At 45.1% G+C, this 144,179-nt stretch overlaps 2 protein-coding genes across 9 annotated transcripts in view; both read right to left on the bottom strand.

Annotated features, from left to right (window-relative positions):
* The window catches only part of TERT (telomerase reverse transcriptase), a 121,868-nt gene extending 115,074 nt beyond the window's left edge, over positions 1-6,794 (bottom strand). For all 8 annotated transcript variants that reach the window (XR_002907830.2, XM_024195091.2, XM_024195094.2 and 5 more), the window contains exons 1-2: positions 6,418-6,794; positions 2,858-4,841 (exon numbers count right to left, since the gene is read on the bottom strand). Coding sequence is in view for 7 of the 8 variants with exons in the window: in XM_024195091.2 (XP_024050859.1) it covers positions 2,858-4,841; positions 6,418-6,654 (2,221 nt within the window). In the remaining variant the exon portion in view is untranslated. The remainder of the gene's footprint in view (positions 1-2,857; positions 4,842-6,417) is intronic.
* A 33,538-nt stretch (positions 6,795-40,332) lies between these two features.
* Positions 40,333-128,679, bottom strand: CLPTM1L (CLPTM1 like). The gene is made up of 17 exons (XM_024195098.2): positions 128,359-128,679; positions 123,828-123,928; positions 121,541-121,730; positions 117,706-117,851; positions 112,767-112,845; positions 109,374-109,491; positions 104,050-104,144; positions 87,778-87,862; positions 86,018-86,121; positions 78,325-78,390; positions 73,826-73,876; positions 60,333-60,415; positions 57,473-57,507; positions 56,330-56,385; positions 56,191-56,235; positions 44,300-44,415; positions 40,333-42,992 (listed from the first exon to the last, which is right to left on the bottom strand). Exons 1-17 carry the CDS (start codon positions 128,548-128,550, stop codon positions 42,908-42,910), a joined length of 1,647 nt encoding a protein of 548 aa, XP_024050866.1. The 5' UTR covers positions 128,551-128,679; the 3' UTR covers positions 40,333-42,907.
* Between the last annotated feature and the right edge of the window lie 15,500 nt (positions 128,680-144,179).

Genomic DNA, 144,179 nt, shown 5'->3' with positions numbered 1-144,179 from the left:
CTGCCCAGGGGGGGAGAACAGCCACCACCTGGCCCTGCGGGCCGCCCCCCTACTCTCCCTACCGCCCGACTGAGTCCTGCCTGCACTCGGGGCCAGGCCGGACTCTCACTCACCCTGGCCCTGCGCTTCCCCTGCGTCTCCCGGGCCTCCCTCCAGTGCTTGTGGAGGAAGGAGGAATGGTGAGCCTGGGGAAGAGGCGGGGATTCGGGGAGGGAGCCAATGGGGGGGGGGAGGGGGCTGAGTCGGGACAGGGGGGGCGCGAGCACTTCCGAGCTCCGGAGTATTTGCTTGTTTGTCCAGTGTCCCGACCTAACATTGGTCAGGACGCGGGACAAACAAGGAAATATCGGGACAGTCCTGATAAAATCGGGACGTCTGGTCACCCTACTTGGGGTTGATAATACTGCATTTATAATGTGAGATTTTAAATAAATGTGCATCAATTAAACACATCAGTCCCATTAGTACTTCTGCATTCACATGGAAATGAATAGTTTCTTTAAGCTCAAGTATTACAGTAATAAAAAGAACAGGAGTACTTGTGGCACCTTAGAGACTAACAAATTTATTAGAGCATATTACAGTAATGTGAGACATAAGATCCTGATTCAGGAAAATACATAAGCACATGAATAACTTTGAACAAGTGTGTAATCTCATTAACTTCAATGCTCAATATACCCATTAACTTCAATACACTCAAAGTTATGAAAGTGCTTAATCAGACAGATAGGAGAGAAGACAACTGATTTTTCTGTTTTTCCTGTCTTAATCTATCCTATAAATGAAGTTCAAGGTTGTTTTTTTAAATGTGCAAGTGTGTGTTAGATAATGAATGTCAAAAAATATTAAGTGTTGAAAGAGCAATGGACTAGTTTCATCTCATATCTGTAAGACTGCCTTCTTGATTTTCACTAAACTTATCAAAATATGTCCATGAATGAGATTCTATGAAATTTCAAGCAAAAAATTAGTTTGGGGGTATTTAGAGGGGTGGGGAGGGTGGAAAAAAAAAAGTCAAACTTACAACAGATGGGTAGCTGGAGCTCTAACCTATGAAGGAACTAGCACTCCTCCCTAATAATTTTACTACTTCAATTTTACAATATATCCATGATGTGTATTGGGGCTTCATTAACATTTCTGTAGGACCCTTAACTTTTTCATTTCCTTTCTCAAACATGTAAACTTCAAAGTGGTGTTAACCCAGGTCTTCCATTTAAATTTCCTTTCTTAAATAAAAAGGAAAGGAAAAGGAATTTCCCAGACTTAATAATATTAGCCTTTAGTTCCTAGTTGGGCAATGTCTATACTAGGAAGCCTATGTCAGCGTTGCCCCCTAGTGTAGACATATTAAGTGATTTTTCAGTTCATAATAAATTTTAGAGCAAACTATTTCCTCCCCAGACTTAACAGGGGGTGATCCTTAATGAGGATCTGTATACCATCTCTGAAATTTAAAAGATCAGTCATTTGCTAGTTATCTGTCCTGAGAAAAAAAACACGACCTGGCAGCAAGAGAGGCCTGTGTCAGTTTGGGTCACACATATATGTTTCTAAATTGCGTGCTGCCATGCAAGACTGGACTATCTAGTTTGATATCCTATCTCTAATATTGGCTGGTACCTGATGCTTCAGAGAAAGGGACAAAAAAATAGGTCATGGAACAGCATCCATCCCACAAAGGAAGTTTCCACCAAACCAACGCTCACCCCCAGAACAGCTTAGTATAAGACTTATATCCTGCAGGATAAGGGTCTCTCTCTGAAGTTTTTTTGATAGTCCTAATATCAATAAGCTCAATACTTTTTAGAAGTCCTCCTGAACTCTTGGGAGTCATTTATATCTTTTGCCAGCAAATTCTAGTTTAACTCTGCATTTTGAAGAAGGGTATTTTCTTTTGCCAGTTTTAAATTTGTTACCTTTTAGCCTAATTGGATGTCCTCTCATAATTCATGAGTAAGCTTTCCCAGCTGCGCTTCTCTATATCATTTGTTATTTTCTATAACTCGATCATGTCCCCTCTCTAAACTAAACAGTGATTTTTTTTTCCCCTCTGGACACCTTCTACATATTTTGTTTTGAGTTAAAGTGACCAAAACTGAACAAAGTATTCATTGAGAGAGCCATGCCATCCAATATGCATTATTTCAGATCTAACATATTAAAACACAGTGAAGAAATTTAAGAAACACCTTCAGGCAGAGACATGGAAAATGTGAGTTTAAATAGTGAAAGTTTCAAGCACATAGGAACAGGGAGTTGTAAAGGAACCTGTCTAGCTATTAGCTACAGAAAGCACTATCTGGGGCCAGTTGGTATAATTTTTAGTCACAGGTATTTTTGGTAAAAGTCATGGACACATCACAGGCAATAAACAAAAATTCACAGCCCGTGATCTATCCATGACTTAGACTAAAAATACCTGTGATTAAATCGGGGGGGGGGGGGGGGGGGGGGGGGGGGGGGGGGGGGGGTTTTGCTGGGGGGGTGCTGGGGGCCGCTGCTGGGGGGGCGGCAGGCCTGGGGCATTGGACCACAGCTGCTCCGGCCGGCCACCCAAGGACCGCCGCCTGGGGCCAGCGGACTGCGGCTGCTCCGGGACCGCTGCTGGGGGCTGCCGGAGCAGTGGCTGGTGTGGCTGTCCTGGGGAGCCAGCTGCTTGGGCGGCCCTGGGGTCAGCCACACTGGCCTCTGCAGAAGTCACGGAAAGTCACAGAATCTAGCCCTAATAATAAGCAACCACACTAGCCTTTCAACACTGAACATTCAGTTCAAGTCCTCACTTGGGTTAAATCTGAACATTGGTCAGCTGCCTCCACTGTATAATGCCTTATTTTAATATTACAATTAGTACCTTTGATCACACGAAGCCACGTACAGTCATTCACTCTCATCTTCCACATCAATTCCTGCAAAGAAAACCTGGCAAATTTTCCCAGGGAGATGAATGTTTTCACATTTTTAAAAAAACGGCATTTGTTATGGCTAGAACCCCACAGTTCTGCTGGTACCACCAGGTCTAAACATTCCCGCACGAAAACATACACCTGCCAGTGGCTGCTATGCTGTCTGAGAAGCTCCTTCAAGCCAGGATCACAGAAGTCTTTAGCATTTTGTCTTTCATTTTCTGTTCGCCCCAACACAAATTTCTCAGGGTTGCTTAAGATACTTAAATCAGTTGAAGTTCTTTTTGAAAGCGAACACGAACCATTTGGAACAGCAGTGTAACCACCTTCTCTGCCATTGCTAGTCAAACATATAGGAGGCTCTTTCCCAAGTTGACCTTCTGCTTCCCTATCAATCTGTACTCCATCACATGAAACTGACTGACACATTGTGTCAGTTTTGCTTGAATTTGTCTCAGAAATCCAGACCGGACAATTCTTTTTTAAAAGTACTAAATAGGGACACTTTGCATGATTCTTTAACAATTTTTGAAATACATCTCTCATCTGCCAGTAGCGTCTGGGCAATCTCTTCTTTCTCCAGTTGTAACTTGGTGTGTTTTCACTGCATTTTTGCACCAACATTTTGCTGTTTAAGAATATCGTTTCTACAAGTCGTTGTCCCCCTGCTTGGCAGCCTTTTAAGCGATTCAATAAAAATGATTTAGGAAAACATTCTCGGAAGCTCCTGGAAGAATATAAGAGACCTTTCCTCCCAATGTACACTCTGGAACGTGAGATTTTATTGGATAGCTTCTTAGCTATATTAGTTGGGGGGCACTTAAGCCCTCTGTATTTTAAAAATGTATCTTCTGCTTTTTTCATTTGTACAGAACCAACCTGAAATTTACAGATATCTAGCTCAACTCCCTCTCTGCTGGAATTTGTTTTAGTCTCGGTGCTAGATTTATAAAGTTTATTACACTGAACACGCAGCCTTAACGAATTCTCATCATCTGTCACAGACTTTTCCTTGCTATCTTGAACTTCCTGCACTAAAGAAGGTGCATCAGGAGTCTCTGCTGTGCCCTCATTTTCTTGAGAAATGGACTTTATTTTAATAAAGTTATTTACAGAAAATGATTCTACAAATGAAAGAGACTGTGTATCATAAATGATGTCCAGAGTGAACTTATTTTTATCTACATTAGAACCAAGGTTCCAAGCATCCTCTTCTTCCCTTAGGTTTATCTTCATCCTTTTAGCTGTAACTTCAAATTGATCCCTATCAAGCTTCCTTTTTGAAGGTGTGGTTGTAGCAACTGGATATAGGTTAGGTCCTCTGCGATTTTCCAGGTGTCCAGTGGCCATTCTGACCTGTTTGTTTGTTTTAGAATTTTGCCCAACAGCTCCCTTAGCTGTGGCAGAATGCTCATAATCAGGCACAGAGCCTTGTGTTTTATTATTCCTTTGACTTTTAGTGTTCAAGATATTAATTTCTGATCTTGGTTTCCATTTCCACCTGTTTGTCTTTGATAACTGAAATTTTTTTCGCACGTAGTCAAACAAAATATTATGTCTACTTTTTGAATACCTTTGTTTAACAAACACTGCGGAAGGTGCTGCATTACTTGAAGTAAGCTCATACACAGGCTGCCCACATATTTGATAAGAGCAACTAGGTGGCACTAGCATAAAGATAGCACAGTGTTCCAATAAATACATCATAACATCATCCCCTATCCTGCTCAATAACGTTTCCCATAGGACACTCATCCGAAGAGTTTCTGTTGCAGTATTAGGTAGATAGCTGCATATATTTGAAGTAGACATAACCTGTGAATAGGAACTGTTTTCATCCAATAATGTATACCCAAATGCAAGGACATTCTTCTTCTTTTTTTCACAAAGTCTTTGAATGACTCTTATTACTACTTCACTTTCACTAGATAACTGAAGAGAGAGAGAGAAAAAAGTTAATTTTACATGTCAGACCCCCTTATAATAAACAACAGATACACCTTTTTATTAAAAGGTGTGTGCAAGAGCATGCAAAGCCCCACACTCTGGTTCTAGATTAAGACTTTTAAAAACAAGATTAAGGATTATGCCACATTATGTCACATTTGAAAACTCCTACTCCAGGCTATGACATATTGAAAGCTACAACTCTGAATTTAGGCAAGTCAATAACCTCTCATTTCCCTTTATGTAAAATTGGCAAAATTCTTTCTCCCCCCACTCACTGTCTATCCTATTTAGATTGTAAATTCCAGAGGCTGTCTCCTACTGCTTGTCTGCACAGCACCTAACAAAACAGGGTCCCAGTCTTGGTTGGGGCCTTCAAGTGCTACCGTAAAATTAACAACAATAAAATATCAGCTCATGGTTTTACAAATTGGTCAATAAGCTTATAGCTGGAGTCCCATTTCAATAATTGTATACAGTAGCTTTGAAAGAGAAAGGGAAAAAAGATTTTGTTGTTTACAGAATAGAACAGAATTGTTTCCCTTTATATTTTCCTAAAATGTGAAAATATTATTCAGCTCTGATTACACAAACCACTGTTTTTAATTTTTAGATGTTAGTGTACAAGGAAAATACAAAGGCAAGGAACCTTACATATATAATCTTTTATTTAACCCTGATTTGACTCTGATCTAGATGCAGCCTAGGGACCAGGAAACTTGCTCTCATCCATCACCATCAAGGAAACAGGAAAAACCACCCCACTGCAGGGCTTGTGACAGGAGAACCTAAGAGACAGCCCCTGCCCCCAGGCCACAGAGATTACCTAGCCCCAAGAATAAAAGTAATCATCTGAGTGGCTGTTGTCTTAAAGAAAAATTGCATGATCTAACTCACACATAAACCAAGAGTAGAGAAGAAAAGAAGAACAGAAGAGGAAACAGGAGCAGCACCATTACATGTGGAGGGCAAGGAGCAGGGTCGACATTAGATCCACGAGCCAATTAAAGACCATAGAAAAACAACAAAAAGCTCTATGATCCCCCCACACACACTTTTGTGGGGGCAGCTGAGCGATCTGGGGCTGGAGGGAGAAACAGAAGTCAGTATTTGCAGCAACCATTAATTGGGTGCAAACACTTTTACAGATTATTGCAGTGCAATGTCCCCAGAAACGCCCACCGCCATGCTGACTGCCGCCCAGGCAGCACTATCCACGCTGTGCATTTCAGAATCGCTGTTTCAGTGAGAAGAGAAGAAAAGCCAGGCTAGGAAAGCAGAGAGGCTCTTCCTTCCAGACGCGGTTACTCTGGTGCTTGCTAGAGTACAAGCAACCAGAAGAACAAACTAGGCCAGGAGTACAGAGTCTGCTGTTCAAAAGCGGATTAATTCCAATGATTTTCAGTGGAAAAGGCAAGAAGTCAGGAACCATTCATTTCGCTCCAGCAAGAGGCTTGCGGTGTAGGCGATAGCTGCCCACCACAGAGTGGGGCACGCCAGCCTCCTCCCTGAAGCGTCCTCCCGCTGCCCAGCGAACACCGACCCCCGGCCCAGGCAGTACCTGTTGGAAGGAGAGGGGCTGGGGGATGGCTCGGGCTCCCCGGGGGACGCACACCACGCACTGGGACACAAACGTCTGGTAGAGCTCAGAGTCTCCGCGCTGCAGCAGTTCAGCTTCGCCAGGCCCGCAGGCAGCCGCCTCCCGGAGCCTCTGCACAAACTGTTCAAGCCCCAGCACCTCGGCATAGCAGCCTTCCAGCATGGCCAGCACCGCACGAAAGGGCCCAGAGCCTGCCATGCTTCTGGAGTCGAGCGGAGCCGCCTCCCTGCTGGGACCGACCCACCTTTCCCAGAAGCACTAATATCTCCCTCCCAGACCCACAAATTCCGCGTGTGCCGCTGCACCTATTGAGTTCCCGGGGCCCGGAGCAACAACTCTACAGCAGCGACAACTCGCTCACCCCCAGCCCAGGGGCAACAGGAAACCCAACCCAGTCCTATTGGCTCCTGCACATGCTCACACTCCTGCCTGCGCAGACCTACTGAGTGAGCCTGTTCGCACCCCGGCCGCAGGGCCTGCACAAGCCCCCCGGGAGCGCCGCCCTTTCCCTGAGCCGGCTTCACTGGCGCCCCGGAGCGCAAAGGAGCAGACTAGGTATAAGGGGCAGGGGAGCTGAGGTTAGCGTGAGCTGGGCGGGAGGCGCGCGTACCATTCAGGAGTTGAGGTGGAGGCGGCCCGAGGGCTGGGCTGGAGGAAGCATGCTGTTTCTGCGAGGAGTGAACTGCTTCCACACCATATTTTTCAGTAAGGATTGTGCAGCGACCGCTCACGTTCTCTGTGGAGAGAGAATGCATTTAAACAAGGAGGTTCTAAAAGAGATTCGTTTAGCTCTTTTTATTTAATTATAGGACACAGTGCTTAATTAGAAAAGTTAGGGAGGCTGATCTGTGGGTAGGATGGGGAGGCAATCATCCAAGTTCTGTATCTGGTGTTCTCCATGCCATGTGCACACTGCAAAGTTTGCTTGACCCAAAGTTAGGTCAGTGCAGCCACCAACTTCTGTATATCGATTGGGTGTGTGCATACTTGGGTGCTTGTGATGGTCCTCTTTTAAGGTGCTACCGGGCTCCTGGTTGTATTTGTGATGGTCCTGTGTGTACTCACCATGAGTGATTGCGTCAGTGTAAACATGGTACACCACAGATAAGTATGTCGGTGTGCCTCATGTTGCTGTCCAGCTCAGTGCCTTGTGGTGTGTTTTCACAGTGCTTTGTGATATACAAGCGATTTGCCAAGGGATTTCTAAGAGCTGGAGGTCAAGTTCCCACAATGCCACTTTCTCCACCCATAATTTTCATGCCATTTTTTAAAACTCCCACAGTCCTGTGCACCACTTTTTAGTCTCCAACATTGCTCTTGCAGAAGCATGTATCCTGCACAGCTCAGCGCAATTCTCATGAGTGTTGCTAATACAGGATGCACGATTCTCCTGTATTTGCAGAACTTGAACAAGTACTATTACAACCTAGAGCTACCATATGTACAGGTTTTCCCAGATCTGGACATTGTCTCTTTTTTGATCCTCCGCCCTCTCCCTCGGTGCATTTTTTCAATTAAGAGGCAATGTGTGGGATTTTTGCAGCTCAGAAAGCAGAGGCATCAACTTTCTAATTTTTCCGGGAGTGCTCGATCTCTACTCTGCCTCAGGCCCTGCTCCCACTCCACCCCTTCCTCCAAGGCCTCACCCCACCTCTTCCCACCCTGTTCCTCCCCCAAGTGCACCCCGCTCTCCCCCCAGTGCCTCCTGCACACCACTGAACAGTTGATCACCAGCAGGCAGGAGGCGCTGCGGGGAGGGGAAAGAGCTGATCATCAGGACCCACCGGTAGGTGGGAAGTGCTGGGGGGGAGGGGAAGGAGCAGATCGGCAGGGCTACCAGGGGGTGCTGAGCACCCACTTTTTTTTTTCTGTGGTTGCTCCAGCCCCGGAGTACCCACAGAGTCCGTGCCCATGTCAGAAAGAGTCCTCTCTGTGCCCTGATTGGTCCCTCTCCTGCATCCGCAGCTGATTAGTCTGTTCCCCTGCAGCCACAGCTTCCAGATCCCACCCACCCAGACCCCCAGCTCCCAGCCCTGGGGTGGAGGGCCTGGATGGATGTGCTGACTGGCAGCTTGCACTGAGTCCTGACTCCTGGCCTTGCACCAGCCATTGTGACAGGGAGCAACACTGCTCCCCACCAAGATAGTGAGGCTGCAGGTACCTTCTCTAGCACCCCCCAGGTACTCCCTCCAGTACAGACACACCCCTCCAGTGTGCACACACCCTTCTAGCACTTCCAGATACCCCCCCAAGTACACACAACGCCTTCAGCATTCCCAAATACCTCCTTCCTGTACACAGCCCTCCAGCACCTCCCAAATACCCATCCCAGTATACACACACACACCTCCAGCACTCTCCAACTGTACCCCCGTCCAGCTCCCTCCCTCCTCCGCCATGGCAGTGTCCTCTTTTTGCAGGGCCGGCTCCAGGCACCAGACGAGAAAGCACGTGCCTGAGGCGGCACATTGTAAGGGGTGGCATTCCGGCCAATCTTGGGGCGTCACATTCCCGCCGCCCTGCCGTGGTTCTTTTTTTTTTTTTTTTTTTTTGCTTTGGCAGCCTGGTCCGCAGCTCCGGAGCCCCCGGCCAGCTCCCCGCGCTCCGCCAGTCCCAGCCCAGCCCTGCAGGGGCACGGACCCTGACCCGGGGGGGCAGGAACTAGCGATCCCCGCCACTCACGGTGCCGCCGGGCTTCCCGGGACGTGCCACTCCCCGCTGCCTGCACTGGCCTCCCCCTCCCGCTCCACTCTGAGCCCAGCCCAGCCGAGCCGCCTTTAAAGGAGCGACTGAGCCAGCACCTCCTGCAGCCCCCCGGGGCTCTGCCTGCCCGGCCGGGAGAGAAACCCCAAGGCTGGAGGGGGGAGCCCCTCTTGCCCAGCTGCGAGGTGCCGCCCTTCACCACTCTGCGACCTGCTTTGACCTCCCTCCACGCGCTCCCTGCGGCTGCCGGTTTTTGTTGTTTTTTTGCTTCGGCAGTCTGGCCGCCCCCTTTCTTTTTTTTTTTTTTTTGCTTGGGGCGGCTATAACTGGATGCTGATTCGCACTGTGAAAATAAAAACACCAGGTTGGGGCTGACATACACAGAGCAGCTCCACATTGTGAATTGCCACTTCTAGGCCCAAAAAATGAGCACTGATAGGTGGGATCCTATCATAATGCAGTTTTGGGTAAATGAGCAGTGGCTGCAGAACATTTACATGCTAAAGGCCACATTACTGGATGAGTGTGTGTGACATTCTATAGCCTGGGGGAGTATACTGTAACGCCCATACTCCTAATTTTCATATAATCATGATCTTACATATAAAGAATTGCTTGTAAGGTATCAGGGGAAAGGTTATGATCTGCTGAAAGTAATTTCTCTATCCATATATATGTATCATTAATGCATACAGAATTGTGTTGTATGGTGGTCAGTAAAAAATGCTGTAACTTGGGGAATCAGCCAGATATTATCTCCCCAGAGGCAACAGCAAGGAAAGTAACCAACGCCCAGGTGGGGTGTCAAACAACCCATCAACAGCCATTGTCCAACAAGGTAGCTACAATGCAATGACTCACCTGCATGAGGCCACACCAGGAGAATTGCTGAACCTTGCTTGGAGAGACTCAGCAATGCCCCCCAGACATGCCTGGACTTGTGCTTCCCAAGCACATGGACTGAGGGTATAAAACAGAGTGGACACATACTGGGCCCTTCTCCTGCCCCCATCTTCACTGCAAGCAACTAAGACACTGAGAAGAAGACAAGACTCCAACAGAGGAGATTGGCCCAGGTTTAAGGAACAAACCTGTATATTGAGGACTGCAATATCCAGTGGGGTGAGAAAAGCTGCTTAATCCAGATGTTGCCCAGTGTAATAGCGTTGAGAGGTTAGACTGCGTGCTTATATTTTATTTTGGTAACCACTCTGACTTTTTGCCTATCACTTAAAATCTATCTTTGTAGTTAATAAATCTTTTTGTTTATTCTACCTGAAGCAGTGTGTTTGGTTTGAAGCGTGTCAGAGACTCCCCTTGGGATAACAAGCCTGGTACATATCAATTTCTTTGTTAAATTGACAAACTCATATAAGCTTGCAGCGTCCAGTGGGCATAACTGGACACTGCAAGACAGAGGTTCCTATGGTTGTGTCTGGGACCAGAGATATTGGCTAGTGTCATTCGGTTGCACAATCCAAGGAGCAGTTTACATGCCAGAGGCTGTGCATGAACAGCCCAGGAGTGGGGGTTCTCACAGCAGAGCAGGGTAAGGCTGGCTCCCAGAGTCAAGGATTGGAGTGACCTAGCAGATCACCGGTCCAGATAACACCAGGGGAACGTCACAGTATGCTGAGCTCACTCCAGACCTTGAGCGCAGGGACACCAGAATGAGAGCTGGATTGACAGTGGAGAACTCAGTGGTGATCACACTCTGGAAGCTTGCAGTGCTGAAGTACTATCAGTCAGTAGGCAATCAGTCTGGGGTTGGACCATCCACAGTGGGATTTGTTGTCATCCATGCACTTAAGCATCCATCTCCTGCTACACAGGACTCTGACTTTTGGTAATGAACAGGAAATAGTGGCTGGATTTACAGCAATGGGGTTCCCAAACTGTGATAGGTGATAGCACACATATCCGTATTCTTTTATGCAGTGTTGTTGTAGCTGTGTCAGTCCCAGGATATTAGAGAGACAAGGTGGGTGAGGTAATATCTTTTAAAGGACCAACTTCTGTTGGTGGGAGAGACAAGCTTTAGAGCTCACACAGAGCTCTTTGGGTGGAAAACATACTCAGCATGTCACAGCCAAATACAAGGTGTAACAGGTTGTTTAGCATAATTAGTTAACATATATTTCAAGGGACCATTCAAGGTGAAATGGCCCATTAACACTCCTCCAGTTATAGGGGGGGAAAGGAAGGGAGGGGAGGAAAGGCAGCTGGGGGCGTGGGGTTGTTAATGGATGACAGGTTATTGTTATTGTCTTTCACACCAACAGAAGTTGGTCCAGTAAAAGATGATATCTCACCCACTTTGTCTTTCTAATCTCCCTATTCTGGCATAATCCAACCTTATCACTGAGTACACCAAGAGAAAAGGATAGTTTTCCATGGTTATGCAAGCATTAGTGGATCACTGGGAACACTTCACCGCTATCAGTGTGGACTGGTGAGGGAAGATGCATGATGTGCTTCTCTTTAAGAACTCAGGACTTTTGAAAACACTGCATGCAGGAACATTCTTCCCTGACCAGTGCATTATCATTGGCAATGTTGAAATGCCAATAGTGATTCTGGGAACCCAGCCTTCTGTGGAACCTTTGCTGACCATGTGACAGCACCAAAGAAAGAAGCTGCAAGATGATTGTTGAATGTGCATTTGGTAGATGAAAAGGACACTGGCACTGGATCTCAGCCAGGCAAACATCCTCTTTATGATCGCTGCATGTTGTGTACTGCAATAATATCTGTTGAGGCAAAAGGAGAAAAACTGCCACTAGGGTGGAAGGTCAAGCTGGTCCATCTATCTGCTGAATTTGAACAGCCAGACACAAGTGCTATTAGAAGAGCCAATCATGGAGCTATATAACTGAGGAAGGCCTTAAAAGACTATTTTAATAGTCAGCCACAGTAGTGTTGTCCAATGCTTTCATGAAATAGTGTCTCTCATGTATTGAAAATAAATATGAATGGATTATTGCCTCCTGCTGTGAATTCTCTGCTGTTTGTTGTAAACTAATAAAGATATTGTATTCTGAGTTTCCAAAATTAGAATTTTATTGTATGCAAAGAATCAGGCAACAAAATTAAAGTGAAAACAAACATACAGGATAAAAACCTTTTTATCAAAACTGTAGTAGGATGACCCATATTTTAAAACCCCAAGTACTAAAACCTGGTGGGATGATTCACACTATTGGAATGTTAAAGTCAATGGTTATAACCTTTTTAGGAAGGATTGAGTGTACAAAAGGGGTGGGGGAGTGGCTCTCTATATCAAAAATGGCATTTCTGTTTCTGAGTTACTGATACCTCAGAAGAAAATGATGTCTAATGTTTACAGATCAATGTCCTAACAGACAGAGGACAAGATGAGATATTAGTTGGTGTCTACTACAAACCACCATATCAAACTAGGATATAGGATGACTGCCTCCTTACACATCTATCTACAATGTGTAGGAAAAAAAGCCATGTGATCATAAGGGACTTCAATGTGAGTGACTAGGGTGACCAGACGTCCCGATTTTATCGGGACTGTCCCAATATTTACTTGTTTGTCCCATGTCCTGAGGGATGCGAATTGTCCCGATATTTTGCCCTCCAGGGCACAGGCGGAGGAGACTCGTGCCCCTCCGCCCCGACTCCGCCCTCTCCTTCCCCCATTGGATCCCTCCCCAAATTCCCACCCTTGCCCCGCCCCCCACCCCACCCCCTCACTGCCTCATTGGATCCCTCCCCAAATCCCCACCCTGGACCCGCCTCTTCCCCAAGCATGCCGCATTCCTCCTCCTCACCCCTCCCTCCCTCCCAGGCTTGCGCTAATCAGCTGTATGGCAGCGCGAGCACTGGAGGGAGGGGGGAGAAGCAGGATGCGGCCCCCAGCTCAGGGGAGGTGGAGGTGGAGCAAAGGTGAGTTGGTGCGGGGGGGCGGTGCGTGGAACTGCCGGTGGGTGCTCAACCCCGACCAATTTTTTTTTGCTTTTGTTTTTTCCTCCGCCGCCGGCTCTTGGGTGTTTTTTTTTTTTTTCCCCTTTGGGCCCCCCCCCCCCGGCATCCCGATATTTCACATCTCTCATCTTGTCACCCTATGAGTGACAGATGCTGGAAGTCTCATGCTGCCAATATCAAAACATCACTGGAATTTCTAAACATTATAGATGACAATTTCCTAACTCAAGAAGTGTTGCAGCCAACACAGGGGAATTGTCTACTAGACCTATCTTAACAAATCATGACAGGTTTCAGAGTAGCAGCCGTGTTAGTCTGTATCCGCAAAAAGAACAGGAGTACTTGTGGCACCTTAGAGACTAACAAATTTATTTGAGCATAAGCTTTCATGGGCTTCCGATGAAGTGGGCTGTAGCCCACGAAAGCTTATGCTCAAATAAATTTGTTAGTCTCTGAGGTGCCACAAGTACTCCTGTTCTTTTAACAAAGCATAGAATCATAGAATATCAGGGTTGGAAGGGACCTCAGGAGGTCATCTAGTCCAACCCCCTGCTCAAAGCTGGACCAATCCCCAACTAAATAATCCCAGCCAGGGCTTTGTCAAGCCTGACCGTAAAAACCTCTAAGGAAGGAGATTCCACCACTTCCCTAGGTAACCCATTCCAGTGCTTCACCACCCTCCTAGTGAAATTTTTTTCCCTAATATCCAACCTAAACCTCCCCTGCTGCAACTTGAGACCATTACTCCTTGTTCTGTCATCTGGTACCACTGAGAATAGTCTAGATCAGTGGTCCCCAACCTTTCCATGTGGCGGGCGCCAGACGACTAGCTGCCGAGGAGCGTGGCCTCTGGACAAGCAGCCACCGAAATGCCACCGAGAAGTAGCGTCATCAAGAGGCGCTGCTGCCAAAATGCCACCGAAAATCAGCGGCATTTCAGCGGTGACGCTTCTTGGCGTTGCCACTTCTCGGCGGCTGCTTGTCCAGCGGCCAGTAGGCAGGTGCACATAGATGCCCTGGCGGGCGCCATGGCACCCACAGCCACCGCGTTGGGGACCCCTGGTCTAGATTCCTCCTCTTTGGAACCCTCTTTCAGGTACTTGAAAGCAGCTATCAAATCCCCCCTCATTCTTCTCTTCTGCAGACTAAATCCCAGTTCCCTCAGCCTCTCCTCATAAGTCATATGCTCCAGCCCCCTAATCATTTTTGTTGCCCTTCCGCTGGACTCTTTCCAATTTTTCCAAATCCTTCTTGTAATGTGGGGCCCAAAACTGGACACAGTACTCAAGATGAGGCCTCACCAATGACGAATAGAGGGGAATGATCACATCCCTCGATCTGCTGGCAATGCCCCTACTTATACAGCCCAAAATGCCGTTAGCCTTCTTGGCAACAAGAGCACACTGTTGACTCATATCCAGCTTCTCGTCCACTATAACCCCTAGGTCCTTTTCTGTAGAACTGCTGCCTAGCCATTCGGTCCCTTGTCTGTAGCAGTGCATGGGATTTTTCCGTCCCAAGTGCAGGACTCTGCACTTGTCCTTGTTGAACCTCATCAGATTTCTTTTGGCCCAATCCTCTAATTTGTCTAGGTCCCTCTGTATCCTATCCCTACCCTCCAACATATCTACCACTCCTCCTAATTTAGTGTCATCTGCAAACTTGCTGAGGGTGCAGTCCACGCCATCCTCCAGATCATTAATGAAGATATCGAACAAAACCGGCCCAAGGACCGATCCTTGGGGCACTCCGCTTGATACTGGCTGCCAACTAGACATGGAGCCATTGATCACTACCCATTGAGCCCAACGATCTAGCCAGCTTTCTATCCACCTTATAGTCCATTCATCCAGCCCATATTTCTTTAACTTGCTGGCAAGAATACTGTGGGAGACCATATCAAAAGCTTTGCTAAAGTCAAGGAATAACAAGTCCACTGCTTTCCCCTCATCCACAGAGCCAGTTATCTCATCATAGAAGGCAATTAGGTTAGTCAGGTACGACTTGCCCTTGGTGAATCCATGCTGACTGTTCCTGATCACTTTCCTCTCCTCTAAGTGCTTCAGAATTGATTCCTTGAGGACCTGCTCCATGATTTTTCCAGGGACTGAGGTGAGGCTGACTGGCCTGTAGTTCCCCGGATCCTCCTTCTTCCCTTTTTTAAAGATGGGCACTACATTAGCCTTTTTCCAGTCATCCGGGACCTCCCCCGATCACTATGAGTTTTCAAAGATAATGGCCAATGGCTCTGTAATCACATCCGCCAACTCCTTTAGCACCCTTGGACTTGTGCTTGTCCAGCTTTTCTAAATAGTCCTGAACCGCTTCTTTCTCCACAGAGGGCTGGTCACCTCCTCCCCATGCTGTGCTGCCCAGTGCAGTAGTCTGGGAGCTGACCTTGTTCGTGAAGACAGAGGCAAAAAAAGCATTGAGTACATGAGCTTTTTCCACATCCTCTGTCACTAGGTTGCCTCCCTCATTCAGTAAGGGGCCCATAATTTCCTTGACTTTCTTCTTGTTGCCAAGGCCGGCTCCAGGGTTTTGGCCGCCCCAAGCAGCCAAACAAAAACAAACAAACAAACAAAAAGCCGCGATCGCGATCTGCTGCGGCAATTCGGCGGGAGGTCCTTCGCTCTGAGCAGGAGTGAGGGACCGTCCGCCGAATTGCCGCCGAACAGCTGGACGTGCCGCCCCTCTCCGAAGTGGCCGCCCCAAGCACCTGCTTGGTAAGCTGGTGACTGGAGCCGGCCCTGCTTGTTGCTTACATACCTGAAGAAACCCTTCTTGTTACTTTTAACATCTCTTGCTAACTGCAACTCCAAGTGTGATTTGGTCTTCCTGATTTCACTCCTGCATGCCTGAGCAATATTTTTATACTCCTCCCTGGTCATTTGTCCAATCTTCTACTTCTTGTAAGCTTCTTTTTTGTGTTTAAGATTGGCAAGGATTTCACTGTTAAGCCAAGCTGGTCGCCTGCCATATTTACTATTCTTTCTACACATCGGGATGATTTGTTCCTGCAACCTCAATAAGGATTCTTTAAAATACAGCCAGCTCTCTGGGACTTCTTTCCCCCTCATGTTATTCTCCAAGGGGATCCTGCACATCAGTTCCCTGAGGGAGTCAAAATCTGCTTTTCTGAAGTCCAGGGTCCGTATTCTGCTGCTCTCCTTTCTTCCTTGTGTCAGGATCCTGAACTCGACCATCTCATGGTCACTGCCTCCCAAGTTCCCATCGACTTTTGCTTCCCCTACTAATTCTTCCAGGTTTGTGAGCAGCAGGTCAAGAAGAGCTCTGCCCCTAGTTGGTTCCTCAAGCACTTGCACCAGGAAATTGTCCCCTACACTTTCCAAAAACTTCCTGGATTGTCTGTGCACCACTGTGTTGCTCTCCCAGCAGATATCAGGGTGATTGAAGTCTCCCATGAGAACCAGGGCCTGTGATCTAGTAATTTCTGTTAGTTGCCGGAAGAAAGCCTCGTCCACCTCATGCCCCTGTTCTGGTGGTCTATAGCAGACTCCCACCTCGACTTCACCCTTGTTGCTCACACTTCTAAACTTAATCCAGAGTCTCTCAGGTTTTTCTGCAGTTTCATACCGGAGCTCTGAGCAGTCATACTGCTCTCTTACATACAATGCAACTCCCCGACCTTTTCTGCCCTGCCTGTCATTCCTGAACAGTTTATATCCATCCATGACAGTTGTGACGGGTTGAATCACAGAAACCCCCTTGGGAATTGCCAAGTGATGTGCCAAGACTACTTCTGCCCCTGCTTTCCCTGCCAGCTTGGGACCCCAGCACCCTGTCTTGCTGAGCCAGACACGCCCATCTTCTCCAACACAGACCCAGGGTCTGAATTACTTGCCCCAAAGGTGCAGACTTAACTGAAAGCAGCTTACAGAAGTGTTCTTGTCTTTAACCCTCAGATGCCCAACTCCCGGTGGGGTCTAAAACCCAAATAAATCCATTTTATAAATTGTTCACCCTCTATAACACTGATAGAGAGGTGTGCACAGCTGTTTGCCCCCCCCCAAGGTATTAATACATAATTAATAAGTAAAAAGTGATTTTATTAAATACGGAAAGTAGGATTTAAGTGGTTCCAAGTAGTAACAGACAGAACAAAGTGAATTACCAAGTGAAATAAAATAAAACACGCAAATCTAAGCCTAATACAGTAATACAACTGAGTACAGATAAAATCTCACCCTGAGAGATGTTTCAATAAGTTTCTTTCACAGACTGGATGCCTTCCTAGTCAGGGCACAGTCCTTTCCCCTGGTACAGCCCTTGTTCCAGCTCAGATGGTAGCTAGGGGATTCCTCATGATGGCTCCCACTTTTCTCTGTTCCACCCACTTATATATCTTTTGCATAAGGTGGGAATCCTTTGTCCCTCTGGGTTCCCACCCCGCCCTTCTCAATGGAAAAGCACCAGGTTAAAGATGGATTCCAGTTCAGGTGACATGATCACATGTCACTGTAAGACTTCATTACCCACTTGCCAGCACACACGTATACAGGAAGACTTACAGGTAAAACAGAGCCAGTTGCAGTCAATTGTCCTGGTTAATGGGAGTCATCAAGATTCCAAACCACCATTAATGGCCCACACGTTGCATAATTACAATAGGGCCTCAGAGTTATATTTCATATTTCTAGTTTCAGATACAAGAGTGGTACATTTATACAAATAGGATGATCACACTCAGTAGATTATAAGCTTTGTAATGATACCTTACAAGAGACCTTTTGCATGAAGCATATTCCAGTTACGTTAGCATATTTTCAAAAAATCATATAGAGTGCAATGTCACAACAGTACTCCAGTCATGTGAGTTATCCCACCAAGTCTCTGTTATTCCAATCACATCATAGTTCCTTGACTGTGCCAGGATTTCCAGTTCGCCCTGCTTGTTTCCCAGGCTTCTTGTGTTTGTGTATAGGCACTTAAGATAACTTGCTGATCGTCCCGCTTTCTCAGTATGAGACAGGAGTCCTCCTCTCTTGCACTCTTCTGCTCGTGCTTCCTCCCGGTATCTCATTTCCCCACTTACCTCAGGGGCTTTGGTCTCCTTCCCCCGGTGAACCTAGTTTAAAGCCCTCCTCACTAGGTTAGCCAGTCTGCTTGCGAAGATGCTCTTCCCTCTCTTCGTTAGGTGGAGCCCGTCTCTGCCTAGCACTCCTCCTTCTTGGAACACCATCCCATGGTCAAAGAATCCAAAGCCTTCTCTCCAACACCACCTGCGTAGCCATTTGTTGACTTCCACGATTTGACGGTCTCTACCCAGGTCTTTTCCTTCCACAGGGAGGATGGACAAGAACACCACTTGCGCCTCAAACTCCTTTATCCTTCTTCCCAGAGCCACGTAGTGTGCAGTGATCCGCTCAAGGTCATTTTTGGCAGTATCATTGGTGCCTACATGGAGAAGCAGGAAGGGGTAGCGATCCAAGGGCTTGATGAGTCTCGGCAGTCTCTCCGTCACATCGTGAATCCTAGCTCCTGGCAAGCAGCAGACTTCTCGGTTTTCCTGGTTGGGGCGGCAGATAAATGACTCAGTCCCCCTGAAGAGGGAGTCCCCGACCACCACCACCCACCTCCTTCTCTTGGGAGCGGTGGTTGTGGAACCCCCATCCCTAGGACAGTGCATCTCATGCCTTCCAATCGGTGGAGTCACTTTCTGCTCACTTCCCTCAGATGTATCATCTAGTCCACTTTCCACATTAGTACCTGTGGAGAGAACATGAAAACGGTTGCTCACCTGTATCTGCATTGCTGGTACATGGACGCTCCTCTTTCTTCTGGAGGTCACATGCTGCCAAATTTCTTCACGGTCCTTCTGTCCCCACTGCGCAGCCTGCTCTGATTCTTCAGAATGTTGTGCCCGTAGAAGCATATCCTGACGTCTGTCCAGGAAATCTTCATTTTCTCTTATGGAACGCAGGGTCAATACTTGTTTCTCCAGACCTTGAACCTTCTCTTTCAATATGGAGACCAGCTTGCACTTTGTACAGACAAAGTTGCTTCTGTCCTGTGGAAGAAAGACAAACATGGCACATCCTGTGCAGGTAACAACAGCTGATCGCTCACCATCCATATTACCTTCCTTCTAAGAGCTTCCTCAGCTGTTGCAGTAACTACTCAGAGAAGCCTGCAAGATGAAAGCCTCAGTGCGCTTTCCCTATGCAAACTCCCTCTGTTAGCCTCCGCTGTTCACCGCTCAGCTGGTTCGCTGCTGACTGCCTTTTTATAACAGTCGGGCCCACTCAACGCCCACCTGGAACAAAGCACTCCCAATTCACACTTTTCAAACAATCAAGCACACGGTCAAACTGACAAACTGTCCCCGCAACAGACACTCAGATACTCACCAACACAGCCCTCCAATGCAGCACTTAACGTACCTTCTCTCAGACAGATCCCAGGCAAACTCCCTCTGTTAGCCTCCACTGTTCACCGCTCAGCTGGTTTGCTGCTGACTGCTTTTTTATAAAGAGTAACTGATCACAGAACTAAAAGTTAATGGTGGTTTAGGTACATGTGATCATGACTCGATCACATTTATAATGTGCAAACAGAATAAAGTCCAGACCAGCAATACATATACTTGGTGTAGGCTAATTTTACAACGCTGAAAACAATTATGAGCCAATCAGCTGGGAGCAAGAATTTAATCAGAAAAATGTGAATGGAAATTGGGAATCATTTAAAAACACCTTACTAGGTGCCCAAAAAGCCACAATCGAGGAAGAAGGCTGTACTGATTAAAAAAACAACATGGTTTAGAGGGGAAGTGAAGGCAGCTATAAAAAATATATATATACAAATATAAAACAAATGGAAGACAGGGGAAGTTGATTATAATGAATACAGGTGAGGAGCTAGACATTTTAGAAAATTGATAAGGGAAGCAACAGTACACAAGTAGCAATATGTGGCCATCTGAGTTAAGGACAATAAGAAGAATCCTAACATTGGTATTGGTCCATTAGTAGATGGAAATGGTAGAACTATCTATAACAATGCAGAAAAGACAGAAGTGTTCAATAATTATTTCTGTTCTGTATTTGGGGGAAAAAACAGATGATATAGTGTCATCTAGTGATGATAACACTTTGGACATTCCACTAGTATCTCTGGAGGATAGTAAATGCAAGATTTAGTGGTCTAGACCAGTGGTCTCCAAACTTTTTTGATCGCGCACCACTATCAGTAAAAAAATTTTGAGCACGCACCCTCTGCTGAGCCGAAGCAAAAAGAAAAAAAAGCCGCTCGGACTCCCGCCTGACGAAGCGCAAAAAAAAAGAAAAGAAAAAAAGCGCTCCTCCTGCCGCGCACCCCAAGGATCCTCTTGCACACCCCACTTTGGAGACCACTGGTCTAAACTTGCTTCATCCCAAGACTTTCAACAGAAAATCCAAGATAACAGCAAACAATTGAAACCATTTGGAGTAAAAGAAGGAACATTACAACAGACAATCACCGTACCTATGAATGAATACAAAAGACTGTTTCAGTATAATCAAAGTTGAGCACAAACACTCTGTACCCTTTTACTGAGGAAACATCTTGAGGCATGAGGTGTTTTCATTAAAAAATAGATCCTGGTTATTGTGAAGCCAGCTAGCTCTGGAACAGACTAAGCTTTGAGGGTGAAACCTACTTTATTAGCTAGGAAAGGTAAATATTAAGAAGTGTAGACCCTGGTTTGTGTTTTATATTTTGTTTTGTATTCTAAGCATTTGTTTCTATTACCCTCTCTTGTTTTTAGTTAACTCTCCATTCTTTCTTAAGTAAGTTTTATTTTATTTTAAGTGCTCACAAGTGCTGTCAAGGTTCCCTCCCCGCTCTGAACTCTGGGGTACAGATGTGGGGACCCGCATGAAAGATCCCCTAAGTCTATATTTTCCAGCTTAGGTTTAAAACTTCCCCAAGGCACAAATTCCTTTCCTTGTCCTTGGACGGTATTGCTGCCACCACCAAGTGATTTACCCAAAAATTCAGGGACGGGTCATTTGGAATCCCTATCCCCCGAAAATATCCCCTCAAGCCTCTTCACCCCCTTTCCTGGGGAGGCTTGAGAATAATTTACCAACCAATTGGTTAGCAATGTGAGCACAGACCAACCCTTTGTTTTTAGGACACTGAAAATTAATCAGGTTCTTAAAAGAAGAACTTTATTTATGAAGAAAAAGTAAAAGGATCACACCTTCAAAATCAGGATGGAAGGTAACTTTACAGGGTAAATAAAAAGATTTAAAACACAGAGGACTTCCCTCTGGACTCAGTTTCACAGTTACAAAAACAGGACTAAAACTACCTCTTTAGCATAGGGAAAATTCACAAGCTAAAACAAAAGATAACCTAATGCATTTCCTTGCCTACTTACAATTCCTGTAATTTTAGATGGATTATTCCAGGTATATTTTCAGGAGATGTTGTTCCTGCTTGGTCTCTCCCTCCGTCCAGAGAGGGAACAAACAAAGAGAGCCATAAACAAAACCTTCCCCCCCAGATTTGAAAGTATCTTCTTTCCTCATTGGTCCTTCTGGTCAGGTGCCAACTAGGTTATTTGAGCTTCTTAACTCCTTACAGGTAAAGTGATTCAGTACAGCTGCCCAGGAGGGATTTTATGCTACCCTTATCTTTATGTTTATGACACGCCCCCCAAATCACAGACGGTGCTGGACAGCCTGTTCCACGCTGGCTGTGATTTCTTCCTGGAGCTCTAGGAGAAAACAGAATTAATAAGACACATGCACCTCTAGACATACTACTGATTATATAAAAACTAACAATATTTTTCACATTTTAAGGACGATTTTAACTAGTTGATTCTGGGAAACTTTCACGGGAGAGTGCATCAGCCACTTTGTTAGAAGCTCCCGAAATGTGTTGTATTTTAAAATCAAAATCTTGGAGAGAGAAACTTCACCAAAGATGGTTTTTGTTTTTTTCCTTGATGGTATGCAGCCACTTTAGCGCAGCATGGTTGGTTTGCAGGTGGAAATGCCATCCCCGAACATATGGGCGTAGCTTCTCCAGAATGTACACAATGGTGTAACATTCCTTTTCTGTGATTCTGTGACCAGTGGCTTTCCCTCTCAGACAGTTTTTTGCTGAGAAACACGACAGGATGGAATTCTTGATCTGGTCCTTTCTGCATTAAAACTACTCCCACACCACTCTCGAATGCATCTGGGTTACTAGGAAAGGTTTGTCAAAGTCTGGGGCCCTTAGCACAAGGTCAGGCATGAGTGTCGTTTTAAGCTGGTTAAAGGCCTTTTGACACTCTTCAGTTCACTGAACTGCATTTGGCTGGTTCTTTCTGGTTAGGTCTGTAAGTGGGGCCGCGATTTGGCTGTAGTGCGGTACAAATTGCCTGTAATATCTGGCCAAGCCTAAGAAGGATTGGACCTGTTTTTTTACTTTGGGACAGGCCACTTTTGAATAGCATTTACTTTGGCCTGTAGGGGGTTGATAGTTCCTTGACCCACCTGGTGTCCAAGATAAGTCACTCTCTTTAGGCCTATTTGACACTTTTTAGCCTTAACAGTTAGTCCTGCCTCCCTTATGTGCTCGAAGACTTTTCAAAGATGCTCCAGGTGTTCTGCCCATGAATTAGAAAATATGGCCACATTGTCAAAGTAAGCGACTGCAGATTTTCCCAATCCCGCTAGGAGACTATCTACAAGTTTCTGGAAGGTGGCGGGTGCATTTTGCAGCCCCAAAAGGAGCACATTAAATTCATATAGCCCTACATGGGTGATGAAGACTGACCTTTCCTTGGTGGATTCATCTAGCAGTACTTGCCAGTAGGCATTGGTTAAGTCTAAGGTAGAGATGAACTGGGCATGTCCCAGTGTCTCCAATAGCTCATCTGTGCGTGGCATTGGATAGTTGTCTGGGCGAGTCACAGCATTTAGCTTATGGTAGTCCATGCAAAAGCGTATTTCCCATCTGGTTTGGGAACTAGAACCACTGCAGATGCCCATGCACTTTTAGAGGGGTGGATTACCCCCATCTGTAGCATGTCCTGGATCTCCGGTTCTATAGCAGTTTTGGCTTGAGGAGCCACCCGGTAAGGTTGGGCTCTAATTGGGCGAGCATTACATGTGGTATGCCTGTTCGGTCCGTCTTGGGGTGGCTGAGAACATTGGTGCGAAGCTAGTGCACAGCTCCTTGATCTGCTGTCGCTGCATACATCTGAGGGTCATTGAGAGGTTCACCTCTTCCACGCCACCGTCACTTTTTCCTTCATAGTAGACACCTTCAGGCCACTCAGCGTCATCTTCTCCCTGGGCAGTAAACTGACAAACCTTTAATTCTCTGGAATAAAAGGGCTTTAGAGAATTAACATGGTACACTTTAGGCTTTAGGTTTGAGGTGGGGGATGCTATGAGATAGTTAACAGCTCCCAGGTGCTCTTGGACCATAAATGGCCCCTCCCACGATGCTTCAATCTTATGGGCCCAGAGTGCCTTTAAGACCATGACCTGGTCCCCTACTTTGAAGGAACGCTCTCTGGCATGTTTATCATACCAGGCCTTTTGCTCTTTTTGAGCATCTTTTAGGTTTTCTTTAGCAAGGACTAAAGAATCTCGGAGGGTGTTTTGTAGGTTGTTTACAAAGTCCAGAATATTAGTTCCTGGAGAAGGCGTAAACCCCTCCCATTGCTGCTTCACCAACTGTAATGGCCCCTTAACCTCGTGGCCATACACAAGTTCAAATGGTGAAAAGCCCAAACTGGGATGTGGTACAGCCCTGTAGGCAAAGAGCAAGTGCTGCAACACTAGGTCCCAGTCATTGGATTGCTCATTTATGAATTTACGTATCATGGCCCCCAAACTAACTAACTAACTAAATAAATAAAAAAGTCCATTAAACTTCTCCACCAAGACATTTGTTTGATGGTGGTAAGGGATGGCAACCAAGTGGTTCACCCCCTGAGCTTCCCACAGGCTTTTCATGGTCACTGCCAGGAAATTAGTTACCGAATCCGTAAGGATGTCGGAGGGCCAACCTACCCTGGCAAAAAATGTCTGTTAATGCCTGGCACACACTTTTAGCACTGGTGTTGCTTAGAGCTACTGCTTCCGGCCATTGGGTGGCAAAATTCATGAAAGTCAGTATGTATTCCTTTCCTCTGGGGTCTTTTTCGGGAAAGGACCCAGAATATGCACAGCTACTCGCTGAAATGGAACTTCAATTATGGGGTGTGGCTGGAGAGAGGCTTTGATCTTGTCTTGGGGTTTTCCCACTCTTTGGCACACCTCACACCTCATAGGTAGAAACGTCCTTGCCCATTCCCTCCCAGTGGAAGGACTTCCCCAAACAGTCTTTGGTCCTGTTCACCCCAGCATGACCACTAGGATGATTGTGAGCTAAGCTCAAGAGCTTTACCTGGTATTTAGTTGGAACTACCAACTGTCTTTGAGGATGCCAGTCTTCCTGATGCCCACAAGAAAGAGTTTCCTTGTATAAAAATCCTCTTTCTACAACAAACCAGGATCGATTAGAAGAGCTGAGTGGGTTGCTCCGTGCTGCCATCCAAGCTCCCTGGAGACTGTCATCTGCTTCCTGCTTGGCCTGGAACTGTTCTCTTGATGCTGGAGACATCAGTTCCTCACTGGATTGTGGACTTGGACTTGGTCCCTCTGGAAGCGATGTAGGTGATGGGGCTGTGTCCGTTGACTGTGTGGAAGTAGAGAAAGAACTGACAGGGATTTGAAGGGGATTTCATAGTCAAACAGTCCCCTCTGTTAGCAAGAGTCAGGCTAGCTGTAACCCTAATAACGCGAGATTTGTAGAAGCCAGGATTGTGTGAGGCAAGTGGGAAAGAAATGTGTGAGAAGTTGTTGTGACCTTGTGTTAGATAAATATGGAATGTAGACTATAGTCTAAATATAGGTGAGAAAAATAAGATATCAGGATGATCTATGTATAAACAAAATGCAGCTGTTGCTCATTATTGTATGTAACAAAGGTATAAATGCTTGCTGTAATTGTTTACCTAGAGAGAGACCTGTTTAGCTCTCTCCCTCCACGCAATTGCTAGAGATAAAAAAGTATCTGATTTGCTGCACCCAACCTGAGAGTGAGAACTCTGTTTTTCTCCGACAATTGTGAACCGCTCTCCACTGGTGCACTATGCGGTATTTCAGGCTCCTGCTGAGCCTCTTGCGCAGGTTTAGCTGCTGCTGCCAGTGTAGGCTTGGTTGTGCTCTCTGGCATTGGAGTTGTAGACAGGGTTGGAAGCGCTGGATTCAGTGCTGGCAATGGTTCTGGTGCTGGTGGCTCCGCCCATTCCGGTTTTGGGGCTTGTTCTGGTTGGGTCTCTGGGACTGGATTCACTATTGCTGTTGCAGTCATTGGCAGGGGGTCTGGTTCCACTACCTCAGTTTGGGTCTCTGGTAACACAGACGGGGCCCTGGTAGAAGGCTTTGGAACAGGGATAGGTGTGAAGATTTGCTTAGCCTGGCTGCAGGTGACCATTCCCACCCTCTTGGCTAGCTTCACATAGTTGGCCAAGTCTTCCCCCAGCAGCATGGGAATGGGATAATCATCATAGATTGCAAAAGTCCACATTCCTGGCCAGCCCTTGTACTAGACAGGCAACTTGGCTGTAGGCAAGTTTAAAGAGTTTGACATGAAGGGTTGAATTGTCACTTGGGCCTCTGGGTTGATGAATTTGGGGTCCACTAAGGATTGGTGGATAGCTGACACCTGTGCTCCGGTGTCCCTCCATGCAATAACCTTCTTCCCACCCACACTCACAGTTTCCCTTCACTCTGAGGGTATCTGGGAGGCATCTGGGCCTGGGAACCTTTGGTGTGATGAACTGTAATCTGTTGGGGTTCTTGGGACAGTTGGCCTTGACATGCCCCAGCTCATTACATTTAAAACATTGCCCAACTGACTGGTCACTGGGGCGAGATGGGTTGCGGGAGAATGGTGTGGTGGGACGATAAGGTGTCTGGGGTTTTCCTTGTGGTGTAGGTGGGGCCTTGGGCTGCCCCCGGTGGTAGGGTGTTGTTTCAGGTTGCTCCTTCTGATATCCGCTCCAACTGCTACTAGCTTTTTTCTTTTTTGCCACCTCCACCCATTTGGTTCCGATCTCCCCCGCCTCGATTACAGTTTTGGGCTTCCCATCTAGGATGTACCTTTCTATTTCCTCAGGAACACCCTCTAAGAACTGCTCCATTTGCATTAGGAAAGACAGATCTTCCAGAGATTTAACACTTGCTCCTGATAGCCAGGCATCCCAATTTTTTACAAAGTGGTAGGCATATTGGGAAAATGCCACGTCTGGTTTCCACCTTAGGGCTCTGAACCACTGACGGGCATGTTTGGGTGTTATCCCCATTCTAATTCTGGCCTTTTTTTAAAAGAAGTTCATAGTTGTTCATGTGTTCTTTAGGCATTTCAGCTGCTACCTCTGCTAAGGGTCCACTGAGCTGCGGCCTCAGCTCCACCATATACTGGTCTGTAGAGATGCTGTACCCAAGGCAGGCCCAAAATTTTCTAAGAAGGTCTCTGTATCATCGCCTACCTTGTATGTGGGGAATTTTTTGGAATGCGGAGCAGGTACCTGGAGAAGGACTGTTAGGGTTATCTGGTAGACCCAGTTTAGCCCTTTCCAGATCGAAGCGCTTCAGCTCTAATTCCATCTCCAAGTGTTTCACCTCCATTCCATCTCCAAGTGTTTCGCCTCTTTCCTCTCCTCCACTTCCAACTCCAAGCGCTTTAAGGCCATTTGTCTTTCATGTTCTTTCTGTTTCTCTTCAGCTTCTAATCTGGCTAATTCTAGTTTCTTTTGGACCTCACTTTCCGTCATCCTAGCCTTCCTCCGCTTAGCCTAGCCCAACCCGAGAGCTAGAAAGAAAGAAAAAACCAAGCTTGTGAATTCTCTTGCAGGAAATTAACTACTCTGCCCTCAGGCAAAGAAAAAAAACTCCAGCTGCTCTCAGCTAAAAACAAACAAACAAACACTCTGGTTTTCAAGCAGGCAAAAAAAAAAGTGTCCTTTTAAAATCCTGAGGTCTGTGTTTCTGGTTCAAAATGATCCCACCCCGCTGCCACAATGTCAGGGTTCCCTCCTGTGGGGAAATAGAGCAGGGGGGCCTTCTTTTTGATAGCCAGAGCTTTGAATCTGTGGGCCCCGAAATAAACCCTCCAACAGAGATCTGTTATGCTGATGGCCTTTACACAGAGTAGAGCAGGCCTAAAGCCTGAACAACACAATTCTCTGCCAAACTCGGTGAAAGGTAATGAACAGAGGAGGGAGGAAAAGGGGGAAGAAAGAAATACAGAATAATATTAGAAGTTACAGTAAAAACTTGCTTTAGCAATATAATAACCGCAAGTTTATGAAATCGCTCGAAGAAATAGAATATCCGCTTATATTAAGAAATTATCTTTGCAGAGAGTTAATCATCCTTGCTGCTACAGCTATTTGCAACATTTTCCAACTCCAGCTATCTGCAAAATAGCTAATCATAGATCCTCTTTAGGCGTCCCATGGAACCCCCCCCCCCTTAATCTTTAACCAAAGGACCCCGGAAAATAACGTGTCTTGAGAAATGTACCCAAACTGGTGCCAAGTACCACCCCTGGGGAAAACCACTTCTCGGAAAATTAATAAGGAAGGTACGGGGGGGAGAAGGGGGCTGACCCCAACCCCAGTTTCTTAAGTCATGACCAACTCATGACTAACCCCAACCCCAGTTTCTTAACTCATGACGTATTGTTTGTACTTTGCTTGCGGTTTGACGAAATAAAGCAGCCTGCGAGCTGCTGCTCGGTGTGTTAGTCTCCGGACTGCACCCCAGTGCACTGGTATGTATGTCAATAAACTGGCCTCAGGCTTGAGTCTTTGAACTAAAATGACTGCGTGGGGGTCTTTGACCACAACACTCCCCACTCTGAACTCTAGGGTACAGATGTGGGGACCCGCATGAAAGACCCCCTAAGCTTATTTCTACCAGCTTAGGTTAAAACTTCCCCAAGGCACAAATTCCTTTCCTTGTCCTTGGATAGTATTGCTGCCACCACCAAGTGATTTACACAAAAAATCAGGGTCACTTGGAATCCCTATCCCCCCAAAATATCCCCCCAAGTCTCTTCACCCCCTTTCCTGGGGAGGCTTGAGAATAATATACCAACCAATTGGTTAGTAATGTGAGCACAGATCAACCCTTTGTCTTTAGGACACTGAAAATCAATCAGGTTCTTAAAAGAAGAACTTTATTTATAATGAAAAAGTAAAAGAATCACACCTTCAAAATCAGGATGGAAGGTAACTTTACAGGGTAAATAAAAAGATTTAAAACACAGAGGACTTCCCTCTGGACTCAGCTTCACAGTTACTAAAACTACCTCTTTAGCATAGGGAAAATTCACAAGCTAAAACAAAAGATAAACTAACGCATTTCCTTGCCTACTTACAATTTCTGTAATTTTAGATGGATTATTCCAGGTATAATTTCAGGAGATGTTGTTCCTGCTTGGTCTCTCCCTCCATCCAGAGAGCGAACAAAGAAAGAGAGACACAAACAAAACCTCCCTACTCCCAGATTTGAAAGTAACTTCTTTCCTCATTGGTCCTTCTGATCAGGTGCCAACTAGGTTATTTGAGCTTCTTAACCCCTTACAGGTAAAGCGATTCAGTACAGCTGCCCAGGAGGGATTTTATGCTACTCTTATCTCTATGTTTATGACAAGTGCTGTGTGATGTTACAGGAGCGATGGTTTAAGGTAAATCTGGTAAATTGGGGTACATTACCTCTCTGAGGGGAGATGATCTGGGATTTCTGTCAGTAACCAGTATCAGGGGATGGATAGAATCATAGACTTTAAGGTCAGAAGGGACCATTATGATTGTCTAATCTGACCTCCTGCACAACGCAGGCCACAGAATCTCACCCACCCACTCCTGTATCAACCCCCTAACCTATGTCTGAGCTATTGAAGTCCTCAAGTCGTGGTTTAAAGACTTCAAGGTGCAGAGAATCCTCCAGCAAGTGACCAATGCCCCATGCTGCAGAGGAAGGCGAAACTCCACCAGGCCTCTGCCAATCTGCCCTGGAGAAAAATTCCTTCCCAACCCCAAATATGGCAATCAGCTAAACCCTAAGCATATAGGCAAGACTCACCAGCCAGACACAGGAAAGAATTCTCTGTAGTAACTCAGATCCCACCCCATCTAACATCCCATCACAGGCCATTGGGCATATTTACCACTAATAGTCAAAGATCAATTAATTGCCAAAATTAGGCTATCCCATTATACCATCCCCTCCATAGACTTATCAAGCTTAGTCTTGAAGCCAGATATGTCTTTTGTCCCCACTGCTCCCCTTGGAAGGCTGTACCAGAACTTCACTCCTCTGATGGTTAGAAACCTTCGTCTAATTTCAAGTCTAAACTTCCCGATGGCTAGTTTATATCCATTTGTTCTTGTGTCCACATTGGTACTGAGCTTAAATAATTCCTTTCCCTCCCTGGTATTTATCCTCTGATATATTTATAGAGAGCAATCATATCTCCCCTCAGCCTTCTTTTGGTTAGGCTAAACAAGCCAAGCTCTTTGAGTCTCCTTTTATAAGACAGGCTTTTCATTCCTCGGATCATCCTAGTAGCCCTTCTCTGTACCTGTTCCAGTTTAAATTCATCCTTCTTAAACATGGGAGACCAGAACTGCACACAGTATTCCAGATGAGGTCTCACCAGTGCCTTGTATAACGGTACTAACACCTCCTTATCTCTACTGCAGTGGTTCCCAAACTGGGGTTCGCAAAATGTTACAGGGGGTTCGCAGGAAAAAATTCCCTAATGGCAGACAGAGTTGTCCCTAGGAACCCCGGGCAGCACGGGGCCAGCAGCCTGGAGCCCCTGGACTTCCAAGAGCTGAGCAGATCAATGCAAGCATATCTATTACACTGAGGAGATTTCAACTTCAAGACTCCTTATAAGAAAGGGAGGTGGATATTTTTTGCTGTTTTTAAAATTAAATAGGCAGCTAGTATTGTTTTAAAAATTATTATAAAGAACAAGTTTAAGCTTTGTTGTAACGTGCATTGTTTGCCAGGACTGCTCAAGACCTGAATGCTTGTGTAGGAGGAACTCTTTGAGTTGGCTTTTTAAATACCTTCATGTTGTTTCACATCTGATACTCCATGATGAAACATAGGAGCCTTGTCTTATAACAGGCTTATTCAAAGTGATACAAGCAGGGCTGGTGCAAGGAAGTTTCGCGCCCTAGGCAAAACTTCCACCTTGCGCCACCCCCGCCCCCCCAGCTAACCCCACCCCCCCGTGGCAGCTAACCACACCCATCCACTCCCCCCCCACCAGAGGAGCTTCCCCCCGTGGCAACTAACCCTGCCCGCCGCGGCAGCTAACCCCGCCCGCCACCCCTCCACCTAGGGACCCTGTGGCCCCGCCGCCCAGGGAGCCCCCCCTGCAGCAGCTACTCCCCCTCTGCAGCTAACCCTGCCCGGGGAGCCCCCCTCCACGGCAGCTAACCCCGCCCGCCGCCCCCCCTCTGCGGCAGCTAACCCCGCCCGGGGAGCCCGCCTCAGATCACCTCCACTCCACCTCCTCCTCTGAGCACGCCAGCGCCACTCTAATTCTCCTCCCCTCCCAGGCTTGTGGCACCAATTGGAGGAGAATTAGAATGGGGGCTGTGTGCTCAGCGGAGGAGGCAGAGTGGAGGTGATCTGGGGCGGGGAGCGGTTCCCCTGTGCGCCCCTCCCTGTTACTGCGGGCGGCTCTCCCCCCGCCCCAGCTCACCTTCACTCCACCTCCACGCCTGAGCGGGCTTTTAGGCGCCCTCAACCACTAGGCGCCCTAGGCGGCCGCCTAGTTGGCCTAGTGGTTGCACTGGCCCTGGATACAAGCTACAAAAGTGAGATCTTGGAAGAGTGTTGCTGTTTTCTTAATGTAATAAAAATACTGTCATGATAAATAATAATTAATAATAAATAGTGTGTAATATTTCCAAGACCACTGCTTTTATAATTTATGCTCAGGTAAAGGAGAAAATCCCTGGAAATATTCATTTTTAGGAGGGGGTCCGCGAGACTTGACATTTTAGTGAAAGGGGTTCACAAGTTGTTAAAGTTTGGGAACCATTGCTCTACTGGAAATACCTCGCCTGATGCATCCCAAAACCACATTAGCTTTTTTCATGGCCATATCACATTGGCGGCTCATAGTCATCTTGTGATCAACCAATACGCTGAGGTCCTTCTCCTCCTCTGTTACTTCCAACTGATGCATCCCCAGCTTATAACAGAAATTCTTGTTATTAATCCCTAAATGCATGACCTTGCACTTTTCACTATTAAATTTAATCCTATTATTATTACTCCAGTTTACAAGGTCATCCAGATCTTCCTGTATGATATCCCGGTCCTTCTCTGTACTGGCAATACCTCCCAGCTTTGTGTCACCAGCAAACTTTATTAGCACATTCCCACTTTTTGTGCCAAGGTCAGTAATAAAAAGATTAAATAAGATTGGTCCCAAAACCGATCCCTGAGGAACTCCACTAGTAACCTCTCTCCAGCCTGACAGTTCACCTTTCAGTAAGACCCGTTGTAGTCTCCCCTTTAACCAGTTCCTTACCCATCTTTCAATTTTCATATTGATCCCCATCTTTTCCAATTTAACTAATAATTCCCCATGTGGAACCATATCAAATGCCTTACTGAAATCGAGGTAAATTAGATCCACTGCGTTTCCTTTGTCTAAGAAATCTGTTACCTTCTCAAAGAAGGAGATCAGGTTGGTTTGGCACGATCTACCTTTTGTAAAACCATGTTGTATTTTGTCCCAATTACCATTGACCTCAATGTCCTTAACTACTTTCTCCTTCAAAATTTTTTCCAAGACCTTGCATACTACAGATGTCAAACTAACAGGCCTGTAGTTACCTGGATCACATTTTTTCCCTTTCTTAAAAATAGGAACTATGTTAGCAATTCTCCAGTCATACGATACAACTCCTGAGTTTACAGATTCATTAAAAATTCTTGCTAATGGGCTTGCAATTTTATGTGCCAGTTCCTTTAATATTCTTGGATGAAGATTATCTGGGCCCCCCGATTTAGTCCCATTAAGCTGTTCGAGTTTGGCTTCTACCTCGGATGTGGTAATACAGTATCTACCTCCATATCCTCATTCCCATTTGTCATCCTACCATTATCCCTAAGCTCCTCATTAGCCTCATTAAAGACAGAGGCAAAGTATTTTTTTAGATATTGGGCCATGCCTAGATTATCCTTAACCTCCACTCCATCCTCAGTGTTTAGCAGTCCCACATCTTCTTTCTTTGTTTTCTTTTTATTTATATGGCTATAGAACCTTTTACTATTGGTTTTAATTCCCTTTGCAAGGTCCAACTCTACATGGCTTTTGGCCTTTCTCACTTTATCCCTACATGTTCTGACCTCAATAAGGTAGCTTTCCTTGCTGATCACTCCCATCTTCCACTCCTTGTAGGCTTTCTGCTTTTTCTTAATCACCTCTCTGAGATGCTTGCTCATCCAGCTTGGTCTACAACTCCTGCCTATGAATTTTGTCCCCTTTCCTGGGATGCAGGCTTCTGATAGTTTCTGCAACTTTGACTTGAAATAATTTCAGGCCTCCTCCGCCTTTAGATCCACAAGTTCTTCAGTCCAATCCACTTCCCTAACTAATTTCCTTAATTTTTTTAAGTTAGCCCTTTTGAAATCAAAAACCCTAGTCACAGATCTGTTTTTGTTTATCCTTCCATTTAGTTTGAACTGAATTAGCTCATGATCGCTCAAACCAAGGTTGTCCCCGACAACTATTTCTTCTATGAGTTCCTCACTACTCACCAAAACCAAATCTAAAATGGCATCCCCTCTTGTTGGTTCAGCAACTACTTGGTGAAGGAATCCATCAGCTATCGCATCCAGGAAAATCTGAGCCCTATTATTATTACTAGCACTTGTCCTCCAGTCTATATCTGGGAAGTTAAAGTCTCCCATGATCACACAATTCCCATTAGTATTTACTTAATTAAAAACATTAAAGAGGTCTCTATCCATATCCAAATCAGATCCCGATGGTCTATAGCACAATCCAAGCACTATCCCAGGGGAGGCTCTAGTAGCTTTTTTTTCCCCAAAGTGATTTTTGCCCAGACAGACTCTGTCTTATCCATTCCATCACGTCTTATTTCTTTACAGTCTACCTCGTCATTGATATACAATGCTACTCCACTACCTTTGCCTTTATTTCTGTCTTTTCTAAACAGCACATACCCTTCAATACCTGTACTCCAGTCATGACTACTATTCCACCATGTTTCTGTTTTCCCTATAATATCTGGTTTCACTTCCTGCACCAGTAACTCTAGTTCCTCCATTTTGTTACCGAGGCTCCTCGCATTGGTGTACAAACATCTTAATTTTTGCTGTTTGGCTTCGTTCACATTCTTTACCTGATTAGGCCCAGACATTCTACCGCCAGTATCACCTAGAGACCGGTATCTACACTACCCTTCCTCCTTATGTCCATTCTCCTACCCACGGCTGTATCCTTTCTTACTATTACAGGGGAATGCCTCAAAGGTTCTCGGGGACTGGGGTGCACCAATTGTTAACCTACCAGGGGAAGACAGGGTTGGCATAGCCTAGAAGAGAGAGCTTGACTGGCTGAAAGACTGGTGGTATTAGGGAGATGACAGCCAGCTAGGCACAGTAAGACTCTCTCATGCTGTAGACGGGGTAACAAGGCGACTCACAATCTTTGATGCCCCAAGCTCCTTCACAGTGGGGTAGTAGCAGGATCTGTACCCCAGTTTCCAGCTAGCCAAAGAATGCACTCCCAGCACTTATAAACTAGTTGCAGAATGATTAAAGAGGGTGAAGGTTGGAAACAGAAAAGGTTACTGTTTGTTGGATTCAGTTTGTATATTTCAGGTAAGGGAAAAGAAGAGCAGAAAAGGCAGGATGAGCAGAGAAGCACATTAAGCACACCGGAAAGCAGTTGGAAGAGTTGTGTGCAGAGTGCAGTTTATTTGCTGCAGGAAACAATATGGGCTGCTGTGGACTGTGCCTGGTCTGGTCACCTGAATTTAGAGCAGGGAGCCTCTCTCTCCTTTGGTCTTTCACCTCCTGCTAAACCTAGACAGCATGATGGAGAAATCTGCTTGATCTGAATGCAGAGGGGATAAGAGCCTGATGGGGGGGGAGGAGGGGGAGGGAAAGATGGGAGTAGAACGTTAGGACAAGAAGCCCCTGGGGGGGTGGAGGGGAGCAGAAACTGGGACTGAAGAGGGAAGATGGAGTTAGGGTGGATGTGGAGACAGATTGGCTGGGCAAGTAGACTGGGACTGGAGGTGGAAAGGGGGGGGGGGGTGGACACTGGGACTGGCTGGGCAAAGATACCAGGACTGGGATCTGTGGAAAGAAATGGAGAGGTATTGGGGCCCCATAGGTGGAGGGAGACTGAGATCAGATAAAAGAACGAGGAATACTTGTGGCACCTTGGAGACTAACACATTTATTTGGGCATAAGCTTTCGTGGGCTAAAATGAGTTGGTGGGGGGACTGGGTCAAAGAGCCAAGGAGGTGGGACAGGAGCACTGAGATTGGATAAAGAGCCCAGGGAAGGAAATTGTGACTGGGGACAGGAAATGAAGCAGTGGGGATGGCAAAGTTTGACAGAAACTCAGATTTGATGAGGGTCTGGGGGGTGGGGAACTGGAAGTGGCTAGTCAAAGATACTGGAGACTGGGAACTGAGGGGGAAGGGGAAGATTTGGGAATGGCCGGGCATGGAGACCGGAATGAGAAACCTGAGGAGTTGAGACTGGGATTGGTTCTGTGAGGAGAACAGAACTGGGATGTAGCCAGGGGTAGGAAAAAAGAAAGGACTGAGTCAAGGACAAGGCATGAGACCGTTGTTTCTCTTCCTATCCCTTGCTTCATTTGCTACACACCTTCAAACTTCTGCAACAACTAAAGAATGGATCCTACAGACAAGTCTCCTCTACACAACCCCGATTCATTCTCTGAGCACTGTCCATTCTGTGCACTGATCGATGCAGGGTCTTGTGGAAAAAATTGTATGTGATCATGTCTTAATTAGACTTAATACATACACAAGGGGGCTGAATTAAGATTGCACAGGCAAAGTTCCTAACTTTTGAATACTTCAGTTTGTTACCTTAACATTCTTTTAATGTAGGAAGTTATACTTAACACTCCCTCTCACCCCCGCCAAAGTTTTTGAAAAAGCAAACAGAAATTTCATTTTGTGGCAGCATATTGACACGGATCATCAACAGAACCAGACTTTTTAGATCTGCAGCATAGACCTCTACCACTTGAGCTATCAGAGTAACTAGTAGCAGCAATAGGTTATCACAGCTTTGTGGACGAGACATACTTCGCTAGTGGATTTCAGATATATTTGCTGACAGCATCAGGTTCTGGAGGTATATTCTAGTAGTTATAGACCCTTTGTCCTTTTTTTCCCCCTCTGCTCACATCTGCTGCTCTCTTTTCTTTACCTTCATGCTGGATGAGCACAAGCAGACAGCACTGAGAACACAGGAAAGACTCTTCCTGTTCTATCTTCTAGTGCCTTGTACCACAGTGACCCTCCACCCCTCCAGGAGGAGAAAAAACAGGGAAAATCTGGTTCAGTCTCAGCGGCCCTACGATGGACCATGTTCAGTCACTCTATGGGAATGGTGTTTGCACAATCCAATCAGCACATAGGAGCTGTGAGGGGATGGAGCATGCTCAATGCATACAGGCCTTTAACTTGGCAAAATTTGCACAGATTTTGACTGATGACAAAAGGTCCATCCCTCAGACTGGGGTGATCCTGTTGCCAAATTTCCTATTCCAAAATATAGACTCAGACTTTTAAGTGCAGAAGGGACCTCATGAGCTAATCTGACCTCCTGCACATTGCAGGCTACAGAATCTGACCCGCCCACTCCTGAAAAAGACCCATAACCTCTGGCTGAGTTACTGAAGTCCTCAAAGCTTGATTTAAAGACTTCAAGTTACAGACACTCCACCATTTACACTAGTTCAAACCAGCAATTGTGTCCCCAGTCACAATTTCCTTCCCTGGGCTCTTTATCCAATCTCAGTGCTCCTGTCCCACCTCCTCGGCTCTTTGACCCATGCCCCATGCAGCAGAGAAAGGTGAAAATCCCCCAGGGTCTCTGCCAATCTGACCCGGGGGAAAATTCCTTCCTGACCCCAAATATGGCAATCAGTTAGACCTGAGCATTTGGGCAAGACCCACCAGCCAGACATCTGGGAAAGTATTCTCTATAGTAACTCAGAGCCCTCCCCATCTAGTGTCCCATTTCTAGCCACTGGAGATATTTTCCAATAGCAGTTGTGGATGAGCCATATACCACTGTAGGCAATCTCATCATACCATCCCCTCCATAAACTTATCAAGCTCACTCTTAAAACAAGTTAGGTTTTTTGCCCCTACTAGTCCCCTTGGAAAGCTGTTCCAGAACTTCACTCCTCTGATGGTTAGAAATCTTTGTCTAAAGTCAAGTATAAACTTATTGATGGCTAGTTTATATCCATCTGTTCTTCTGCCAATATTGGCCCTTAACTTAATTTTTTAACTCCTCTCTCTCCCTGGTATTTATCCCTCTGATGTATTGAGAGAGAGCAATCATATCTCCTCCCAGCCTTCATTTTGTTAGGTTAAACAAGCCATGCTCCTTAAGTCTCCCCTCATAAGGTAGGTTCTCTGTTCCTCTGATCATCCTAGTAGCCCTTCTCTGCACCTGTTCCAGTTTGAATTCATCTTTCTTAAACACAGGAGACCAGATTGGTCCTGCTTTGAGGTTGGACTAGATGACCTCCTGAGGTCTCTTCCAACCCTAATCTTCTATGATTCTATGATTTGCACACAGTATTCCAGATGAGGGCTTACTAGTGCCTTGTTTAATAGGAATAACACTTTCCTATCTCTGCTGGATATACCTTGACTGAAGCATCCTAGGATAGCATTAGCTTTTTTCATGGCCACATCACAATTGATTGTAGCTTCCAAGTGATATGTCCCCATCTTATAGCAAAAATTCATGACCTTGCACTTTGTACTATTAAATTTCATCCCATTTCTATTACTCCTGTTTTCAAGTTCATCCAGATCTTCGTGTGTCATATTCCAATCCTCCTCTGTATTAGCAATACCTCCCAACTTTGTGCCAGCAACAAATGTTACTAGCACACTCCCACATTGTGTGCCAAAGTCATTCATTAAAATGTTAAATATGACCGGTCCCAATCTTTGAGGAACTCCACTAGTAGCCTCCCTCCAGCTTCATGCATGGAGTTGGAAGAGGTTTTCAATGAAACATACGTAAAAATGGTCATACTGGGTCAGACCAAAGGTCTATCTAGCCCAGTATCCTGTCTTCCAACAGTGGCCAATGCGAGGTGCGTCAGAGGGAATGAACTGAACAGGTAGTCATCAAATGATGCATCCAGTCACCCATTCCCAGCTTCTGGCAAACCTCATCCCGGCCTATCCTGACTAATAGCCATCGATAGACCTATTATCCATAAACTTATCTAGGTTTTTTTTTTTTTTTTTTGAACCTTGTTATAGTCTTGGCCTTCACAACATCCTCTAGCAAAGAGTTCCACATGTTGACTGTGTTGTGTGAAGAAATACTTTCTTTTGTTTTAAACCTGCTGCCTATTAATGTCATTTGGTGACTCCTAATTCTTGTGTTATGAGGAGTAAATAACACTTCCGTATTTACTTTCTCCACACCAGTCATGATTTTATAGACCTCAATCATATCGCCCCCTTAGTCATCTCTTTTCCAAACTGAAAAGTCCCAGTCTTATTAATCTCTCCTCATATGGGGAAGCTGTTCCATACTCCTAATTTTTGTTACCCTTCTCTGTGTACCTTTTCCAATTCCAATATATCTTTTTTGAGATGGGGTGACCACATCTGCACACAGTAGTCAAGATGTGGGCATACCATGGATTTATATAGAGGCAATATAAAATTTTCTGTCTTATCTATCCCTTTTCTAATGATTCCCAACGTTCTGTTAGTTTTTTTGACTGTCACTGCACATTGAGTGGGTGTTTTCAGAGAATTATCCACAGTGACTCCAAGATCTCTTTCTTGAGTAGTAACAGCTAATTTAGACCTATCATTTTATATACAGAGATGGGATTATGTTTGCCAATGTGCATTACTTTGCATTTATCAACATTGAATTTCATCTGCCATTTTATTGCCCCGTCATCCAGTTTTGGGAGATCCCTTTGTAACTCTTCGCAGGTTGCTTTGGTCTTACAAACAGTTGTAAGAATTCAACATATTTTCTCCTCATCTCCGTCTAAAATAGTTTAACTGTTAACTGAAACTCTCCCCCCTCCCCCCAAAAAATCAGTTTAAGGCAGACATGGAAAATTTCAGTCCAAATGGTTACATTTTGGCCAAGTTTAAGCAACTGAAAACAGGGTCTTATAATGGAAAGGGTCAGGCAACCTCAATTTACAGGTTTTCCTACCAGTTCCTTCTATAATAGTTGTTTTTTTCTCAGAATATAAAGCCAAAGGGGGCATTCAAAGAAATTAAAAGGTGAGAAATTCAAAAGCAACTAAAATACTTTCAACAAAATGCATAGTTAGGTTTTGGAACTTATTGCAGGGGGATATTAAGACCAAATGCTAGCAAGAGTCAGGATACTGGGCATTTATATGTATAACATATCCAGAGTTCTAATAGCTATTGCTAACAAAAAATTTGGAAGGGATAGAAAAAGCTTCATACTTCATGGCATCTCTAACTATTAGGCTGAGACCTTCATAGTGGAAAAATTATCCCACATCTGCTTACTGTAGGATTTCTTGCACCTTTCTCTAAAGCATATGTTGCTGGCCTCTGTCACAAACAGGATAGATGAAAGAGTGGTCTGATCCAATATGACAGTTTTTATGACAAAGGAAGTAGGAAAAGGATACAAGGCGAGTGAACAAAGTGATGATTTGCTAATATGCTAGTTCCAAGATTGAGTTCTTATAACATTCTTTGGGTATAGTTTTGTTATGGGCAATTAGCTAAACAAAAGACAAAAGGAAGGAGATGTGGTGAATAGTGAAAGGCAGAGGAAACAGGACAGCTTGAAGAGCAAGTAGAATGATGCTGAGGTGAAGAAACTGAGGAAGGGGATGGGAACAGATGGACCAAACAGCCAATCAGCACAAGTGAATTTCCAGAGTAAAAACGGTAGGAAGCAGTTTGTCCCTGCTGAGGCTGCGTTTTAATTTGCTTCTGCAGCTTGAGTTTGTTTGGCCCCAGGACCTGGTGCATCCCTGGAATTTTTCTTTTTTTGGGGTGGGTGGGTAGAGAGTAGGTCACCCTTGCAGAGTTTTAGGTGTGGGAAGGTAGGATAACAACATTAATGCAGCAGGAAAAAGAAATCAGGAATAACTCCTTGCAGGTCCACCTTGAACATGCTGGCTATTTTCAAATGTTTTAAGCAACTTTTAAAATCCCACTGTCTATTCCTAATTCTGATAATCCTTTATTAATAGTTTGTGACATTATATAGTTCAATTTCTTGCCACCGTGCAAATGAGAGAGCATTACTAAGGGAGATTTAAGATGTGGTGAGCTTGTCTTAAGTTGCACAAGACAGCCTACTTAACTCAAATGTTTTATTTGTGCATTTTTTAAAATAATGCTTGGGATTTAATTATGGAAGTTCTAAATGTAGCCCTTAAAATCCAACAGAGACCATAGGATTTGTCATATACAATCTATACTAAAATGGTGGTTACTTAGCTCATCTTGTGTGTCAGTGTGCCAGACGAACACACGTATTATCATGAGTAAAATGTACATCTATAATCCTGCATTTTAAAATATAATATTTTGCACTTCAATAGTATTCTCCTCTGAAAGGCATTGAAGCTCTTTCCATTTATGTTCGAAAAATTCAGGAGGAAAAGACTGACACATTTTAAATCTATTTCAAACCAAGAGGACGATAGCTCAAAACATGCAGTATTCAATGGAACACCACTTCATCATTTTGTAAGACTATTTTATTGCACTGAAAAAAAGCTTTTAAAAAAGAAATGTCAGTTCCTGTTTCATCCGTCATTAAGTTATGTAACACATGCAGTAACTAAGTCTTTCTAATAATAGATCAAAACTCAAACTGTTCATCCCACACATGTTTTATTTGCAAATGGAATGCAGGAAACAAAATCACTGATTCAAAGCCTGAAAAAGCCTGGTTGCTTTATTACAACATCAAATGTTCTAACCTTACATTCAGCATTACCATTGTTGTATGGGAAATTATTCATCTTTTATATCACCAGAAGACATGGAAAGTTATGACGGGTAATAAACTAACAGTACATAAAGATGTAAGAGTGATTTTCAAACAATTACCCACAAAAAAGGAATGTTCAATATAAATGTAAATTACCTGAATGCAGTAATTAGACTTTCAGAGGCCACTTCAGAAAAATTAATGACTCAAATTCATTTTAAAATGGCACAAAAAGAACCAATGTATAAAGTTACTAAATATCAGGACAAGTTATTTTCAACATACAAAACTAGATGTTTACTACTATGAAATAGGAGTCCTAGAGCAGTCTGCATAAAAATGCAGAGCTGCAGCTGGCAACATGAGAAAAATCTTGGTTGTCTCAACTTCAATCCCAATCCTACAAGATCTTATGCACATGTGTAACTTTACATTGCTATAGCAGTGTAAAAGGATTTTAGTATAAATGAGAATCAGGCCCTTGGAACTACTGAATTGTAAAGTGGCCTTAAAGTGGGCATTAAACTAATATCCACTTTATGACAGCTTTACACTATCAGAATGGTGTAAAGGGGCCTCAGTGTAAGTGAAGTTAAGATCCAATGACTTCAGTAGGACTACTCAGTGTGTCAAATTAGGCACATGCCTTGTCTTTACAGGACGACAGCCTTTGTGCTTTCAAACCATTAGAACACTGGGATTTGACAAAGCCTACTGTATAAAACAAACCATTGTTTTCTATTTATGACAAAATTAGAGCAACATTTTCTTCACTTGAACTATTTACATTTTGATTTAGTGGCATATTGAAGTAAAAAAAACAAAAAAAAACAAACAAAAAACTGTTCTGACAGCCCACCAAAAATACGCAGTAAATTAAAAGAAAGACGTAGCTTTGGTCAGCAGTGTTGGTTTTTTCCACATAAAATCTCTAGAAGTTAATCAATTTAACTTTAAAACAAAGCATTTAATTAAACTAGGCTTTAGCTGCTAATGCTGGTTCTGGGAATCAAATGTTTTATTATTGCGAGGAAAGCAACATGTATTTTCAGTGTTACTCAATGCAGGTTATTTAACTATAGTGCTCACTAAATGCAAGCTGTTATTTCATAAAACTGCATAATGGGGGTTCTAAATGCATACTGTTCTACCATTTGAATATACTTTATTTTAGCATATTCTAACAATTTGCAAGAAGTGCTGAATTTCAGTGATAAATACAATATCCAAACTGATAACATGATAGGAAGTTAGAGTGACACTTCACCCTTTAAACATTGTTGCTACTGGAAATAAAATTAACTTATGGGCACATTTTGAAGGTTGTTTTACTTATGGTTTTTCTATAAATAATATTCTGAGCAAGTATGAGTTCAAGCAATCCCCTTCCAATTAGCTGAATGCTGTATGTTTTCTTTACCTAATTTAAAATACAAATCAAGAGGACTAGGAAACTTTTGCCTGTGAAAGCATATGAGAGTTGGCACAATAGTTCACAATGGTGTCTATCATGCAAACATGTAAGGCTGCAAGACTGTTTAAGAGAATATTTTCCTAGTACATCAAAATGCTCTGTGTCAGTCATATAAATACCCATTTTAATGGGGAATCAAGGGACCCTGGCTAGCAATGCAGGAAAGGTTTATGCAACTTTATATATGTACTAAAAATAGTCACTGACAGTTGCTGCACATGCTCACTAGCTTTTTACAATAAAAATCTCTGCCATTTAAAAATAAATTAAGATTTAAAGTCATATCATGGTCTAAAAGCGTGACAATATTTTAAGAAGTTTAACTGTTTGGGTTACTTTCCCTTTCTTTCCAGGAAGACTATTTTAAGCCAGAGGACTCTTATTTCGAAGTTCCATACAGCTTAGGTCAGCCATGAGATTTTAACCCCCCATCAATTTGAGCCCTTCCATGTCCGGTGTCAACCTAGAATGGTGTTGTGTGATGCAGTTTAAAGTGTATATTCCAGAAGTTATACCTTTAAATTCTAACAACCCCTGCTTCAGCAGTGATGCTCTATTCTGCTGTAACAATCACAGCCTACCTGTACTCTTCATGGCATAGTAGCCCTTTACCAATAAAGGTACCACAGCCCAATTAACTGGTCATATCTCAAAACACACACTAAAATGTTCATCATAACAATAAAGACAAATTAATATTTGTTTAAATTTTCATGTAAGAGAAGTTTAAATATGTTTAACTATTGTTTAAGTGACATCTGGCAGAAACATTGGCAGACTTCTTCATAAAGACATAAAAGGGATCTTGAAACACCAAAGAACCATCAAAAATAGATTTTGGCAACGCAGAAGATGTATTGTCCATGGAGTTCTGTCATAAGCTTTAAAAAATACTCTTATTAAATAATCCAATCTTTTTTTCTTCATTAAGATCAAATAATACACATAGCCAGCAGCAGTCCAGAAATAGTCTTCTACTGTTAACTATTCTCTGTGGGGTTTTCTTTTCAGCTTTTCTTCATAAGACTCTCCATATTCATTCACTCTGCTCTTATCCACAGGATATAGCCTTTACAGATAAAATAACACACATTAGTTACATGATGCAATGATTCGTGGTAAAAGACAGTGTACCCCACTGTTTAATCTGCCAAAAATTGATTCCTTGTTCATCAATCAGAAGAAGCTGGACTGTTTTAAATATCACTTCCCTTAACCTGTTTTAGTACTCCTAAATCAGTTTAAATAAAGCTAAAACTTTAAAAGAACCACCATATAATATTTACTTAAAACATTAAATAGAGTTTAATTTTCTATTTTAAATTTAACTTTGTTTACATAATACAGGACTTGAAAAACATACCAGACACCTACTAGCTGGAGGACTAAAACCCACTAGTTATTCAAAGCTAGAAAGAAAAGGTAGTCATGAAGGGAGAACTTCCACCAACTAGCACTTGGAAGTGCCTTGCTGGGAAGGCCAATAACGGTCACCAGCTGCTTTGTGCTGTCTCTAGACCCTACCTGGAGACTTCATGGTTTAGATAATACTTAGTCCTGCTGTGAGTGCAGGGAACTGGACTAGACCTCTCGAGGTCCCTTCCAGCCCTATGATTCATTTTTCAGATCAGTCTTCGCCTTGCAAATCTGAAGCTCTACTCACCTTTAGCCTTGAGTCTCCTCTCCCCTGCATACTACAAAAGGCTGTCAACAGAATTAGACTAGCAACAGAGATGTCCCAATGTCTTTCCCTCTCTGTCTCCTTTTCCGTCCTATTTCCCAGTGAATAACTCCAAAATCTGCTTCTGTTCTTAATATTCCCATCCAACAACAAGAAACTGACATGAATTCTTGACAGCTACCCTGCTGCCACAGAGTTCTGCATAGCAGCAGCAGTGAAAATTAGGAGTCTTATTAATATTACTCTGCTGCATGGCAAAACTAAGTAGCAGAAGTGTTGGAGCTGTCTGCAGACTCAGGAAGATTATGCTATTAGTTCACTTTTGGAATGTTAGTTTTAAGTTTTAAGAAAGCAAGCTTAGATTTTGTTAGAATTGGTGGTGTAGGTTCCTCCCTCACCAAATAAGGGTGAGTAATCAGACTCATGAGCTATTTATGTTTAATTCTCAAATCATGAGTAACTCACTCCTAAGAGGCCCTATATGATTGATAAGAGTATAGCTTGGGACTATCAGATTCCAAAACACATTACACTGTACATTAACATACTAAGAGAGCGAAGTCTTAAGTCAGCCCTAAACTATTTTTGTCTCTTGTATCGGACTAATTACTGTTGACACAGCTGCATGGATCTATAGTTGACAAACAACAGTGAAAATGGATAAAAAGAGGAGTAGGGATGGAGGGAAAACATACCATCTTTGGTAAAGGTAGACGAGGAATACCACATCATCCCTAAAACATGCCAGCCTATGCGATGTTGGCATAGTGATGATAAAAGCAAAGATATCATCAATGAAGGTGTTGAATGCCTATAAATATAAGAAATATTTTCAAAGGTATCAAGTATAGTTCAGTTGGTAGCACATTAACTCTATCGTCAGTTTCAAATATCACACCAGGACTTGGGCTACTACCCAGGTCTGAGAACACAGTGCACTATTTAAGAACTAATAGGCAAACCTCAAAAAACAGCCAGAACTTTGAACCGGAGAAGTTACAGCCAGGTTAAAGCCAAAAAATGGATTTGCCTGCACCAGTATCTGCATTTGGCAGTGAGGTGCTAACTTAAGGTCTGCCTGCCTGTATTGGCAATGTCACCAGTCTAGTTTGTTAGGTTTAGGAAGCATTTTATCTTTGTTTTTCTTGTAACCATTTCTGACTTTGATGCCTCATTACTTGTACTCACTTAAAACCTCTCTCTTTGTAATTAAATAAACTTATTTTATTCTTTAATCAAAACTAATTCAGTTTTGTGAACAGTGTGTGTAACTCCATTTGAGGTGGCAAACTGTTGTATCTTGATCCCTTTAGAGGGGCAACAGACCTAATATATCTGTACTGTCCAAGAGAGGGCTGGACAGTGCAGAACACACATTTATTAGGAAAAATCCAGGACTGGGAATGTGCTGGGGTTACTTTGCATGTAGTAATCAAAGCTGCTGGAAGCCAGAGTGTGACTGGTGTTTGCTGACAAGCTGCTGGAGTTAGAGGTGGTGGACCAGGGCTGTGGCTATCCACAGACACTCAGGATGTAACCTGCATGCTGTTTGTGAGGAGCCCAAGTTGGAAGTTACAGTACAAAGCATTGTGAGGCACCCCAGGTTGCAGGGCAGGTGGTGACACAGCCACTCAGTGGTCTGGACTGCATGCCAGAATGTCATACAGATCTAAAAGGAAACTATGTAGGGAAACTAAAATTGGGAACACAGAACATTTTATACTCAGTACACTCCGACTGCTTCAATGTTTCTACCAATATTCAAGCTGTAAGTTGCAGATCTAACTAATGCAACCACTAAGACAGGGGTAGGCACCTATGGCACGCGTGCCGAAGGCGGCACGCAAGCTGATTTTCAGTGGCACTCACACTGCCCAGGTCCTGCCCATCGGTCTGGGGGGGGGGGGGCTCTGCATTTTAAATTTAATTTTAAATGAAGCTTCTTAAACATTTTAAAAACCTTATTTACTTTACATACAACAAAACTTTATAGAAAGAGACCTTCTAAAAACGTTAAAATGTATTACTGGCACGCAAAACCTGAATAAATGAAGACTCGGCACACCACTTCTGAAAGGTTGCCGGGCCCTGCTCTAAGATGTAACATGGCTCTTTCTTAATTCAGAAAGCACTGTCCACTTCAGAATATACAATTATATTAGTAAGTGTTTTAGCTTGAACCATACTTAGACAGGGCCTTAGATATACAAAAGGGGGGGGGGGGGAGGAGCCGGACAGGGATAGTATGTCAGGGAAGCAAGTGCAGCATTACCAGTAAGGGAAGGTCAAATGATCTTTGACCTTCATCGTCAGGGCCGGCTCCAGTCACCAGCACAGCTAGCAAGTGCTTGGGGCAGCCAACGGAAAGGGGCTCTTCGGTGGCGGGTCCTTCCGTCCCTCCCAGAGGGAAGGACCTGCCGCCGAAGAATGAAGCGGTGGTGGAAGAGCTGCTGCCGATCGTGGCTTCCCCCCCCCCCGCCGCCACTTGGGGCAGCAAAAACGCTGGAGCCGGCCCTGTTCATCGTCTAAATATTTATTTTTTATCATAACTTAAAAAAATCCACAGGTTTACAATGATGCCACATTCCTGATTCGGTTGAAAATGTGAGGACTCATGAATACCCCATTGATCACTTTCACTTTGTGGAGAACCAGTTACCCATTGATCCTTAAATTACACATGAACAACATGTAATTTAAAAATCTTTATTAAACTCTTAAACCAAAATGTATTTTCCTTGGTCTGCCAAAAAAAAGTTTGTCCATCAAAACCATTATCTCTCTGCCACATTTAAACTGTCTACTTCCTCCCATTTAGGTATTAGCTTCTCAAAAAAAAACCCAAACAAAAAAAAGATAGGTTTTTTTAAAATGGTTAATGGCAAAAAATTTTCTTTGGTGATTGCTTTTTGCTGCTTTTGTTTAAGAGCCAAAATGTTTTTGCTGATTCATTCCAAATAAAATTCCCCCTCAAGGTGAAACCAAGCCTGAAAATGTTTAAGCCCATAAGTGAATGTTTGAGAGAGTTGTAAGCAACTGGAAAAGACATTTACTGTGGAAGCAGGAAACCTTTGCTATAGAGGACTGACAGGTATGACATGTGTAAATAGTTTTGCAGTTTTTTTATATTGGTTTTAAAAACTGTACTATGGTCACAGGCAACCTTCATAGCACATGGATATGTGCACCTTCAGAGCTCCAATCATAAGGCTCTAACATCGATAAAATGACCAGTTACAACAAGTAGCCGGAATATATAAAGTTTATTCTCAGTTTTTGGAAACAAACCCCAAATTTCTCATAACCTAGCAGCTATAATACAAAAGAACTGGTCAGGCAAAATCGTCTACTATGTACTGCTCCAGTGGGTATAAGAAACTCAAAGTACACACCCTAAAGAAACCAAAGTGGGTGAAATTCTGCTGGTTTCCTTGTTTGTCTCAAAAAACTAGCAAAAATACATCACTACTATGCAAGACAACAATCCAATCTGTGGGTCAAAATATCCAAAGATATTCTGCATTTAAACTCTAATATCTACCTCTATGTTCTATACATGTCACCAACCAACTCCCCCTTATGACTAAGACTATGACCAGATGTTTGGGAAATTACTTAAGCACTAGGAAGAATTATCTGTGAGGACATAATGTGCTCACAGACAGAATGAGACTTCATCCTCACTGAGGAAACAAGCACACATTCAGACTGCACACACCTACCACAGCATCCCAAAGCACACACATTTCACCATGAATAGAAAGAAAAAATAAAGTGTGTGGTAAAGGCATGGTCTATACCAGGGGTGGGCAAACTACGGCCTGTGGATCAGGTCCAGCCCATCAGAACTTTTAATCTGGCCCTCAAGCTTCCGCAGGGGAGAGAGGTTAGGGGCTTGCCCCGCTCTGGCGCTGCTCCCACCCCAAGCGCCGCCCCCCGCAGCTCCCATTGGCCGGGAACTGCAGCCAATGGGAGCTGCAGGGGCAGCGCCTACAGACGGGGCAGTGCGCAGAGCCACCTGGCTGGCGCCACGCCTCCATGTAGGAGCCGGAGGGAGAATTGCTGCTGTTTCTGGGAGCTATGGGGGCAGCGCCTGCGGATCGGCAGCGCGCAGAGCTGCCTGGCTGGTGCCATGCCTCCTTGTATAGGAGCCGGAGGGTGGACATGCCGCTGCTTCCGGGAGCTGCTTGAGGTAAGCACCGCCCAGAGCCTGCACCTCTGAGACCCCTTCCCCCCCGCTCCCCAACCCCCTGCCCCAGCCCTGATCCCCCTCCCCACCTCCGAACCCCTCAGTTCTAGCCCGGAGCACCCTCTTGCACCTCAAATCCTGCAGGGTGTGGCAGAAGGGGAATGCTCAGGGGTGCAGGTGGAAGCACAGGCAATGGTCTGTGAGGGGGGAAGGTCAGAGGCAGAGCAAGATCGGTGGAAGCATGTGACTGTGAGGAGCAGGCCAAGGAAAAGGAGGGCTAGTGACGGGGGAATAGAACTCAGGAACAGGTTTGAGTGTTTGGATAACGAGGAAGAGAGGCAGCAGGTGGTAACTGATGGTGGGAGGCAGAGGAAGAAGAGAAGAGCGGCTAGTCCGATAGAGAGAGGGCAGGAGTTGATGGAGACAGCACCTATACCAGGCCCCAGTAGGATAGAGGATGGCACTAGGGGGACTATAAGGGAAAATAGAGAGACACAAGAGGTACGACTACAGGGGACAGGGGATAGATTTGTACAGAGTACTGTCACCAGGCAAAGGCAGGTTTATGTGATTGGAGACTCCTTGCTGAGGAGGTTGGACAGGCCTGTGACCAGAGCAGACCCTGAAAACAGAAGGGTGTGCTGTCTGCCGGGCGCTAAGATAAGGGATGTGGACCTGCGGTTGAAAAGGATCCTAAAAGGAGCAGGTAAGAACCCTTTGATCATACTTCACGTAGGAACGAATGACACGGCTAGGTTCTCGCTAGAGAGAATTAAGGGAGATTATGCCAGGCTGGGGAAGACGCTTAAGGAAGTGGAGGCTCAGATTATCTTTAGTGGGATTCTGCCTGTTCCAAGAGAAGGACAGCAAAGGGCTGACAGAATTATGAGGATAAATAGCTGGCTAAGGGAGTGGTGCTATAAGGAGGGCTTTGGGATGTATGGCCACTGGGAGGCTTTTGGGGACAGACAGCTGTTCTCGCGGGATGGACTTCACCTGAGTAGGGAAGGGAATAGACTTCTGGGAGGGAGGCTGGCTCATCTCATCAAAAGGGCTTTAAACTAGGAACTTGGGGGAGACGGTTGGGAGATGTTCAGTTAATCTCCACGCCAGATTCCAACACTGAAAAGGACTGTGAGGAGATAAGCACAGACATAGGTGGGGGTAGGGAATTGGACATAAGAAAGAGGGGGCGGATGGACAGCATGGGGTCCGTTCCAAATTGCATAACTAATGGGAGAAAGGATAGACAGCATACGGTAAGATGTTTATACACCAATGCGAGAAGCCTAGGTAACAAAATGGAGGAATTGGAGCTCCTGGTCCAAGAAATGAAACCTGATATCGTAGGAATAACCGAAACGTGGTGGAACGGTAATCATGACTGGAGTACAGGTATGGAAGGGTATGTGCTGTTTAGGAATGACCGGAAAAAAGGTAAAGGTGGGGGAGTGGCATTATATGTCAATAATGAGATAAAATGTAAAGAAATAATAAGTGATGGGATGGATAAGACAGAGTCTGTATGGGCAATAATTACACTGCATAAAAGAACTACTAGAGCCTCCCCCGAGATAGTGCTTGGGGTGTGCTATAGACCGCCGGGATCTAGCCTGGAGGCGGACAAAGAACTACTTAACGTTTTTAGGGAAGTAAAAACTGATAAGAACTGTGTCATCATGGGGGATTTTAACTTCCCAGATATAGATTGGGTAACAAATGCTAGTAACAATAATAGGGCTCAGATGTTCTTAGACGTGCTAGCAGATGAATTCCTTCATCAAGTAGTAAGTGAACCGACGAGGGGGGATGCCATTTTAGATTTAGTGCTGGTGAGTAGTGAGGACCTCGTTGAAGAAATGGTTGTAGGGGACAACCTTGGCTCGAGTGACCATGAGCTAATTCAGTTTAAACTTAATGGAAGGATTAACAGAAATGATACTGTGACTAAGGTTTACAATTTCAAAAAGGCCAACTTTAATAAATTAAGGCAACTACTTAGGGAAGTGGATTGGGCTAACATACTTAGGGATCTAAAGGCAGATGATGCCTGGGATTATTTCAAGCAGAAGTTGCATGAGATGTCTGAGGCCTGTATCCCGAGAAAGGGAAAACGATTAGTGGGCAGGAGATTTAGACCTAGCTGGATGAGCGGGAGTCTCAAAGGGGCGATTAAGAAAAAACAGAAAGCGTACAGAGAATGGAAGAAGGGAGGGATCAGCAAGGAAACCTACCTTAGTGAGTTTAGAGCATGTAGGGATGCGGTGAGAAAGGCCAAAAGCCGTGTAGAGTTGGACCTTGCGAGGGGAATTAAATCCAATAGTAAGAGGTTTTATAGCCATATAAATAGGAAGAAAACAAAGAAAGAGGAAGTGGGACCGCTGAAGAATGTGGATGGAGTGGAAATCAAGAATAATCTAGGCATGGCACAATATCTAAATGAATATTTTGCTTCGGTCTTTAATAAGGCTAATGAAGGGATTAGGAATAGAGGGAGTAGGACAGAGGGGAATAGAGGAGGGGGGATAGACATTACAGTATCAGAGGTGGAAGCCAAACTTGACCAGCTAAATGGGACTAAATCGGGCGGACCGGATGATATTCATCCTAGAATATTGAAGGAACTGGCGCGAGAAATTGCGAGCCCCTTGGCGACAATTTTTAATGAATCTGTAAACTCGGGGGTGGTACCGTTGGACTGGAAAATAGCTAATGTGGTTCCTATTTTCAAGAAGGGGAAAAAAAGTGACCCGGGTAACTACAGGCCTGTTAGTTTAACTTCTGTAGTATGTAAGGTCTTGGAAAAAATTTTGAAGGAGAAAGTAGTTAAGGACCTTGAGGTGAATGGCAATTGGGACAGATTACAACATGGGTTTACAAAAGGCAGGTCGTGCCAAACCAACCTGATCTCCTTCTTTGAGAAAGTAACAGACCTCCTAGATAAAGGAAATGCGGTGGATCTAATATACCTCGATTTTAGTAAAGCGTTTGATACGGTTCCGCATGAGGAATTATTGGTTAAATTGGATAAGATGGGGATCGATAGGAAAATCCAGAGGTGGATAAGGAACTGGTTAAAGGGGAGACTGCAGCGGGTAGTACTGAAAGGTGAACTGTCAGATTGGAGGGAGGTCACCAGTGGGGTTCCTCAAGGTTCGGTTCTGGGTCCGATTTTATTTAATCTATTCGTTACTGACCTCGGAACCGAATGTAGGAGTGGGCTGATAAAGTTTGCGGATGACACAAAGTTGGGAGGCATTGCCAACTCGGAGAAGGATCGGGATATTCTGCAGGGAGACTTGGATGACCTTGTAAATTGGAGTATTAGTAATAGGATGAGATTTAATAGTGAGAAGTGTAAGGTGATGCATTTAGGGATGACTAATAAGAATTTCAGTTATAAGCTAGGGACGCATAGGTTAGAAGTGACTGAGGAGGAGAAGGACCTCGGAGTCCTGGTTGATCGCAGGATGACTATGAGTCGGCAATGCGACGTGGCTGTGAAAAAAGCTAATGCGATCTTGGGATGCATAAGGCGAGGTATTTCTAGTAGAGACAAGGAGGTGCTGCTTCCGTTATACAAGGCGCTGGTGAGACCTCACTTGGAGTACTGTGTGCAGTTCTGGTCTCCTATGTTCAAAAGGGATGAACTGAAACTGGAACGGGTACAGAGAAGGGCAACTAGGATGATCCGAGGAATGGAAAACCTTTCCTATGAAAGGAGACTCGAGGAGCTTGGTTTGTTTAGCCTAACCAAAAGAAGGCTGAGGGGGGATATGATTGCTCTCTTTAAATATATCAAAGGGATAAATACCAGGGAGGGGGAGGAATTATTTCAGCTCAGTGCTAATGTGGACACGAGAACGAATGGATATAAACTGGCCGTGGGGAAATTTAGGCTTGAAATTAGACGAAGGTTTCTAACCGTCAGAGGGGTGAAATTTTGGAACAGCCTTCCGAGGGAAACGGTGGGGGCGAAAGACCTCTCTGGCTTCAAGATTAGGCTAGATAAGTTTATGGAGGGAATGGTTTGATGGGATTACGTGATTCTAATCAATTAGGCAATAACGGCCATCGCTGGTAAAATGAGGGTCTGGCTAGAGAATCTTGCCTGTATGCTCGGGGTTTTGCTGATCGCCATATTTGGGGTCGGGAAGGAATTTTCCTCCAGGGTAGATTGGCAGTGGCCCTGGAGGTTTTTCGCCTTCCTCCGAAGCATAGGGCAGGGGTCGCAAGCTGGAAGATTCTCTGTGACTTGAAGTCTTTAGATCACGATCTGGAGACTTCAACAGCAGAGCTAAGGGAAAGTGGGGGGGTCAGCTTTTGTGGCCTGCATCATGCGGGGGGTCAGACTAGATGACCATATTGGTCCCTTCTGACCTTAAAGTCTGTGAGTCTATGAGTCTATTCCCAGCCCCACCTCCCAAGCTGGAGCCCTCCGCCCCCAATATCCAATTTAGTGAGCATTCATGGCCCACCATACAATTTCTATATCCAGATGTGGCCCTCAGGCCAAAAAGTTTGCCCACCCCAATCTATACATTCTCAATAGGACAAGAAGGGACTCTCTAGACAGATCTATGTTTTGCTCAAAAGGACAGTGTGATTTACTATGCTACAATAGATCTGGACTCAGAGTCCTTCCTGCACTTATATCTGATTTTGTTTATTCAGGAGATCATGTTATCTATCAGAAATGTAGAGAATTTTATTGAAAATTACAGCAGATAATACAATACTGCAAGTCTAATTTTATTCTTTATATGGCCTAGGTAATTCTTTCCCCATGATCTGACATAATGCAGCAAAAAAATCCATCTTCTCAAGAAGAGTGCTTGATGTTTATAACATTTTTGCTGTCTTGTTTGAATTTTTTGTGTGCATGTGTCTGTTAACATTATTAAGATTTGCATTTTGATGCTGCATCCTAAACTCCGTGGCAGATTCATTTAGATTAAAATGGTTGTTTTAATGATTAAGTAGGAAAATAAATAATTAGTAAAGATGCCTCTGTCTTATTCATTTTTATATTAGGTTTCCATCTAGGTAAGTGTGGGAGGCAACCTATGATGGGATAAACACACTTGTTGGATGTTTTTGCTATCGTTATCAACATTGAAAAAGTGCCAATTCTGCGCCAAAAAAAATAAAAATTCTGCACACATTTTAAAATTCTGCAAATTTTATTTGTCAAAATAACTCTACATTATCATGCCAGTCTCGATTATTTTGGTAATTTATTCCAAAATACCTGTCAGCAAGTATATATGTAACAATACAGACACACACACAAAAAAATCCCCCCAGGAGTAGAGAATTAAAGAAACTCCGATGACAACCCAGTTCCTGTTTCTCTGCCCCCTCCCCCATCCCAGAGCCCAGCTGGAGGGGGGGGGAGGTGTCAAACACCCAAAGCCCCTCCCACTCAGAGCCTCTCCGGCCCAGATACCCGCACCCTCTTTCCCCCCTGCCCAGATACCCGCACCCCTCTCAACCCAGTGCTGAGCTACAGCCCCACCCTTGCCCAGACACCCACACCCCTTCCTCCCTAGTGGCCAGCCACAGGGCCCCCCCCTCAGAGCCCAGGGAACCAGAGGGAGAAACAAGCCTGGGACCCAGCATCAGGCTGTGTGGAGTTTACTGCGTGCTGCCGTCTCACCAAGGGCAAGTCATGCCTGACCAACCTAATTGCCTTCTATGAGGAGATAACTGGGTCTGTGGATGAGGGGAAAGCAGTGGACGTGTTATTCCTTGACTTTAGCAAAACTTTTGATATGGTCTCCCACAGTATTCTTGCCAGCAAGTTAAAGAAATATGGGCTGGATGAATGGACTATAAGGTGGATAGAAAGCTGGCTAGATCGTCGGGCTCAACGGGTAGTGATCAATGGCTCCATGTCTAGTTGGCAGCCGGTTTCAAGCAGAGTGCCCCAAGGGTCAGTCCTGGGGCCGGTTTTGTTCAGTATCTTCATTAATGATCTGGAGAATGGCGTGGACTGCACCCTCAGCAAGTTTGCAGATGACACTAAACTGGGAGGAGTGGTAGATACGCTGGAGGGTAGGGATAGGATACAGAGGGACCTAGACAAATTAGAGGATTGGATCAAAAGAAATCTGATGAGGTTCAACAAGGACAAGTGCAGAGTCCTGCACTTAGGACGGAAGAATCCCATTCACTGTTACAGACTAGGAACCGAATGGCTAGGAAGCAGTTCTGCAGAAAAGGACCTAGGGGTTATAGTGGACGAGGAGCTGGATATGAGTCAACAGTGTGCCCTTGTTGCCAAGAAGGCTAACGGCATTTTGGGCTGTATAAGTAGGGGCATTGCCAGCAGATCGAAGGATGTGATCATTCCCCTCTATTTGACATTGGTGAGGCCTCATCTTGAGTACTGTGTCCAGTTTTGGGCCCCACATTACAAGAAGGATGTGGAAAAATTGGAAAGAGTCCAGCGAAGGGCAACAAAAATGATTAGGGGGCTGGAGCACATGACTTATGAGGAGAGGCTGAGGGAACTGGGCTTGTTTAGTCTGCAGAAGAATGAGGGGGGATTTGATAGCTGCTTTCAACTACCTGAAAAGGGGTTCCAAAGAGGATGGAGCTAGACTGTTCTCAGTGGTACCAGATGAGAGAACAAGGAGTAATGGTCTCAAGTTGCAGTGGGGGAGTGTAGCGGGGTGGACACCCGCTCCTGCCCTGGAGGGCTTGAAATCAGCCCTGAAAGAGGGCTGCAGGGGTAAAAGCAGTCCTGGAGAGGGCTGCTGCTAGGAAAGCGGCAAGCCTTGGCTGATTGGGGAAGCGGCCGCAGCTGGGCCATACCCCAATCAGGCCCAGCTGGTCCCTATAAAAGGCTGTGAGCTAGAGGCCCAGAAGAAGTCTTTCTCTGCATGTAGAGGGAGATGGGCATGGCTGCAGGGAGTTTAAACAGGGTACCTGAGTGAAGCAGGGCTGCGGAAAGGCAGAGGAGCTGGGGCGCTCCAGCCTAGGAAAGCCCCAGGCTATGGCCTAGCATTGGGCTAAAAGGTACTGGGGGTTGCAGAGGGCAGCCCAGGGGTAGGCCACGGCAGCAGGTCCAAACCCAACCTTGCCAGTGATGAGTAGGCTGATACTGCAGTCTGCCCCAGGGTGTGGGGCTAGACGATGGCTGGCAGTAGCCTTATTCTGAGGCGAGGTGGGAATAGTGGGTGGGGGATCCCCAGAGAGGGGAGACCCTAAGACTGAAGGGTTACTGCTAAGGGGCAGCACCCCAGGTACAAGGGCACCGGGATCCAGGGAGGGACATGGGGGCCAGAGGACAGGCAGATCACCAGCCTGCAGAGGGTGCTCCGGAACTGGAACAAGCTAATTCCTGGGAGTCACCAGCAGGAGGCGCCGCAGGGGTGAGTCCACTCCTCTACAGGCAGGTTTAGGTTGATTATTAGGAAAAACTTTTTCCACTAGGAGGGTGGTGAAGCACTGGAATGGGTTACCTAGGGAGGTGGTGGAATCTCCTTCCTTAGAGGTTTTTAAGGTCAGGCTTGACAAAGCCCTGGCTAGGATGATTTAGTTGGGAATTGGTCCTGCTTTGAGCAAGGGGTTGGACTAGATGACTTCCTGAGGTCTCTTCCAACCCTGATATTCTATGATTCCATGATTCCTTCCCACAGGGCAGGCAGGGAACTGCAGCTGCTGGGAACCCTCTAGTTCCCGCTCCCTCCCCCTCCCCCTGGCAGTGTCTTCTATGTGTAAGCTGGGCTCTGCTGGGTCCAGCAGCCCCTAGTGGCAGCCACCAGCTCTGCAGCCTATTTCTGTGGGAGAAAGGAAATTCTCTGCACATATTAATTTCTGCAAAATTCTGCACTGTGAAGTGGTGCAGAATTCCCCCAGGAGTAAGGCTACCATTTTAGGCTTTCTGCTGGTTTACAAAAACAAAATAGCTTAATTTACACTGTTTAATAATGTGAACAGAGATTTTGGAACACAGTATTGCTGCAATGTGGGGAATTCCTTGGTATTGTAGAGTACATGAGGTCTTGACTTTTTCCCAGAACTGTCTTTCAGTTTGCAACATATTTAGCAAATCAATGGAATATTCTATTACTATTTTATTGAATATATGCATTTTAAGTATTTTACTAATACGAAAGATTGCTGACAGTCAAAACCAGTCAACTCCATCAAAACTAGGAAGCTAAAATAATTCACATTATAGGAAAGCCACAATGAAAAAAGTGAAGGAGTCATAACTTTCTTAGCAAATAGAAAAAATTACAAAAAAAAATTAAATTTGTGCTGGGTTAAACTGGTAGTTTAATTCTAAAAATTCACATTTAAGCTACACATTATTGCCCCGCTTCTCAAGTAAGAAACAATTGCTGTCTTGGTAGCACAAGTTTTTGAAATTACAGCTTTACTTACTTTATATGTGAATGCCTTCCATGGTAAATGTGCAACTGATTTCATCTACAAGAAATGTAAACATAATTTGTAACAAAAATGAGAATAAGTTATAGATACTGAAAGCCAAAAATATCCCATTATAAACATTTAGACATACCTTATAATTCACAAACAGCTGGGGCAACATAAATAGGAATCCAAAAGCATATACCCCTGAAGATACAATATGAACATATTTTAAGGTAAATACCACAAAGAGCAAGTAAGTATTCCATTCAAATGTATACACTTTCTGTTTGATAGACATCTGTTTTCCCTTTTCATGTACACAAGTCTCCTTAGCATTAACACTGAAGCATTTACACTGAAGCTGGGAGTGTGCGTCCCAGCTTGGGTAGACAGACATATTAGCTCTGTTCAAGCCAACGCGCTAAAAACAGCACTAGCTCAAGCACAGCTAGTGTGCATCTGTCTACCCAAGCTGGGAAGCACGCTTCTAGCTGCAGTGTGAACGTATCCTAAAGGGAGGTGCACAAGTGCAAGATACACGTGTTATCATCCTCACTCTGTGGTTTATTTTAATGCAGCGGTCCTCAAACTCTGGGTCGCGACCCCAACTGGGTCGCAAGTTTTTTAATAGGGTCGCCAGGGCTGGTGTTAAGATTCTCTGCTGCCAAGGGTGGGGCTGAAGCCAACACACAAGCAACTTAGCTTCGCTTGGCCCCCTGTGGAATGTGGTAATTGCCCTGCTTACCACCCCTTAACACTGGCCCTGATTCTAGACTCTAGAATCTAGAGTAATACAGGACACTGGGGTCATGTAGTAATTTTTGTAGTCAGAAGTGGGTCGCAGTGCAATGAAGTTTGAGAACCCCTGCTCTAATGGACTATGTTCTATTATACCACTATTTTAAGGTCTTTTTTTCTCCCCGTTTGCTCCTCTATTTGACTGCTATTGTTTTGGGACGCACAGCCAAATCATGACAACCCCATATCACACAGTTACAAAATCTGAGATGTCCAAATTTTATTTTGAAATGTCACCTGTAAAATTAAAGAAAAAAAGGAAAAAAAAGAAAAATCTAGGCCAACATTTAAAAAAATAGGAACAAACTCAGGCTACTACATCTACACTTAGGCACCTAAATAAGTGATCTGTTTTTGTTTTTTTCAAATGTTAAGCACTCAACACCACCTATTGAAGTCAGCCCAATTTTAGGCTATTTTTGAAATTCCTGGCCTTAATATAAAAATAAATAAATATACGTATATTATGAGAGGAAAATACATAGATACTTACCATTGACAAAGCTGTTAATCAACCAAGAATACCAGCTAAAAATAAGAGACAGTGTAATTATTTTTCCTTTTCCTCCCCCCAACCAAAATGCAACACTAACCCGACAACTCTCAGAGATCATCATCTTCTAGAAAATGTTTAACATGGAAGAGAATGAAGTTAAAAACTTTTAAAAACAAAAATGACACTTCCTTCACATCTCATTAACTTCTTTAATTTGATAAGATTTCAGAGAGGGTATTTTGCTGTATTTTGAAGTGTTTTACTGTGACATGAAGTGCCTCAAGTGTCCCAGCACAAGTAGGGAGCTATATCAATGAGTGAATAACTTTTCAGGATTTTGAAAAACTCATTGATTCAAATTGGCTTTGAAAGGAATGCTATTGTACAATGATAACTCAGTAAAGGACCGGGTGAAGGTATATTTATGGGGGAAGGACCAGGAGACACATAGGGATTGTTATTAGTTTGCAGATTATACAAAATTGAAAATATTAATGAAGACAGAAGGAATATAGAATTTTACAGTAGAGATACTGGAAACATGAGAAGTGAATAAAATGAGATTCAACTGGGAAAAATGTAAGCTAACAAAAACAGATGTCCAATGGAGTGAGTACATAAAGCTAGAAATAAGTAATGCTACAGGTGATGGAAAGCAAATCAAGACTTGAGTTTGCAGTGTAATAGAGCAGTAAAAAGGCCAATGTGAATTTTGAGCTTAATGTAAGAGAACAAAAGTTGTTCTATCACACAGCGTCATTGTACAGATTACATTATGTTCCACTATGTTAGCAGAAATATATTTACAGTGAAGTTTTGGCCTTAGTGAGATTTGGTCAATTATTCTGTAGTCACAAAATGATTAACAGAATTTGCAATAGCCTACAAATTAAGTTACACCATTATTAAACTATGGTTAATTGTTCTATGGCACTTCCTTGCTGATGTAGTTTTGATGAGTTATGTCTTTTGTAATTTACTGTTCTAGGAAACGGCAAACATTGTCATTTTTCAACATTTAATAATGATTTAAATAATCTTCCGGTAATTAAGGAGATCCAAAAATTGTTCTTAGAAGCCTGTATATTTTTTCTTTATTTTCCCAACTGAGACAGGAGCTCCCCTGTGCTAGGTGTTGTACAAACACATATTAACAGAAAGTCCCAAACACTAAGAAGCTTACAATCTAAATAGATCAGAGGGGTAGCCATGTTTGTTGCTTTTTACAGATCCAGACTAAGAGTCTTGTGGCACCTTATAGACTAACAGATGTATTGGAGCATAAGCTTTCATGGGTGACGAAGTGGGTATTCACCCACGAAAGCTTATGCTCCAATACATCTGTTAGTCTATAAGGCGCCACAGAACTCTTTGTTCCAATCTAAATAGAGGAGACAAAGGACATATTATTCCCAACTTTACAGATGGGGAATAGAGGCAGAGATTAAGTGACTTGCTCAAGGTGATATAAACAGATTACGACAGAAAACTAACTGAGCTCAGGTCTTCTGAGTCCCAGTCCGGTGCCTTAAAATCACAAAACTATCTTTCCTGTAGGCGCATTCTACATTGTAGATACATCAGTGCAGATGTCTCTAATCTGCATAGTTACTACATGGGGTTTACACTGGTGCAACTTAATGTGATAAAATTACTCTATTGTATTAGAGTAAGATTCACTTGACGTTGGTGCAATATGTCTCTATGTTAGAATTTCCTCCATTAAGATTACATCTATGTTGTTACTGCAGTGCGAATTTCTCATGTAGACAGGGCTTAATATTCAAATTGGGAAATGAAGTTGCTTTTTCTAAAATAAGTCTTATTTTTACCATCCAGTCAAATATAAGTGGCTAATTCACAAGTTTTTCTAATTAACCAGTTACTAATATTTCTATAAACTGTAGTGGGTTGAGGCTGGCAGCATAGGCTGGAGCACTCAGAACAAGTTTGGGCATGAGGAAGATCTTTTGAAATATTTTTAAATGGCTCCTGAATGATTTAATTGGAAAGCAATATGAGTGCATGGACTTGCATTCTCCATTTTTGCATTCTTACATACCCACCTCAATATTTTCCTTTTTAAAAACATGGATTTAATGCTTGTGAAAAATACCATAGTGAAAGCAGTAGAGACAGAAGTTCTTTATCTACAGAAAAGGAACTGCTCAGACCGTTATGACAAGCTTCCCTAGACAACCAAGGTAAAATTTCAATCTTCAACATTTAATCCAACATAATTTAGGGAATGGCCAGCCTCTGGAGATAAAGGTAGTTCAGTCTCCATATCCATTCAATCCTTGACCTGTCCATTGAGGTGACTACGGGTGCTTGTAAGCTAGTGGGCAAACTCAGCAGAAATAAAACTGCAGTAATAAGCAGCGGGAAAAAATCAGAATGAGTTAACAAAAGCAAACATAGCAAAAAGTTTCTCTAAACTTGGGTTCATCCAGAACTCAGCACATAAGTGTGGATCCCTGACTTCCTACTGACACATTCTCCTGGCCTCTCCAGCAGCTCTTCTTATGGCTCTTCCTATCAGTAAGGAATGAAGTGGAAGTTAACTTCTTGTGTACTGAGAATGAGGTAGTACACTTGCACCCAATATCACAGACCCCATAACAGAGAAGATGGCTGTAATGTGAATATCCCTAAGAATAAAACTAAGACTTCAAATAGGTTGTCTGCCACCAATTTCCAATCACTACCTACCTGACTGATCAAATACCCCTTAGGACAAAAGACTTCTGCAACCCCATTATCTCACATCAATTAACACCAAAAAAGGGTAATTACAATTTTTAAAAGGGTGATTAATCTTTAATTACATATTTTATAACAATTTGTAGCACCCTACCTTTTATATTTCACATTCAGAAGTGAATAAGCTGCACCTCCAATACACAGTGGATACAGTAAATAGGACAAATATTTCATAGCCTGTTGATAACAAGACGACAGCTTTTTTCAGTTAGAGTTAGTATATCAGTATGTTTTAGAGAGATTTTTCATGGGAATTAGTTGAATCCACAATATCTGTAGGTTCTTTATTTGCATGCAAAGTAAGTTACATACCTGTATTTCCTGAATGCTAAAGATCTACATCTCAGTTGATTCCCTCACTTGAGTGTGTTCCCAATGCAAGACAAGGTGTGAACTCCTTTAGTTCTTAGTTTCAGACCATTAGGCACATGGGGGTGGCTGGAAGGCAGTGGGAGGAGGGAGACACAGGGTGAGGAAGACAGACGAGCGAGTCCCAGGCCAGCCATTTACAGAGTGCCTAAGGTGCCATCTCAATGTACCATGGTCAGCCCTTGTCATGCCAGCAAGTGAAAAGCCCCCAAACACATTCCAATTAACAGAACAGTTAAAAATCAGAAATTTTACTGTCCTCAAAGTCTGTGAGGATGAGAATAAAGGGTAATCCACTGAAATGTATATCTTCAGAAGGTTACTTACTTCCAAAACTGCTTTTCAAGAAGTAACAGTTTCACCAGATTCCTACTTTTAGATTGTGCTCCTACTGCAAGACAGATAGGAATTCTCCTAACTCTAAAAGGTTTTGGCCCTTTGCTATATATCAGTCGGTGTATTTCATGTATAGATCAATTGCCAATGCCTTAGTAACTCTAGAACTAAAGTCCCTTAATTAGTAGGAAGCAAAGTTTCACAACAATATATTTTTTGCCATATATGAAGACTTCAGTCAAGCTTTTAGTCTTAAGACTATAATTTGATTGGGCACTTATTTATTTCCCCACTGGAAGGTTAAAATTGGTAATTACATATTTTTACCTACCAAATTTGAAGAGAAAAGTAGCTGGTGAAAAGGAATCTAATATTTTCAAAGAAGCAGAAATACAGATAAATACTCTTACTTTCTGTAAAGAAATACCATCTTAATTGGATTCCTAATCTTAGACTAAAATGCTTGAAGTCAATTTTTTCAAATGAGAAAGGAACAAAAGTTCTCTAAAACAGTTTCAGATCCAAGAGAATTGCTGGTGACTTCGCAAAATACATCACTAAAAAAGGAGGCAAACAGACAGTTTACATGTTTCTCAAGAAGAGGACAATGCAGTTTGCATGACAAGCAAGACAAATGAAAGAATATGGTCCTTTGCATTATCATTAAGTTGAGATGTCAGACCACACATGCACAAGATGCTTCAGAATACATTCATACAGTTCCAGTAATCAAATATAAAGCACCAGCTTAAAGCAAAACCACCTGCCCATCTGTTTTGGGAGAAGACTACCTTCAGATTAAGGCAGTGACCTCCATCCAGAAATCAATGGTATGTCTACTCTGAATCTGGGAGTGAGTCTCTCAGCCTGGGTTGAGAGACTTGTGCTGACAACACTTGTGCTAGTGCGCTGAAAATAGCCACATAGATCAGGGGCCTCAAACTCAATTTACCTTAGGGCCAGTGCCAGTCCTCAAATCCTCCCAGCGGACCAATAATGCCACTGAAGATGGTGTTCAAAAAAGAAAACATTTATATTGTATTTTTGATTTCAAATTTCTTAGAAAGAATAAAACTGTTATACAACTTTATAGAATTCTTCACCTGCCAGAGAGTTTTTAGTGTTTCCCAGACACCTGGCAACGCTTTAGTTCTGTCAGTTTGCTGATGTTTGGCCTCAGTGACTGACCAATTGAAACCTTCAGGATTGCAGCAAGGTGTGCATCAGATAGTTGTGTTCGGTATTTTGACTTGTTTATATTCATTGTGGAAAAAAGTGACGGTGCCTTTATGGCTGACTCTGCCCGGCAACTAATGATGCTGCCTCCATGGCTGACTCTGCCGGGCGACTTTGAGACCCCTGGTATAGATGTTGCTTTGTTCTTGGGGCTCGGTTGCAACTCGGGATCTCAAGCCTGGGGCAGTGGGGTGGGTTGAGAGACCACGCTGATCTTAACACAGCAACGTCTAACACAGCTATTTTTAGAGCACTAGCATGAGCCCCACCAGGATAAGTCTGTAGACATGGGCTGGGTGGCTTGCTCCCAGATGCAATGTAGACACAGAGTCCCAGGCAAGGCTTGTCAAATGAACCTTGGTTCCAAGGATAAAACAACCCTGGTTACATACTGGGAAAAGAGTTTGGAGGAAAAGATATAGTCTATTTCCCGTACATATTAAGAAACAAAATTTGCACGGGAGTGCAATCATCTGTCTGTATTACTATATGAATAACCTAGCAGTGTTAAACAGATTTAGCAAGTTTTCCTGCATGTACTAGTGAGTGTTTTCTCTTTGGAAATAAGGTGGATGCTAAAAAACTTCAGAATCAAGGTCTTAACTTATCTAAAATTCTGACAGCAAGCAAGTCCTAAAGACTTGTTCAGGAAGGGTATGTGACAAACTGATTCACAGATCAGATTCATACACAACACCAGAAGGGACCATTGTGATCCTCTAGTCGGACCTCCAGGATAACACAAGCCATAGGACTTCCCTGAATTAATACCCATTTGAACTAGACCATATGTTTTAGAGAATATCCAATCTCAATTTAAAAACTGCCAGTAACAGAGAATCCGCTACCACCATTGGTAAATTGTTCCAGTGGTTAATTTCCCTCAATGTTAAAAATGTGTCTTATTTCCAGTCTGAATTAGGATTAACCAAGACTACAATAAACATCTGTTACACTCTGTAGCCATTCCCTTCTACACGCAGTTGAGAAAGGTAACACACTGAATGACTGCGATTGTCTGAGACTCTCTAGCATTACAACAGACAACTTGGTAGAACTGGTTCTAGAGACCCAGTCACAGTTAATCTATCTCATGAATCCATACATCCATTATGATGCCCCATCTAACAAGACTATTGAAATGTAGTCTAAATGTTGAGAAGGCGGAAAATGTGTTGTATTCAGTAATCAGAAAAGAATCCTGGAAAGGAGCTGGTACAATATCAGAGTAACTACTGTAGGCCTTGCTGGAGCCCTAGGCATGAATCAGAGGAGACTGAAACAAAGCAGACCTTGATAGAATAACAGAACTAGGCATCAGCTAATCGAGTAAGCACATTCCTGAGAAGATGGTACAGGAACACACAGACCCGACATAGGAAAAGGAGGGAATGACAGGATAATGGATGAGGATGTTTTGTTTGATCGATCAGGTACAAGGCATAAGAATGGTAACTAATAACATCTGGAATGCAATACATAACTTGTTTTGATCAACGTAAAAAAGAGGAGTAATAGGAGGGGTATATTTGTATTGCCCTAGGGAAAACGTTATATTAATTGAGTTGATAACTTGTCACTGGCATATACATGTTAATGTACCTGTAACCAGCGAGCCGGGGCACTGATAACCTGCTCTGTTGACAATAAACCTGGCCGAGCCTTCGCTACTGAATTGAGCCTATGGTCTTTCCTTATGATTAACATCAAGGTCTGCTGAGTCAACATCCTACAATCTACGCTGATACAGAAACATGGGAGGCTCAGGAACAGCAGCATTAGCAACAACTGCACCTGTATTTTCCACTCTGTTGTCCCACTTAAGGTTTTAGGTTCACAGTTGTCACCTCTCGAGCTGAGACCTGCATCTCCTCCTCCTGATTTGGGTTTTTAAGTCTCAGCAGCCCCATTATATACTGTGATATCCCCAGCAAGCCAGTCTACCTAATGGCCAGCCTCTGTGCATTGCTCTCTCTCCAATGGCTATGACACTGTTTTTACCAGTGATCACACAACTCCTTCTCAGCAGAGTACATTTATTTTAAGGACATAAAAAGTACACAGAGAACATATTTTTAAGAGTCCTGATACGCTCACTCCATATACCAGGACTCACTAATCAATCTCTTGGGGCCTTAATTAGACAGTCTTCCAAACTTTCGGCAAGGATTGGTGAAATCCTGTCCATTGAATCAAAAGGAAGACAGCATCCCCAAACTCAGCCTTAATATACCAAAAGCCCTTTTCCTAGTATCTGGAAAACCCAGTCTGAACCAGTATATGTAAACCACCATGTAGTTTCGTACTTCTCTGGATTTGATGACAATTCTCAGGGACTGTAGTAATCACTCCCTATTGTTTTTAGTTCTTGGCGGAGCTGTGGTAACCCTCCCCACATGGAGTTGCATACAATGATAAAATAAAACATTCATAAACTTAATACAATATGGTTCCCAAAGACACTGTGTGGTTGCAGTATCTGTAACAGGAGCCTCAAATGCCAAAGATGAGCCTTGAAAAAGGGTTAGTTCACCAAATACCCTCATCAGAATACCTGTGAAGAATAAACATGAAGAGGACATTAGGTACCACCAGTTAAAGTCATTTAGGTGACTTTTTGTAGGTTTTTTTTTTAAACCAAAAGTGTCATTGACACCAAAGAAACGCCTTCTCAGAGAAAGAACTATAACACCAACAAGTGCACCAATTCATCTCCTGCACAAATGTTAGGGAATAAATCAAAAATGCATAATGTGAGGTGAACGTGTGAACTGAAGACCACATGGCAGCTCTACAAATGTCCTGAAGGGGGACATGGGCCAAAAAGGCAGCCAATGAGGCCTGCCCCCTAGTTGAGTGTGCCTTCACAATTGGTGGCGGAGGGATTCCCACCAGGTCATAACAGGTACAGATGCATGAGGTGATCCAGTTGGAGAGCCGCTGAGTGGAGATTGGCCGACCTTTCATACGTTCGGCCAAGGCGATGAACAGTTGCAAGGACTTTCTGAACAGCTTAGTCCACTCCAGGTAAAAAACCAGAGCCCGTCTCACATCCAGCATGTGGAGGCGGCGCTCCGCGCTGGACGCATGGAGCTTGGGGCAGAGGACCAGCAGAAAAATGTACTACATGAGTCAGGACATGGTGACCACCTTCGGGAGGAACGAAGGGTGTGAGTGGAGCTGGACCTTATCTTTATGAAACACCGTGTACGGGGGCTTGGTGGTCAAGGCTCGGAGTTCCGAGACCCGCCTAGCCGATGTGATCGCAACCAGGAAGGCCACCTTCCACGAGAGGTGTGACCAGGAGCACGTGGCTAGCGGTTCAAACGGGGGCCCCGTGAGACAAGCCAACACCAGGTTTAGGTCCCATGGTGGGACTAGGGGCCTAACATATGGGAAGAGATGATCCAACCCCTTAAGGAATTGGCCAGTCATATCATGGAAGAATACCGTGTGGCCCTGCACCGGCGGATGGAAAGCCGATATGGCTGCCAGGTGCACCTTGACTGACGAGGGCGCCAGGCCCTGGGCTCTAAGATGAAGGAGGTAATCCAGAATAAGCTGGATCAGGGCGGCCACCGGGGAAACGCCCCGTTTGTCCACTCATCTGGAAAACCGAGACTACTTTGCCAGAACCGGGGACAGCGATGGTTCTGCCGAGTCACAAACAGGTCTACCTGGGGAGTTCCCCACACTTGGAAAAGTCTGTGCACCACCTCTAGGTGGAGAGACCACTCGTGCTGAGAGGAGAATTCCCTGCTCAAGCGATCTGCCCGCGTGTTCCAGGTGCCCGGCAGATGGAAAGCCTACAGGCAGATGTCGTGGGCTATACAGCAGTCTCACAGGCTGAGGGATTCGCGGCAGAGGATCGGGCCCCGCCTTGCCTGTTGATGTAGAACACTGAGGCCGTGTTGTCCATGAGGACCCTGACCACCTGGCCCTCCAAGTGCGAGTGGAAGGCCATGAATGCCAGGCATACCACTCTGAGCTCCTTGACGTTTATGTGGAGGGTCAGCTGACCACAGACCTTGGGTCTGAACATTCCCCACATGGGCCCCCCATGCCAGGTCCGACACATCGGACGCTAGCTCCAGCGATGGGGCCCTGCCCCTGAACGGGACCCCTTGGAGCATATTGCTCAGGGAGGACCACCACCGTAGGGAGGTGATCACTGGCTCGGGCACCGTGAGGACTTTGTTCATCCTGTCCCTGGCCTGGGAGAACTCAGAGGCTAACCAGAGCTGCAGGGGCCTCATCCTGAGTCTGGCGTGACGGACCACATACGTGCATGCCGACATATGACCCAAGAGGTGGAGGTACGCTCTGGCTGTTGTCAGCGGAAACCTTGTGACCGTGTCGATGAGCCCCCTCAGGGTCTCGAACCTGTCCGGTGGGAGGGAGGCTCTGGCCAACGAGGCGTCCAGGACCGCCCCGATAAACTCTATGCATTGTACCGGGACTAACGTGGACTTGGTGTTGTTTACCAACAGGCCCAAAGTGGTGCACGTGGACAGAAAGAGTGCCACGTGATCCCGCACCTGCGACCGGGAGCTGCCCTTGACCAACCAGTCGTCCAGATAGGGGAAGATCTGGACCCCCCCGGCGCCTGAGGTAGGCCGCCACCACCGACATACATTTCGTGAATACCCTGGGGGCAGTGGACAGGCCAAATGGGAGGACCGTAAATTGGTAGTGTTCCTGCCCCACTATGAAACGGAGGAAGCGTCTGTGCCCCTCGAATATATAAAAGTGGAAGTACGCGTCCTGCAGATTGAGGGGTCCCCCAGGAGGGATGGGGGTGGGGGGTGGGGAGGAAGTAAACTAGAGGGTGTATCCCCGGGAGATAGTGTTGAGGACCCATCGGTCCGAGGTCAGACACGACCACTCCGGGAGGAAAGCATCCCTGATGAGAACTGACAGGGCGCACCCGGGCATCCCGTCAAAACCGCCTCTTCCCCGCTTGCCCCTGGAGGACCCAGGCTGGGGGTAGGCTGAGACTGTCTCTGTGGGAGCCTCTTATAGTCCCATGACTTCTTATAAGTAGTCTCGTATTTTGAATGGGTGGCCTGAGCGGGAGTCTGCTGCAGCTTGAACTTAGGTTTAGCCAGAGCCGGAACATAGAGTCCCAGAGTCTACAGGGTCGTGCGGGAGTCTTTCAGGCCATGCAGCTTTGTATCCGTTAGTTCCGCAAACAGAGCTTTGCCATCAAACGGGAGGTCCTGCAGGGAGGTCTGCGCCTTGCTGGACAGCCCAGAGAGCAGGAGCCACGACGCCCTTCTCATGGACACCTGAGGCCATGGACCACGTGGCCGTGTCCGCTGCATCCAAAGCTGCCTGCAGAGTTGCCCTGGCAGCCACTGTACCCTCCTTCACCAGCGCTTTGAACTCCTTCCTGTCGCACTCCTGGAGGGAGTCCTTGAACTTGGGCAGGGAGCCCCACAGATTGAACTCATACCGGCCGAGAGCCTGGTGGTTCACCACCCATAACTGGAAGCTCGAGGACGAATAAATTTTTCTTCCAAATGAGTCCAGCCTCCTTGAATCTTTATTTTTTGGGGTAGGGGCTGGCTGGCCCTGCCGCTCCCTGTGTTTGACTGACTTGACCACCAGGGAGTTAGGAGCAGGGTGGGTGTATAAGTATTCATGCCCCTTGGCGGGTACAAAATACTTGCGTTTGCCACCCCCTCATGGAGAGGCAAGGCCACCCTGCCCGGTGCCGAGGAGGACGGAACATTAAACAGGGAGTCCGAGGGCTCCTCCATCTCCTCTGCTTGGAGGTGGAAGCTTGATGCCACCCTTTTTAAGAGTTCTTGATAGGCCCTAAAGTCCTCCTGTGGGACGGAGGGGCCTTAATCGCCTCATCCGGGGAGGGTGAGGAGGCCAGCGCGGTACTTTGTATTTCCACTGGCACGAGAGGGTCCACCACCTGGTTGGTCTCCGGGCATGGTGCCAAGGATGTACATCCCACCACTCCTTCCTCGGGGGGCTGGAGAGGGAGGCCGATGGCCCTTCTGAGGCTCTGGCCACTGAGCGAGTCCCCGCCGGGTGCTGCGTCAGGGGCCACAGTGCTCACTGGTACCATTGGGCCGGCCACGGGGCCCGGCACTACTGCACCTACTATGGCACCGGCGGAGCTGGCTGTTCGATGGACGACTACGAAGGGAGGCCGGGCTGACATACGACCTGCTGCTGTCCCTGGACCAGGAGGGATAAACTTGAGTCGGAGGCCTAGAGTCTGGTGGGGATCAAGGACTGCCGACATGAGTCTAGCCTCTGTCCCGGGTTTACTCCAGTGCCGTGGCGAAGAAGGCTTCTTCCTAGGCTTCTTGGCATGCCCCATGGACAGGGAGCGGTGCTGACTAGTCAATGGCGCTGAAGGGTTGCCATGCACCAACACCGTGGTGCCCAGTGCCGACTCGGAGTGGCGTGCCGGAGCCGCGGTCAGCACCGACTTCATCAGAATAGCCCGGACCCTAATGTCCCTTTCTCTCTTGGTCCGAGGCTTAAACGACTTGCAAATCTTGCAGCAATCACTGAGATGGGTTTCCCCCAAACAGGGTAAACAGTCCGCAAGCAGATCACTCACTAGCATAGATCGCCTACAAGTGTCGCATGACTTAAAACCCGGGGCACGGGGCATGCCCTGGCCCGGGTGCTCTAGCTAACCTAAACTAACTAAACAACTAACTAACTACAGGTACCATACACTGAACGAACAAGCAGTTCTGGGGACGAGCTAGAGCAGAGCCATTCTGAAGCATCTTCACTGGCGGCAAGAAGGAACTGAGGGTGGGGGGAGTGCGCAGCACCCCTTATACCATGCCATGGAGGCACCATTCCAGGAGTGGCTAGGGCACTCCCCTACGGGTACTGCTAGGGGAAAAACTTCCGGCACCGGTGCACGTGGTGAGCACACAGACCTATTGTGGAATACACATGAGCAATCACTCAAAGAAGAAAGACAATTCCCCAAAAGAGGGGTAGACTTCAGAATTAGGGGAATGAATACACCTCTGACCAGGCTGTCAAAACTGGTGCTTTGTGACCAGTGCGTACGTGTGTGTGTGTAAGATGGCTGGGTCAACAGAGTGCTACCTTCTCCTGTGAAAGTGTCGTTTTTTTCCTTGGAGACTTCCTAGATCTTTGGTGGAAGACATGGGATAGTGAGCTCAGACTTTTATGGTGCATCTCTGCTTTCAGTAATGCTTTCTTTTAGGGGCCAGAGTGTACACCCCCAGCAATTCCACCCTTGAGGCCTCATCTGCTGTGGCACTAAGGAGTTCAGCCCCTTCTAATAGAAGATCCTCCACAGTGGATTCAACTTCTCTGGGAAATCCAGACCCTTGCAGCCACGATGACCTATGCATAATTGTGGCTGCGGCAATAAGAACGGTGCCAGATGCTTCAGAGGAAATTAACAGAATAAAGCAATTATTGAGTCATACAACCCTTGTTGTCCATTCTCAGTTTCTGGCTGTCAGCGATTTAGGGACACACAGTGTCCCTGACCATCTTGGCTAACAGCATACCATGGATTTATATAGTGTCATTATGATATTTCATGTCTTATAATCCATCTATCCCCTTCATAATGGTTCCTAACATTAAGTTTTTTTTGACTGCCATTGCACATCGAGCACAGTTTCATAAAACTATACACGATGACACCAAGATCTCTTTCTTGAGTGGTAATAGCTAATTTAGACCCCATCATTTTGTATGTTCGGTTGGGATTATGTTTTCCAATGTGCATAACTTTGCATTTAATCAACACTGAATTTCATCTGCCATTTTATTGCCCGGTCACCCAGTTTTGTGAGATCCCTTTGAAACTCTTCCCATAGAGCGGGAAGTGATATCAGCTGTATCCAGAGCTGCCTGGAGATTGGTTTTACCACTAACTGCCCTGCTGTAATCAGAGAAGCAAGCTCTTTCTGGAAATCAGTCAGACTGTTATTTGTGAAAAACAGTGAATTTCTCAAAGATACAAAAAAATCTTACCTCAACATTAGGGCTTGATAATTAGCAAGCCAGAACTGCATGCTTGCTGATTAGATTTTCTGCCAAATTAACCTAATCTTTTTGGCTCTCCCTCCTTTGCTGTCGCCCTGTTTTAACTTGCTTTCTCATTAGCCAATGTAACTACCAGAGATGACAGAACAGGATGGGTATAAAAATATTCAGCACCCTTGGGTGGAACTTGTTATTTTCTGTCCCCCTTTTGAGAGGTGTGGGTACTGCTGCAGGGATATACCACAGCACCTGGATGAGTCCATTATATACCCTGTGAATAAAGCCACTCTCCCAGAAGACGTAGACTGCAGGATATCAACACACACATGTTGAGTCCTGGCATTTAAAGTGCCTCCCCTATCCTCTTTAAAAGGTCTTGGAACACCTTCAGAACATCAGGTTGGGGACCCAATGAGGAGACAACTTGTTTGGGGAGGAAGATAATAGAGCCATCACCAGCTGGAACCCTATTTGTGGAGGAGTGTCTTCTCCCTGTTTATACTCTGGAACTAGGGAGGGCTGCAGTGGTAAAAGAGAAGGTGCAGTTAGGGGGACTGTATCTGTGGATGGGATGTCCTGGGGACATAAAAGTCTGTCCGCCTAGTTGCAAGCTTCTCAGGATGGCCCAGGAGCCCCAGTATGACCATATGTTGAACTGGTAAGTTCTACATAGCCATGGTGTCAGAAACCAGGAGGGTTGCGATCAGTTTGAGTCCCAATGTCTGTCTCTGGAGCAGCCCCATGTACTCCTGCAGGACACACACAACAGCGGAGTGGAGGCTGGAGGAGAGGTGGTGTGTTGCTGATCCATCTCCTCTGATCCTACAAAAGTAGATCCAGAGGTGGTGTGCAGAGGGCCTTGGTGTTATCAGTGGCGGTGCAGATGTGGATAGTGCCATGGGTACAATCCTGCTAACAGGAGCGAGGTGGAGACTCTGGCTCCTATAGAAGCTCTAGACCTCTCAATGCCATGAATCCTGTCAGTGCTAGCTGCAGTTGTGGAGTGCTTGGACCACCTGGTGACAGAAATTGTCAGTCCAGAGAGTGCCAATGTAAAAGTGGTAGGTTGTGGTGCTCATGGTTTGCAGTGCTGCCGTTAAGTCCAAAGCAGTCAGTGATGTAATTGGTGCTAGATCTCTCATGACGGCTATTCTCTGAGTCAGTGTCTTAAACTGAGTGACCTTCTGTGGAAACCTCATTGAGTTGAGATGTCTTGACAGTTTGATGCAGAGGGGGATCTTCTCAAGCAACCGCTGGTGGGTGATCTGCTCTTGGAGATCCCTGTACTCTGGGATTTATCAGAATGCTTCTTCTCTCCCATGGAATGCTCATATGCATATGAAAACGAACCAGTGTTTGTGCTCTTTGGTGCTGGATCTCACAGAGAGAGGTCTAGACAGCCTGATCCAAGGCGGGTCTCAGATTCATTCAGAAGGAATACCTGAAGTCTTGCCTCTCTGACCTCACATGTCCTTGAAATAAAAGATTTGCAAGTGGAACACTTCCTTGGGATGTATGACTCTCCAAGACAACAGAGGCATTTCTAGTACTCATTGCAAGTGGAACACTTCCTTGGGATGTATGACTCTCCAAGACAACAGAGGCATTTCTAGTACTCATTGATGGGCATAGTTCCTTCGCATGAAGGGCAGTTCTTACAGTCATTGTAGGGTTTTTTGGGTCAACAGGCAGAAAATCATCTATGCTAACTAAGAGGCTAACTAGGAACAACTAGCAATTACAAGCTGGATTGTGTGGGGTGGGGCAGGGTCTGTGTTACCGACCACAAATGTTCCATCTCATCAATGTCAGGAAGCAGCTGAGAGGAATTGATGGGAGTTGACACACACTGCCCTTACATGCCCTTGCTGGAGAACCAGAGAAGCTTCAGGGTGCAGGCATGCCGTACAGATAATGCTAGCCAAAAGTCTCAAGTGCTTGCAGTGGATGCATATCAGAAGTGGAATGTGCATATGGACAATCACTGGAAGGAGATGTAGGTTCTGATGCTTCCAAGGGAATCTTACAGTATGATGTCATTCAAAACAGACAGACTAGGTCTTCATAACTGATGAAGACCCAGATATAATTTACAGTCAGTCATGGTCTAACATGCACATTTGCATAAAAAACAGTGTATTCTCTGTTCAAATTAATGACAACTTCGATTAGTTCAAAAAGAATTGGCTAGCTTTAGTGTAAGAATTAAGGACAGCTAAACATTTTACATGCATATCTTAAATAAAGTTGAAGATGAGATATTCACATATTCAGCCAAATTTATTTGCAATTCTATAATGACTTGGAACCCAGGTCTCCTGACTCCCAGTGCTCCTATTCAAAGAACAAGACAATGCTACCACTACGAAAACATACAATATGGCTTTGGTCAGAGGTGGAATCACACTTCTAGGTAACAGAGGCTAATACTGTTTCACTGTGTTTCCTCTTCTCCTTTCATTTCAGGGGAGAGAAAAGATGGAATAGTCTGCATTGGAGACAAGTGTGGGTAACTGGCACTAGCAGGTCCAAACCTCCTGGCAGTATGGTAGGTAAGGGCAGCACTAAGACTTTGGCACTGGAATGAGATTTGAAGGTCTCACAACATTAGTACACAGAGTGCCTCAGCACTGGAGACCAAAGTCTTTTTCGACTTCATAGTCAATGAGCTCTTTGGCAGAGACTGGGAACCAAAGGAAGTAATTGAAGTCCAAGGCACCTTTGTAGTTTTCAGCACCAGACCACTCCCAAAACATCACGAGTTACCAAGGATTTGTTTTCGCTACCATACTAGAGTCTTTTCAAAAAGTTAAGAGGGAGAGTGCCAAAGTCAGCTTTTGAAACCCTAAAGAGGAATCTTTGGAGACTGACAAAGACCAGTGGGGACCATGCGCAGTGCCCAAGTCAGCAGCTGAGGGCTCTTTAGATTTCATCTTTATGGACTGCCGTAACAAAAAAATCTGATGCATGAGCTACCAGCCCTGGGAAGGTAAACCACGGCAGACTTCATCTGTCCAGAGGATATGTTTCCCCAAAACAAAAAGACAACTGGCGTGCATCAGACTGGAAAAATCCCTAGCCTTAGAGCATACCACTTAAATAATTTCTTCAGGTTTGCCACAATAAAGTGCAGTGACATGCTGAAGCAACTTAAAATTCAAGATTTACCTCAAAATTATAGTGAACTCTCAAGACCACCTACATCAATGCTATTTTAAAACTGCATACCAAAACACAGGTTTTTGTAGAACGAAGGGACATTAAAAAAAAATTGATCACTGATAACCTTTAAATCAAGAAATACACTCTAGTTCAGCCACAAGTTATTGGGATAGATGCAGGAACTACTGGGTGAAAGTCTATGGTCTGCATTGTGCAAGAGGTCAGACTAGGCTGTTATCGCCCTTGCTAGCCTAAAAAAAAATACATGAATTCCATGGACACTGAACACAATAATGGTATTTGTTTCTGTCTGCTTTTGTAAGGAAGACTCAATTGATCTAATTCTCCACACTATTTTTTTGCTGTCCAGCAGAAGGCTGAAAGGTGCAATCTGCTTGCTGGAGAATAAGTCCCACTACATATTTGATTAAATAACCAACATGTCAACAATATTACAAGATTGTGTCTTACCTGGGTATCATATTCCTCAGTTCTCTTTTCAGATTCATTGTATGCACCAAACTGTATTAGATTTAATAGAGAGAAGTAATCATAGTTGGTTTAGACAAATAAAACAGAAGAAGGGGAAAAATACAGTACTTTGTTAGGAAAAACAGGTCAGGATTAGCATAAAATTCAAAGGAAACTCCAATGATATTAGGTGTAACTGCAATCTAATACAAGGAAGATGACAACTAGCAACAGGATTTTTGAAGCTGGGAAAAAAAAAAAAAAAGATGTAATATAAAGCACTATCCCAAAGGCGAGGAGTTTGCTCTGGAATTTCTTTGCTAAATACTACATGAACCATCATAAGACAACTCATTTTTCAATACCATTCTTGACAGAAGAAAGCTACAAAGGTTCAAGAGATCTGTCGAGCCCATGGGTATACTGCAGTTGGCTCAAGTTTCACTGATTAAAGCTAAGCTTGTAAAGATGAAAAACTTACTACTAATTTTCTTTATACAATATAAAACTTAATACAAATCTACAAATGCTTCAAAAGAGCATACAGCACTCAGAGCTACAACCCTCACTCTCTTCAACATGATGCAGACAGAAAATTGAGCCCTTCAGCCACTGACTGTACAATAGCCTATACAGAAACTGATTAAATCAAAGCAAAACTACACTTAAAGACCTAAATAACAGGTAAAGGTCCTTAAAGCAGCATCACGCCCCGGTCTTATTTTAATGCCCAATAATTATTTGGGACAAAAGAATTATCAATTACAAGTTAAATATCTCCACTCCCACCTACCTTCAGTTAACAGAGACCCATGAATAATGTCCCCCAGAAATGCAAAGGAAGCCCAGACCAGAGTTAATATTCTTTATACTGTTAATGTAGAACATAAGCAAGAAAAAAAGGTTTGATAAAACACACTTTTCAAGTCTTTATACTTCATAAAGAAGAGCAAGACCACATTGTAAAACATTCTCTGCTGGTCAAATTCAACACAACCAATATTGTTTGTGAAACCAAAATGTTTTTTCCCCCCCAGGCAATGGCATTATCCAGCAGGACATATCCACTGCTAGCTCCATAGCAAGCAAGACTGGCTTGCTAAGTGAAAGAATTGTGAAAAACGTGGGTTTTTAAAATACAATCCCACATCCGGTGAGTTTTCCAGGTTTCTTCCTTTCCTCCCATCCTTTTATTGATTTTGTCATACTCAAATATTTGTTAATGGAACATTTGAAAGTTTTTGGATACTAGAAATATCAGTCTCATTTTAATCTGTGAATGAAAACTAACTATTCTAAAAATTTAAGTGATGGAGACAAAATGGTTACTTACCCTGTACAGTAGATGATATTCTTTGAGATGTGGGTGCAGATGTGTATTTCACTCAGGTGTGCATGAGCCCAATGCATCAAAGCCAGAGAACTTCACTTAGCATTACCTGTTGGGGCAGCTCTTGCTTCCTCTGGCCCTTATACCTCCTCCTATGGCTAGTAAGGGCAGCGCTGTCCCAACCACCTCAGTTCTCTCAAAACTCCAATGCAGAGGGAACAGGAGGCGGGGTGTGGAATATACGTCTGCACCCACATCTCGAAGCACAGTTACAATACAGGTAAATAACCTTTTTTCTTCTTCAAGTGGTTGCAGACAGATGTTCCCCATAGATGACTCACAAGCAGTAACCAATGGAAGTGGGACTCGGAGTCTACTTAAATAATGACTGAAGAACTTCCTGGACAAAGTTTCCATCTGATCTAGATGTCGTAATAGCGTAATGCTTGTGAAAAGCATATATGGAAGACCAGGTAGCATCCCTAGAAACATGCAATATAGAAACATCACTGAGAAACATGACAAAAGCCGTTTGAGCCCTCACAGAATAAGCCACCAGGCTCTGTAGAGGTGTGGCCTGTGCTACCGCATATGCTGTAGTAATCCACCTGGAGATTGTCTGTGTGGAAACATCCTGACCCTTCATCCGATCTGCATAAGATAAAAAAAGTCAAAGCGATGCCCAAAAGAGCTTAGTCCTTTCCAGATAGAATAACTTTGATCATCTCACATCCAAGGAATGAAGATGCTGCTCATCAGCATTTGAGTATGGTTTAGGAAAAAATACAGGTAGGTATATTGTTTGGTTAAGATAAATTGTGACATCACTGTAGACAAAAACTTAAGGGTATGACTTCAAGGTCACCTTGCCTTTGAAAAACTGAGAATATGGAGGATCTGCCATTAAGACCTGCCGCTCACCAGTTCTCCTTGCTGAAATTATGGCAACAAGAAAAGCTGTCTTTTGGGAAAGGAGAGAGAGCGCGCAACCGGCTAGGGACTCAAATGGAAAACCCATGAGGGCAGCCAGTATGGTACTGAGGGCTCACAAAGGAATCAATTCTTTAACAGACAGAAAGAGGAAGACAGTACCTTTTAGAAATCTAACCACCATGGAGACATGGAAAATAATGTCTCCCCTTAGATTGGAGGGTGAAATGCTGAAATCGTTAAGTGGGCCCTCATCAGTGAGTTGAGCGATAGACCTGAGGACTTAAGAAGTCACAGGTAACCCAAAATGTCTTGAATACATGCTAACGTTGGCTGAACTCCCCTTGCCAACAACCAAACTGAAAAACCTAGTAGAAGGTTTTCTGCTAGTAAGTAGAACTTGTTGCACTGCTTGCTTTTCCGGGTCATCTAACCATGTAGCATCCACTCAGTTAGGTGCATACTGCTCACAGCTGCATGCCATATCTGATCATGGTGTTGTGTCAGCAGGCAGGAACGAGAGGAAGAAATCTGGGAGGTAGAATAGACAGACTGTGAAGGTCAGAGGAGCAAGCTGTACAATGAGTATTAAGTTAGTATGATCCAACTTCAGTCTGAGAATCACCTGAGGGATGAGTGGTATCGGGGGGGGGGGGGGGGGGGGGAGGGAGGGAGAAGGCATACATGAGGACTGATCCTCAATTCAAATGGAAAGCATCAGTTAATGAGCCTTAGACGGAGACCCACTTGAGAGCAAAACTGACTGCATTTCTTGTTGTCTTTCACTGAAAATAAGTCCACTGTCAGAATGCCTCTCCCTTGAAAATGGACCTCAGCACATCGCTCTTCAGAGATCGCTCATGATTCTGAGAGAAGTTCCTGCTGAGGTGACTGGCTAAGTGATTCTGAGCACCTGGGCAAGTAAGCAGTTGTATAAATGAGGTTTTCCATGATGCACAATTACCAAAACTTTATTGCTTGCTGACAAAGCTAGGGAGCATGCTCCTCCTGGCTTGTTCACATAACACAATGAGGTTGCATTGTCAGTGGGGCCCTGCTCTTGTGCTTAAGAAAACAGCGCTTACTCTCATGGTAGAAGCCCAGTGAAGGGTCCCTGACTTTACTGTTTCCCCCTTCTGTGTCAGATCTTGTGCTAGGAGGTGCACTCTTCTATAACTCTGGCAGATGTATGGGGGTAGGGTCCAACTGGGGCCTCATTGCTTTCTTCCCGAGTTGCTTCTTAAGCCAGAGTTCTTGTGCCTGCAGGTCTAGGTGGGAAAGGACTGACAGATACTGCACCTAGTGGAAGTATCACTGACCGAGAAGGATCAGGGACATGACAATTTTTGAAACCTGGTATCCTAGGGATAATCTAAATCCTATACTGGGAAAGCTAAATGGTTCACTGAGGTGGGGATTATACCTGTTAGTAATTTTAAAGTATACTTAGTAACACTAAGTACACTACAGTAAAAATAACTATAAAACTTTGAAATATTTACAGATTTGAAGACAAAGAAGACGGAAAGAAGGGCTCCAGATACTGGAAGTTGCAAACTAAGCCATGCAGTGGTAAAAAGGAACTGGATAGGCGGTTAGTCCATAGCACCCCATATACCCATGGTGTGTGAGGAGAGCAAGGGTGCAGACAGACCAATTGACACTGCTTGCAAGAATTCTCTGGTCTCAGGCATGTGAAGTGCATTTACACCTCACAGTGGAATACACACAGGGACCGGGCACTCAAAGAACTATCTGTTTTGCAGAAGATGTCTTAATCTTCTCAATTCAGTAGCAAATAACATTTCTATCCTCCAGCAGTAATAATGGAAGACTGATCTGTGGTTTTCTATAGCTAATTCTGCAACTTTTTTATTGAATCATATTATACAAATGGATGAACACAGCAGCATTATGGAGATATACCTATCTCATAGAACTGGAAGGGACCCCGAAAGGTCAACGAGTCCAGCCCCCTGCCTTCACTAGCAGGACCAAGTACTGATTTTGCCCCAGATCCCTAAGCAGCCCCCTCAAGGATTGAACTCACAACCCTGGGTTTAGCAGGCCAATGCTCAAACCACTGAGCTATCCCTCCCCCATTTGTATACTTCTAGACATTATACATCTTCATATTTTGTTTATTTGAATTTTATTTTAAAGTAAGCTGTTCACTAACCTCTGAGGGAGCAGAGAGCTCAATAACTCTAGTCATTATGAAAGAGCAAAGGTATTGTACCTGGATTGTTGGCCTCATGCCTCTCCATATAACTGTCATTTTCAGTGCTTTCTTCACTTTCCAGAGCTGTGGTTTAAGTTACAAAAATACAATGCTTATATATCAAGAACAACTTATTAATCATGACTAAGGATATCAAAATCTAGTTCTTAGACTTGAAGAGGAGGTTACTTACTTGTAACCGGAGGTTCTTCGAGATGTGTGGTCCCTACCCGTATTCCACTGTGGGGGCGCAGGACGCCATGAGCCAGAAGATTCCAGTAGCAGTATTCATCGACCCACACGTATGTAGCCATGTGGTCCAGGTGAGGTTACATGAGGCTGTGTGGGGTGACACCCTCTCGGTCACCATCTTACTGCTGAGCAGCGTGGCATGCAGCAGATGGGATGGAGGGCAGGTATTGGAATACAAATAGGGACAACACATTTTGAAGAACCTTCAGTTACAGGTAAGTAACCGCCTTTTCTTCAAGTGATGGTCCCTATATGTATTCCAAATGTGGGTAAGATCAAGCAGTGATCAGCGCAGAGGCGGGTGCGAGGATGCAAGAGGCACTGCAGTCTGGAGGACAGCATGGCCCACAGCTGCGTCTGCTGCCGCCTAGTTGATTGCGTAATAGGTAGTGAAGGTATGCACAGAATGCCACGTTGCCACTCAGCAGATGTCATGCCAGGAGACGTCTGCCAGGGAGACAGATGTTGCTACCTGTGCCCACGTTGAGTGCACTGTAATTGTGCTGGGCGGCAGGGTATTGGATAGCGTATACCTACGTGGATGCATGCAGAGACCCACTTTGAGATGCATTGGAAGGGCAGGACTTGGCCCATGGATCTGTCTACAGTGGCCACGAAGAGATGTGGGGAGGCATGAATGGTGTGGGTTCTGTCAAGGTAGAACGCCAGCACACAGTGGACATCTAGGAAATGCAGGGTCCTGTCTGCAGGAGTGGCGTGCAGGGCCGACACTTAGGACAGAAGACCGGAAGGTGAATCGACAGGTTGAGGTGAAACTCTGAGACTACCTTCAGGAGGAATCTGAGGTGGAGGTGCAAGGAAACCTTGTCTTTATGGAAAACTGTATTGGGGAGATAGGGGGGAGAGGAGGTAGACCATCATGGCCACCTGTTCGCTGACCCGCCGAGCAGAAGTGATAGGCACAAGGAAGATGACTTTCATGGAGTGGTGGAAGAGGGAGGATGTGGCCAGAGGCTGGAAAGGAGTCTGGTGAGGGTGGAGAGGACAAGATTGAGGTCCCAGGGGGGTATGGGCTTGCACACTGGCAGAAAGCTGTTAAGCAGGCCCTTGAAGAAGCGGGCGGTGGTGGAGTGGGTAAACACCGAGCGGCCATCCACAGGGGTGAGGAAGGCTCTCAGCGCTGTCAGGTGCACTCGGACAGAGCTGAAGTTAACGACTGAGGTCTTAAGTTCCAAGTTTCCAAGATGGTAGGGATGGAGATGGCCTCAAGGGAGAGGTGGTGGTGCTGAGCCCAAGAGGTGAAAGATTTCCATTTTGCCACATAGCAAGCTCTTATGGAGGTCCGCCTACTGCGTTTAAGGATGTGCTGCACCAGCGGCAAACAAGCATTGTATACACAGGAGCCCAAACCAAAAACCAGGCCATGAGGCAAAGGGAGCCAGGACTGGTATGACAGATTGCCTTGGTCGTGGGTGAGATGGTCCGGGACTGCGTGGAACTGGAGGGGAGAGGGGCAGGCAGAGAGCCTGAGGAGGTCCAGAAACAAAAACTGGCAGGACCAGAACGGGGTTATCAGTATTAGCTGGACATGCACAAGTCCATGAGCCCAGATCTAATGCATCCAGGGGTGCTGAGGGAGTTGGCTGATGTGATTGCAGAGCCATTATCTTTGAAAATTTGTGGCGATCGGGGAGGTCCCAGACGATTGGAAAAAGGCAAATATAGTGCCCATATTTAAAAAAGGGAAGAACCTGGGGAACTACAGACTGGTCAGCCTCACTTCAATCCCTGGCAAAATCATGGAGCAGGTCCTCAAGGAATCCATTTTGAAGCACTTGGAGGAGAGGAAGGTGATCAGGAACAGTCAACATGGATTCACCAATGGCAAGTCATGCCTGACCAACCTGATTGCCTTCTATGATGAGATAACTGGCTCTGTGGATATGGGGAAAGAGGTGGATGTGATATAACTTGACTTTAGCAAAGCTTTTGATACAGTCTCCCACAGTATTCTTGCCAGCAAGTTATAGTATGGATTGGATGAATGGACTATAAGGTGGATAGAAAGCTAGCTAGATTGTCAGGCTCAACGGGTAGCGATCAATGGCTCGATGTCTAGTTGGCAGCCGGTATCAAGTGGAGTGCCCCAGGGGTCGGTCCTGGGGCCGATTTTGTTCAACGTCTTTATTAATGATCTGGATGATGGGATGAATTGCACCCTCAGCAAGTTCGCAGAGGACACTAAGCTGGGGGGAGAGGTAGATACGCTCGAGGGTAGGCATAGGGTCCAGAGTGACCTAGACAAATTGGAGGATTGGGCCAAAAGAAATCTGATGAGGTTCAACAAGGCAAGTGCAGAGTCCTGCACTTAGGAAGGAAGAATCCCATGCACCGCTACAGGCTGGGGACCGACTGGCTAAGCAGCAGTTCTGCAGAAAGGACTTGGGGATTACAGTGGACGAGAAGCTGGATATGAGTCAGCAATGTGCCCTTATTGCCAAGAAGGCCAACAGCATCCTGCGCTGTATTAGTAGGAGCACTGCGAGCAGATTGAGGGAAGTGATTATTCCCCTCTATTCGGCACTGGTGAGGCCACACCTGGAGTATTGCATCCAGTTTTGGTCCCCCCACTACAGAAGGGATGTGGACAAATTGGAGAGAGTCCAGCAGAGGGCAACAAAAATGATCAGGGGGCTGGAGCACATGACTTACGAGGAGAGGCTGAGGGAACTGGGGTTTTTTAGTCTGCAGAAGAGAAGAGTGAAGGGAGATTTGATAGCAGCCTTCAACTACCTGAAGGGGGGTTCCAAAGAGGATGGAGGTAGGCTGTTTTCAGTGGAGGCAGATGACAGAACAAGAAGCAATGGTCTCAAGTTGCAGTGGGGGAGGTCTAGGTTGGATATTAGGAAACACTATTTCAATAGGAGGATGGTGAAGCACTGGAATGGGTTCCCTAGGGAGGTGTGGAATCACCATCCTTAGAGGTTTTCAAGGCCTGGCTTGACAAAGCCCTGGCTGGGATGATTTAGTTGGTGTTGGTCCTGCTCTGAGCAGGGGATTGGACTAGATGACCTCGAGGTCTCTTCCAACCCTAATATTCTTTGATTCTATGACCGTAGCCAGGCCCTGGCAGATCTTGCAGAGGACCCGGGGAAGGAGAGGAACAGGGGAAAGGCGTAACAAAGTTCTCCCTGCCAGGGCACAAGAGCATTGCCTTGAGTCTCGAGCCCCTGGGCTCCCTGGGAGCAGTAAAGAGGGAACTTGTGATTGTCTCGTGTAGTGAAAAGATCCCAGTGAGAGGTGTCCCAGGTATGGCAGATGGAACGAGAGTGGGGAAGTCCTGGATGGTGTTCTGGACGTCTCAGGGGAAAAAGGAGGACTGCAGCCACGAGTCTTGGCATATAATGACCCCAGTCGCTAAAGAGTGAGAGGACGTATCTGCAGCATCCATGGCCACTTGGAGGCTCACCTTAGTTATCGGCAGTCTTCTTCCAGAAGGGCATAGAAATATTGTTGTTTGTCCTGTGGCAGGTCATCCAGGAACTCTGTGAGCTTGGCGTAATTGTGGAAATCATACTTCGCCAGCAGAGCCTGGTAGTTGGCAATACGAAATTGCAATGCTGCCGAGGAGTAGACCTTCCTGCCCCAAAAGTCCAGGTGCTTGCCCACCCGCTCTGGAGGAGTGGATTTATGGGTGTGCTGGCAGACGCATTCAGTCACCGCATGACTTGGGGGGGTGGGATGGGAAAAAAGGAAATCTACCCCCTTAGCTGGAACAAAGTACCAGTGTCCTGTCCTTTTCAGTGTGGGGACAACGGAAGCCGGCGTGTGCCAGACCGCTCTCACAGGTTGCAGGATAGCATTGTGAACAGGCAGTGCCACCCAGATGGCCCTTGGGGTTGCCGGGTGTCCACCAATTGATGGTGCTGATCCTGCAACCTCCTCCAGGGGTACACCCAGGTCCATGGCCACCCGCTGTAGTAGGTACTGATACTGCTTCTGATTGTCAGGAGGTAAGAGCATGAGTGGTATAAGCCTTTGGGAGTGGTGAGGCCGTCGGTACTGGTGGGATGCATAGACTTGAAGCACCCCTCCTGGAACAGTAGCGGTGCCTCTGCTGGAGTGGGAGGTTCGTGCGCAGTGAGCAGCAAAGAACGAGGGTAGGGCAGTTAGAGATGTGCTGACTGGAGAAGGGGCTCACATTGTCCCAAGGTCTGGGAAATGTCCCTGTGAGAAGTCGAACAGCGAGGTGGTGTGTGCAGTGAACAGACCGACGGATGCTGAAATGCAGGTGGGACAGGTGGTGGCACCCTGGGGAGAGTTCCAGGCAGGTAACTGGCATGGCGGGTGGTGGGGCCATCGAGTTCTCCTTCTTCACCTTACCCTCAGAGAGAGGAAGCTTAGCTGGTGGTGTGGCGGGGTCTGCGCTCAATGTCTCAACCGACCTGGGGCAGTTCAGGGAGGGAGCGCTGTGCTTGGAGGCAGCCTGCAAAGGGGACCTGCTCCGATACCCATGCAAGTGCTTCTGGCTCTCAATCTTGGGCTTATCCTAGACCGCTGGCGCTGCCAGACCTGGGACATGGGACGTGCTAGGAGGAGCACTCACCACCAGTGAAGGGCGCTGCACCGATGGTTCCGCCCCTCTGGGGTTGGACTGTGCATGCAGCCGGAGCGCATCCTCCATAAGAAATTTGTGGAGGTGAAGTTGGCACGCTTTCTGAATCTACAGATGGAAGGAGCGACAGATCTTACAGCAAGATGAGTCTCCCCAAGACAGTAGAGACAGCATTGGTGCTCGTCACTCACTGAGAATGAGAGAGGGCACAATGCATAGTTTTTGAACCCTGGAACATGGGGCATAGTCCCTGGGGAAGGACACAGAAAACTGACTACTACACTCAGAACTATGCACAGCAAACTAAAGAGAAAAACAAAAGAAGGCTAGTACAAATGAATGAAAGGGCTTTGTTAGCCAAAACTACCATCGCAGAGGAAGAGGGATTCTGACTTCAACCATGTGATGGTACAAGGAAACAGGGCGTCACTCCGCACAGCCTCATATAACTTTGCCTGACCATGTGGCTACGGACATTGCTCATGCGGGTCAACGGACACTGCTACAGAAATTTTCTGGCTCCAACACATAGCACGCATGCACACCCACGTTTGGAATACATATAGCAGGGGTGGCCAAACTTACTGACCATCCGAGACGCATACGACAATCTTCATAAGTTCAAGAGTCAGGGCGCACCTGCCAGGACTCAGACCTTCAGTCCTGCTCCTGCTGAAGCACCAAGCCCCGGCAGGTGCACCCTGCAGGCCTGAAGCCCTGAGCCCCGGCAGGCATGCCCCAGGACACCCCTCCCCGCTGGGCAGAATGTCCAGAGGTGACACGTGGAGGGGGCACATGGGGTCACCCTCCCCCCCCCCCACCGATTTTTCCTAGGGTTTGTTGGCCCTGCTCAGTCACATGGTACCACCAGGCTCCTCCCTGCATGGCAGTTGCTGGAGCTGGCAAGCTTGGAGCTGTGGCCGTGGGGAGAGACAACAACAAAGAGCAGGGAGCTGCAAGGAGAGCCACTGCTTTTGCTGCTGCTTCTCCCCACGGAACTAAAGCAGCAGCCCCTCCCTGCAGCTCCCAGCTCTTTGTTGTTGCCTCTCCATAAGGAGCTAACACCTGGGAGTTGGAGGGAGGGGCCGCTGAGGGTAACAGGGGATGTGTGCTTGGAGGGGCATGATTCAAGCTGTTGCGGGAGCAAACCTGTAAACTGTGCCCTCCACTCTCAGCAGGCACCAGTTGTTTCTGGCAGAAGCCCCTAGCCTCACCACCCTGCCACAGGCTGGTAGGTGGAGAAGCCAACCTCCCTTCTCCCCCACAGGCTGGTAGATGGAGCAGCCACACACTCCTCCCTCCCCGCAGGCTGGTAGGTGGAGAATGCGAGCAGCACTTTAACTGTGAAACAGCCACAGTTTGGCCACCCCTGACATATAGGGACCATCACTTGAACAATATCTTACTCCTTCAGTAGTCCCACTAAAGTCAATGAGTTAACTGAATTCATTGGATCAGTGAATAAAGGTATCAGCATTTAAGTGAACAGTACAAATAAACCCAGAGGCACTCGTCACCTTTTTACTGTAGCTTTCAAGGTAATAAAAACCTCAGCTAAGGATTGTAAATACGTATTGTGAAAGTCATTCCTCAGTTTGGACTGCATGGGACAATACTTAAAAACAGGTCATAAATTATGGTCTTTGTAAGTAGTGCCCTAACAGTATGATACTTCACACAGTCGAACCTTTTATGCCTTCTGAATTTTGTTTGTAGTTTTTGTTTAGTTTTTCTTCATACATTTTTAAACAGGAAATCTGAAAGTCAGTTCTGGCAGTCCTACTTTTCATTACTGATCAATTTTTTTTAAACTGAATATTTACACAAATATTAGTAGAAAATGGGATCCTGAGTCAGAACTAGAGCTGGCCAAGATACAGTTTTTATCCTGTGAACACATTTGAGTTTTTACAGTTTTGTTCATTCTGAATAGGGTAAAAAGTCAAACTCAAATTTTTGCTGGACTGAAATTTTGAAATATGGTCCCTAGAATTCCTGGCTCCCTGCATGGCAGGCTCACTTGAACTTCATCTCTATTTGCCAGCCAGGCAGGCTGGCACACCCACCGTATACAGTGTGCCTTGTTTGTTGAATGTTTTAACAAAATCAACGCAGACAGAAAGCTGTTCAGTCAGAAAATTTTGACCAGCTCTAGTGAGAACAAATGAGAGTCAGGACCCAATGCTAAATTTCTTAAAGGACCCATTTTAAAACTAATTACTGGGTTTACTTGAACAGTCTCAGAAAGTTAGTTCAGAATTCCAAAAGTAAATGCGGTAATTTTGGAGAACATAGACACATCCATATAATGAAGTTAAACCTTTAACAATTAAATGCTTGTGCCGTGAGCTCCCTAGTTAATGTTTGGTAGAACCCTAACCTGTGTGTGTGTTTTTTGCAATCTTAAGGGACTCCAAATCAAAAGTCACATTTGAAATCTTGTACTTCTAATTAGAAATAATACTCCAAAATTACAGGAACTGCAAAATTGGTAAAAAGATTTTTTTTCCAATTTGTTTACTTTGTGTACTTTACAGCACTTTATATATGGACAGTTTTACTGTTTATCCTTTATGATTAGAGTTCCTTGAAGAGAACACATTAAACAAAAGTTATTCAGGATAAGTTATTTAAAGTGTATTCTATCTAAACTGGAACTGTTCTAAATTAGTTCACTTATAAATTTAAACTGACAATGACTATTTTTATATATAGATAGATGGATAAATACACACACATACACATAGACACTATATATATATATATATATATAAAATGAACAGTTTAACATCATCCCCATAGGACTGTAGATGTAAATAGCAGCAGCGTCAGCAATAAACCTATATTCAGACATAAGCAGACTTCAGAGCTTTATGAACTCACCTCAATCACTGCACCAACACCTGCTGGAATTAGCACCAATAAACTTGTTTGTTCATCCAAAAGGAAAAGAAATATTACCACGGTACTGAAGCATCGCCAAAGCACTGAATAAGTAAATAGAAATGTGAGTTAATATAATTTAGATATTAAAGGAATAAGTGATACCTGATGAAAGAATGTTACAGTTAAACTATTATAAGATAAAGATAGAAAGAAGAATGACAACAGGCTATATGAACTGCTTCCCCAGATAAAGCTTCTTGTGAGACTATAGATGATTTTAGGAAGTGATGTCACAATAGAATTATGATTTTAGATAGCAAGAATTTGCTGAGAACCAACAACCTGATCAGTGGGATTCAGAGTAAGCAAAGTACAAAAAATGTATAAGGAGTGAAATATTCTTGAATCAACAAAAAACTTGCAATAAGAAAAGTATTTCTATAATGGAATATTGGTAGCAATACAACAACGTATCAGCAGTACTTTAAGATATTACCAAATATATGTTAGTGATTCTTGTTAAGAAGACAACCTCAGACAATAAAACTTTCTAGCTATGAAAATTTCAAGGTTTAGCCTGTGAAAACTGCCATGAAATCCTTGAACAAAATACATTTGATGGTATTTGATAAAATAAGACACTTTGCATGTATGCAATTTCTCAGGTTCTGTTAAGCTTTGCAATTATATATAGCACCATTTCCTGCCCAATGATTTTTATATTAGAGAAGAGGGAAAAGGCATAAGGAAGAGCAAGAACTGGACACTAAAAAATGCTAAGCAAACAGATATGAGTGTTTTTCAAAAACATTTGAGTGACAAATAATAAGTGCAGTCCCATTTAAATGCTAAACACAACACAGACATTCCTTCTTTTCTCTTGGGAAAAGAGATTTTTCCAAGAGAATTCTCATGTACTCCAATTCTAATTTCCTTCAAATAGTGTAACTGTAAGTAGTATTTAAAATGTACATCTTTAAACTCCCAACCATTCTGCCCAACTAGAGAGATGCTGGAACCGAGAAGACACTTTGAAAACGGCATTACTTTAGTACCAAGAAACCAAAACTATCCAGTGTCCCTCAGAATCCTTCTACTTTGGTTTTACGCACGTATGCAGGTAGCAGCTAGCAAATATTCTCACATTAACCTAGAACTCTAATCCTTGAAACTCACTGATCATCATTGTAAATGTGTAGTATCACTGAAAATCGAGTTCAGTAAACCATGTGCACATGTGAGAGGACACTTCCAGTTGTAACCAAGAATAAAAGATTTTTGCACAAGAACAAAATGACAACTTACATTTCTCAAATACAACAATTTTAATTCCTAACAACCAACCACATTACCCATACTCAATCATTTGTAAACATTATATAAAAAATAGGGAGGCTTTCCCAATTAAGCTTTTGAAGTAATGTCTTAGTTTTCTTGTGGTCACACATTTTCCTCTTTAGAAGAAAGTCATAATCAGAGATGTTGAATGATGTACCCAATAAAAATTGATCTGAGAAGCAAGGTAAGCATTATCACTGTGCCTAATGCATCAAGATTAGAACCTGCCTGTCTAAAGTTTTCTGCTAAATAACTGAACACTGTGATTAAATCACAGCACACTTTCCCATGACAATCGTACAAAAACTGTTTTCATTTTGCCACATCTCCTAAAGCATGCCAGATATTCATATGTGTTCTAATATACAAGAGTAAAAACAAGATCAATACACACCCTCTTTACCTCATATATGCCATACCTGCTTTTGTAGACATTCCAGTCATGCTTTTCTTTTTCTTCCAGAAGCTGATGTCATTTTTGAATGCAAGGAAATCAAAAAGAAGCTGCAAATATGAAGATACGCACCATTAATTTGATTGAAACCTGCACTAATTCCGGCACGTCAATTGAGTTAATAAAAACATGCATTTACAACTACATACTTAATGTAAGTTGATGATTTCATTAAATAAGAGAGAGAGAGTCTAGATGCAGAAAGGAAAAGCTAAGAGATGTGAACCCTGTTGTTAAGACCCAAGTTCCACAAAACATTGCAAGGAAGAACTAACTAGGGAATCCATGGACTGACAGAACTACAAAGCTTCATCTTACAGGAAGACAAAGGGAGCCAGGGACTCCATGCATCTTGTGAATTCTGCAGGAGAGTAGTTCATGTGAGGAGCTAAGAAACTTGCAGAGCTCATGAATTCTTCAGTACTGCAAGAACTAAAGAGGGCTGAGAACCTTGCAGAGTTCCAAAGCCTCACATTACAAACACAGGAATTGCCATAGTGGATCAGCCCTGAAGCCAATCTACTCCAGTATCTCATCTCTGACAGTATCCAATACCAGCTGCTTGAGAGGAAAATGTAAAAACTTTGTAAAAGGGTAAATGTGGGATAACGTGCTCTCCTATACCATCTCATTCTGATCTCTACTAGTTAGAGATTGTCGTATCTCTAGGGCTGTCAAGTGATTAAAAAAATTAATCGTAATTAATCGCACTGTTAAACAATAATAGAATACCATTTAAATATTTTTGGATGTTTTCTACATTTTCAAATATATTGATTTCAATTACAAAACAGAATACAAAGTGTACAGTGCTCATTTTACATATATTTTTGATTACAAGTATTTGCACTGTAAAAAAACAAAAGAAATATTTTTCATTTCACCTAATACAAGTACTGTAGTGCAATCTCTTTATCATGAAAGTTGAACTTACAAATGTAGAGTTATGTAAAAAAAGGCATTCAAAAATAAAACTAAGTCCACTCAGTCTTACTTCTTGTTCAACCAAACGCTCTTACAAGTTTGTTTACATTTGCAGGAGATAATGCTGATAACGCTTCTTGTTTACGTCACCTAAAAGTGAGAACAGGCGTTCTCATGGAACTGTTGTAGCCGGCATCGCAAGATATTTACGTGCCAGATGTGCTAAAGAGTTATATGTCCCTTCATGCTTCAACCACCATTCCAGGAGACATGAGTCCATGCTGATGATGGGTTCTGCTCAATAACAATCCAAAGCAGTGCGGACCGACATGTTCATTTTCATTATCCGAGTCAGATGCCACGAGCAGAAGGTTGATTTTCTTTTTTGGTGGTTCAGGTTCTGTAATTTCTGCATCGGAATGTTGTTCTTTTAAAACTTTTGAAAGCATGCTCCACATCCTGTCCCTCTCAGATTTTGGAAGGCACTTCAGATTCTTAAACCTTGGGTCGAGTGCCGCAGCTAACTTTAGAAATCTCACATTGGTACCTTCTTTGAGTTTTGTAAAACCTACAGTGGAAGTGTTCTTAAAATGAACATCATCATGTGCTGGGTCATCATTCGAGACTGCTAAACATGAAATATATGACAGAATGCGGGTAAAAGAGGAGGGGACGTACAATTCTTCCCCAAGGAGTTCAGTCACAAATTTAATTAACATGTTATTTTTTTAATGAGCGTCATCAGCATGGAAGCATGTCCTCTGGAATGATGGCCAAAGCATGAAGGGGCATACGAATGTTTAGCATATCTGGCACCTAAATGCCTTGCAACGCCAGCTACAAAAGTGCCATGCAAATGCCTGTTCTCACTTTCTGGTGACATTGTAAATAAGAAGCTGGCAGCATTATCTCCTGTAAATGTAAACAAAAAACGTATTTGTCTTAGCAATTGGCTGAACAAGAAGTAGGACTGAGTGGACTTGCAGGCTCCGAAGTTTTACATTGTTTTGTTTTTGAGTGCAGTTATGTAACGGGGGGAGGGTTAGCTCAGTGGTTTGAGCATTGGCCTGCAAACCCAGGGTTGTGAGTTCAATCCTTGAGGGGGCCATTTAGGGATCAGGGCAAAAATCTGTCTGGGGATTGGTCCTGCTTTGAGCAGGGGGTTGGACTAGATGACCTCCTGAGATCCCTTCCAACCCTGATGCTCTATGATTCTATAGTATACCAACACCAAAAAAAAAAAAAAAAAAAAAATCTACATTTGTGAGTTGCACTACAGTACTTGTATGAGGTGAATTGAAAAATACTATTTCTTTTATTATTTTTACAGTGCAAATATCTGTAATAAAAATATACACGTTGATTTCATTTAAAACACAGAATACAATATATATGAAAACATAGAAAATCAAAAATATTTAATAAATTTCAATATACCTATAGGAGCAATTTGGCCCCAAGAACATATTTTAGTTAAGAGATTAAGGCAGAGAGCCAACTCTCACTGTTTGCCATAACTTTGGGAAAAAAACAACAAAAATACAAGAATCTCTTTAAACACTGAACAGTGTTCAATCACTTTAAGACAAACAATTTGAGTGTAACTAACTGTGCTAGCTGGAGACTCCTGCCATGACAATACTGTTTCCATGGATGATGAAAGTTTAGGCTGAATCTGAACAATTTTCCTTGACAAAACTGACAATTTCCTCCCAACAAATATTCTTGAAGCTAGAATTTATGAAACTGTCCACAATCCAGAATAAATACGATCAAGGCTTTGTGGATGCTATGGAAGCAAAAACCCTTTTCTTGACCTCCCCACGTAACTATGGAATGAGAATCTGAGAAGTCTTTATGCTGCAATACACCAGTTTTGTTCAAATACTTCTGCCACTAATGTTCTAGCATCTTTCCTCTTACTTCAGTTGTCATCTGTTGTCACCAAAATTAAGATGATCTGAATGATCAAAGCCAAGGTCATTGTGGATATATCTACACTGCAATATAAGCCCAGGCTCAGACTCAGGCTTGAGGACAAACTCCACTTCCATCTACACACAAATCTCTGATTTGGCTTGGACCTATGATCCTAGGACACTGCAGGGGTGGAGGGTTTAAACCCTATTGCTTTGCAGTGCAGATGCAGGCCCTCTCTCTCCCCCAGACTCAGGTCCTTGGAACCCACAATGAGTATCCCACAGTCACATGGGCCAATTTCCTTTGTCTCCTCTATCCCATAAATCACCAATTGACTCCAGGGAAACAGAAGGAATCCTTCCCTTGTTGTAGTGCAGCAGTTTTCATTGACTGATGAGCTGCAAGCACACCTTTGGAGAACCTTCTGCAATTTGGAATGGAGACTGACCAGAAAAAGTCCTCCACAAAGCATGTTGCTTCATGGCCACCGAAGCACAGCCAGATTTCAGTTAATCTCTGGCGCAAGGCCAGCAAAACAGTGGATTTTAGTAAGAGTACCAGGGGATGACCGTGCATATTAGCAAACAACAAAGAACGGTGATGCACAATGACCTGGTCAGCTGGGATGGCAAGCTGCTGGCCCCAGAATCCAGCATGGCGACTGATGGGAGACAGCAGCAGGTGCCAAATAAGACCAGCAAAGTGGTGCTGCTGACACTGGTCCCAGAGAAGGCTTTGCTGCAAGAGCAACTGCAGTATATCCTGGGATCGTACTTTCCGACACTCTCCCCCCTCAGAGAAACAGCTCACCACAGAACCAGAAATGGAAGGGACAGAAGCCATCCCAGAGCCTGGTAAGTTTCTGGCTCCATTTGAATATTTATTAATATACATTTCCCCTCTATGAACCAATGCAAATGGTATTACAAGCCCTGACTAGCAGCATATATCCACTAATGGCAACTGTATGCCAGCACCTCGACATCCTCCACCCCCTCCCTCTTCACACCATGTGGAGTTCAAAATGGCGACCAGGAAATGCAAACAGTAAAAAAAGCCTTTAAAGTGAATTTTTATTGGAAAGGGGCACATTTTTGCTAGAGATTTCTGTTTCATAAAAATTATAACTTTATATTGCCATCCCCAGAAGTACACTGTTCTGTAACCACTCACTGTAATGAGGCACCAGGAAACAGAACTGGGGAGAGAAGAAGTGGAAACATTTTCTAGTTACAAATCTAGTCCATTTCAATTAAATGTAGTCCATTGGGACAAATTATTTTGTCACCTAACTTGACTGAGGTTTGAAATTTTGTCCAGAAATGTGCCAGAAGGAGGGAGTAAGGAGAATGGCAGTTGAGTGCTGGGTGTTTGGATGCAAGCATAACAGGGTAAGCCACGTGGAAGTTAACACAGCATCCAATTGATTCCCTCATGAATCCTGAATGAATCCTGGGTGCTGATAGCTGTAAACTTTCCTTGTAGCAGGAACTCCAGCTAGGTAGTCACATTTTGGGGACACGTGTATTTTCCAGGGCCACCTTGGTATTTGATTAGCCCACTCCACTCGTAGATGTGCTGTTCAGTCACCATACATTTGAATACTTTGATTGCATACACTGTTGGTTTCCCACTAGCAGCTTAGAATAACATCTCCCTTTGCCAGCTGGGCACCAAAAAGAACTGTTATGGAATGGCTGAAATGATATAGAAACCTTTTGTTGGGATGGTCACTAACTTCTCCACCCCCCAACCCAAGTTGTTCTGCACTTTTTGGGGGATGGAGGTGGAAAAGCAGTTGGGATTTTTTTATCCTTACCATTATGTCTGCACTTCTGTCACTACAATTAACCTGGCTGTATCCAAGAAGCTTCTGTGGTCTGTCACATCCCTCTCACAATATACTGAAGTTCAGTTTGGAAAAGTATCATTTTATGTCCTTGAAATTCCACAAGGACTTTTCCTGTGCTCCTGCACTGAGCTATTTGAGACAATAACTCTCTGTGTCTTGTCCTCAACCTCTACAGGCTACAGTACCTCCACAGCTTGCCCACAATGCAGCAGAAGCCTGTGTCAATGTACTTGTACAGACTGTTCCAAGATGAAGCAGTTCCGTGACGAACTTTAGTTGAAGATGTAGAGAGGGCCAACAAGCAGCTCCAGTACCAAAGACAGAGGGACTTATAGCTAGAGGAAAGGCTCAGCCTGGCTGTACAGCTTGAGCACAGAGCTTCAGTGCAGGAGCAGGCACTTGCTTCGCAGTTCCTGGAACAGGAATGGAGGATGACAGAGCTCAACAGAAACAACTGTTTGAGCAGCTGCTATCACGAATAGCTGCAAGAGTACTGGCTCCTGCTGCACATGCACAAGGGCCTGAGTCCCCTGTGATGCCATCCTGGAACAGCTTGGACAACTCCATGGCTGGGTGGCCCATGCAATCGGGCCCTAAGAGCAGCTGGGCAGAGCTGTGCCCCAGGCAGTGCTCCATATTGACCCCCTCACCTTCTTGGACATCTCTACCCCTCTCCCCCGGTGCCAAGTGTGCAGCAAACATGGAAGGAAGGGAAAGGAGAATGGAGAGGCTGGGGACATGCAACATTAGGGAGTTTCTGTTTTGTACGTTTCACTGTTGGCATTTGTTTTGTCTTGCTTTTTAAGGTTTTGGTGTGGTAGTGGCAGCTAGCGTGCAGGGCAATGGGTTAATTTTGTACTTTTCAAAAAAATGTTTATAAATAAAGCTTTTTATTTTAGCAAGGAAGTTTATCATACCATGTGTATTTCTGATGATAAATGGAAACATATGATCAGGGACAACTGGCAATTTATATGCAAATACTATTCCTCATACACAATTAGATACATCAATCCATTCATCAATCACTTACTTACATCACACCATACTATGAATCACCCCCCTGCTTTCATTTGATAAGCGGTCAGGTCATTCATAAGTATATTGCTTGGAGGGCGGGAAAACTGATTGCCTTCCCTAACTTCTGCTGCCCGGGTGCACTTTCTGGATGACTACCAATTCAGCAGTCCATCACTGCCATGCTTCCATTCGGGGGGAGAGGGCTCACCTCTGGTGTCACAAAGATTGTGAAGAGCACAGCAAGAAACAGTAATGCAGATAGCATTGATGACACTGGCATCCAAACAGTTCTCTAGACATCTCTAACGGAATTTCAATCTGCCAAAAGCACATTCAACAACCATTCTACACCTGCTGAGAATGTAATTATACTTTCATTTGTCAGGGCCTCTGATATCCATGTGGTTTCATAAGCCAAAGCAAAAGGGGGTACACGGGGTCCCCCAAAATAACTGTGGAGACTAACTCCATTTATGACAATGTCATTTGGTGCAAATAGTGTCCCAGCTTGTTAATGAATCTTGACTCGCAATTGGTGAAAAACACTGGCATCATGAAAAAACTGTTACCTAACTTTCATAATTGTTGTTCTTTGAGATGTGGTGCTCATGTCCATTCCATTCTAGGTGCATGCGCCCACGTGCGCCATCGGAGATTTTTGCCTTAGCGGTAGGGCCAGCTGTGGCACCCTCTGGAGTGTCGCGCTCATGCGGCGTTATATCAGGTGCCGCCAGCCCTATACCCTCTCAGTTCCTTCTTGCAGACAACTCCGACAGAGGGGCAGAAGGGCAGGTAATGGAATGGACATGAGCAACATATCTCGAAGAACAACAGTTACAAAAGGTAGGTAACAGTTTTTTCTTTGAGTGCTTGCTCATGTCGATTCCATTCTAGGTGACTCACAAGCAGTATCAATGGAGGCGGGCTTGGAGTTCACGGTCTTGCAGCTTACATCCCTGCTCTACCAAAGCCAGTGTCATCCCGAGCTTGCTGGGTAAGCGCATAATGAGATGCAAACGTGTGGATGGTACTGCGCCAGGAAGGCAGCTGATGACGCCTGCGCCCTAGTCATGTGAGCCATCACGATCGCCGGTGGGGGCACCTTTGCCAACTCATAACAGTAGTGGATGCAGGCTGTGATCCACGATGATATTCTCTAGACAGACATTGGGCAACCCACTGTGACACCCTGACACCCCAATATTCATCACTGTCATGTAATTAGGATAGGCCTTTGTGACATTACACCCCATATTCTTCATAGAAATATTGTTATGATATGAATATGGCATAACTAAGATTTCTTTTATGCAATATGAGTATGAGATATCACTGAAAATGTTATGATCTACTGAATGTGTTTATCCAATTTGTATGCATGTATCATTTCTGTAGCTGAAGTTAGGAATATTGACAATGTAACACTTATAACTGTGTGTGTGGTTGGGGGAATGCCCACCACTCAGTAGGCAATCAGCATCAATGGGCCATTAGGAAAACAGTAAGACTTGGAAGATACTAATCTCCCGCCTTCCTGAGAAGCTCCTGGGGTTGCTGCTTTGACACGATAGGGTCAAGTGATCGGGTCACCTTGTACTAGACCCCCATCTTGGGGTTTCAGTGTTTTTCCATTCAGACTGGGAAACAAAAGATTCCTGCTCTATGTAAATTCTATTTAAGGCTGGGAAGTCAATCAGGACTCTTGTCCATTGCCTCCCCATCCAAGAAGGAAGATTGCTAAAAACACCTGAAGGGAATGGCAGGGGCTGAGTCCAGTCTGTAAAGAGAAATAACTGGAACTCTAAGCTACAGAAACTCTGCAACCTGCCTAAAACAACATTTAGGATGATAAATTACATTTTGTAACCTGTTTCTTGAGTGTATTAAGCTTAGTTTATGTGTTTTGTTTTATTTGCTCAGTAATCTGTTTGCTATCCCTTATAATCACTTAACATTTACATTTGGTAGTTAATAAACTTATTTTTTATTACAAATCCCAGTTTGTACAATTCATATGGGGGTGGTTGGGTGGGAGGAAGCATCTCTCCCTCCACATTGAGGGGGCAAATTTTTATGAGCTCGTGCTGTGCAGCTCTCTCTATACAGCGCAAGACAATATTATTTTGGGTTTACACTCAAAAGGAGGTGTGCACATGAGTGCTGAGTAAATTCCCGAGCTGAATCTTCCCACACAGAGTGATTTCAGTCTGTATCTGCCACTGGGTGTGGCCTTACCTGTGTGTGCGCTAGAGAAGGCTTGAGGGCCTGGTACAGCTAGGACAGGGTGAGGAAACCCAGGCTGGTGGAATGGGTGGAACCAGTGGGACTCCAGCACATCAGATGGCATCCCAGATGGGGGGGCAGGGGGTCCAAACCCGTCACAGCCTTATACAAAGTATGCCTTATGAGGTGTCATTCTAAAAGTCTTGATCTGCTAGATCAGGGGTCAGCAACCTTTCAGAAGTGGTGCTGAGTCTTCATTTATTCACTCTAAAATAAGATTTCGTATGCCGGTAATACATTTTAATGTTTTTAGAAGGTCTCTTTCTATAAGTCTATAATATATAACTAAGCTATTGATCTATGTAAAGCAAATAAGGTTTTTAAAATGTTTAAGAAGCTTCATTTAAAATTAAATTAAAAAGCAGAGTCTCCCGGACCGGTGGCCAGGACTCGGGCAGTGTGAGTGCCACTGAAAATCAGCTTGCATGCCACCTTTGGCACATGTGCCATAGGTTGCCTACCCCTGTGCTAGATAGTAATATCTCGTTGGATTGTATGTGCTATGGTCGTATGTGAAGTTATGAAGTTTGGCTATGTATGTGTTACTGAAACATGTTGTGAGGTTGAAAACACCCACAAGCAGCTTTTTAGGTACGACACTAAAAAGGCCAAACAATGCTAATGGCTTTTTGTGGAAATGCTTACAAGCACAAGGGTTACTCCAGGAACTGTGTACAATAAAAACCTCTGAGAGACAGCACTACACAATGGGAACTGTTTGACCCAGGTCACAGCAAATGAGTTTTCCAGCAAGTGGGGAGAAAATATAAGAGGGGGAAATGACATCATGGGGGCAACCCACTCTCCCTACAACAACACACCTGGAAACACCTGAGGAACAAAGACTGAACTGTGGGAAGTGATGGATCTTTAGCCTGTGTATAAAAACCTGGGAAAGCCGTGGCAACTTGTGCCATAAGCCCCTGCCAGCCTGTTTATCACTCAGGGTGAGAATTTGCTAATTTAAATCCTACCTATCTAGTGTGTTAAGCTCAGTTTACGAGTTGTTTATTTACTATGGTAATCTGCTTTGATCTGTTGGCGATCCCTTATAATCACTTACAACAGGGGTAGGCAACCTTTCAGAAGTGGTGTGCCGAGTCTTCATTTATTCACTTTAATTTAAGGTTTTGCATGCCGGTAATACATTTTAACGTTTTTTAGAAGGTCTTTCTCTATAAGTCTATATTATATAACTATATAACTATTGTTGTATGTAAAGTAAACAAGGTTTTCAAAATGTTTAAGCTTCATTTAAAATTAAATTAAAATGCTGATCTTACACCGCCAGCCTGCTCAGCCCGCTTCCAGCCTGGGACCCCAGACCTGGGGGGGTTTTCAGGGGTCAGGGCAGAGAGCTGGGTGTGTGTGGGGGGTGCAGGGCAGAAGGCTGGGGGTGCAGGGTTCAGGGCAGAGGGCAATGGGGATGGGGGGGAGTCAGGGCAGAAGGCTGGGGGGGTTCAGGAGTCATGGCAGAGGGCTGGGGTGTGTGGGGGGTGTAGGGCAGAAGGCTGGGTGTGGGGGGGTTCAGGGGTCAGGGCAGAGGGCTAGGGGTGTGTGGGGGTGCAGGGCAGAAGGCTGGGGTGCTCGGCTCATGGGTGTGCTCCCAGCCCCCTGCCCTGAGCGGCTCAAGGCAAGGGGCTGGAAGGGATATGCCCTGTTCCACCCCCTTCCCCAAGACCCCATCCCTACCTCTTCTCTGCCTCCTCTACGGAGCAGGGAGCACGCTGCCACTCGTCCCCCTCCCCCTCGCAAGGGCCATCAGCTGATCAGCACAGGGAAGGAGAGGAGGAGGGGCATGAAAGCACCACCCTGGGGGAAGAAGCGGGGGAGGGGGAAAGCTTGGCTGTCGCAGGACCAAGCTTGTGCCTCCTGACCCCGCAGGGGAGAGCGGTGGGGCTGAATGGGGCTGGGGGCCGATGCCCCTCCTCCACACCGCTCTCCCCCGCGGGGGCAGGAGACAGAAGCTTGGTCTTGCGGCAGCCAAGCTTCCCCCCTCCCCCGCTTCTTCCCCCAGCGTGGTGCTTTCCTGCCCCTCCTCACCCTCTCACCGGGCAGCAGCAGCGTGCCACTCAAAATCGGCTTGCATGCCGTGTTTGGCACGCGTGCCGTAGGTTGCCGACCCCTGACTTACAATCTACCTCTTGTACTTAATAAACTTGTTTTTGTTTTAAACCCAGTTTGTGAAATTCATAACTGGCGTGTGTGTGTAGGGGGGGGAAGCGGGAAAGCTGTGCATCTCTCTCCACATTGAGGGAGATGGCGAATTTCAATTAGCTTACGCTGTACAGTTCTCTGTGCAGTGCAAGACAATACAACTTTGGGTTTACTCTCCAGAGGGGGAGTGCACTTGAATGCTGGGCAATTCCTTAGCTGAGCTCTCCCATGCAGAGCTGATCTCAACATCTGTGTGAATATAGCTGCAGCTGGGTGTCTCTCTACCTGTGTGTGTGCTGGAAGGGGGCTTGAGAGACTATCACAACAGCACAGAGTAAGGGGAACCCCGGCTGATGGGACAGGCGGGCTCAGTGGTATCTCAGTTCCAAGTGGCACCCCGGGGGGAACCCGTCACACCTTCATCCTGTCTGCGACAGCAACGAACAACCGCATTGACTTACGGAACAGCTTCGTTCTATCTATCATAGATGCAGAAGGCCAGCACCTTAGAAGGGCTAAGTCGTGTTGAAACTAATAACTCTGGGTGCTGAGCTCACCCAAGAGGGCTCCACAGCCCAGATCCGATGCATCTGAAAGCAGGATAAGCGACGGGCACGGGGTTGCGAAGGGAACTCCTTGCAGCACTGACTTGGGATCCAGCCACCAATTCAGGGACAAAAGGATGTGGTTCAGCACCATGACCACTCGGTCCAGGGTGTGCCTGCTGGGGATATAGACTGAGGACAGCCATGCTTGCAGAGGCCATAGATGAAGTCAAGCATGGCTGACCACGTACGTGCATGCAATCATGTGGTCAATCAGTCGCAGGCAGGTGTGGGCCATGGTGAGCAGATGGCTCCTTACATGGGAGATCAGGTCCAACATGGCCTGAAAACGTGCTTCCAGGAGGAAGGCCCGGGCCTGCGTGGAGTCAAGAACCGCTCCAATAAACTCTATGCATTGAACTTGATAAACACAGAAAAGTCCATGTTAACACATCAGGACCAGGTCACAGCAGGTGGAATGCAGCAGGTGGAACGCACCAGATCAAGGCTCTTCTGCTCCTCACTACCGCCAGAGAGGGAGGCTTAGGGATGGGCACAGGCTCTTCCACTGCGACCTCCGAATGGGCCCCCTGCACTGAGCCCAGTGCCACCGATCAGTGTTCCGATGCGCTGACCGAACAACGCTGCGAAGGGGGCATTGTCATGACCGGTACGCCCCATGTGCTCTAATAAGGCCACTACGCTGGCCACTGGCCGTGCTGCCACTGCAGTGCCACCACCGATGGTGTGGGTTCCAGTGCCCAATCCCACCGGTGGGGCCTGTGCGATGGGCTGAACTGTCCCTCCGGGCCAGAGGAATCACTTTCCAGTGACCAGGAAGGGGCCGTTGACACTTGGGTTTCTTTACTGGTCGTGGCTACCGATGACCAAATGCGGGAGACCAGTGTTGGTGCTAGGGAGACTGGTGCCGAGATGGGGAACGCTCATGGGTGCCGAGATGGGGAACACACTGTGCCGGTGATCGGGACTGACGTCGAGAGGACGACAAACAAGAGGATGACCGGTGCCGGGAATAGCATAGAGAGTATCAGGTGAGTGATGCTGAGGGGATCTGGACGCTAGTCTGGGCAACCATTGACGAGTCTCAGACCTGTCCCGGGATCCTCGGCACGGTGGAGGGGAACGTCACCCCCCTCCAGTGACCATCAGTTTTCCCCTAACCCTTGAAGGGTCTTGGCAGCTGGTTTGCTCTCTTGGGGAGCCTTAGCAGAGTCCTGCGGCACCAGAGTCGTCATGGGAACATGTGGAGACTGTGCTCTCTCTGCGCTTGGGAGGACAACGGTGCTGGCAGGGACATGGAACCCATACCTTTCCCAGAAGTCGGTGACGGACTGTTGAGGGCGCTAGAGGCTCCACCCAGGGAGGCAGGAGGACATGGCTCCGGAGTAGGCTGGCGGCCAGGCACAGGTCCCTTGGCCGATGACTCTTGGGCCTTTTTATTCAGAGCCGGGGAGCTGTGTCTTTTTGCTTTCTTTTTTGGCACCAGCAATGGTGACTGGTGCCAGCGGAATGCTGCGCACGGAGGCCAAGGCGCTCGGTGTGAACTGTCTGCATGGCTTGGAAGCTGGGCGAAGGGAGGACTCCATCAGGAGGGCCCTGACACAAATATCCCGCTCCTTTTGAGTTTGGGGATGAAAGTTCTTACAGATCCGGCACCGATCCTTAACATGTGATTCCTCCAAGCACTTAAGACAGCTGTTATAGGGGTTGCTAATAGGTATAGGCCTGTTGCAATCTGAGCAGGGCTTTAACTCGGGAGATCGGGGCACGCCCCGCCTGGGGTGATGTCCCCACTGGGACCCTAACTACTACTAACAACTACACTTAAGTAGTTAACACTATGCACAAATTATTTACAAAAGGCCCTAAGTCACAAAGTTTGCGAGAGGAAAAAAATGCTAGCCTTTGCTAGACAAGAAAAGGTGTTCCAACTAACCATTAAGAAGGAACTGAGAGGGCATGGGGCTGGCAGCAGCTGATATAGCGCCGCATGAGCACGGCACTCCAGAGGGCGCCATAGCCGGCCCTACGGATACCACTAAGGTAAAAATCTCCGACGACCATGCACATGGGCACACACACACCTAGAATGGAATCAACATGAGCAAGCACTCAAAAGAATTTTCCCAATGTAATCTACATTGACATTCATAAATCGACCTCTGTGGTCCACGAGGCATTGACTAACAATGGAATACTGCAGTTTACGTACTCATGTGCCCTTTGAGGAGGGCAAACTATAGGCACTAGTCCCATCAATGGCCCTCGTGCATTTTGGAAATACATTCTCTAACAGCTGGCAACTTCAGGAATATCTTTTATACTTGTCCCCTCAGGGTAAAACCACACACACCTGAATGCCTCAGAAGCCTACATCCCCACTGTACCCACAGTCTACTTTCCAATCCCAGACTGGTTGGCAATGGACCTACAGCAGTGTGGGGTAGCCAGCTTCCAGAGGGTTATAGGAACCTGCGTCTCGACTGGCATGGCCACTCTCATGCACGTGTCTTTAGGGAGGGTCGGGAGAGGCTGTATCTTTCTTCATGTGAAAGTTCTGGACCTACTACTGGTCATCCCAGATCTGCAAAATGTTTTGGTCTCACCAATCTGAGCTTGTGGCCCTGCTCTAGAAGTGCCAGTAGGGGGTATCCGTGGCTATCCCGAGAGTCATGAGCAGCAGCATCCAGTTCAAGTCTGCCATGTCTGTGTCCTGCTCCATCAGAAGTTCTCTCAGGCACCTTTGATTGGTCAGAAAATGCTGCTGAAATGTCCACCATCTCACAGAATTTCTGCCCATTTCTTGAAACTGCAAGAGAAATTCTTCAAGTGGCAACTCCTTGATATTGCTGGCTCCGGTTGCTGAGAGCACACAGACAAAACAATGGCTTGGCAAGATGTTTGCAGGATGGTCAAACTTCCTGTAACGTGCAGGGTGGATCCCAGACTGCACCACAGTCAAAGAGCTACAGAGGCCATGTTTTGCAAAGGCGCTACGAAGTCTGGGATGTGGTTGGCTGGAATCTGGTCTGCGTGATACAGTGTGGATGCCAGAGCCCTGGGTTCAAGCCCAGGTTAGAAAATTCTTTACTTAGGGTTGATAATCAATGTAGATGGCTTAAACCCTGGGTTCTCTAACCTAGGGTTCACTGACTTGAGTCCCACTAACTCTGGGCTTACATTGCAGTGCAGACAAACCCTGATGGGCCACTTTCTTCAGCAGCTGCTGAGTAGCAAAGGGGAGGAATAGCAGCAGTGTGGTAGCCTGAAGTGCCATGCAGGAAGTTTGGCCATCTATATACCAGGTTATATAGAGTGGACAAACTAGCCACTAAAGGCTTGGGAAGGTGAGGTGGAGATTCTTCCAGAGTGCTGCTGGAGACCTGCGTGTTGTCGGAGCCATTGCCCTAAGACTGGAAGTATAACAATAGCCTGAGTTGACTCTGGTCAGTCCCACGAGGACAGGCAATATGAGGAGCACCCTCACTGCACATTTCTGCTGCTGAAGGAATATGGGCAAATGAATAATAAAGGTATTTTTCTTCAATGTTTTGCTCCATTAAGTATTAAAGTCATCTGCTTGGAAATGAGCATCTTGCTGGAAGCAACAAGGTGCAGGTGCTTCATGGGTAGGGTAATGATCTCAGATGACTGGTCACTACATCAAAATGGAATAGTAGAATAGTTGGCCCATACTGTTAAATGGGTAGGTGCAGAAAGAATTTGACTATTGAAGAATGAGTTCAGACAGTCACATGAAAGATGGAACAGTGTTTCAGAGGAAGAAAGAAAGCATGACCACCTGCTGAAGGCCTGATGACAGTTTTATGAATTTGTAAGGTTTGTTGCTGAGCCATGAAACAGTAAACAAACTAAGGGCATGTCTTCACTACCCGCCAGATAGCAATCGATCTATTGGGGATCGACTTATCGCGTCTAGTGAAGACGCGATAAAATCAATCCCCGATGGCTCTGCCGTCGACTCCGGAAATCCACCGTGGCAAGAGGCGGAAGTGGAGTCGAAGGCGGCGCGGCAGCGGTTGACTCGCCACCGTCCTCACAGCCAGGTAAGTCGACCTAAAATATGCAACTTCAGCTACGCTATTCACATAGCTGAAGTTGCGTATCTTAGGTCGACCCCCGCCCCCCGTAGTGTAGACCTAGCCTAATAGAGAATTCTGAGTGTGCGCACACATTTCTCTAACAAGGATATAAACCACTCTTGGAGAACACAAATCTCCCACTGCTTGAAGGCCAAGACAGTATTAACACAAAATAGTCTAGATTCTCTGGTTCATTCCTCTCCCTTTTCTCTGATTAGGCAAAAAATGGCCACAACTCCCCAGCTGAGGACTCTCCTGGTATAGAGGAACTAAGTCGGTATAACCAGCCCCTAAATGCCCTTGTAACAATGACATAAGATGTGTCAATGGCACGAAGAATGACACCCAGAGACGGTGTGCTCTGGCAATTTCCAACTGGCAGACAGCGCCCTTGACGGTGGTACCATCTAGCAAGTTTAGAGCAGACCCATGACTATTCAGACTCCACTAGGGACATGGTCTGTGCAGAATCAGTGAGAGAATCAGAACTGTAACCTGTTCCCTGACAGTTAAGTTCCCTCCTCTCTGCTAGAAAATCTCAGAGCAGAAAATCTGAGCCAGCATTCATATGCAATGATTTTCAGGTTTTAGTTTAACTCAGGTTAAATAAAGAAGTTGACACTACATTATTTCACTTAAGAGTTAAATATTTTTACATGTCAATTAAGAATTTTATAGAAAAGTTGATAATTTATAAACTAATAATTCTTTCCAGGAGATAACATTTTTATTTCTAACAATCAGACAAGTATCAATTGTATCTTTAACCCTTCACTGATTTCTAATTACAGTCTACATTAATTTTTAAACCAATATGTATATTCAACAGCAGATCAAGTTGCTGTTTTGTTATGAGGATGGGTGATCAATTTTCAGTGCTGGCTGCCAGCCAGCTTGCAAATAAGAATTCCACTGTCCATTGAAGCCATTAACCTTTCCATTATCCACTGGTGAAGTGTGATCCACAAACAGCCCAGGTAAGAGGATAGCCAGACACACAAGGAAATGTAGTAATTCTCTTTCTGGGAAGGACTGGACAGGGTGGGTTTAACCCCTAATTTTGAAATTGGATTTGGGAGTAGAAATCAGTTTTTCTGGCTTAAATTTAAAAACATATTGCATAGATGTTCCCTTGCAGAACATGACGTTTTGCTATTGAATTTTCTATTTGTATTTATGAAGGAAAAATTGGTATAGCATAGTGTATATATATATATATATATATACACATACACACACACACACACACACACACACATACATACACACACACACACACACACATTAACATTTCCAAAAACAATTATTGGTATTTAGAGAAATGTGAGTGTCAATGCTCAAAGTACCTTTACTTTTAGTATTTACTTTTACTTAAGTGTATACTGCTTAAAAACAGCAAGTGATCCACTTACATGGAATGCTGCTACAAAGAATGTCAAAGCCAAAAAGTATAGATTAGTATCCACAAAAATTCCTTTTACTTCATCTGCATCCTTTTCTGAAAAGCCTGGAAGAAAGAGTAGGTAAAATGTGAAAGTACCAAAAAATTAGCATTCTAGATATTAATATAGTAGATTCAAGTATAAAGGAAACCCTTTTTAAGTGACACAAGTTTTAATAATAATAATAATAATAAAAATAATAAAAAACGGATAAATAATAAAAACCAGATGCTAGCTTTGCTGACAAAAAAAATCAATTTTTGTATGTTTTACTTAAAAACATTTTGAGCTAGTAATTTATAAGATATTGATCTTGACCAGTCACTAAATTTGGTCCTACAAGAGTTTGTCTAGTCTTTAAAATCAGCTCCAAAATGAATAAGGAAAGGGGAAGCTTGGCAACTAACATTTTATACACCTATACGCCACAAAGCTTTTGCTGACTGTAATAAGGTGTCATTAATCAGGAAGGCAACCCTTCCCAGAATTGTTGCCTGAAGAATATTCAGAGAGTCCAAGGCAGAAGGGACCATTGTGCTCATCTAGTCTGACCTCTTGTATAACAAAGGCCACAGAACTTCCCCAAAATAATTCCTAGAACATAGCTTTTAGAAAAACATCCAATCTTGATTATAAATTGTCACTGATGGAGAATCCTAGTGTAGACCTGCCCAAAGTAAGTCCTGGTAAGATTTAAAATCCTCTGGGAGGGAAGACAAGGAATCTGGGATTACAGAGTTGTCCAGGAAAGGAGAGGATGGGACTGCTGGCATCACTTGGGGTAGAGGTTGCTCCTTTGGCAAAGGCTGCCCCAAAAAGAGGTGTCTCAAGAGGACAGACCTCCTCTTGCATCTGTAACAGAGGCCACTCTTGGGGCTGGTCCATCTCAGGATTAAGGGAATTGCCCTCTGGACTGGAGTAGAAATCTAGACCTCTTCAAGCAGGGAGTACCCCACAGGTCCCAATGTGATCACTGTGTGAGAGAATATGGCATAGGGGGTCAATACATTGAGGATGCCAAGGATCTGCCCTTACTGTTAGAACAGCTGTGCTCTTGGGGCAGACACTTTCCCTTTGCTGCCCATTGCAAAATCTTTGGGACTTTTCGCCAAGGCAAAGACCAACTGGATGACTCCATATTAGAGTAACAGAAGTCCTTGGGCACTCTTGGTGGGCACTCCGGCAGGACCACAGAATAGCCCAATTTATCCACAGTCCAATGAGAGAAGGGCAAAGTTGGTATCAGGGATGGGACTGTTGTCAGTACCAGAAAATCTTCCATGACAGTACCAAAGAGCACAACAGAATTGGGGGTTTCAAAGGGCACCTGTGTTAACTGAAATTAATGGTGACTAAACAGAGGACAGAGATGGCACCAAGGACAAAGGGAATATCAGTGGTGCCCCACAGGCATCTACACCGAGGAAGGTGCCTGTGGTTTCACTGGTACCGAGGGCATCAACAGTAGTGGCCTCAACCCTGAGTCTGTAGAATTTGAGGGGCCTGAAACAGCTGGCAGTGCTGATAGTACACCTGCCTCCTGAGTAAGCAGGGAGGCTGGTACAGACAGGCAGAATAAGTCTGTTACTACCATATAGGCTTGTGAGATTGTTGATACCAAAAAGCAGTGGCACCATAGGTACCAGACTCAATGGTTGTCCACCAGGTGAGCCCTGAGTCAGTGGTACAGTACTGGGAATCTCCAGCCTTGATGTGAATCGATAGCTTGGCTGTACCCTGGATCTTGTGAATGTTGAAGAACTATCTTTGATAAAGAGGACAACTCTCTCCTCAATTTCGAACATCCCTGATCTGTTTTGTAGGTCTCTTCTGGGGTACCTCAGGGAACACATATCGACCCCTTTCTCTTCGTGGGGAAGAGTCAGAGTCCAGGGGTCTATCAGTGTTGATGCAGAAGCTGGCTGGCTGAGGACTGCCAGTCCTGCTAGCGGAAGAGGGTCTTGGTGCTAGTGCAGGCCTCATAGCCTGTTCCAACAAAAGCTGCTTCAGGTGAAGGTCTCTTGCAATCTGTGTTCTCCCAACAGATGATACATTCTCCTTAATGTGACTTTCACCTACACGCAGTAAGTGTAGGAGTCAACTGTTGGGAATAGAAAGTCCACCTAACAAGCAACGTTTGAAGGCTTGGACAACGCTGCATGCACTATAGTGCTGAGCACCAGAAATTACTATAAGGACAAACTAAATTAGCTACAAACTATACTACACTACAGATACTATTAAAAATTCTTTACAAGAGAAGTCCCAGTGACAAGTGTGATGCAGAGAAAAAAAAGCCATGAGAAGACTCCCACAGGGGGAGCTCCGACTAAGGATACTGGTGGTATGAAGGGACTGAGGGGGATTAGGGTAGCATCACCCTTATATTGTTTCAGAAGGGGCCAAAGGCAACACAGGGTGGGCGCGCCGTTCCAATAGGTACCATGGTGGGGAAAGTTTCCAACTCTGATGCCCTCAGCACAAATGCACCTGAGTGAAATACCCATCTGGAACCACTCAAAGAATAAGCAATGTAGGTTATTCCTACAAGATAGTGGACTATAACCCTCAAAAGTGACTCTGAAAAGGACTTAAGAAACGATGGTGGATAACCAACTGAACATATATTCCCAGCTCTAGCTAGAAGGGCTAATAATCAGACAAACAGGAATACTGAGGAGGGACATGATATCATCCCAGCATATGGCTCTTGTGAAACTACTGCATCTATCAGCATTTTAAATGGGATGATGAAAAACTGGAAAGAGTTCAGAGGAAAGCCACAAGAATGATCGAGAATCTGAGAAACAGGGCTTACAGTGAGAGATTTTAAGAAGGTCAATTGATCTAGTTCATTCAAAAGGTTAAGAGATGACAGTATATAAATACCAACACAGGGACAAGACACTGATACTAGAAGGTTCTTTAACCGAACAGAAAAAGACATAAAGAGATCCAATGGCAAGAAGCTGAAGTCAGCGAAGTTCAAACTGAAAATAAAATGCACATTTTTAACTGTGAGTATAATGAACAGATTACCAAGGTTTGTGGTAAATTCTCCATCATTCGGCGTCTTTAAATTAAGACTGGAAGTATTTAGAAAGATTAAACTACAAGTTACTGAGCTAGATGCAGAAATTACTTGGTGAAATTATATGCTCTGTGTTATACAGATTAGACTAGATCATAATTTTCCTTTCTGACCTTAATCCATGCCTTTCCTTTATCCTATATTTTCAGGAAAGGGGTTTTCTTATTGAACAGAATTTAAAGTTTCCAGTACTAGAGAGCCCTTTCTTAATGAGCAAATTTTCTTTTTAAATAAGACAACTCAGAATTTTGTGGGACGATTGTACAGGGAAATTTCTGTGTCTTCTTATACCCATTAAAGTTAGTTATTAAATGGGAAAGAGCCATCACATCCTCTCAAGATAGATGTATGGGATTTTAAAATGTTTCATACATATTTGTCCTGTTTCAACAAATCTATTGGAGTTGAAATATAAGATCATAATAGTAGTACTGGGCATCAGTGAAAACAAACTCCTAAATTTTGTTATCTTGAGGTCTCTGAACTATAAAGAATGCATCAGATACTGATTCTGGTTTTGGTTTTGGATACTTTTTCTATTATTTTTAAGAGATAGAAAAAACCTTGAGAAGAATTCACTCCTTCACTGTTGGCCCTTTTATGCTGCTGTTGTAGTTCAGAAGACTCTTTACAGCCCAGATCTGGCTTGGGAAAGTCCCGCCGGCTGCAGGATTTGCACAGGGCAATTTATGCTGCTTATTATGCCTCTGCCACAAGTCCCAGGATAGGAGGCATGAAGAGGAACTTCCAACCATATGCAGCTGGGGACAGGCTACTTAAGATACTCTGGGGACCACAATTGCAGCCCAGAACCAGGAATGTGAGAAGGTAACTTAAATGTACTTTAGTTCTTCCTCTCCCAGAGATGCGAGTTTTGTGCAGCGCCTTTAAAAGATAGTGTAATAGAGCTGAGGGGTGAAAACATTATCTAACTCCCTGACTCTCCCTTTCACAAAAGCATAGATTTTGCATGCCTGGAATCTTGTGACTGTACAAATTTGCACAACTATTCTTTGAGAAAGTATGCAAGTTTAGATGCTTTTTTCACAAATTATTTTAATAAAAAAATTGTCTCAACTGGAATGTTCACTTAAGAGATAAGCTGGGGAAGCTGGTTAATTTACTCAGCTGCCCTTTACTTTCTATTTCTTTTTCCAGAATGGCTCTCCTTTTCTTTTTTACCTGCCTAAATTGTGTTACTTTAAAGAGATGTACAGTACTGACTTTTGTATCTGACCGTCTGAAGATACAAAACACAGAAAGTTTCTTATCAGTGTTATTCATTAAAACAAAAACCTCATGTATTATTTTTAATAAAAATATTTTATTGAATCTATGTTATAACAAAGACACAATTTTGAAAACTCTGCAAAAGAAATCCTGAGTAGAATGGCAGGCAGTGTACAGTTCCTGAAGCTGGTTGGCTGCACTGCTGTAGTGAGGCAGAAAAATTACTGGTGAGCAAAATACACCACAGACAGGGCAGAGTCAAGGGAATGGAGAAGACATGATTGGCCTGCCAATGACCAGTCTATCTGGAGGTTAAATGTTTGATTTCTAAAATTTCCACTCATTCTGGATATCCATCCCTAGCAGCTTAAATTCAGGTCTTAGGTACGCAACTCCAAATGAAGTTATTTGGAGAACGGAGGTATTTCTTAAGATTAGGATCTGTGTATCAAGTTAACTACTTGAGAATTGAGGCCATCTGAATTAAAGTAGGCTATAGAAGCATGAACTACCTCCCATAGTTTATCAGTCTGTTAGCAATAGGGCATTTCTTTTATGTATACTTTATTTTTAGCTAAGTGAATATAATGAAGTGCCATTTTTATTTAAGATTTTATTTTTCAGGAGTTCAAGATAAAACATTTTTTAGAAGTATACTCCAAATAGTGACTTTTTTTTAAAGCAGCACTTATGGACTTTCACATGCAAAAGCCCCTAACAACTAGTGGAAGGATCACTGCTCCCTTGCAATATTAGTCTCAGCTGCTGATTTTATTGCTTAATTTTAACCACAACATACTATGTGTACAAACTCAAGATGATGTATATTGCAGAAACCCACAGATTTTTCTGATAGTGTGTCAAACAAGACAAAAGAACTACACCATTTTACAGTACTGTAGAGGCAGTCAATATGTAGTTTATACATTAGAAGTTAAGAACCTGACCTTCTGCTGTGAAAAAGTAAACATACCAAACTGCTGCAGGGAGAACACTGCATCTTGCATGTGGATCCAAAATCGGAGCTTTCCAAGAGATATTTTATCATATGACACTGTAAGAGGTAGCTCTGTCGTTGAACGGTTTATTATCTGCATTTGGACAGAAAATAGTCTTAACAACAAAGTTAATATACATACAAATGGGAATGCAAATGGAAATAACAGCTAATACTTAGGGGTTGTTTAATTTTCATAAAAAAAAATCAATAAAGCAGTATTTAAAACACCATGTGTTAATATACTAAATGTGTAGTTTGTTCTATTCAGATGCTTATACAACCCTCATCTCTGAAGCATCTAAGCACCTCTGATAAGTGCATTAAGCAACATAACTAACATTTCCCATATGATTCATTCTCTCATCACCTCAAGAGGGGCCACTGGGTATGCAATGTTGTGTTTGTTTTGGAAGGGTCTCCATCTTACTTCCTTATGCATATGTGGGTCTGTCTTGTTGCCTGGGAGCAGGCAGATCTCTGACCTTAAAGGCTTGTCTACACTACCTGCCAGATTGGCGGGCAGTGATCAATCCAGAGGGGGTCCATTTATTGCGTCTAGTATAGATGTGATAAATTAATCACCGAGTACTCTCCTGTCGACTCCGGTACTCCACTAGAACGAGAAGCGCAAGCGGAGTAAACATCAGGAGAGCATCACCTGTCGACTTACCGCAGTGAAGACACCATGGTAAGTAGATCTAAGTATGTCAACTTCAGCTACGCTATTCACATAGCTGAAGTTGCATATCTTAGATCGACCCCACGCGGTAGTGTAGACAAGCCCTGAAACTATTGCCTTAATAAGGTAATAATCTAACACAGTGACTGGGTTATGTCGTCTTCTGTATAATTCAGTGTCAACTATGGGGTTAGGAATGGGCAATTTGAAGCTAACAAGGCCCCCTCCCCCACATTCTCTCCTACCATTTGAAGTTGCTGCCCATTTCCCACTTCTCTGGTCCTGGCCAGATAGAGGGACATGACTCCCACACACAACCCCATCTCTCTGGGCTATGGTTGAGAAGGAATGTCTCTCACAAAGTGGGGAGAGAGGGGAATGGGGCAGCAACAATCCTACCCCCAGGAACGAAGGATTCTCATATGTAAGCGTAGATCTGGGTCCCCCGCCCCTGTATGGAATGAAGTCTGAGGCCTTCTCCATGTCCCATGTCTGTGCTGTGATCTGGGGGGTCCTGTGACCCTCTCCCTAACTCCCCATGTGAACCATCATCCAGAGGGTCCTGAGCCTCTTCGCCCACCCCATCTGCTAGTTGTAATATTCAGTACCCCCGGTGGGGGAGACAAGACAACCCACTGAGATGAATGAAGCAATTCACACCTCTCAGAACTCTCATTTCAGGCTGTATTCATCTCCATGGGGTGTTCTCATTCATTTAAGAACATCTGGGCCCCTTCATATCTCTTGAGTGTGCTATACTGCAGAAGGATGTATAGAGCCTCTTCCCCGAAGATTAGACACAGAGGTCCTTCCCAAATCTCTATCTCCACTCTCCTGCCCCTCCTTGTCTCCTGCTGATGAATGCATTCCTTACAGTTCCACCAGTGCTACCTTCCTACCTCCTCAGGGCCCCTCCAAGCTTACCAGGGGCATGGAGTGGCAAGGAAGAAGGTGGAGCTGGTGTGTGGTAGCTCAGAGCAGCAGGGTAATGCGGGGGGTCGGAGCCAGGGACATGATAGAAAGCATGGAAGAGATGTTGAGGCAGTGGTGGGGGTCTGAGCAATTGGAGGAAATTTGGGGAGTAGGAGCAGTGAGGGGCTGAGAGTGTATTAGAACAGTGCAGGGAATAGGAGGGTGGGAAGGAAGGGATCAGAGTTGAAAAGCTGGGTTTTTTTGGGGGGACAGAGACAAAGCCTCCCCAACATCATCCACATCCATCATGTCGGTCCCCTCTTCTAAAAGCTTCCCCACTGATTCCATTTTAGTTCCTGCATTTGCTCCTCAGCTTTTCAACCTTTGGGATCCCTGCCAACGTTGGGAGGAGGAAGAATCAGGTGCGCAGAACAGGCACAGAGAAGGGAGGACAAAGAGATGATGTATGGGCAACACACTCTGTGTACAAGGTAATCACTGCAAGGAGTCAGAGAAAGTGAATGGAAGGGCTGGGCTGTGGTACATGAGAGTGACGAAAAGTTATTTAAAAAAAAAAAAAAAAAAAAGAGAAATTAAATGTCCAAGAATTTGTTAGTGCAGAGTTAAACTTGCCCAGAGCTGCCTCATACCTTTCCAGAAATGTGAACAGTGGACAAAGTTACAGCATTTGTGGAATTGCTATGTAATCTAAGAATGCAGAGATGTAATAATTTTATGAATACCATACATGACCAGGTTAATGAGAGGAAGTTACTGTGTTAAGACTTTCCTGTATGAACGCACTGATGTAACTTAATAGGGAGCTGTGTAAAGAACAGGAAAATGATAATGGCCCCTGATAAGAACACCCCTGTGGACACTTGAAAGAATATGAAAAGCCAGCAGATTTAAGGTCTCCAAGGAAGATGCAAGCTTGTTTTGCCAGGCTAGGAACTTAGAGATCAAAAAGACTGAACAGCTTTTAAAAGAGGACTCTCACTGAAGCAAAGGAGAGAAACAGTTTGCGAGTTAAGGGAATGGACTATTCCAGTCAGACCCTAGAGGTCTACAGACCTGCCTGGATCCTCACCTGGAATATAATTAGTTACCTGGCAAAATAGACAGATGTCTAGTCTATGTTGTTTTCAGATCTGTTTTTCTCTGAAATGCTTTTGTTCTAAATAAATCTTCTCTAAGGAGGCGGTTTGGTCACTGATTACCACTGTCGCTGCTTCTGGATAAAACAGAACAACAGGGTCTGAGTCTAAGTTAGACTTACTAAGGTAACCATGGTTAGTACCAGGTGACTGCAACCAAGGGCCTGGCCTGAGAATGGAAGGGTCATGTAATTCCACCCTAAATCAGAGGCACCAGCTACAGGCTTGAGACCTACTGAGGGTGCTCAAAGAGACCAGGAATCATAGAAGATTAGGGCTGGAAGAGACCTCGGGAGGTCATCTAATCCAACCCCCTGCTCAAAGCAGGAGATGCAGCCAGCCTGGCAATCAGTGTGTATCTTAACTTGGAGTTTTTCTGGTTTAGCCAATTTCCACATTCTGAAAGAACACCCTTAATTCTGCATTAACAAATTTTTTGGGCATTTAATCAACATCTAATCTGAAGATTAGATTAGCAACATATTAGCTGTGTCCACTGAATTTCTGTGAGGTGGGCTGCTGTAATGGAAACAAGGACAAAGCCTTAATTACAGCAGTACTAGAGATTTCCTTAAAACTGTAATTCAAAATTTAGTGAAAAGGCATTTTGTTACTCACCATTAAATCTTTCACTCTGTTGCTTAGCTGATCAATAAATAATATTGGAAGGTAATGCACAGTCTTCCCCAACTGAACCCTATGATGTTCAAACATGGATTTTTATGATTACGTTACTCCAGAAAGAAAACTTTTTCTAATCATATTAGTGCACAAAAAATAAATTTCTGGAATCAATTATACATAGTTTCACACATATTTAACTTTAATGTGTGCCATGAAAATTTCCATACTGGACCTCTTTACCCTATCATAGTAGTATATTTGGTGCAAATGAGAATTCATCCTTTTCAGTTCACTTTTTGCAGTTTCAACTTCATGGTTAGCAATACAGAAAGACAGGATAAGTGAAGAGTTCCAGATACACATGCAGTATAAAGGATAGAGAACGAAAGAAACAAAAGATGGATAAAACTATCATTTGAAGTTGGTAGTGAGGTATCTACAGCATGCAGAAGTGGGAGCAGACATTACAATGTCTGGTGAAGACAAGAAACTGTATCCCAGTAATGAGAGACTGGGGATTACCCATATTTAAAATTTTCTTGATTGTAAAAATAAGTTAGTCTATGAAACCAGTGCAACTTAAAGAGTTTTTCACAGCACTCACCACAGAATTTGAATACCTCAAACATTAGAGAGAAAACGTGGATGAGGCAATATCTTTTATTGGACCCACTTCTGTTGGTGAAAGAGACAAAGTTTTGAGCTACACAGAGCTCTTCTTCAGGTCAAAATAAGAGCTCTGTGTAGCTCAAAACCATGTCTCCTTCATCAACAGAAGTGGGTACAATAAAAGATATTGCCTACCTTGTCTCTCTAATATCCTGGGACCAACACGGCTACAACTACACTATAAATCACAAATATTAGCGAAGTCCCTGTGCCTTGTAAACACTAGGAAAAACTGCATGTATAATTAGTCACTGGGGCAGCTCCACTGGCATAAGTAATGGTGGGAGACAAACCATACACAAGGCACAGGCCTATTTACTACCAGGTCATCTAAACAGAGGTGGTCTAGATGACATGGTGGTAAAAAACCCAGTGCCATGTCAAGACTACAGCTTCCACAATTGCCGGTAGAACTGTAGAAGTGCACCCATGCGTGTCCAAACTTTGCCAGAGTAAATACAGCTACACTGAACACAGTGGGAGTACTTGCAGAAAAGAACACTATTCAAAGTATGGGCGACAGAACCAGGCCCAAGTGACGTACCCCAAGTCACACAGGAAGCCAAAGGCAGAGTTCCGAATAGAATCTAAAACTCTGGAGTCCCCATCTATTGACCTAACCCCCAAGACCATCTTGACTCTCTAGTACATTGAATTGGTGCTGCTGATCCCCTATGAAGAACTATCCTGCACTTACAATTTATCTAGATTTAAGCATCTGTAAGATCAAGGACATAGTTGCCTTCTTCTAGAAGAGACAGTTGATCCCAGATCATTGTTTCCCTCCCACCAGATAAAACCTGAATTATCTGAGGAAATATCCATAATAAAACATCTTCCACCTTTCACTCGGTGGCACAGCCTCAATGGCATTCTCCCAATAGGAAATAATTTTCTGCAGCACTTCAGATTATTCTCACATTGATGGTAGGGACTATTTTAAAGATATTCTGGTGCGAAAACTCTGCTGAGTGCACAATGGCAGTCAAAAAGACCACTGGATATTTGTTTCTTAATACCTTACTGAAAATAACTGAAATTATAATGCATCATTGTGACCCAAGTACTCCTGCGTTCACACGAACACATTATTGTAATATTTGTACAAAATATGCTTTCTGAAGTACCATATGAAGACTGGGTATTAATATTATTGTAAAATGCATGTGTTAACATTGTACGTGAAGTTATGAATTCTCTCTGTACGATGTTACTAAAACATGTTTAACGTCAGACAGCCAAGCCTAGGTAAAGGCGATAAACAGGACTGTCTCAGACAAAGGAATGTGCGTTTACCACAATTTACATATTAGCAATAAATAAAGTCATCAAGCTAAACAAGGGAGAGTTAACCTGGCCCTTAACTCAAAAGACAGAGAATTAACATGGCTCCTGCACCCTAGAGAGAGACATGAAACAATTTCCAGGAGGCCTTCCTGACTTGTAAGACCAAGGCAATCCCTTTAGGGATATAAGGAACAGAGAGAACCTCCATCTTAATCTTTCACCTTAGGAGACACAGAAACCAAGCGATTTGATCTCTGTGATGGGTCCTGGCAATGCCTGCCAATAAAAAAAGATCGAATTGAGACTGTGGGTAAAAGAAATTATCTTGGACAAAGACTGATCTTGCTAGATTAAGTTTTAGACTTTTAGACATGCATTTCCACTTTCATTTTCTTGTAACCATTTCTACCTTTATCTCTTTTACTTAGTAACAATCTATGCCATTGTGTTAATAAACTTGTTTTACTTTTAGTATAAACCAATTAGTGATCTGTTTGAAGTGAAGGGTGTATTTAACTAAATTAATAAGCTCTGATGTACTGACCAACAGAACAGCAAATTTTAATTATCCTCTGTGAATGCACCATGGTAGCAGCTGTGCACTGCAGAGAAATGTCTCTCAGGAGACTGGGGGCTGGAGTGCACTGATTGCTACCTCCTAGGCAAGTAGGGTTGCCAACTTTCTAATTTTTGAAAACCAGACCCCTCTGCCCCGCCTCTTCCCCCCGCTCCACCTCTTCCCCCAAAGGTACCATGCCTGCCCCGCCTTTTCCCTCGAGGCCCTATTCCCCACTCGCTCCTCTCCCCCCCAATCACTCGATCCTCTCCACCTCCCTCCCCCTTCCCCCTAAGATGGACTCCCTCTGCTCTGGGGCTGGGACACGAGCTGCAGCTTGACGCAGAGCCTGCTGCCTGCCTGGCCACAAGATGCAGCTAGGAGGTGTCCCCAGCTGAGCAGGGGCTGGTGCAGGTTGATGACGCTCCCACCCCACCCATGCATAGTAACCAGACTTTTGATGTCAGGTCAGTACATCTGACTGGACAGTCCGGTCGAAAACTGGACACCTGGCAACCCGATGGTTTGGGCTAGGAGAGCCTTGAGAAGTTTGCTCGTGAGGAAGATTGATTGCTGTGGCAGGCAGCTGACCAGTCTTGTTGCTAGCAAAACTAACTCTTGCTGGGGCAGAGAGGTTATATAGTGCTCACAGCTCTGGATATCTCCAGCAGCATATTACAATCATAAATCAACACTCATTTATTATCTTCCCATCTCAAAACAGATGTAGCATAAAGGTGCAGAGAAGGGCAGTGAAAATGCCGAAGCATAAAAAAACTACCATGCGAGACATTTTTTTTTTTTTTTTTTGGAGATGAACTGTATAAGTAAAAAATTACATTGAGAATGTTAAGCTTTCAGGGCATTAAATGCCAAATGTTTCTGTGCAACCTTAATTCCTACAAAGGGTCAGAATTATGATCCAATTTTAACTATACAATCACATGCTAACATTCCTGACTCATGCCCTGTGTATTGTTGTGACACAGAAACCTCGTGGCAAACAACTGACCTAAAACTTGACTCACTCACTACACTAAACATATCTTGCAGGATATTTATCCATGAAGAACAGCATATACGAAAGCTACAGAAAGCTCATAACTTGCAAAGATGCATAATCATTGCAATATGTACGTATGGGTAACAAATAAGGAATAGTATAATTATGTTAAAAGTATGCTTTATGGACTCTGAATAGAAGTGAGTCACCAGGGGATGTTCCTTTGTAATGGCCCATTCAAACAGGAGGGAGTTCATGGTCATCCTGTCCTGCTTAGCTGGTGATGTGATACAAGGATCAATGGTCTAGCCTTGCTCCAACGCAAGACTTTCAATAGAAAACCATCCGAGACAAATGCAAACAATCAAAATCACTTGGAGATAAAAAAGGAACATTACAACAGTCAGAATAGAATAAATACAAGAGATTACTTCAGAATAACAGAGAATGGGGGGGGAAGCACTCTGTTTCCATTCACTGAGGAGACATCTTTGGAGCAGGAATGTTCTCATGAAAAATTGGACCCTGGTTCCTGTGAAGCCAGCCAGCTCTGCAACAGACTGAACTTTGGGGTGGAGTAGGGTGGAGGGACCTACTTTATTAGATAGGAAAGGTAACTATTAATAAACATTGACCCAGGTTCACTTCTTATGATTTTGTTTTATATTGTACCCATTTGTTTCCATCACCTTCTCGTTTCTAGTAGAAATTCTAGTCTCTCTTATAATCAAACAACAGAAGGTTTATTTAATTGTTCACGAGTCCTATGAGACTTTACAGGAACAGTGGTTTAAGGGAAAACTGGGATACACTGCACCTTTGGGAGCAGAGGATTTGGGAATTCTGTGAGTAGCCAGTGTTGAGACTGGAGCTCTTCAAAGGGACTGAGGGATTGGAGTGTATGTATTGTTAGCCTGCAAGGCAGATAGGGCTGGCATAGCTCACAGGAGCGTGTTTGAGTGATTGAAAGGCTGGTGGTGGTAGGGCAATGACACCCCACCACCATACGCAAGACTCTTTCTTGCTGGAGGCTGGGGGTAACAAAGTGACTCACAGTCCTGGGTACCCCTGGAAACCATCACAATTGTCTAATCTATGCACTGAATGAGATGGGTTTCTATGGAAACCGGATGTGATCATGCAGTTAAAGAATACATCATCATACATAAGCACAAGCGGGCCACAATTAAGATGTGGTGCAATCTTGGGTCATAGTGTAAGGGCTACTACTATTAAATATTGCTCATTGTGATTGCTGAAGTTTAAGTCTGATGTTAAAATACCCTTTTCCCAACAATGAGTTCTGTGATTTTAACTGTACAACTTTAATATTTCACTAAGAGGTTATTTAAAGGAGAAATTAGCCCTATAAACTGAATAGCTCTAAGTCTAACAAAATAAAATCTCTGTAAACTTACATCTTCATGTATCGGTGAACATCAGCAGGGAGAGAGGATCCATCAAAAATAAAATCTTCCACCATAACATTTAGAGTTAACCTTGACCTCCAATGTGAGACAGGTTCATCTAAGGCATTGGTCTGTTTCTTTTCTGCTTCAATTTGCTTTTAAATAAAAAGGAAACAAGTTGTACACATTAAATGCAAATTTTAGAAAAAATAAACAATAAGTCACTTAAACCCTGGATTACAATTAGCTACACCAGAAACATGAACACGTGGAAAATTAGCACTATTACAGCTTAGACCAGACATCATATCAATATTTTTCTAATTGTGCTGGAAGGAATCCTATGCCCATTGCTATTTGAAACTAAAACTGAAAAACATATATGTTTAGAAAAGAGGAAATATTATACTTCTCTGGTTCAAGACTTAAACTTTTAAAAATCTGAAGCCAGTTCAGAAAAAAAAGTTAATTAAAAAAAACCACTGATTTTCTGATTACTCTCCATGCCTATTTTGAAACAGCCAGAACACTGACATCTGCTTGCTCTGTATAAGGATGTGGGAGCGTGGGGATAACACTACTTGCACTGAGTTTGTGCTGTCTCAACACCACTTTCATGTGACATTTGTAAAAAGATCTCAGCTTCCATTAGGAAAGAAAAAAAATCTGATCACTTGTTATCAAGCAACTAAGACTTCAGAACTGGGTGTCAAAAAAAAAAAAAAAAAAAAAAAAGAACCAATATTCCGGCTGTTTTTTCATTCTCTCAAGTAAATTAAAGAGATACAGTTGCCATTCCGTTTGTTTTGCTTTGGATCATTATGCAAGACTCTCAGTCTTTCCTCCATTAATGCTTTCTTTATTTGTTGTTGAATACTTGCTAGGATTTGTTTTCTTCTTGGTCCGCTTTCAAGCAAATAAACAGCAGACTAATGGAGCTGGAAAGAGTCTACACTTTGGCCAGTCACTAACATCTGAATGAAGTTCTGGATTTTGCTTTGCTACACGTGTGGAATTGCTTAGATTAAGTTCATTGTGCAAAATCCACATGGCTGCTATTGCCGTGCTACAGGACAAAAATTTCCACCAAAAATCAACATATCCTTAAAAGATGTATTGCTTTCTGGCCTGACCCAGAAGTTCAAACATACCATCACCAAGCATACGTTTTTTAACATAAAGGCCAGGATTGTCTTTCATGCTGTAAGTTTCAGTACAGTATATTTTAGCTTTTGCAAAGAATCCCTCTTCAAAAAGGACTTGAATCACAAGTGCATTTTAAGTCCATCATGAAACACACTGTGCCCACAAAATCTGCCTGTCCTTTTTCCTTAAGAACAAGGATAACTCAGGCTGTCGAACATGGGTGGCAGGTACAATAGGCCAGGGGAGATTAAGCCTCCCCAAACAGGATATTGCGCTCCTCCCTTTGGAGGCGCGTTGGCCTGCCACCTTTACAGTGCTGCCGCGGAAAGGGTGCTTGGGCCATGGCCCCACCTGCACTGCTCCTCTTCCCACCCCCACTCCACCTCTTCCCTCAGGCACTGCCCTCACTCTGCCTCTTCCCTGAAGTCCCTCCCCACCTGCCGCTCACGCCTCTCCAGTGTGAACGACAGGGGGCCACCCTTGGGTGAAGAGGCAAAGAGGTGCTAGTGGCAGGCAGGGGAGGGGGAGAAGAGTAGAGCTCTGCACAGAGATAAATCACGGAGCTGCAGAGCTCTACTGGGAATCACGGCGGCGAAAGCAGCAGCATCACAGGTCACTGCTCCCAGGAACCAGCACCCCACGTCGGCAGCTCCTTGGGCACGGCTGTACTGCTCACAGCTCCGCTCTCCCCCGGCAGCTGTCCCTGGTTGCACTAGTGTGTGCAAGCGGCTCGCACACTCTCGGACAGGAGTCCCTTCCATGCAGCGCTCTGCATCTCTTGCCCAGAGGTGTGCGAGCTGCTTGCACACATTAGTTCGATCAGGGACAGCTGCTGGTGAGCCTGGTACCAACCCCAGTGGGTGGGGCTGGGGGAAGTACAGCCACGTCCGAGAAGCTGCCCATGGAGGTAGTGGCTAGGGTTGCCAGGTGTCCGGTTTTTGACCAGAATGCTCAGTCAAAAAGGGACCCTGGCGGCTCCGGTCAGCACCGCCGATCGGGCCATTAAAAGTCAGGTCGGCAGCGCAGCAGGGGCCCGGGGCTAAGGCAGGCTCCCTCTCATATGGTGCATATGTCCAAATAGCTTGAAAGGTATCAGTAAGAACTTGTTTTGTGGATTTAACCAGTAAAATTTGAAAATATTTTTCAAAATTAGTGACGTTCTCCTTGGTTGTAGCTGGCAAGGTTCACAAGAACAACATGGGGAGTATCTTGCCTAAAGTAAGCCTGTACACATATTCACTGCTAAACCATCTACAATCAGGCCAGTCAGTTCTAACTTGATGAATTCAGCCTTAATCCCCACAACTTCTGAAGGTATTTTTTATTTTCTGTGTGATGTCACCCACTGTACCAGACTCCACATCTTCCATATTAAAGAGAATGATATTTCCAACACCTCACAAATCTGATTTACACCAACTCATTCATGGGTCTGCAAGCAAACACAGTAATAAACCTAGCTTTCTGAGACTCTTCCTTACAGATCTTGTAAGTGCCTCTATAACATTTCAGTTCAGTTTGATTTAAGATTAAAAGGCTCTTTCCAGCCTGCAAACTATTCAAAACTTTAAAATTCAAATTATGTTTACTGATCATATAATCAGGATTAAGCTAAGTGTCAAACTTTTGAATCTCCTACAAAGTATAGTGTGGCTTTGCCAGCAAATTAAACTCACTTGCCTATGCAAATTTCAGTATCCCCCTCAAAATAAGATGTGATATACAGAAACAGATGTTGTTAAATTTACAATAAATATTTTAAATGTTGCTGTACAGCTTACTTTGAAAATTCAACTGTTACTTGCTTTCTGGCAAAAATAACTGCCTTTGAACTACTTGACTGTAGCTGAAACACCCAGACCCAATCTGTCCCCTCCCCACACATTTCTAATCAGAGCACTGACATTCAAAAAGACGATCAGCAATGTTCTGCTCCTCAGTTCCAGTTCCTTCTGCTAAAGCAGTGGTTCTTAACCTTATCCATACTGTGACCTCATGTTACAATAAACAGTTTCAGGACTCCCCTGTCCCCATTCACAGAGAAAGGAAAGGTGATTACAATCACCACCAATCTATTTGCAACCACCAAGTTGAGAACTCTCATCCGCAGTGTTTCTCAACCTTTTCACATTGGCGACCCCTTATTCACAGTCAAATTTGCACAATCACCCCTTACATTTATTATAAAATAAAAAAAAAATCCAATTATAAGAATAAGCCTATATAATTTGAACACTGTCAATCTTTCAAAAAATACTTGATCTTGAAAGGTAAGGATGTGTGAGTGAGCGAGATTTTCTTTGCTTTTAGTCTGTAATACAATTTTCAAAGTCTTACAATCCCAAATTGCTTTTTGTGACTCCCTGTGCTCACAGAGGTCAAGCTGATTAATAATATCCAAAGGTGTTAGCTGTATTGCTGACATCAACTACATCCATCCTCCTCCCTTTTGAGTCCCTTCTGCTCTGATCAGCCCTCCTTCTTCCGCCCACTCCTCTTTGACACACCTAAATAATATTTTCTAGTTCCTACATGTTACCCCGCACCTGCCCTTACTATTTTAAAAAGTCATTTGATATTTTATTTAGGGTTTTTTTTTCTGTTTAAGAAACCTACTTTATGTCTATCTTGACATGATAAGAAAGATGTTTTCAGATGCTCTTTTTATACATTTTTACCACCAAGGAAAAAAGCCTACCTGGGTGGTGGATTCTCCAGTGATAAGATTAACTTCTTCTGGTTTAGGGACCATGTATGTGGTCAGAGGACTTACTATATGCACCTGTTTGCCATCGTGCCAAGGTAAAATGCCAGAATGGTGAAGAAATATGTATGCATACAGTGTGCCATTATTTCGAGTTTTCTTTGGTACAGAGACATTGACTGTTCTAAAATACAAAATACGTTATAAAATAGTATAGTGAAGTCAATTATAAATACAGAATTCTTGCTACTTTTAAATGCTATATTAGAACTTGCTTTAAAAAAATATTTAGAAAGGGTGAACCAAAAAAATGAATTTCATCATCATGTAACAAACAAATCTTCAGCAAAATGTATTCAGTATAAATCACTAACTTATCTTTTGTCAAGTACTTAGTGACAATGAAATTCCTCTTCAGCCATGGTAAATTACAAACACAGAACTCTGGAAAGAGTGTAGCAAGAAACAGCATGTTTTCATTTTGTACTAGCTGTGAATGCTTAATTTTTCTTTTCTTTGACAAGCTCTGGTATAAAATTACTCCCAATTACTACTGAAGTTGCATGGATTAAAGTTCCACACAACGTAATCATTATAAAACATGACAGCAAATTACGAACTAATTTGAAGTTCTAAACAATTCAATGTATTGTTAAGCTATTCTATCTCACTTCTTCAGATTCCCCAGGAACGAATTTTAAATATTTCTCTAACTTTGTCAGTGTCAGACAATGAAACTTTCAACTCAGAGTAATAGTAATATCAGTGTGTTTAAATGCGGAAAAGCTATTCTTGCTTTATCTTGGATTACATAGCCCCAACTGTATTTCTGTTAATTATACCAGAGACTAGCACTGCACTGAACACTTCACTGAACACTTCCATGGACCACAGAACCAAGTTACATCACAGTAAAAGAAACATATTTACTACCCATCTGAGCTGAAGCATAATATGACCAGAGGTTAGGCTTTCCAATTAGTGGAGTTACAAGAAAAAAAAATTGAAAACACAGCAGAATCTGATATAGACAACCCAAAAGCAAAATGGCAGGGTGTTTTTGGGTTTTTTTGTTTTGTTTTTTTTTTTAATGAAAAAGTGAAATAGTTTCTCTTTAAACTGATGATTTGAAGTGGAATATTGACATAGTTCTAGAAAAATTAAATATAAAAATTCATAACATTTTAAGTCATAAAAGTGTGATTCTACTCTGAAATAAAAAGGACATCTTCCTAGTCCAATTGACGTTCCTTCATAAGTATACAGAGTCTTAACTGTTTACTTCAGCAACAAAGAATTAGTTTATATTACTCTGTTAGAAATGCAGAACTAACACAGACATGGAAAAGTGAGTTGGTGATGTGCAAGCTAAAAACATAGCTTGACTTTCAGATTCTAGGCAAAGTTGCAAAAAGTCACCTGACATGTAAACTGAGCAGATATGATATAGAAGTTATTGAAGGACAAACCTGGATTTTAGTCACTATTCAGCGCAGAGCTATACTTTAAGGCATCTTGATTAGCATTTGTAAAATATTTACTTAAGTTGCTGAAAACAGTTGTTTTAAATACTGGCAGCACAATCCAAACTATCCAAGTACTTTAAACATTTGGCACATTATATACCATTGAATCTGCACAATAAAGGGACATTAAAGTTGGTAAAACTTTAGGTCCAGAGCAGGCGACTAAGCTTCAAGGTTCCTGGACTGTAATAAAGGCAAAAATACATGAAGCCCATCAGTGGGGCCAGAGTGGATTATATTTCTTCTTAAGAACTACATTTTCCCTTCTTTGTTTCCCTTTATTTTTAAATGAATTGGAGATGTCAAGAGATTATAAAATATTAAAGTATTAGAAAATGAAAAACTAGTATACAGTCAAAAACAAGATGAGTTTCAAACTGCCATTGATACATTGTTTGAAGTACATGTATTTCCAGTACAGCAATCAAAAGTAAAGCAGCACTTCATTCTCAACTTTAGACTAAATTTGCAATAAGGCCTGACATTTTGACAGACTTAACATTAAAACTTTTATTCACTATTATTTTCTTTTAAATAAAGCCTGAATTTCCATATGCTGTATACTGCATTAACTTTGATGGTGGAAAATCCACCAGAGTTAACAACAACAAATCACTATTTCAACGTGAAAACACTGTGGTGCATGGCAGATCTACCTTAATTCACTGGCACTAACATGCATCACATAACTATTATCTATTAGATACAATAATTCTGAAGGAACACTAAAGAACTTTATAATAATAATACTTTACCTTTCAAATCTGGACTCAATATCAAAATCCTCCACATTCAAAATCAGATCTATATTATTCTCAGCACCAATGTTTGACCGTGTGGTAGTGTATACACTTAACTAAAATAAAAAAGGATAAAACAGTCAGTGCATGGACAAAGAACTGTTTGTTCCATGCTAGCAAGGCCACATTCCATATCTCTAACAAAGCTGTTCTAAGTTTGCCCATATCAGGTGGCATAATCATCATCACAGGAAAATAAAGAAGAGAAGACATATGATCCACAGAGAAAAATAAATTATAAAACATTTCCAAATAAAAATACATATGACTTGACCACCCCTGATCATTACAGGAATAATACAAGAATACCAACAGAATATTTGTGGGGAAGAGAGCCTAGAAATTGAATACAGACCCTACAATAAAACATTAACAACTCAGGGTTTGGGGGGGCTCAAGGCTGGGGCAGGGGATTTGGGCGCCCCTTGGACGACTCCTGGTCAGTGGTGGTGCTAAGGCAGGCTTCCTGCCTGTCCTGGCACCGCGGACCATGCTGCACCCTGAAAACGGCCAGCAGCAGGTCCGGCTCCTAGGTGGAGGCTCACGCCCGCAAGTATTACCCCCCTACCTAGGAGCCAGACCTGCTGCTGGCCACTTCCAGGGCAGAGCGTGGTGTTGGAAAAGGTAGGGACTAGCCTGCCTTAGACGGGCAGCACCGCCGATGGGACTTTTAAAGGCCCAGTTGGCGGTGGTGACCAGAGCTGCCGTGACCCAGTGCGTTACATTCCACTACCCAGTACTGGGTTGCGACCCGTAGTTTGAAAACCACTGGCCATGGGGCAGTCCTCTGGGAGGATCAGAAAGATGCCTTCTCCCCCAAATTGAAAGACATTTCACATTAAATCAGGTGAATTATCAGGCTGTGCACCACTCTCTGCTGCTATAGGTGAAATATAGAGCCTACTACAGCTAACAGTTACTCCATTAGTCAAGTGCTGTAGATCTAAAGGTTCCAACCCTTCTGGGCTCCATGGTTCCATCTGATTTATTTTTCTAGATTGCTTTTTTAAAAAATTGGGAAACAACAAAACACATTTAAAGAAAACGAAGGTTGCAAAATTAAACACCCGAAATTTAGAAATGCCAGAATTAGTGTTGCCTGTGCATCTTTAATTCAGTCCCCCTGTGCTTATGTATGCATTATGATACAATCTTAAATCACATGCTACTTTTTCTATAGAAGAATAAGAATAATACCTTGCTCTAATATATTAACTTTTGAGATATCTCTCAAAGCACTTTACAAAGGATGCCAGTAACATTATCCACATTTTACTGATGGGGAAACTGAGCCACAGAGAGGTGAAGTGACTTGTCCAAGGTCACCCAACAAGCCAAGTGCAGAGTAAGGAAGAGAACACAGGTTCCCTGAGTACAAGTCTAGTGCTCTAGCCACAAGGCCACATTGACTCCCCAGAACCCTTTTCTCATTCTGTACACAGGTTGGACTACGCTCAAGGAATGAACGAGGACTTTGTAGTGAATGAAGTTATCATCTGTACAGCCTGTTTCACTGAAAGCTAGACAAATTCAGACTAGAAATAAGGTGTACATTTTTAACGGTGAGAGCAACTAACCATTGGAACAATTTACCAAAGATCATCACAGAGTCTCTATCAGTGATAATTTTAAAATCAAAATTGGATGTTTTTCTAAAAGCTATGCTCTGGGAATTATTTTAGGGAAGTACTAGGGCGTGTGCTATACACATCAGAATAGATCATCACAATGGTCCCTTCTGGCCTTGGCATCTCTGAATCTATTTGTTAAAGAACTTGAAAGATGAACAGACAAAGGATGGTCTCATGACTGAGGCAGCTAGATTCTAGATGTCTATCTGCTATACAAGTCCTATGCAATACAGGGCAAGTTATTTAACCAAATTTAGCTAACTGTGTGCCCCCCATTTCTGAATGCCCAACTTGAATCATACAGATTTGCAGAAGTGCTGAGCACTCAACTGCAAAACAAGTCAACTGGAATGGTGCTTTGAACATATAAAGTACAAATGTTAATTACTCTGAAAAATCAAGACCTTGGTGTCTCAGATGAGGAACTCCAAATTAGTTGATACAGTGGAACCCCAATTATCCAATCTAATTGGGCCAGATCAGATAACCAAAAATCCAGATAAACCGGAGAATGGGCAGTGGGGCTCCAGCTGTCAGTGTTTTCCTGGGAACCAATCCTGTCCCACTGACTTTAAGGCTAATGGGATTTGGATTCTGGCACCAGGCATGCTACTTATTAAGAATGCAGTTTGGAAGAAAGACCCCAGATGCAGGCAGGTTTGCATGGCTGCAACCAGGAAAGGAAGCACTAAGATGTACAGCCAGGGGTCAGCATTCGGCATGTCCCAGTGCTTCCTTCTAAGGCTGCAGCTCCACAAACCTGCCTACATGAGCTAAGGGGCTGCAGGCCAGGCGGCTATGGGCAGGGCATTAGTGGGAAGGGGGGGGGGGGGGTTGCAGCCCAGATGCTGGAGCTGCACATTATCCTCATCCGATCTGTGATCCGCAGAAATTATCTGCAGATATCTGCGGATTTGCAGGGCTCTATACCGGGGTCTGAACTGAGGCTCCAAGCTCGGTCAGGGAGAGAGTCATGACGGACCCTCCACCTACCCTGGGTGGGGGGCCCAAGCAGCCCCCGACCCAGTGTCCCAGCCCCCCGCCCAGGGCAGGTGGAGGGACCCAGGCTCCCCACAGCTGCCAGCGTGGCTCTCCCCGACCAGGTTCCGGTCAGGGAGGGGGGTGGCTCAGAACCACAGCCCGGCCACGGTAAGAGCCGGGTGGGCAGCTGTGGGGAGCCACAGTGGACCCTCCACCTGCCCTGGGCGTGGGGCCTGAGCAGCTCCCAGCCCCTGTCCCCCAAGCCCTCCGCCCAGGGCAGGTGGAGGATCCGCGACCGCCTGCTCTTACCGTCAGAGCCCTGCGTGGATACAAAATTTGTATCTGCATCCGTACTGGTATCCGCAGAAATGGTCCACAGATATATAACTTCCTACTGTATTTTCCACTGAAAGCGTATGCCCAAATAAATGTGTTAGTCTCTAATGCGCCACAAGTACTCCTCGTTCTTTTTGCAGATATAAAGTGGATGGATACCCGTGGATTTGCAGGGCTCTATCCACTTGTGTTCTGCTGGGGTGCTGCAGTCAGGGAAGGAAGTGCTGGGATGTGTTCAGCCAGGACTCCTGGAGAGAGGTAGAGGTATGTCTGTGGGCCCCAGTGCCTGGTAAAAAAGCCACACCATCTAGGCTGCAACCTCCTACTCTGCTGCTACCCTGCCCATAGGCACATTTGGAGGCACGCAGACAGGGATGGCATATTGAAGTGCTTTCTTTCCTGGCTGCCAAACTGCCTTCCACTTATTAGTAACCACAGAATAATGGCAATTTTTTGCTGGCAATCGAAGGGATTGCTAATAAGAGAAATCTACTATGCCACCAACTCATTAGAATGTTCTGAAGCTAAATTCATTAATGTTTGTGAAGCACTCATTATGCTCAGATCATTACAGAAAAGCCCATGAGTACATTAATAATTCCATATTCAGTTCAAGGTTTAACCTGTGTGTAATAATGAAGGCCTCAGACCACATTAAATAGGGGAATATTGAACACAGCATATGAATAGATAAGCCACTGAGTACCAACCATACAGTCTAGTGTATGACACAGAGGTCCTAGAAAACAAAGTGTATGATCATGTAATTAATGACTATCTTCTGAGGGCTTGACTTCACAACCATTATTATTACAACTATTATTTAAGTGTAAATGCTTTTTGGTACATAATTCTGTATAAGTACTTAGAGTATTTGCTCTCTTTCTCCTAGCCTTGGCAATACTGGAAGATGTTTGGGAAATACAAAATATAGGAACATAAAGTTCTTCTAGTTTAATGAAATTGTGCCTGTCTGGGCCACCTGCTCTATTTCTTTATTCGTTCTTCTCTCCTTATTCCCACTCATTCTCTTCAACTACATATTATTTTATTCCTCAATTGCTCTTTCATAATCCCATTTTCCTTCAATACACAAGATCTCCCTTATTCTTAGATTCTTACCTATTAGCCTCATTACTAAGCCTCTCTCTTTCCCATGGTATATTTCATCTTCCACTTGCTCCTTATTCTTTTCTATATCACGTAGATGTCCCCTAGTCTCATTTCTCTCCCCCCCCCCCCCCAACGATGGAAGCACAGATTATAAACTGCAAACAAAAAAGACTCTCGCCTATGGACGTAGGGCCAGACCCCGTTAACTGCTACAGAGCTGGTGCCCGCCAAATACACGCCGGCAGAGCCCTTAAGCTGCTCACAGCCAACGCGCTCACCCCTGCCGGAGCCCGCAGACCGGCCGACCAAGAAGGTAACCATCTGCGGCCAGCGGAGCGGCGACCCGGGGGCAGGCGAGGGGCCGGGGAGCTGCAGCCCGCCCCTCGGGCACGGGAAGGTGAGGGAGAGCCCAGCCCGCGTCTCACCTGCAGCTTGGGCCGGCGGGCCAGGTAGGGCCAGATGCAGCCCGCCGCGCCTCCCGCCCGCTCCTCCTTGGCCGGGCCCGGGGGGGGGCAGGGCCGCGTACAGACGATCCCATACATCACCCAGCACGTGTGCGCCACGTACACCGCGAACACCCCCACCACCAGGCTGGTGAACGAGCTGCGGCTCAGCATGGCCCCGCCGCCACCGTCCGCGCAACCGCCGCCGGGGTCACCCGAGCCGCCCCTGGCCACAGAACGCCGGCATCCTCGGCACCCAGCGCGCGCCCGGCACCGCCCAGCCCCTCCTCGCGCGTCGCGACTTCCGAGAGACAGCGGAAACACGTGACCTGCCTCTCCCCGCAAGAGGCCTCCGGGAAAGGTAACTGGTTCCTGCTGGGAGGACAGCCCCGCCCCCACCAGCATCGACCCCGCCCCCCAACTACTGCTGACGCGCCCCGTTCCACCCGCCCCGTCACCCAGCGAGCTTGCGGAGCAGCGGCGGGGCCTCGCACAGCGCCATGCTGGGTCCCGCTGCAGCCGCTGTGGCGGCAGCGCGACCAGACCAAAGTCTGCAGGGCAGGGAGAGACTCTTCCGGGGCCCCTCCCTGCGAGCCCAGCCCCCGCCGCGCATTTGCCCGCTGGCTGCTATGTGCCTGGGCCCTGGCGCCCGATCAGTCACCCCCTGTGCAGCTGGGCTTGCCAGGTGCCTGGTTTTTGTCTGGAAAGTCTGGTCAAAAGAGGACTTGTTTAGTGGCCAGTCAGCTATACTGACCTGACACCAAAAGTCTAGTTACCACCAGTCGGGGGAGGCCCCAGGTCATTAACCCATGACAGCTAAGCGGCCAACTATGCAGCTTTCTCACAATGCTCCTGTACCCACCCACCTGTAGTGGGAGGCCTTGCATCGCTCTCTAATTGCCCCCTTACCCGGGCTTCTCTGCATCCCACCATTTCACCCTGCTCCTGTACTAGAGTCTCCCATTCGCTCCCCTATGTCAGCAATTATATGTGTCCTCCTGTCTCCACCATTCCCTCACTTCACTTGATGCCAGGAGTTCTGTCTGTCCCCCATTCCCATCTCCAGCCCCTATTAGGGGCTCTGTGTGCATCCTCCCCACTATGAGGGTCTTCCAATTTCCCCCTGCCAAAGATTCATCCTCCCTTCCCCTACACCAAGATCCCCCATTCCCACGCCATGGCAGATGGTTTGCCCCCTGAGCTAGGGGCTTTGTGTGCCCCCTCTCCCATAGCAGAGTCCCCACTTTCCCACATTTTCCCCTTCCCCCATGTAAAGGGGTGTGTTCACACTGTCTTCCACCCTTCCCCCTCACCATTATCATTTATCTGAGAGAAGGGAGGATGGGCAGGGGTATTGTTTTATGCTGGAAGGTATTAATGGGACCTGTCAATCAGTTGTTTGATCTATAAACAATTGCAAAAATGTTTGTAGTTGTTGCTGTGCTAAACAGATAGGAGGCCTCTATGTCCCCCCATTTTCCCCAAAAATCGTTAGAATTTTGGCCATTGATACCTAAAACGTTCCCTGAAATTTTGGAGTTGGTTGGATGTAACATTGAAAAGATATGTTACAGACAAATTATTACAAAAATGATATCAAATTTAGTTGTTGGTCTCACAAACTCAGAGTTTATGCAGATAGATTCTTCCACTCTTTGCGCTCACATGCAGCCTCCCACACTACAAAGTTGGATCATCCTAAATCCACATTTTTCGACATAGTTTTGTATGTGTCCGCACCTAAATTAGTTTCCTATCAACATAAACACCCCATTTAATCAACATAATAATACCACCTCCCCAATGATGCAGAGTGAAAGTCAACCTACTTTTGTCCACACAATACAAGTCTAAACACTGCATTAGCTTTGTTGACCCTAACGGTCCTCCAGCAGATGCTCCTGTACCCACAACATTGTTTGCTCCAGGCCCAATTTTTGAACTCCATTGCCCAGGTGCATAGATGACTTGTGCCCCCTGATACTGGGGATGGGGGAGGAGGGGAAAATTTAAAGGGGAGGCCATGAGACCACCCCACAGCTGGGGCCACAGGAGCAGGGAGCATGTGTCTCTGGGCCCAGCTGCGGCCAGTCCTGGCTACGGAGACTCACAGCACCAGTGTCTCTCTGGGGTTCGCAGATACCTCATCAGAGGAGACATGGGGCACAGGCAATGCCCCTACCTCCAGCTGAGCAGAGGCCAAGGAGCCTGTTCCTGGCGCCTTCCCCAGCAATCCCACACCCTGCACCCAAACCCGGAAACCACTGTGATCTCCACACCCCACCAGATTTACCTATGGGGTGGGGGCTCTATCCTCCTGCTGCACCTTCCCCCCCCCCACCCCGGCACATTTCTGGCTTGTTCAACCTCTCCCCCTGACAGCCAGGTCCAGGCAGGGAGCAGGATGGAGCCGCTTCTCACGCCAGCTGAGGGTGGCTGCTCCAGGTCACTGCATCCGTGCAGCGCAGCAGCTACCTGAAAGCGAGTCCAGCTGGGGAGATGGCGGTGGCCCAGCTCCTCTGCTCCCCGCCTGGGCCTGGCTGCTGGAGATGGGGTCTGAGAGAGCCAGAAATGTGATGGGGGGGCGGGGGGAGAGGAGCTCTGGTTTGCTCGGCCCCCAACAGTCGGGCCCGGGTGGACAGTGGAGGAGGTGGGCTGCCACCACCTCCCCAACCGGGTTCTGGCAGGCAGCCTCCACGCTGCACAGAGCAGCACCCCTGAGCAGCCACCCTCAGTCAGCATGAAAAACGGCTCCATCCCGCCCTTTCTGCTCCCCTCCCAGGCCCAGCTGGGGGAGGGATAGTTCAGTGGTTTGAGCATTGGCCTGCTAAACCCAGGGTTGTGAGTTCAATCCTTGAGGGGACCACTTAGGGATCTGGGGCAAAAATCAGTACTTGGTCCTGCTAGTGAAGACAGGGGGCTGGACTCAATGACCCTTTGGGGTCCCTTCCAGTTCTACGAGATAGGTATATCTCCATAATTTTTAGGACAGAAGAATCCTATGCACTGCTACAGACTAGGGACCGAGTGGCTAGGTAGCAGTTCTGCAGAAGAGGACCTAGGGGTCACAGTGGACGAGAAGCTGGATATGAGTCAACAGTGTGCTCTTGTTGCCAAGAAGGCTAATGGCATTTTGGGCTGTATAAGTAGGGGCATTGCCAGCAGATCGAGGGATGTGATCGTTCCCCTTTATGCGACATTGGTGAGGCCTCATCTGGAGTACTGTGTCCAGTTTTGGGCCCCACACTACAAGAAGGATGTGGAAATTTTGGAAAGAGTCCAGCGGAGGGCAACAAAAATGATTAGGGGTCTGGAGCACATGACTTATGAGGAGAGGCTGAGGGAACTGGGATTGTTTAGTCTCCAGAAGAGAAGAATGAGGGGGGATTTGATAGCTGCTTTCAACTACCTGAGGGGGGGTTCCAAAGAGGATGGAGCTCGGCTGTTCTCAGTGGTGGCAGATGACAGAACAAGGAGCAATGGTCTCAAGTTGCAGTGGGGGAGGTCTAGGTTGGATATTAGGAAACACTATTTCACTAGGAGGGTGGTGAAGCACTGGAATGCTTTACCTAGGGAGGTGGTGGAATCTCCTTCCTTGGAGGTTTTTAAAGCCCGGCTTGACAAAGCCTTGGCTGGGATGATTTAGTTGGGAATTGGTCCTGCTTTGAGCAGGGGGTTGGACTAGATGACCTCCTGAGGTCCCTTCCAACCCTGATATTCTATGATTCTATGATATGTGCCAGGGGGCAGGTACAGCAGGAGGACAGACCCCCTCTCCAGACCCCCCCCTCAGCAGGCCGAGCAGAAATCTGGGGCAGCACTTGACCTTGCATGCCCCCTGACATGTCACCTATGCACAGGGGTCCCAGATACACTCTTTAAAATCCCAGTCTTGCCTTGTCCACTGTGGTGAGCACACCTACTTGTCTGCCTTTGTAAGCAGTCGACCAGGCTGGCTCCATGCAGACAGAGAGCTACACCTAAACATGCACTTGCCTGGAGGTGGGCAGAAGTATCAGGGCCAGGGCATAGGCAGCCAGGCTACGATGGTACTTCTTTAAGAGCTGTTGCAGCAGCTGTGAGCAGAATATGCTGCTGAGTTGGGAGATCAGCATGTATCTGGGGACTGGGAGGACTTGGGAGCTACCAAGAATAGTTATCCTTCAAAAGTTGATTCTTGTCATTGAAGATGTAACAGTTTGTCACATTCTGGGATGCAATTCAGACCAGTGACAGGTTGTGTCACCACTTGTGTTTTAACCTCAGTGCCCTAAAAGCTTCTGCTACAGATCTGTCGCATCTTACGCTGGGGTTACATTCCGCAGTCAGCACGTAAAGCGAAAATTGCGTATAGTCAAAATGACCCTTGAAAATCCCTTAAAATCACCAGTTTTGTGTATACAACCCTGTACAGTACTATGTATTGTATACAGCAATGTACAGTACAGTATATAATAAAGACTACATATGCAAAATATAATTTTACAGTATTTTAAATAACATTACAGAGAGATGGAAGAATGAAAGAATAAAAAATGAAAACAGTACAATACAGTACTGTAAACCTGAACAGTCACCAGTCATTCTGGATATTCTTGCTAGTCTTGTACTGTACACACTCCAATGATTAGTCTTCCTCTTCCCCTGACACCACTATCAGGGCTTGATGTCGATCCAGGAGATGATGGGCCAGGCTTGGGTGACGGAGAGCGAGTCGTAGACAAAGTGGTTGGCTCTGGTTCAGCTCGAGAAGTTGATTATGTAGGCTCTGCTGCTGCTGGTCGTTTTTTCTTTAAAAACATGGTGATTGGCAACTGTCGCTGTTGTCCCTTGAGCTCCTCAAACATTTCTTGGTACAGTCTCAAATCATCTGTAATACTACGTGTGATTTTGAGGCTTCGCTCCATAGAAGGAGCATATTCAGAAATTAAATCATTCAAGTGTTTCGCTGCTTAGAACACTTCAAAAAATGTATGAAGATTCCAAGTTGCTGGCTCTTCCTGTTTGTCATCATCTTCGTCTTCTGTAGATGATTTTATCAGTTCCTTTAACTCTTCGTTAGTCAATGTTTCTCTATGGCCCTCAATTAATTCCTCGAGGATGTCGATGAAGCCATCACCACCCACTTGCCTGGCCACCTGAACAATGAGTTTCACTTCCTTGTCAATGGTCGGGATACCCTTAAAATCATTCACACAGTATTCCCATAGGTTTCGCCAACATGCATTGACTGTTTCAGGCTTGACTGCATCCATTGCCTGTTTAATATAAGTGATGCAATCAGCAATGTTGAAGGACTTCCAACACTCCATCACATTAACATTGGGATCAGCATCCATAGCGGTAAGGATCCGTGAGAATTTAAGCCACATGTACGTGGCCTTGAAACAGCTAATGACGCCTTGGTTGAGAGGTTGGAGGATGGAGGATGGAGGTGGTATTGGGGGGGAGAAAGATGACTTCAACGTCGTTATGCGCAAACCGGAGTGCCGCAGGGTGGCCAGAAGCATTGTCTACGATCAGCAACACTTTAAAGTCAAATCCTTTCTCTTCAAGGTACTGCTTGACCTCCAGAATGAAACACTTGTGGAACCAATCCAGAAATAATGCTGCCGTCACCCAAGCCTTTTTATTTGATTGCCAGAACACAGGCAGGAGATTTTTGTTCTTGCCTTTTAGGGCATGGGGATTTGCAGCCCTGTAGAGCAAGCCCGGCTTTATTAAATGCCCAGCCGCATTGCCACAAAGCAACACAGTCACACGGTCTTTACCTGCTTTGAAGCCAGGGGCTTGTCTTTCTGATTTTGAAACGTAAGTGCGGGTGGGCATTTTTTTCCAGAAGAGCCCAGTCTCGTCAGCATTAAAAACTTGTTCTGGAAGATAGCCCCTTTCCTTTATGATTCTCTTTAAATGCACTCCGGGGCATACACACTATTTAAACTTTTTTTTTTTTTTTTTTTTGCCAACCCTCTAAGGTTATTATAGGGGAGAACCTTATCACAGGTCTAAAGACATGCTGTTGCTGTCAAGTCCCACCACAAAAATATTTTAGTGGGGACAGCAGATTCGTGTCTCACGCTGGTGGAATCGCCCGCACTTTTCCTCCCCCCTCGACTGCGTAAAGCTGAAACTGCGCATGTTAAATGCTCATAAGATGCGACAGACCTGTATTTGTGGCTCCTTAGTTGGGGCATATATATAGGCAGCAATGAGCACACACTTTGTATGCTCTACGGCTCTGATTCAACCACTTTGAACCCAACAGTCTGCCAGCAGTTATCAGACACACTTTTGTTTTTAATAGACTTGGCTAGTGTTAGCAGGTGACCCCAACACACTCACAGTCCCTAACTTCTCCGGACCGATGTGCTCTGATATGTCCAGGGCTCTCCTGCAACATTCAGAGGAATAATAAGATGCGTTTACTCATTTAAGGAGACAAAACCTACCAGTTTGCCACATTAACTGGACTTGACATTCGTTTTATTACAAACACAGCACTGTAGGTTTAGGTTAATAGTAAAACAATTTATTAACAAAAGAAGATAGGATATTAAGTGAGTTCAAATGTAAGAGATAAAGTTAGAAATCTAACAAGCAAATAATAGTGAAAATATGCCTCTAAAAGTCTAAAATTTAATCTAGCAAATTTTGGTTCAAGGCTTTGTACAAAATAGCCTTTCTCACCCACAGTCTTCCAGCAAGATGGTGACTGACCCTCTCCTCAGTCAAGATCTCTTCCAGATGCCCAAAGGTGCTGGTGCCTTTGTCCTCTTAGGTGAAAGGTTCTCTGCCCCTTTCTTTATAGTCCATTGAATCTTTGAAGTGGATTCTTCTGCAGGATATCCTGTGACACTGGTAAACCATGTGCTAGCACTTGCCAACGCTGTATACATCAGCTGAGCGCTGACAAACTCATAGCCGGAAATCAGACCAGCTCACCTGTATGTTGTTATTGTTCCAAGATAGGTGTTAGACTTGTAAAAACGTGTTTAGACTCTATAAAATGCTTGTAAGTTGCTGCATGCATTAATCTTTCTTGTAATGTCTGTGTTCCATGCTATAAGGTAATATGTAAGTTTTGCTTTATAACTGTAAAAATGCCTGCTCTGAACTTGTGTACCCAGGCAGGAAGAGTGGTTCCCCTACCCATCAAGAAGGACTGTCAAAACTACAGTGGTGCACCCATAGGAACACACATCTTGAAGAACCACTGTTACTGCACAAGGTGAGTCACTTCTTCTTGTCTAGTAAAGTTGCACTCAGAACAGGGGAGGAATTTTGAGTCAGAGGCTGTGCAAACTGTATGGTATAGTCGAAAGCTGAAAAACACTATCAGCTGCAAGACAATCTTCAGTCCAAGAAATTTAATCGGACAATGCATGACACGCTAAGGACACTCCTGCCTGAAAAGAAGTGAGCCTGGCAGGAACATCTCCCTGAGTTGGTGCTGGCCTACAACAGCCATGTCCATTCATCAGTGAGTTATGTCACTTTTTATCTCATGTTTGGGAGAGATCCCAGGTTGTCATTAGATATCCTGGAGAGAGAGGGCCACGAGGAGGATATGGTGACCAATTTGGACAACTGGGTCAAAGGTTACCATGAAAAGCTGAAGACAGCCTGTGAAGTTGCTCTACAGCTCTAGACACAGCTCAAAGTAGGAAGAAGACTTATGATCGCAAGTTCAGTGGGGCTCTCATCAGACCTGGTGACTGTGTACTAGTTCATAACCATACACACCAGGGATGTAATAAAATACAGGACAAGTGGGAGTCAAATCCCCACATTGTAGTTGCTCACAACAATCCCGAGCTTCCAATTTATACTATTCGGCCTGGACAAGGAGTTCCTGAGAGAGCAGTATATAGGGACCAGCTAAAACATTGTACTTTTACTCCAGTCAGGGACCATAGGATGCACAGAGGAGCATGCCTGGGAGAGACTGAAACCAATGGGGTATGATTCTAATCCCACAAACTGAGTACTGAAGAGAACAGGATGTGGCAAACCCAAACCCTGATGAAAATGGTCAGATCCCTCAAATTGACCTGGTGTTACCCCAGGACAGGGGAATAGAACCACCAGCGTTAAGAACGTACAAGAGAACTAATCAGTGTGTACCACCTGTTAATCTTAGAGATGATTATGTTATTAGTTCTATGCATTGTTTTAATTAATCTTACAATGTACAGTATAAAGAAGTGAAAATAGAATATTAGATAGATGTTCTTTTGTTAATTGTTAATGCTTTTCATATATAATATGATGCTTGTAAGTGTTATTGTTAATATAGGACCTGGAAGTGCTGGTATGAACATTCTAGTGGGGTTCTAGAATTTTAGCAAGGGGGAATGTCAGTGGGCTATTGGACTCTTACCGAAACTTGGTGGGGTTTTTTGGTTGGTGCTCTCCTAATACCAGGAGAAAGGGGAAGGGCTGAAGAAGAGTTAGGATCCTGAGACTGACACAGCCCCATGGCCAATTGGGAGAGGCCAGCACTCCAAGTCAGCCAGATTCACAGGGGAGGCAGGCGACTGAGGGAGTTGTCAGGGTTCCATCCCCACTCTGAGCTCTGGGGTACAGATGTGGGGACCCACATGAAAGACCCCCTAAACTTATTTCTACCAGCTTAGGTTAAAACTTCCCCAAGGCACAAATCCTTTCCTTGTCCTTGCACGATATTGCTGCCACCACTAAGTGATTTAGACAAAAATTCAGGAAAAAGGGCCACTTGGAGTTCCTGTTTCCCCAAAATATTCCCCCAAGCTCCTTCACCCCCTTTCCTGGGGAGGCTTGAGAATAATACACAGCCCAAACCCCTGGGTTTTTAGGACACTGAAAATCAATCAGGTTCTTAAAAGAAGAATTTTATTTAAAAAAAACGTAAAAGAATCACACCTGCAAAATCGGGATGGAAGGTAACTTTACAGGGTAAATAAAAAGATTTAAAACACAGAGGATTCCCCTCTGACTCTGCTTTCTAGTTACAAAACAGGAATAAAATTACCTCTTAGCATAGGGAAAATTCACAAGCTAAAACAAAAGATAATCTAACACATTTCCTTGCCTTACTTACAATTTTTGTAATCTTAGATGCTCATTTCAGGTATGTTTCCAGGAGATGTTTTTCCTGCCTGGACCCTCTCTCCATCCAGAGAAGGAACAAACAAAGAGAGCACAAACAAAACCTCCCCTCTCCCCCCCCCCCCGATTTGAAAGTATCTTCTTTCCCCATTGGTTCTTCTGGTCAGGTGCCAACTAGGTTAATTGAACTGATTAACACCTTACAGGTAAGGCAATTCAGTACAGCTGCCCTGTGTATATTTATGACACGCCCCCCAAATCATAGACGGTGCTGGACAGCCTGTTCCACACTGGCTGTGATTTCTTCCTGGAGCTCTAGGAGAAAACAGAGTTAATAAGACACATGCACCTCTAGACATACTACTAATTATATAAAAACTAACAATATTTTTCACATTTCAAGGACGATTTTAATCAGCTGATTCTGGGAAACTTTCATGGGAGAGTGTATCAGCCACTTTGTTAGAAGCCCCTGAAATGTGTTGTATTTCAAAATCAAAATCTTGGAGAGCTAAACTCCACTGAAGAAGTTTTTTGTTATTTTCCTTGACGGTATGAAGCCACTTCAGCGCAGCATAGTTGGTTTGCAGGTGGAAACGCCGTCCCCAAACTTATGGGTGTAGCTTTTCCAGAGCGTACACAATGGCGTAACATTCCTTTTTGGTGATTGACCAGTGACTTTCTCTCTCAGACAGTTTTTTGCTGAGAAACATAATAGGATGGAATTCTTGATCTGGTCCTTCCTGCATTAAAACTGCTCCCACACCACACTCGGCTGCATCTGGGTTACTGGGGCCCTTAGCACAGGGTAAGACATGAGTGTCACTTTAAGCTGGTTAAAGGCCTTCTGACACTCTTTAGTCCACTGAACTGCATTTGGCTGTTTCTTTTTGGTTAGGTCTGTCAGTGGGGTGGCGATTTGGCTGTAGTGCGGTACAAATCGCCTGTAATGTCCGGCCAAGCCTGAGAAGGATTGGACCTGTTTCTTGGTCTTTGGGACAGGCCACTTTTGGATAGCATTCACTTTGGCCTGTAGGGGGTTGATAGTTCCTTGACCCACCTGGTGTCCAAGGTAAGTCACTCTGTTTAGGCCTATTTGACACTTTTTAGCTGTAACAGTTAGTCCTGCCTCCTTTATGCGCTCCAAGACTTTTCATAGATGCTTCAGGTATTCTGCCCATGAATCAGAAAAGATGGCCACATTGTGAACATAGGCGACTGCAGATTTTCCCAATCCCGCTAGGAGACTATCTACAAGTTTCTGGAAGGTGGCAGGTGCATTTTGCAGCTCCAAAGGGAGCACATTAAATTCATACAGCCCTACATGGGTGATTAAGGCTGACCTTTCCTTGGCGGATTCATCTAGCAGTACTTGCCAGTACCCCTTGGTTAAGTCTAAGGTAGAGATGAACTGGGCACGTCCCAGTTTTGTCAATAGCTCATCTGTGCGTGGCACTGGATAGTTGTCTGGGTGAGTCACAGCATTTAGCTTACGGTAGTCCACGCAAAAGCGTATTTCCCTATCTGGTTTGGGAACTAGAACCACGAGATGCCCATGCACTTTTAGATGGGCAGATTACACCCATCTGTAGCATATCCTGGATCTCCCGTTCTATAGCAGTTTTGGCTTGAGGGGCCACCTGGTAAGGTTGGGCTCTAATTGGGTGAGCATTACCTGTGTTAGTGGAGTGGTATGCCCGTTCGGTCCATCCTGGGGTGGCTGAGAATATTGGCATGAAGCTAGTGCACAGCTCCTTGATCTGCTGTCGCTGCATACGTCTGAGGGTCATGGAGAGGTTCACCTCCTCCACGCCACTATCACTTTTTCCTCCATAGTAGACACCTTCAGGCCACTTGGCGTCATCTCCTCCCTGGGCCGTAAACTGACAAACCTTTAATTCTCTGGAATAAAAGGGCTTTAGAGAATTAACATGGTACACTTTAGGCTTTAGGTTTGAGGTGGGGGATGCTATGAGATAGTTAACAGCTCCCAGGTGCTCTTGGACCATAAATGGCCCCTCCCACGATGCTTCCATCTTATGGGACCGGAGCGCCTTCAAGACCATGACCTGGTCCCTTATTTTGAAGGAATGCTCTCTGGCATGTTTATCATACCAGGCCTTTTGTTCTTCCTGAGCATCTTTTAGGTTTTCTCTAGCAAGGGCTAAAGAGTTTAGGAGGGTGTTTTGTAGGTTGTTTACAAAGTCTAGAATGTTAGTTCCTGGAGAAGGCGTAAACCCCTCCCATTGCTGCTTCCCTAACTGTAATGGCCCCTTAATCTCACAGCCATACACAAGTTCAAATGGTGAAAAGCCCAAACTGGGATGTGGTACAGCCCTGTAGACAAAGAGCAACTGCTGCAACACTAGGTCCCAATCATTGGAATGCTCATTTATGAATTTACGTATCATGGCCCCCAAAGTTCCATTAAACTTCTCCACCAGGCCATTTGTTTGATGGTGGTAAGGGGTGGCAACCAAGTGGTTCACCCCATGTGTTTCCCACAGGCTTTTAATGGTCCCTGCCAGGAAATTAGTTCCCGAATCTGTAAGGATGTCAGAGGGCCAACATACCCTGGCAAAAATGTCTGTTAATGCCTGGCACACACTTTTAGTTCTGGTGTTGCTTAGAGCTACTGCTTCCGGCCATTGGGTGGCAAAATCCATGAAAGTCAGTATGTATTCCTTTCCTCTGGGTGTCTTTTTTGGGAAAGGACCCAGAATATCCACAGCTACTCACTGAAATGGAACCTCAGTTATGGGGAGCGGCTGGAGAGGGGCTCTGACCTGGTCTTGGGGTTTTCCCACACTCTGGCACACCTCACAAGACCTCACATAGGTAGAAACATCCTTGCCCATTACCCCCCAGGGGAAGGACTTCCCCAAACAGTCTTTGGTCCTGTTCACCCCAGCATGGCCACTAGAATGATTGTGGGCTAAGCTTAAGAGCTTTACCCAGTACTTAGTTGGAACTACCAACTGTCTTTGAGGATGCCAGTTCTCCTGGTGCCCACCAGAAAGAGTTTCCTTGTATAAAAGTCCTCTTTCTACAACAAACCAGGATCGATTAGAAGAGCTGAGTGGGTTGCTCCATGCTGCCATCCAAGCTCCCTGGAGACTGTCATCTGCTTCCTGCTTGGCCTGGAACTGTTCCCTTGATGCTGGAGACATCAGTTCCTCACTGGATTGTGGACTTGGACTTGGTCCCTCTGAAAGCAATGTAGACGATGGGGTCATTTCCGTTGTCTGTGAACCGCTTTTCGCGGGTGCACCAGGTTATATTTCAGGCTCTGGCTGAGCCTCTTGTGTAGTGTAGACGGGTTTGCCGGGGCTCGACCCTCTCCGGGGCGGCGGGGAGCCACACTGGCTCACTACACACTGGTGCTTGGGTATTTCGTCCGGCTGCAGGGTTTCCCTCGGCAGCCCTTGCGGTCCTGGAAGACACAGTAAGCCCGACCCTGGCTCAGGGCGGGGCACCAAAGCTACGTCAGGGGCTCAGGCCCTCAGTCAGGGCTGAGCAACCAGCAGGAGTATTTAGCCCAGGCCCTAGGTCAGGGCGGGGCAACAAACGCTGAGCCAGAAGCTCAGACCCTCAGTCAGGGCTGAGCAACAATAGTAGGCCCAAGCCTCAAAAGGCCTGGGAGAGGGGGAGACTGCCACCCACAGGTTGGGTGGCAGGGGGGACGCAGGCCCTCCCACTCCACTGCGTCCCAGCCCGGGGTCCTAGCAGCGGCAGAAGACCCGCTGCTGTCAGTGGGGATCATGGCTGCAACACATTGACATAGGCTCTGGCAGTGCTGCAGCCAGACTGGGGTCGGCTGCCCCCAGGCTACTTCCACATGCCCCCTCGGGGCCTACCTGGGTCCTGGTGTCGGTCTCTGGGGGATCCAGGATCATGGGTTCATCAGGGCAGGGATTGATCAGCAGGTCCGGCAGCTCCTCCGGATAGAGGGCGCAGGGCAGGTCCGGCGGCTCCTCCGGATAGCGGGTGCAGGGCAGGTCCGGTGGCTCCTCCGGATAGCGGGCGCAGGGCAGGCCCGGCCAGTCCTGGTGGCCGCCTTGGGCCGCGGGGTCTTCTCAGCCACGAGCTAGGCTGGAGACGTCTGGTCTCTCCGGTGGCTGGGGCCTGACTGAGCTGTGAGGGCGAGCTTTTATCCTTCCGGGTCGCCGCCTGACCCTCTGAGGGGCGGGCTCAGAGCTCCCTAGCTCCGCCCACTCCGGCTTCCGGATGGGCTCTTCCCCCTCCGTGGCGGCGGGGAGCCACACCGCCTCACTACACCCCCCCCCCCCAAGTCTGGCTCCCACTCGTCGGGGCCAGGCCCTTCCATCCCTTCTAGGCGGGACAGGAAGTCTGTGTTCGCATGCTCCTTGCCAGCCCTATGCTGGATGGTGAAAGCATAGGGCTGTAAGGCCAGATACCAGTGCAGTAAACAGTCATTATTATTTTTCATCCACATCAACCATCGGAGGAGGGCATGGTCCGTGACTAGTGTGAACGGAGCCCCAAGGAGGTAATACCGTAGGGCGTCACAGGCCCACTTCATGGCAAGTACCTCTTTCTCAACCACGGCATAGTTCTTCTCCCGGGGAAGTAGTTTCCGGCTGAGGTATAGAACTGGGTGATCTTCTCCATCAACTTCTTGGGACAGGACAGCCCCCAGCCCCACCTCTGAGGCATCTGTCTGGAGGATGAACCCCCGGTTGAAGTCCGGGCTGTAAAGGACCGGCTCCTGGCAGAGGTACATCTGGAGTGTCCGGAAGGCATCTTCACAGTCAGGGGACCACTGCACCTGCCGGGGGCTGTCCTTCATCAGCAATCCTGTTAAGGGTGCTGCGATGGACGCAAACTGGGGGATGAACCGCCGATAGTATCCGACGAGCCCCAGGAACTGTCGGACTTGGCGCTTCGTGGTGGGGGTCGGGCAGGCTGCCAGGGCTTGCACTTTTCTGACGAGGGGCTCCACTCGTCCTCCCCCTATAGTGTATCCCAGGTATGTGGTCTCCTGCCATCCGATGCGGCACTTTTTTGGGTTGGCTGTCAGTCCCGCCTGCCACAGGGATCTCAGGACCGCCGCCACCCGTTCCAGGTGGTCTTCCCAGTGGCAGCTATAGATCACGACATCATCCAGGTAGGCTGCCGCATAGTCTTGATGGGGCCGTAGAAGGCGATCCATTAGCCTCTGGAACGTCGCCGGGGCATCCGGGTGAACTGGTAAAGTCCCGTAGGAGTGGCGAACGCCGTCTTTTCCTTAGAGGGGTCATCAAGCGGGATCTGCCAATACCCCTTACTGAGGTCGAGGGTGGTGATGAACTGGGCCTCGCCTAGGCAGCCCAGCAACTCGTCCACATGGGGCATCGGATAGGCGTTGAACCGTGAGATGGCATTCACCCGTCGGAAGTGTATACAAAAGCGTTGTGTGCCATCGGGCTTGGGTACCAGGACCACCGGGCTACGCCACTCACTCTGAGATGGCTCGATGACCCCCAAGGCCAGCATGGCCTGTACTTCTTCCTCCACCTCCTGGCGCATCCGGTACGGCAGTGGTCTGGTCGTTTCTCGGATTACCTTCCCTGGCTTGGTCTGGACAGAGTGATAGACCAGGGTCATGTACCCGGGTAGGGCCGTGAAGGTTCCCTGGAAAGCCTGCAGGAGACATTTGGCCTGCTTGCGCCGCTCCTCCGTGAGAGTGTCGCCGAGCAGGGGAGCAGCAGGGTCCTCGGTCCGATATGCGCGGGGACCAAACTCAGGTTCTGGGGGGTAAGGAGTAATCAGCAGGCCCTCCCGCTCCCGCCACGGTTTCAACAAATTCACATGGTACCGGTTGGGCTGGCGGATCTCGTAGGTGACGGGCCCAACCTTCCGAGCTACCTCGTAGGGTCCCTGCCAACGGGCCAGTAGCTTCGACTCGCTCGAGGGCAGGAGGAGCAGGACCCGATCCCTGGGTTCAAAGTCACGCACCTGCGCCCCCTGGTTATAAGTCTGTTCCTGCCTGTTCTGGGCGGACTTTAAGTTTTCACGAGCCAGGGCCCCAGCCTGAGCAAAGTACTCCTGCATCTGGAGGACATACTTCAGGAGGCCCTGGGTTGGAGAGGGAGACTGCTCCCAAGTTTCCCGCATTAGGTCCAACAGGCCCCGTGGGTGGCGCCCATTAAACAGTTCAAACGGGGAGAACTTGGTCGAGGACTGGGGTACCTCGTGGATGGCTAACAGCAGGGGAGGGAGCAACTGGTCCCACCGGTGTAGCTGCTCCAGGGGGAACTTCCGCAGCATCTCCTTGAAGGTCCGGTTGAATCGTTCCACCAGCCCGTCCATCTGCGGGTGGTAGATGGAAGTCCTTAACTATTTGACCCCCAGGAGCTTGCAGACCTGCTGTAACAATCGAGAGGTGAAATTAGTGCCTTGATCTGTTAGGATTTCTCGGGGCAAGCCCACCCGAGTGAAGACCTTCACCAGTTCCCCGGCGATGGTCCGGGCGGTGGTGCTCCGCAACGGAATGGCCTCTGGGAAACGGGTGGCGTAGTCCACAATAACCAGGACATACTGGAACCCCGACGCACTTTTTGGGAGGGGGCCCACCAGGTCCATGGCCACTCATTCAAATGGTGTTTCTATTATAGGCATGAGGACCAGGGGTGCCCCGGGTACTCGTTGCGGAGCGGCTAACTGGCACTCCAGGCAGGAGCTACAATAGTTCCTCACCTCCTGGTGAACACCGG

Source organism: Terrapene carolina, unplaced genomic scaffold (genome assembly GCF_002925995.2).
Source record: "Terrapene carolina triunguis isolate 2854851 unplaced genomic scaffold, T_m_triunguis-2.0 Scaffold613, whole genome shotgun sequence".
NCBI classification, from domain to species: domain Eukaryota; kingdom Metazoa; phylum Chordata; order Testudines; family Emydidae; genus Terrapene; species Terrapene triunguis.
Note: the sequence above shows the minus strand (reverse complement) of the source record. Positions and strands in the feature narration are given on the sequence as shown.

Coding starts and splice junctions, on each gene's coding strand:
- CLPTM1L (XM_024195098.2), bottom strand. CDS start 128,550: ATGCTGAGCCGCAGCTCGTTCACCAGCCTGGTGGTGGGGGTGTTCGCG. Junction 86,122..87,777: donor TGGAATGTCTACAAAAGCAG/GTATGGCATATA, acceptor TTACTTATTCAG/TGCTTTGGCGATGCTTCAGT. Junction 44,416..56,190: donor GGAAGGCATTCACATATAAA/GTAAGTAAAGCT, acceptor TTATATTTATAG/GCATTCAACACCTTCATTGA.